The 107,486-nt window shown below is 35.2% G+C and overlaps 1 protein-coding gene across 3 annotated transcripts; it reads right to left on the bottom strand.

The window, feature by feature from the left end:
* Positions 1–38,589: 38,589 nt before the first annotated feature.
* LOC124357853 (calpain-D-like) lies at positions 38,590–99,207 on the bottom strand. 3 transcript variants are annotated; one of them, XM_046809929.1, is made up of 13 exons: positions 98,826–99,207; positions 81,313–83,320; positions 74,107–74,293; positions 72,907–73,109; positions 65,019–65,133; positions 62,679–62,865; positions 57,549–57,746; positions 54,283–54,450; positions 53,779–53,975; positions 51,861–52,006; positions 50,297–50,475; positions 45,023–45,208; positions 38,590–39,705 (listed from the first exon to the last, which is right to left on the bottom strand). In XM_046809929.1, the coding sequence occupies exons 1-12, from the start codon at positions 99,107–99,109 to the stop codon at positions 45,028–45,030; spliced, it is 4,053 nt and encodes a 1,350-aa protein (XP_046665885.1). In that variant the 5' UTR covers positions 99,110–99,207; the 3' UTR covers positions 38,590–39,705; positions 45,023–45,027. The 3 variants fall into 3 exon arrangements, with proteins under 3 accessions (XP_046665885.1, XP_046665888.1, XP_046665886.1); XM_046809932.1 differs by lacking the exon at positions 38,590–39,705 and adding an exon at positions 40,096–40,809; XM_046809930.1 differs by lacking the exon at positions 38,590–39,705 and adding an exon at positions 41,200–41,268.
* Positions 99,208–107,486: the final 8,279 nt, after the last annotated feature.

Consider the following 107,486-nt stretch of genomic DNA (forward strand, 5'->3'; position numbering starts at 1 on the left):
TTCATAAAATAGTTTCGTAATTGAATTTAACATACAACATAGTTTGAAAACTAAACATGTGCAAAAACCAAAGTATTTGCAATATTAAAAAGCGATAAAACCTCGTGAAATTATTAAAAAGTTGGCAGCCTGTCATACAAAACCCATATTGATCATAATTGGGGTTTGTTTGGTTAAGCATTAACTAATCATGATAAAGCTCCGCCCCTTTTAAATCACCCAAACAGGCGGATACATATTATTGGCAGTTTCGGTGTAACACAAATTAACTGAATAAGATTCTCCAAAGCGAGGCCGAAGTATTAAAAGAAATGTAATTCTATAATTAATTTTCGACACTGTGTAAACCGGAAAAATTTGATAGAAATGTGAAAACATTAAATTGCTATCATATAAAACATAAGCGATTACGGAACATGTTATTAACTATGGTCCTTGATGATGTGAACAGGTACGGCAGATCGTGGTACATTGCATGATTGGTACAGGACACTTAAATAACACATTCCACTTATGTTTCTTTTTTGCTGACGGTAATTTAGTCCTTTGTAAGTAAAGTAATCAAATATTTACTTAGCTGATGAAAGTTATACCAGTTGAAGCTCGGAAAGATATTCAACTACCGACACATAAATTAGAGCCATATTTAGTGTGGTCTAGCTGAAAATATGTTTTAAAAACATTGGATCTGTACAGATGCGAATATTTGTCAAAGTAATCGACCAATTTCCATTACGACCCAATTTACAAAACAACTTACAAAATGTACAAATCGCTCAAAAACAGCAGTTTTGGAACAGTACATCCGGTGGTAAGCGTCTAGTAGTCCTAAACAAAGGTAGAGACCAAAGAAATAAATCCTTTATCTGACTGACATCCAGGAAATAAGACAAAAGTTACAATTAAAAGAAAAATAAACTTGGTTTATTTTTGAAAGACAATGCTGAAAAAGGTCGATTTATCACTGTACGAAAGTAGTTGTCGTTGTGAGTTCATTTGTCATACTGTAGAATGCCTGCTGTTGTGCCCAGGGCCAGACCATTATCTGCTGTGGACGCTGAGGCTGAGGAGGGCTGAGGCTGGAAATCTCCCGGTCACAAAGCCCTCACCACAGAGACAGTTCTATCAATGGGAAGACCTTGAGCGCCAATCTTTCCTCCGAGGCCTGCATCACATTGTATTCCACTTGAGTACAAAAAATTAATTCATTTTTGACAGACATTTAGATATCCCAACAAAACACAAATAGGAAGGTTGGGAACTCATCTGTTATTTCCTAACTTTATTTCTGGGTGACGAACTGTAAGAAAAGTTTCTGTAGATTTAGATTGATGAAATGTCATGGGAACACCAGTATTGATTTTGTGGTCAAAAGGTAAAAAAGGCCTGTGCGTTCTGTTGATAGAATAGTCCTACAGACGTGAAACTAGGTACACAGATTCTCCTTGATCTAAGGAAGAACCCTATTGTTTTAGGATCAAAAGATTAAAGATCAATTCGTCCGACTGTGTGTCCTTTTGTGCTAAAACCCTTTCGTTATGTTAATTTAAATGTTAAATTAGGCTCTAGTTCACCTTCCTTTTATTGCAGCGTCTGGTGTCTGACGCTGTCTCAGACTTGACTCCTGATATCTGGATTCATGTTCGCCTGAAGAGATCCAAAGACAATCGGCGAAGCTGAAAACGAACCTTTACATTGTTTTTACATCAGAGACATCTATAAATAGGTGAAGTGGCAGTCTCTGTGTCTCCAGGTGGACAATTGGGTGCACTACGATGTTTTTGACACCAGCTATAAGCACGGCGGAGCAACTGAGTTTTCTACACATAACGTAGCTATGGTAGGAAGGCTTCATTCAATTTGAATGTTGGATTTGGCTCCATTTTACCTTACTTTTATTGCAGCGTCTGATATCTGACGCTACCTTTCGTTACGTTCTGTCGCTTTGTTCGTTACTTTGGTGTACCTTTTTATTACGTTTAACAAAATCCTCTCACAGGCCTAAGGTCTATAAGTACGAGCAGAACAGGGTTAAGAAAGAGATCGGCTGCTCCTTGAAAATATTGAAAAACTAGTACAGTATATGCTAAGTTTAACAAATCTAAAGAGGAGCCAATTCCCGTGAAATCCTTATTCTACTCGTCCTAATAGGCCACTGGCCTATTCGAGGATTGTATCAAACAGAATGTGTCTATACTGCCGAAGGTTGATGGTACTACACGTAACGTAGCTATGGTGGGAAGGGTTGATTCAGTTTGAATGTTGAGTTTAGCTCCAGATCACCTTCCTCTTATTGCAGCGTCTGGTATCTGACGCTGCTTTAGACATGACGCCTCATTTTTCGTCTGAAGAGATCGAAAAAAGTCGAGGACGAAGAAGCTCAAAACGAACCATTAAATTGTTTCGACATCAGAGACACCTAGACTACAGAATACAATAATATTGTGCAATCTAGATGAAGTTAAAACCTCATTGTCTCATCAGGTGAACAATTGAATAGGTGCAAGTCTGAGACAGTGTCAGATACCAGACGCTGCAATAAGAGGATGGTGAACTGGAGCTAGCTAACTCAAAATTTGATTTGATGGTAGTAATAACAAGTGCTAGAGTCATATACATTATTTAAACTGTAACATCTCTAACTCAGATCGAAAATTCGATTATTACACCTCTAAGCCATCGATTCTCTCAACTGATCCGAATGTTTTGTGTCCATAATTTAGTGTCATTCTTTTGTCAGAAGCTTATAAAGCTGCATTTTGAATACTGTATTCTTTACGTATGTACATTATCGTACACAACGGTTGCGGTAAATCTACGAATAATATTTCATTTTTTCCTCCATCAACAAATCCTACGTTTAACTTGGCCGGCGGCACAACAGCCGACGAGGTGTCCGTGCGACCGCCATTGTCAGCTAACCGTGGCCTAATAGCCCGATCCTTTACCCCGCGCATCATTTATCATACGCAATGACAGAGATCTTCTTTCAGGCCGTCTTTGTCCCGCCAGCGCTTTGTTTTCCCGCGCGTTTCTTTGTTTGTTTGTTGGGCGATTTTCTTTTCAATTTGCTTCACTTGTCCGCCGGCCGCATTGTGCCGGTGTTTTGTTCTGCCCATAACACAGAGCGTGGCGCAAGCGTCGCGGAGATGACGTAAGCGTCAGGTGTCTCTGGGACATTGTGTTTCTGTGTCTGATTTCGTCCGTACTAGTGCAGTTTTACGTGGCTGAACCTTGAACTAGTAAGCGTCAGATGTCTCTGGGACATTGTGTTTCTCTGTCGGATTTCGTCCGTACTAGTGCAGTTTTTTCGTGGCTGAACCTTGAACTATTAAGCGTCAGGTGTCTCTGGGACATTGTGTTTGTCGGATTTCGTCCGTACTAGTGCAGTTTTACATGGCTGAACCTTGAACTACTAAGCGTCAGGTGTCTCTGAGACATTGTGTTTCTCTGTCTGATTTCATCCGTACTAGTGCAGTTTTACGTGACTGAACCTTGAACTGCTAAGTGGCAGGTGTCTCTGGGACATTGTGTTTCTCTGTTGGATTTCGTCCGTACTAGTGCAGTTTTACGTGAATGAACCTTGAACTTCAAAGCGGTAGGTGTCTCTGGGACATTGTGTTTCTCTGTCGGATTTCGTCCGTACTAGTGCATTTTTACGTGACTGAACCTTGAACTCCTAAGCGGCAGGTGTGTCTGGGACATTGTGTTTCTCTGTCGGATTTCGTCCGTACTAGTGCATTTTTACGTGACTGAACCTTGAACTGCTAAGCGGCAGGTGTCTCTGGGACATTGTGTTTCTCTGTCCGATTTCGTCCGTACTAGCGCAGTTTTACGTGATTGAACCTTGAACTGCGAAGCGTCATGTGCCTCTGGGTCATTGTGTTTCTCTGTCGGATTTCGTCCGTACTAGCGCAGTTTTACGTGATTGAACCTTGAACTGCGAAGTGTCACGTGTCTCTGGGACATTGTGTTTCTCTGTCAGATTTCGTCCGTACTAGTGCAGTTTTACGTGACTGAACCTTGAACTGCTAAGCGGCAGGTGTCTCTGGGACATTGTGTTTCTCTGTCGGATTTCGTCCGTACTAGCGCAGTTTTACGTGATTGAAACTTGAACTGCGAAGCGTCACGTGTCTCTGGGACATTGTGTTTCTCTGTCGGATTTCGTCCGTACTAGCGCAGTTTTACGTGATTGAACCTTGAACTGCGAAGCGTCACGTGTCTCTGGGACATTGTGTTTCTGTGTCTGATTTCGTTCGTACTAGCGCAGTTTTACGTGACTGAACCTGAACTACTAACCGTCAGGTATCTATGGGACATTGTGTTTCTCTGTTTGATTTCGTCCGTATTAACGCGTTTTACGTGAATGAACCTTATATTTCTGAGGTTGGCTAATAGATAACACTATCTTAGCAAGCAAAGCGTAACGTTGCAAATTCCAGAGCATACTTCAAGAGACTTTACTTCTGGCTGGCAAATACCTTTAGGTTGAACCTATACTGGGTATTCAAATACGATGTGTAACTTTAATCTGGGACAATATCATGGATATCCAGGGGCGACACATCGAAACCTCTACCTTTCAGATATTGGAGTAAAGAGTGAATGGATAGGTCTAGTTCACTAAGAAATATGACGGAGTGGATGGAGCTCCTTTAGTGTTATAAGCTGTTGCTCGCCTGGACATGGGGGAGTACCTCCGCCTACCTACGGTTGAAACAGAGATAGCCTCCACTTTTTCAAGGCCACATTACAGATATAGAGCCCGCTGTCTTTCCTCATGGAAGCTCCCTGCCACCAACCTATAGACATCCTGCAAATACTACCACTCCTGAAGGACCCGCCAAGATGCTTTTAGGACTCAAAGCAATGAGGGGTTTCCTCACATTCTTGCCCTAAGTGAAAAAATAAACTCGTAGAAAAACTTCATTGTTCCAAATGACGTTCAGATCTTTCTGATTTAAGTTGTAATTTACATTTGATTTTTAATAGTCTGTTTTGAATATCTGTCTTTTATAATGTTATGATGTTATGTATATATAGTTTGTAAAATATTTAACTAAACTTAGTAATTAATAGCAACAGTTTATCCTCTATCCAGAGAACTGTGGGTCTTGAAGGATAATGGACTGTCGAGCCTTGTTGACCACACGCTCTCGCACGCGATCTCACAGCCTGTCACTCATGGACTGTGTTCCCAATGTGTAGTGAACATTATTATTAACTGTTACTAAATTCGGTTAATTTTATAATATCTATAATTTTCAATAAAAACACACAAAATATGTCCAAGTACTACGTACTTATGAAATAGAAAAGCTAACTTTTAACTGTACACTGCTAAATTAAGGACAACATTCTACTACGTTCACTTTACAATCATTACAATGCAGCAAAGCACTCTATTGCTCCAATGCATCTATGACCAATAAGAATTCTACTTTACTTTATGCATATCTCATAAACTACACTTTTTACTGAGTACAAGAAAATTAAGTTTTTTTGTTTTATTACAACAGTTTACGTTTTCTAAACATTCAAACACAACCAGTTAGCTATCCATTCTAGATAACCTTACACAACTGATAGTGCAGAAGCCGAGGGCATGTATTCACTGTTTAGGTACACAACCTGATTTTTCTTGAAATCGATAGGGAAATAATTTATCCTAAGAAGACAATGATCGTCAGACGCCCTAATTTTGGTGGGTGTCTAAACGACAGGGTACCGAAAGGGTTAAAGACGTGAGAAGATTAATTTGTTCTCAGATTACAACTTCCTTAAAACACATTTAAAATAAACCATTAAACATTTAAATTAATTTAAAAGTTGCATAGATTAAATATATACTGGCTGACTTTTGGCCGAAAGTATCAGCCTTCAGTAGGCTAAAAAAGTATAATTTGAGACAAAAAAATTAATTTTTATTATTTTTTTAACCCTTTTGACACCGTTCTATTTCGACCTCCATCACAATTAGTGTGGCTCAAGATTAATTTCTTACTTAGGACAAACTCCTCTATCGATTTCATCTATCAAAAATAACAAAGTTGTGTGCTTATACAATGCAAAGTGGCTCTTGAGTAAGCTTTAGTGGCGTATTGATTAACACCAAAGAGAAAAGGAATAGTTATTCTAGGCGACGTTTACTTTTGCGGCACCGGTGATGTAGACACAAATGAAGCTGGTTAAAAAAGAATTGTTAGACTCGACACGAACAAACAATAACACGCCAACGTCACCGGGAATAATTTACGCAGCAGTTTTCCTCCAGCGGGGCCGTAAACGTCGAATACAAACCAAATGTGGTAAACAAATAAAAATTGTTGAAAATAGTTTTTCTACATTAAGATTATAGAGGAACTGCATCGTCATATAAGTCGTATAAGACGCACAGCGCCTGAAGAAGGCTGTAAAACTAGGAGTGCGAAATGCCGACGAGAAGCGAAGCGCTATAAACATAACAATAGCGGCACTGCTACAAACGTGATTGGACATAAAGCCAAGAAATGTGTGATGGTGGAATTGCAAGGACTGGGGTTTACGATCTTAAAGAACGGCCAGTGTTGGGTCACCAGTAGGTTTTAGTTTTTTGCTGTTTTAGTACGAAATAGCAAGAGCAAGCAATCGGATTCCTGGACCATAAGGCGCTTCTGCTATTTCTCATTGACCTCCCTACTGTGCCATATACGGCGATAGAGCATTTGCGGAGCCTATCCCTCGAGAGGTTAGAAGATTTCATTTGTCTGTCTGTTTGTTCGCACGGTACCGCGAAAATGTACTGACTTATACACTTGGAATGTTGCAAGAAGCTATTGCTGCAATTGTACAACTGATGAGACAATAAGACTGTGACTTCACCTATTTATAGATGTTTCTGATATCAAAATTAATATATAGGTCTTTTTGAGTTTCTTCGTCGCCGACTTTTTTTTAATTTTCAGACGTACATGACTCCAGATTCCAGGAGTCAAGTCTGAGACAGCGTCTCGTACCAGACGGTGCAATAAAAAGAAATTGAGCTAGAGCTAAATTCAATATTCAAATTAAATCTACTCTTCCTACCATAGCTACGTTATGTGTAGAAAACTCGGTTGCTCCACCGTGCTTGAAGATCGTGTCAGAAACTTCGTAGTTTGCGTTTGATGAGACAATGAGATTGGCAATTCATCTATTTATACGTGTCTCTGATGTCGAAACGATATAAAGGTTCGTTTTGAGTTTTTTCGTCGCCTACTTTCTTTCGATCTCTTCATTCAAACATGTCTCCAGATTCCAGGAGTCAATTCTGAGACATCTTGCGCCGTTGGTCCCCAGGTTAAGTGTTAGAGAGGGCTTCTCAGGCCTAACTTCGCCTGGTAAAATAAAACATTTTTTGTCTCTGATTGTTTTATAATACCATGACCATAATTCAAAAGGAGAAATCTCTCCCACGCAAAGCCCCGGTCTCTCTAACCTCTCTGAAATATAATAAAATCTTTTGAAAATGGAATGTATTAATAATTTGACTGTTAATTGAAATTAAGTATATATGTCATACCAGTGAACTTACCTGTGCAGTAAAATAACCGAATACAAAAATATTGATTTAGGGATAACTGATTTAAGTTGCATAATTTTAATGAGCACCAAGACCAAGAAAAAAATTCTCAAGGATCAGCGGACTTACGCATATAATAGTGACATTTTAAGTAATATCAGAGTATTAGTAATTTTAAAATAATTATTCAGTCTAAACCCCTATTGCTGTGTAATTATTTAAACCTGTGGATACTACTAATACTATAGGAATCTGTATAAATAGAATAATATACGTTAATTAAAATCTGTTTCCTACTTTTTATTCCTGTACGCTAAAGAATTAAGAAAATATTAATGTACATAAAGCCTGTTTGGTTAATCTATCTAGCTCGAGTTTGTGCTAAGAAATTTTTAAAACTAGAACCCGATCCGGAAATTTCATAACAGGACCTAATCATACATGAAAGCAAATACGTTAATTAGGTTATGTTATTAATCAAGGCATAATGGTAAAACACTATTTTGTATAATAATTTCCATTAAATTGTTTTCTGAAATCTTAACCACTTGTCCAGATACCTAATACGAGTTAAACATAATACTTAGTAAAATATTGTTGCTATATCCCGGAGGGACCTGCTTTAATTAACCCTTTAGTAACACGAGTTAAAACATTATTTTTTTGTTATGGTTAGCTTAAATTTCATAGATGTATTAAAAACGAATAAAAAGTTTCTTGAGTCAAGTAATTAATGTATTATGAAAATCTATAATCTTTTCTTTAAATTGTAAGTAATTATACAGGCTATGCTTTCTGACAGTAACGGCGTACGAAAAATTTTAATTAAATTTTATAAAATGTACAAATCATTTTCCATTATCCCAAAGTAAAGAAAAATATGAATCACTCTCAAATGACATTTTTTTATTAGGTTGATTTCTACATGTGTACGCAAAATTTTATGACATTACCTTGAAATATGTAGAAGATATTGTGCTTTTATCGTACGTTATTACACTCAAGGCCTTAAATACTCCCAATAATGAAAAGTATTTCTGTTCAAAATCATAGGCTTACAGTTACAAAATTATTTACCCCCTTTAATGTCGTTAATATGTATCAGTTCATGTAATTTCAAAGCATTTGAACGGTTGGAATTATATAAAAAATAGTGCGAGACCCGATATATAGGTTCGAAGGGTTAAAATCCAAATGGAATAAGGCACCCCTGAAGTTAATTACTAGATACGATACGACTAACACTCAATACAATGTAGCTATGTTGATTAGTTCTGTGTATAGAATAGCATTAAGAACTTTCTCCGGTTTATTCAATAATGAGGGATTTTACGTCTTGCCGGAGGGATATTTTATGCCGGCAAGTGGACACACTGCTGTGAAGACTGGCGGCAGCGCGCGAGCGGTGCGTGACAATAGGCGGCCCGACAAAGTGTTGTAACAATGGGGGTCCGCCCACTCTCACATGCAAAACTGCTGTCATTGGTGGACACCACAACAATGCTATTGGCTCCTGACCACAACAGACCATTGGTATCGCACCACAACAATGCTCTGCCGCCATTGCGACCTTCGGTGGTCGGTGCGCTGGTCATCGGCTTCCCTCCACTTGTACAAGTGTATCAGGTTGTCATAGAAACTCACTTCAGCAAAGTCATTTTCTAACCCATTAATTTCAGCAAGGTAAGAGCTATTACAGCACTTGCCTATTTTGATGACTGACAGTTTTAAGATTATAATTTCCTCAGCCACACTGGTGCTGAGTCAAGAATGTTTTACTGTTGGACATTGATATAAACCGTGCAAAAAGAAAGAAGATTAAATATTGCACGAATTAGAATGTCTGAATTCTTTGTTTGAAGTTTATTTTTGACGATGGAAGGATTGTGAAGGAAACAGGATTTTTCCGGTAATTTGCCATCGTTCAGTGAAACAAAAAATCAGTAACTCTACGTTTCGAGATCTGCAATCTGATCTCTTCTTCAGGTAAATAACTAACCTAATGCATAATTCCAAACTAGGTTAAAATAAACAAATCATACCAAAGCGTTGTGGCACGCCTAAGTCAGGAATCACAACCACCATGTTGTGTTTCAACTTCACTAACTCTAAAACATGCACTTAATAAAAAACTATACACCACACTAATCATTAAAACTGAACTACAGAATACAAGTCACAATACGTCTGCATTCGTTTACCAACCACCTACGACTGACCAGAGGCCAATATCAAATGGAAATCGTCACTGTACAAAGAAACAAGATTTCGGAAATAAAAAGTCCGAATTCATTGTATCCCGACCTAATCGAGCCAGATCATTTAGGTTTTAATGATTATGTGTTTTTGTGAATTTTGATGAAACTCCCTCAACACAATTTCTAATCTTCACATGTTGTATGGTAATTTATTTCATTGTTATGCTTGTTACCCCTCATATTGATTGTTGTGTTCCTGAATAGTTTACTGCTTTGTTGTTATGTATTATGCCGTTTGTTGTTACTATTTACTTGTATTATTAATTGTTATATTTAATCATTCATGTTGTTGTTTTTGTTAGATTGTTATCACTGTCAACTTTATTGTTATTTAACTCATTGTTTCTTTCTTTCAGTTGATATTTAATTATTTATATATGTATACTACCCGCTTGTACTTTGGCTTGTTTGCCGTTGGAATGTAATAAAAAAAAAATAAAAAAAAAATAAATAAAAAACACTTCAAAATGTTGTTTTGGATGAAATAATGGCTGAGCACCTACAAACTAGTGACAGCAATGTACACAATGGAGCCTTTTGAGTGGAGAAGCCAACTCTGGATTAACAGTATACAATAATTGTATTTCTGACATTTTCCATCATTATACAAATGGAATGCAATATATCCTCTTCTAGGTTGCACAAAAACTATAAAAATGCAAATAAGTGGCAATGGCCTAATCGAAAGGTGCTTGCCCCTCCTCACCTTGGACCCACACTAGTATGCTGAAGTGTTTAGCACAAGCTTCTCAGCTGGTGTCCATAACTTCGGTGAGTTCATTACCACATATTTACTAGATAAAAAAACTCTTAACGTTATGCCTTCTGCTCTTGACACCTGATGATGAAGATGATACATTCAAACCTCTGAAACGTGGTGATCTATTTTTGTAAAATATAACGATGGTGAATTTCGGAAATTCTGCTATTTCAAAACGTTCTTTATAACCAAACATTAAATAAAGATGTGAAGAATCAAACAACAAACCACGATAAAGATGTTCTTATTTTAACATTTTCCAGCCAAGATTAATTAGTTTTTATTGCACCAGGATGATTGGTGAATAATTTTATTTAATCACAGGATGCTAGGACGGGGTGGTAACACAATCTCATTAAACTTTACAATGTTGCAATCGGTTTTCAATTTGATAAAAAAGTAGATATTTCATTATAAGAATATAGCCATCCTACAAAATTGGCCTATTTATACACCGTGCAACATTTTTAATGAACAGAAAAGACCGACCAATCACCAATACACCCGCTAACCTGGATAAGAACAGCTAAATTTATGTGAAATAAAAGGGAAGTGTTCTAGTCTGAAGATAAGGAGTAGCTCATATGGGTCGACACATTGTAATAATAATTGTAATATAAGTAGAAGATACGGACTAAACCATAGCATCCACAGGTATTCATCAAATGTATGATCTTCCTCCTTCATAAGCATTGGTGTATTCAATAAAATAAATACCACTTAATGTTTATGACATTTTCTTGGGAGATGTTCTTTATGTCGTGAATTTTGGACAGCTGCCACATTTGATTTTGTATACTCCTGACCTAAAGTACATTGTCTTAAAATATCAGTCCTAAACAACTAACACAAATTAAAGATGCCAAAAGCTTACAGTAACAGATAAAGTAATCCACTCATCTATCTCAAATCACCCAATATTAAATATACAGCCTCCAACCGCATAGTCCACACATTATTAATTTCCCCATGGACAAACAAATTATATTAAAGAACTATAATAAAAGACAAACATTTTATTGACTGACCTGAACATAATAAAACATACTGCAGTACAAAACGAGATGTATCACTCACATAATCAATAAACTGATCTGGAAAAAAGGAGACAAGAAATAAGAAAAAGAGTTTATCAAACTAATATATCACGGGAAAAAATTAACAATTAAATTTACAACATTTAAGTAACCAGTGATTCAACATGACATAATTCTAAAAATAATTTTAGAAAAATTACGAAACACGAGACCAAAACACCAACACGAATTTGAGAGTTCAGAAATGAGTAGCAAGAGTTCATGAACTCTGAAAGCGACTCCTCAAGCAATCACTGGCAAGTTTGTAGTAGTTGACAGTGTGGACTAGTGCATAGAGGGATGAGGTCAGTTGGAAAACACTGTTAAACAGATGTGTAATGTAGTATGGTGGTGGTAGTGGAGAACGTTTCTAAGTAATTTAACTTAACAAAAGGCCTGACACTCTTAATATCATTCAAACATGGTGGGGGGGAGGGAGAGAAAAATATTCAATAGGTGGACAAGTTTGCAGATGCCCGAACAATATCATTAGTATCCACATACACAATAGGAAGTCATAGTGTTTTTTCAGTTAAAGGTGAGGTCATTCTCATGATCGAGCTTTCGTTCAAGAGGTAGCCATAAAGTATATACCGAATACAATCAAAAGGAAGCTACAGATAATTTTGATAAGTGCAAGTCAACTTATTATAACCAATACACCATACATCACTGAATCCCTTAGTTTCTTTAAGAAATTTCCCTAAGGCTTTAGAAATTTATCTTTTCATTGATATAAGTTGTTACACTTCTATATTGTTATTATTATTATTGTAAATTTGTTATGCACTGTCAGCGTTCTCCTAAGGGTTACTACGTGTGACGTTCGCTCACTACAAACTAGACGAGACAAACTAATTCCTTTTTGAAACCGCTTTATGCCTCATTTAGAGAGAATTCCTTTGTAAACCACCTAAGGAGCTTCTACTGCAGACATCAACATCCTAAGCAACGCCCATACTGCATTACCGTGCTTCAGATCTCTTGATTTTCAGCACGAAAAGTTGATGATCTATGTGTTCAAATTCTTCGGACGGGAGATCATCTTCTGAAAATGTCGGTACCGTCTGTTACCAGAGGACATTTTCTAGTATCATTCTTTCTTCATTCCACCTTCTGCAATGCAAGAAAGTGTGAAGAGCATCATCTCGGTCTAAGCCCCCATAGTGACATCCATCCTTGTAACCTTTCCCAATCTGAGAAAGTTGGCTCCAAAACACCCATGGTCTGTAAAGTAAAATTAAAGTAAAGTAAAGATGTCTTATTTTACCAGGCAAAGTTGGGGCTGAGAAGCCCTCTCTAACACTTAACCTGGGACCAACGGCTCAAAATGTGACTTCCGAACCACCACCAATGGCTGGACAGGTGGGCTGCTTGCAAAGACAAGATCGCCCAGCGGTCACCCATCCAAGCAGCAGCCACGCTTGACGTTGCTTGATCCGGTTATCTGGCGATAACTGTTGACGCTACACTACGCCATTGGAAAATGCAGCAAATAAACTACTGGAAAGTAAAGTACCCAGTAAGTTTACTGCCCTGGGGTGTAAAGTATCCAGTAGTGTTAGATTAGCCACCCATGTCTAGTTGTGTACACTCTTACAAGTCTGTAGTAGTTCATATTCCTCTCGTTTCAACAGCAATCTTCTTTACTGGGTATAACCAGGCCTAGTCTCTTCTCTCTAATTGTAAGCGAGAGGGTCAATAGGAATACCCTGCCCAGGCGAAATAGAAGTAGTTCTTCTATTATCTGATTTGCGCGCAGTTCGGATACTGGCAATTTGTCACGAAGTTCCTGAGCAGTTCAGACAAGACATGCAAAACTCCTATGACAATTTATAAGTGATCGATGCTTGGGTAAAGTAAGGTACAAAGGAGTATCGCCGAGAAGGAGGGAAGAAGCCGCGCAAGCCCCGATGACAATGCCGAGTTCGCGCTTGAGTGCCGTCGGCCACTGACAATGGAGGGTGGCGCGGGTGGTGTTTTGTCATCCCCTCCACCAGTCTATTGTTATCCCAGCCAATACCTGACTACGGCCTCAACAATGTATTTGTATCCCGACTTGCGCGCCAGCTCCGTGCGTTGCGCGGACACCTCCGTCTTCAGTTCCCTCCAATGATTTGTACGAGCGTTGATCTGCAAACGCCAGATTATAACCATCTGTCAACGTTTATTTGCTTAAGAATCTTGGCCATAAGAATCGTTTTTTCAGAAGAATCGTGTTTGCCAAGGACGTTTAATTGAAATCAACTCTTCTCATTTAAATTGAATTTTTTGAATATTTTTTTGTACTTTGTTTTGAGTGATTATACATTTAACAAATACTTTTAAACACGATTTATATTGAGTGCGCAAATGTTTGTTGCATTTGTAATCATATTTTGTCCACAGAAGGGGACCACACCGTTTGCAAAACTTGTGATAAATGTTATAACTTCGGCGATCGCTCTTTCAAAATACAGTCTTGGACGTGTTTAAATTGGTTGTGCATGAAAATTGGAACTATCAATCTTACAGAAACGTCCAAGAAAAAAAATTAATCACTAGTCAGCGCAAATACAGAATCTACAAACCTAACTTCAAATGGCGATGCCAAGATTAGTAGCCTAGGGGTATCAAGGTTAATCTTGAAAAAGTTGAATACCCTGCAAAATATAACCAGCTTGGATGCCATACACAAATCTCTCTTTTCTGTCTTCCAAATATTATGTACTGCTGGATGAAATAAAAGGAGTTGGAGAGGAAAATTCGTCTCTAAGGAAGGAAGTCGAGGCGCTCAAGAGGGAGGTGTCTGACTGAGACCAGGAAATTATGAGGCTGGAAACAGAGATTGCGGGAATGGATCAGTACAGATGACGATTTTATTTGGAGATAAACGGACTTGAATGTGACGAAGAAACGAGAAAAGAAGACGATGATGAAACTATGCGCAGAGTGGCTCGACCCATCGAAGTGTCCTATGATAAGAACATAATTCACCGTGGACACCTTTTGCAGGCCAGAAGGGACGGTAACCCTCCTACGCTGGAGGTCCGGTTTTTCTCGGGTGAAGTTATAGATGCTTGGTCGAAGCCTGGAAGATGGAAGAAGATACAGGGAGTTTTCTTTTAATGAGATCTTTTGCCCATTCTATCTTCTACTTAGGAGCCCTGCAAAAAAGGCTAGATTACATAATTTTGTATTTTTTTTTTTTAATGTCAGGGTTGCCGGTGTTGATTAGAAAAATGAGTATGACAAGACTTACAGTAGTTATAAGAAACAGAAAAGATTTCAAGAAAAAAAGTCCTTGACAGATTCAATAAAGTCATACCTTTTCATCAAGGTAAGAATGAGTTTCCTCGCCCAATTTTAATAATTTTAGACGTAAAAGATATCAGATTGAAACGGCCTTCGCATTTTACTTTCTCATAAAATAAATGTAGCCTTAGGCTTGTATAGAAATGTATTTATGTATTAATAAATTAATTTTTTGGGATGTTTATTGGCATCTTGGTTTTTGTTGAGAATTTCAAAGTTTATTTATACTGTTTTATACGATTGTGTGATTGGTTTACATAGATATTATAGCTTATTTTTGTCATTTGTTTGTATAGTCTATTCTTGTTTTACCTAATAACAGTCTTTAAATTAATTTATTGTCAGTTTTCATTATTTTCTTTTACAATATTTATCATTCAAGTTAATTTGTATGATTTTGATTATTTACATTAGAGCTTGTTATTTCTGTTGTATATTACACGAAGTCTACCATATGCTTAGATGATAGTGAACAATATAAATATCGAACGTTTTAATGATGACATAATTATCCATGGTAGAAATGATGATTTTGGGTCCTGGTTTACATTTACTAATAATATGTCATTAAGAAGTGACAAGGTGAGAAGTCTCAATGTTGCGTACCTATTTAAATATTAGATCGTTGAAAAATTATTGGGACAATTTACTAATTTTAAGTCTTGAACTTTTTCATGTAATTATTAGCTTATGTCAGAAATATTTTGCAATCACACTGAAGTATATTAATTTAATTCAGGTATATTTGAATATACAAAAATGTATAAATTTAGACCATTCAGAAAAGGGGACAGTCTGATTTTTAATAATTCACTAAAACTACAGTACATATCAATTGGCATACATTCATATTCATGTCTATTACAAAAAACTTGTAACTTAAAGGGGTAAACGATCCAGCAAACTGTTGTATTCATGCAATGTACGGACCTCCAAATCTTAGTGATAGTGTCCCGATAAATACAATGTTAGTTGAACTCGAATCAATGTTAATCGAGATGCGTACGTACAGTGATCTGATATTTATAGGTGATACCAACATAGACGCTGATAAGGAAATAGGACAAGTACACTATAATATCAATAAGATTGAAATGTTATCAGAAATACAGCATGGCTGTACAACAAGGCACAGGACTAACTACGGATTCATTACCCCTAGATTAAATCATGGTTCAGAACTTATTAACTCTTTTTATCTTGCTCAAATCATCTTTAGAAACTTGCCAGAGGAATTATAAATGGAGAGTGACAGTGTGGCTGTCTACAAACAGAGGGTGAGTCGATGGTTGTACCGCATTGGCTGGGAGGCTGCTGAGAGGCTGTTGCGTTCTCCTTATTTTTAACACAATTTTAGTTTCTTTTGGTATAATTACAAGTAACATGTCAGCATCGCATATTCTGATGGATACTCCGCACTTGTTAATCTAATTATTCTAAATAGTAAAAAGTTATTATATACTTTAGACTATAATTATACTAGTTAACTTTTTTTAATTAAAAACCCACAATGTATATTTAATTAAGTACCATGTGTAAGAAGTTTTTGATTTTGTATTTTTAGATTAATGAGTGCAACTGTTCCGTTGAACTATCCCCGCTCACAGACCTACAGTCTTTCCGGGGATTATTCCTGTATTTTAATTTGTATTTTTGTAAAGTGTGCATTTGTTAAAAGGAATAAATGTTGATTTGATTTGATTTTGAGTATGAAACTATTGGCTGCCTTGGGTCTGCATAGAGGTATATTTTCCTGTATTAGAGAGGAAATAAGGTTGGGAAATGTAACACATACATGCATAGACCACGTATACTCAAGAATTGATGTATACTGGTGTGATATTGTCGAAAATGTCATCACTACCCTGTTTCATTGAAACTAGAATGAGAAAAATGCATGGAAATACTGAACAAACCTAATTATAATTATAATGAGAGACTAATTAAATTAAAACTCAGGGAAGTGGGTTGGAATAAAATATTGATAGAATCAAAATGACTTAATGCGTAGATTTGAAGCGTTAATAAAGAAATTTGATAAAATATATAATGTAAGTAAATTTAAGGAAGGACGTCAACTTAAAACAAAACAAACAAACGACGTCCTAAACGGATGAAAACTTGGATAAATTATGAAATGATTCGCAAGAACCGAGAAGGAGATAGGCTATTTAATGTGTGGAAAAAGGAACCCTGCTAATCTAAGAAACATAAGTATTCATACACAGTTTATAAATAGAGTAAATAATGCCACAATAAATAACAAAAACCTTTACTACCGATAAATATTTGAATATGAAATATGGGATACAGAGAAAGTATGGGCTACTTTAAATGAACTGATTGGAAGAAAGAAAAAGAAAAATGTTGATGAAATTATAATAGATACCTTGGGAAGAAAAAGGAGTGGGACTGAAATAGTAAATGGATTTGCTCATTGTTTTCTGAACGGAGTGTTGAATTTATTTTTATAATTTATCCTTATAACATAAATAACAATCCAGGACATAAACATCTTGAGATTAATAGTTATTTGTACATCCCCATGGCAGATTTTGAGTCTAGAGAAGATAGTCGACAGAATGAAAAGATATATATCTAGGTGTGGACAAACTCAGAGATAGAATGTAAAATATATTGTAAACAAATAAAAGACGTTTTAGCTACTTTGTTCAACTTCTCTTTACAAAAAAGAATTTCTCCCGAGTTTTTAAACGTTTACAGCTATGCCTATATACAAAGGTAAAGATAAAAACAGCCTCAATAACTATAGGCCAATTGCTATTATTCCATCAATTGGAAAAATCATGAAAAATCACGATCTGAGCCATCTAACCAAATACTTAAAGGAGCACAGCATTCTGAATGTCACCACAACGGATTTCAAAAAACCAAATTAACTGAAAGTGCACATTACAATATATAAACGAATGTTTGCATAGTAGAAACCATGCACTTGTTATAGATTTTACCAAAGCTTCGACACAATTGAACACAAAAATTACTGAACTCACTTAACAAAATTTGGATTACAAAAATAACTTGTTTTGGTTTGAATCGTATTTAGCAAACAAGAAATTTCTCGTTAAGGTAAATAATGAATCTAGTTAACATTAACATCGGAGTACCTCAAGGCAGTTTACTTGGACCAATAATGTTTTTTTGTATACATACAGCAATGGTGCATTTCTGCCCCCAACAATATGTCATTAAATAGAGAAATTATATTAAAACTGCATAATTGTAATTGTTTGCACAGCTCTGGCACGTTAACACTACATTTATTGGTTGTAATTGTGATCACATAACATTAGTTGACACATTTAAATAATTAGGATTAACTTTGGACAGCAAATTTATATTCAATAAACATGTTTACGAACTGCACAAAAAACCGAATCCCTGTATAGACTGGCCGATAAAGTTAGCGCTATAATTAAATTAACTGCATGTCAGGTATTAATTGAATCAAACCTGATTAGATGATTAGGTATAGGCATTTAGGGCGTAGTAGCAAACCTAACATTTGAATGTTATTAAGAACTTCCAAATTTTTCACTCTTTTACAAGCCTTAATACGATGTTAAAGGTTGTAGATACAGTTGTCTTCTACCCTCGGATTAAACGGTATACATACCTGAGTTTGAACGTTAACTATAAACTAATAGAACTAAAATTAAGGGAGTTACATTAAAGTTGGACTTGTTTATTTCTGCGTCTAGACTTAATAAAACAAATAATTTTAAAACAATAACTTGAAATTTTTATTTTTGTAAAAACGAAAAAGCTACCGGATGATGGTGCTCTTTAACCAAACTGAAATTTTGAACGTTCATAACTGGGAAAACTTGTGATGCTATTACTACTAAACGTTTACTTAAGATAAGGACAGGTGCACTTTTTAGTATGTAGTATTAGAAGTATATGACAAAATTGATTATTAAATTACCATTTCAAATTTTATTTTGACCGGGTCGATCCAAACTTTTGGAATTGGTCGCGTTATGGACTTTTAAAGGCATTACCTTGGGCGTGTAATTTCGAGAACTACAAGTATAAAACTTGAATTTTTAAAACTGATTTCATTAAAAAAGTACTGAGTTCATTTACCGCGGCTGGCGCGCCTATTCCTTTGAATGCGTAAACCGCCGGATTGCCGTAGGCGGTTTGGCCACGATCGCGCGGTTGACAAGAGAAACCGTATTAAGAATACAATATTATTAAAAACGATAATTTTCTCAGCTGCTTGCAAGACAAAACTGTAGCTATTCGCATAGGATTTGCGGTTTTTTACAAACAGAGTTAGTGCTTAATTAGTAAGTACGCTCACGTTATTAGAACATGAAGAGCTGGTACGTAAAAAAAGATTAAAATGTGTGGGGAGGGGGTTCTTGCCAGTATGTTGCCCCGGGGCCCACCCTGGCTTTCGACGGCCCTGTTTAATCAGTTTAGCAGGAAAGAATACATGCTTCTTAAATAAACTCTATTTTAAACACTAAGTACTAATCCTTATAATAAAAAATCTATAATTTCATAATCTTTCATAATTTTTTACAAGCCATAATTGTTTCGATTTAAATAAGAGAGATGTTAAATTTAAACGCATTGAAAAAACTTGAAAAATTGTATACATATCTTTAATATGACAAATACTGAATAATTATATGAACAAAAAGCACATAGAAGTACCCTTTTTTCAAAGAAATCCGTCAACGCATAAGCGAACACGATCACTTTATAGGTATGCTTGCACAAGCCGGGAGCAACTAAGATTTTGTCTTTTGATATGCATCAGCTGTTTTAAATAGGATATACAAATTTTACAAGATACCAACTATTTGGAAATTTGTATGACAATTCCAACGGTACTTTTCCAACAAAATCCGTCAACGCATAAGCGAGCATGGCCACTTAAAATATACGCTTGCACAAGCCAGGAGCAACAAACATCTGATACCTCTTAACTGGGACATGTTTGATATAGCAAAAGTTAATACAATTCTCAAGTTTCAGAGCTTTATCTTAAATGATTCAAAATATATATATTTTTATATAGGACATACCTTTATATTAACTTTTTTGCTCATCTTTATGTGTAGAAAAAATCCCAAAGTATTGGGACACTTACTGAACACCCTGTACAAAAATTGTCAGGTAATTAGCAGTTTGCTATGTAAATTTCAACATTTAAAAATGGCCTAAGTTAAATTTCGTGACAGTAAAAGAATACACTAACCGTTTACCGGGAATATATTTAATCTTAAACAAAAAGACAGGTTAAACAAATTGTAATAGAATGTTAAATAAAACAGCAGACTTCAGTAAAGCGAGTACAATTTATCAAAGCCTCACGCCAAGACCCATTAGCAACGAGAAATAAACCTAAACTACGGTCTGCTGGCAGCAGCAGAAGAGCAGATGACAACGTAGTAGCAGATTCGCATAGGCAAATGTGCTAATGTGGCTGCCCTCTTGGCGACATCCAAGGTCGGGAAGTGAAGTATGTATCGATCAAGGCACTTAGGCGTACCACTTTTCGAAATGGTATCGAAACAAGTGGTAACACACTAACATACTTGCTTGGCAAGTGAGAAATCCGGTTCTAGTCCTGGCGGAGCAAGTACTTTTTGTGAACCGATGTAAATTGAAAGGAAATTAGTCTATTCGTTACATTGAACCAATAAATATATAAATAAAAAACAAATGTATGGGATTTTGATTTATATAAAGGGTGTTAATGAATTCACTAGTAATATTGGGGAGAGGTTGGAAAGTTAAAAAATCATGTGTCTACCTAGTTTCGTTAACGATCTGTCTGTTCATATGTATTTGTATAGGTTATAAAGTAATGGCGAAATTCCATTGTGGTTCTATAAATTGGAATATGGTCGTATTTGAACTGCGGAAGATTTTCTTATTATTATTATTTTAAATATAATAAATATATTAAAAATAATATAACATAACAAATATAATATATATTAAATATGTTTTAATAATGAAAAAACCATTATGGTGAATAAGGTTGTTCATTGCTGTTACTTTATTTTTTTAAACACTTACGCCAAGTTATTCTAGGACTTTGCACTTCATAAATATTTATCCATTCTTATAATTTTTTCTCTTAGGACAAGAAGCTCAGGAATTCCACTTAGTCCTAAAAGAACCATTGCGCTGCTTGGACAGTACCTTCTGGATAGAGTAGGTTAAGGGTGGGATCCGCCTCCTGTCAAGATCCATAAGAAAGGATTTTGGACATTAATATCAGTCACGTCTCCTCGAAAGAAGGGGAAGCCAGGTCTGTACCAGCCTCTTCAGTCAATGCAGGCAGAGGGTGGTATGCCCTTATGTCTAGGCTAGCAACAGCCCTTAACACTTAGGTAGCCTCAAGCGACTCCAAAAGTCATCTCTCGCAGTAGATTATACCTATCGTAGGTATCAACCCAAGGGTAGATCTTGCATCCGATATCTCTACATTTGCGGTTAGTGATGTGTCTCTCCTAGACATCCATGGGGTTGGCTAGATTTAAGTGACACATCTGCTTTTGCTGTTCCAGTGTAGGTTTAACTGGAAGGTATAAACCAGCCAGAAGTTAATCCTCCTGGAGAGGTTTATCCAAACACTTACAATTTTTCTAGCACTTTGGGCTGCATAATTATTTATCCACTATTAAATGTTGAAACGCCATCACGCGCGTAAATGAAGAATTTGTATTCCAACAAAGCCAGCTTCGGGATGTCTTACCCGAATTACATTATTTACTCTTTCATTTGGGTATTTACTCTTCCCACTTGCTCAGAAAAAAGACTTCTGATGATGTGTTTTATAAATTTCATTATGGCAGAGGGAATACGTTTTGTACATTTTTTTATAGCTACCTGGCACGTTCACCAACTGCAGAGGTAAGATCGTGGTCTGCAGAAGTGAACAAACTACTTTTTTTAGTAACACGTAAAGAAGGTTTTAGTTATATTAAAGTGTTGCATAATGTAATCAAATTGTGCACAGAAATTGTCAGTTAAAACTGTACGCAAATTACAAAAAATGCAAATTTTATACTTTAAAGCAACCGGGTCCCCAAAAATAAAACAGTGCCATGATTTGTATTTTCATCTTTACTATTGACAGCCCATTAGACGTTTTTCTAACAAATGACACAAACCTGATCCCTTCTAAAAGGTTTAGTCCAGAAGGCATACAAAATTTAATTTTAATCTTGAGTAAAATGGTACCTATGATAGTGATACAATAATAAAAGTTTTAAAAACCTCTATCAACTGATTACATTTTCACCATTATAAGTCCACAAAATGTTTAATATTGCTTAAACCATGTCTACCAACAAATTTAATTTAAATTGTGTAAACATGCAATTTACCATGATGAAACAAATAAACCAACTCACCCTTGCCTTTCTGTTAGTTTAAAAAAGAGGAAAATACAATTTCATGAAGGAGAGCGAAGAAATTTTGTTTCTTTAGGTTGGCACATGTTTTAGTCTAGAAGCAGAGAGCTAATTTCCCCAAAGAAATTGATTATCAGCTGCTATACTTTTGGTAGTGGTCAAAATGGTAGGGCATTGACAGGTTTAAACGTATCAAACTATTGTACTTTCTCAGATCATTTTGTAGCTTGACACACTTCAAACCAAACATCAGACTGAGGGACATGTAACACTTTCACTGCTGACGTCATTTGACGTCGCGCATTAGACTTCGGCATTGATATCATTCGCTATTTCCACGTTTTTACTTCTTACTCTATGGATTATGATCTATGACATGTTGTTGGCAGCATCTGGAATATCGGAAAAAGTGGTACGACTCATCGACATCTGCTGCAATGTTCCTTGACATTGAGCATCCGCTTTGTTTGTATGTTGCCCTCAGCTTTTCTCCAAAGTTTTCGGTGTTTGACATCCACTTGGCACTTGGCAACTGATGTAAGTGCTAAGTTATATGAAACTCCACACGTTGGTTCAGGACCAATAAGAGGACAGATGGCTCCTAAGTTAGCACTATCGGGTGTTCGAGCCAGATGATATGTTTCGGGTGTCTTCTTAGTGACACCTCCATCATGACTCTTCCTTCTTTTCTCCCCTCCCAATCAGCTGCAATCGCAACCTCTTCATACCTGCATGTATTAGATTTTTTGTTTTTTGTAGTTCGGAAGGAGCTATCGTTTGCTCTGGGACTACAACATCTAAGTTCCCTTTTGAGGAACCGGCTTCGTTGTGTGGTTGTACCAGAGCTCGGATTTTCTCTTCCCACCTCTTCTGCCTTTCTTTCCGGGAGATTATCGGCTCACCTCTAGCGAGAGCCTCTTCAGTCTTCCGCTTTTGTAGTTCGCCTCTAGAGAGCAGCTTTTTTTGGCTCTTCCGGGCAAACTTCGCCTTCTGACAAGAGAAACCTGTCTTCCTCTATTGAGGACATTTCAGACACTCTTAGTTCCTCAATCAGTAGTTCTTCTGGAGTTTCACTTACCTCTTGAGTCTCGGTTTTGTTTTTGCTTGCAGTTAATTTATTCTCCATTCTGTTCCCACGAGAACCGGGTGTTTGCAGACCATCTTCCCAGTGACCCGAATAGGGAGATAAGAGTAATTACGACTGGGTGTCCCCTGGTTCCCAGAAGGCTCTGTTGAAGACACTGAATATACCTTCAGCGCCAAGACTCTCAAAAAGGGTCGCATAACACCTTACTCTGGGGTTGTAGGGGGGCATCAGGAAAGGGAGGGATAGGGAACTACTCTCAATTTCATGACCAAACCAAGATGAGAAAAGGTTTTCTACCGTAGTCACTGGAATAGTGATAAGGGAAGGCTGCTTCCTCCTCTTGCCCTGCCTCTCCCTTGGAAGTAAACAATAAAATGTATTAAATATTGGTTTTATGTTTTTAATGTAATTTAAAAGTAATGATAATGCTGAATACAGCAAATATTAATGAAACCCATATTTATATTGTAGACTAGTACATGGTGATGTTTTTTTTTGTCATTTTTTTATTTACTATAATAGTGAAATAAACCATAATGGTGAATAAGGTTCTTCATTCCTGTTACCTTATTTTTTACAACACTTACACCAAGTTATACACTTTGTACTTCATAATTATTCATCCATTATTATTTTTTTCTTCTCCTAGGACAAGAAGCTGAGAAATTCCACTTAGTCCTAAAAGGACGTTTGCGCTGCTTCCGGAGTGACAGTATATTCTGGATAGAGCAGGTAAGGTTGAGGATAGGGTCTGCCTCCTTTCAAGATCCATGAGAAAGAATTTTGGACATTAATATCAGTCATGTCTCCTCGAATGGAGAGGCCAGCTCTGAACCAGCCTCTCCGGTTAAAGCAGGCAGGAGGTAGCACACTCTTGTTGAGGCTAGCAAGAATCTCTGATACTTAGCGAACGAACCCCACCAACTCCAACTGTCATCTCCCGCAGTAGACTAGACCTATTGAATTACCCTTGCCCCAGAATCTCGACATTTGCGGTTAGTGATGTGCCGCTCCTGAACAACCATAAGGTTGCCCAAGTTTAAGTGACACATCGGTTTTTGCTGTGCCCACTGTGGGTTCAACTGGAAGGTACAGTTGGAGGAATTTAGCTGTGCTCGTAGGGCCCTAATACTACCCTTTCAACAAATAAACGCTATCTGTGTGGCGGGTTGCTTTACGTGCTAGCTGCTGAGATGAAGGCGCGACAATCTCTTTAACAACTTTAAACTCACGATTTCAATTTGCAGATTAGTATTGACAAATACGTTATTTTCAAAAACACATTAAACAACACTATAACAACTGAAAAATAAGGATAGCCTAAGTCCTATTATTGCTATTATTTTATATTCTCTTATTTTTTAATTCCACCACAATCAGCACTGTCACAAAACAGACTGATTTTAGCGAGTGTGATGAGTTATTTGGGCCAATACGATTCCTGAAAAGAGGGTTTTACCTATGTGTCACAGGAAATGTTTTCGGGACGCAGCGCATAATGCTACCCCGCCACCCCTCCTGCCTATCACCTTACACTCAAGGTCACGCGCACAGCTAAAGTCCTCGATCTGTATAAACCAGCCAGAAGTGATCCCTGCTGGGTAGTTAGCAATGCCTTACAATATTATGAAACACTGACAGTTGCAGTAGACCTGGATGTCTCTAGGTTTACACTGAAGAAATAACACACATTTTCAACCATAAACAAAGTTTATTTTGTGAAAAATCGCTAGTTCGATAAAGGTACAGCAAAATAAAAAATAGTAACTAACAAAATAAAAACTATACACATAAATACACTTTGGTAGAGGATCGGCACTAAGAATAACGGCTGTAGTTACAATCGTGTAAAACTGCACCGCTGAGACACCTACGTGAACTGCTACTGCAATAGTACTGATCAGTGACTAGAACGATGAAACAAAATATTGAGCGATGATTTACAAGAGACGATATCAGTCGTAACACAAGCATCGATTGATGACACAAAACGTTATCGCAAGTGATGTGACCTCCTACAGAGTACAACCCAGTTCAATATCACAACAAACAGATTTACTACAAATTCAAACTAAGTATTACACGATAACCGACGGAAATCAGTGCAAAACGTGTGGCTTGAGCTAGAAATTTGATTAGAGGTTTTGTGGAGTCGACATTTTAGCACTCTTAAAAAATGTTGTGTACACTTTTAAATATACGCTAAAACACATATAATTAAATTGTTTGTTTTACACCAACTTAGAAACAAAGCAGGTAAAAAGAAGTACCTGTGATGTTATAATTGCCCCTTTAAATGCAGTAGGAAAAATATTTAAAATAGACTCTAATTCCACACTCAACTTAGATTGCATCAAATACAAAAACACTAAACTAGTAACAAACCATACAAAAGTAAATACAACAATACACAGTAACAAATCAATCTACCGGTAAAACTACAGTGTTTAGGCCTTTGTCTAAACTTAAATATTGACTGAAGAAAGGGCTAAACCTACATAAACAATAAATCAGTATCAAAGTATACAACGTATTCGGCAAGTTCTTAAAGACTACAAACAGATCTAATTGAGACATCTACGTACTTATCCTGTAAACAAATTCATAAAATCTTATCCTGTCCAACTTGAATTGAATCAGCACAGATGGCACATAGTAAAATAACGTTTCACTCTAAAAAAAATATGACAGAACTTGGAAACAGCAGTGTTGCCAACGAAATTAGCATCTGTATTCTGTCATGTACTGAACTTTGTCATATAATTTTAAAACTAAAACTAATTCAATATCATGGTTTCACATACTGTAAATAAAACGATACAAGTGTAAAATAAAACCGTTATTAGCACTCCGTTCAGTTCACAACTTAACAAATAATTAAAGAGAAAAGTTTACATCTTATGAGGAGATTAACACTGTTAACTATCTACGAAATATTTAAAAAACAATCCTGAGAGGTATATTTATAGTAACAGAACAAATTGCAACTGCCACAAAGTAATCTTTTGGTCATGGAATGGAATGTCCTGAGTTTTAATAATAAGTTATATTGCAAGAATGGCTCTGTAGTTGTTGAAAGCTCCGGTTCTAACATAGACATTCATGAGTTCGACAACCACCACCAAAATTAAAACGTTTTTCAAAGATTACTTGCAGATGAAGAATGGCTATTGGATTGATATAATATGACTGAACTCAGTGGGGTAACTATGGGTGGGATGAGGGGGATAGAATCTCCCCAAGAGCGTTAAAAACAAATAAAATATTCATTTAATATCAACCCAACTTGTCTGAAATGCAGTAGTTAAATATTTTACTTCTGATTAAGCCGATCTAATTGATCCAAATTTAGATGCATTCAATTTATTCCATACTCCTCGGTTGGTATGCTCTTCAATGAATTCATGAACCCCCCCCTCCAAAGCTCCTATGTACGCCACTGACTGACAACTTTCCTGGTGTAAACTTTATCTGTGTTACCAGAGATTATCTGTGGATAGATAACAACTGATAACAGAAATGAGTCCACCAAATGGCTAAGACAGGGTTATGTTGTATTATTTGTAAGAAATGGTTAATGAAGCATGGGAATCTTTGAGAAAACAGAACGCTAATCTTGTTAACATCAAGAATGCTGAGGATCTGTTTTTTATAGGGTCTTCATTTATTAAATCACTCTCATCCTCTATAAACTTTTAAATGTGTGAACATAGAAAATTGTACTATGAAAACATTTATAGGACTTAAATTCGATTTCTAGTGGGAAAGGCAATTTTAACACTTCTCAAAATGTAGAACTGAGACTCAACATTTTGAAATTACTGGTAAATTCCCAGATTGTGACATAATATATTTTAATAAATGAAGAAAAACTGAGAAAACTAGAAGTATGTCTATAATATGGTGGTATATCAAATTTTACTCCAAACTAATAATTTTTAACAAATTTAACCGTTTTCACAATTTATTTAAACTATGTAAAAATTTAACTAGTGCAAAATGATTATATTTATTCTGTCAGATGTTTTTATGAATGGCCTTATCCTTTGAATCGAGACAGGAGATAAATGGATAAATAGAGGCATTTTCAGACAGATTGAATTAAATATGTTTTCGCTGTTAAACATATATATGGTTAAAATAAGTTTAGAATTTATACGATGTCTTATTACTTATTAATCTTTTAAAGTAATTTTCATAAAAAATAAAATAAAATAATTTTGTTGGATATTACATTTAATGGCTATCATACACAAGACTAGATTGGAAGGAATGAATATAAAAACCTTTAGTTTTCATCATTCTTCATCTTTTAAGATCTTTAAAATTACATGTTGTAATAGAAAAGTTTAAACACAGGTTTAATTTTAAAATATACGCATTATTTTCATTGTTAAGAGAAAATAATGATTTATGACATGGGATACCTATGTTAGAACAAGAGCAAATCTATGATACGTAAAGACTTCTTTATATACTGAAGTTGGAATGAACAAATTATTGGCCCTCATATTCAGCTACAGTATGTGCACGTAAGGTAAACATTTTTTACACAACTGAAGATGCTTCCAGATCTTGTAGATCGTGTCATGAATACGTAGTCACTAAAAGTTGTAGCCCAACTGTTAACTATTATGTTTATAATCCTTGTACGGTTACTAAAAGTAAATAGAACTCAAAACTAACTAAAATCTATAACTAGAAGAACGAAAGCTACAAATAGAACAACAAAAGTTACAACTAAAACAACGTTGAGTTCTTCAATAAAATATTGTGAAGAAAAACACAGACAGTATGACAAGGTTGAATGCCACGTACAGATCTCGTATATTCAGTTGGCAGTGGATACGCTGTTGTTGACTTTGTCCAAGCAAAGGTGGTTAAGGTTGAGAATCCCTTGTTGTTCAATGCTATGCTGGTCAGAGAAAATACTTAAAATTGTGCAATCAGTTTATATTTCATTCAATATAAAAAAAATTAAGACAAATGTATCAACCTCGGTTATAAAAACAACATTGCCTGACTAATATTGCAGATATAACACCAAAGTACAATATGTACAATTGGTAAATTATGTATAAAGAAGTACATGTATATATGATTTGTACATACGTATAACGTACATAAAAGTACGTTTAAATCCGAGATTTTTAGTGGCAGAACCACCCAATTTTTTTACCAATCTTTAAAAAATGGCATCTTTGTCCAAAGTTTTATAAATAAATCAGTTTGATTATTTTTTTTTATGATTGTTTACAGTAATCGTTCAGTTATATTCAATTATTGTAAATTGAATTGTTCATTAATATAGGGTGGCGCAAAAGTCACTGGACAGTTGGTTAAAAGAAGAAAAAAATAACAGCAAGACGTAGTACAATAGTTTTCGTCCGCGATGTTGGTATTATTAAATGTTGGTAATTATGCCTTTTTAAGTTGGCAATACCATTGTACAGATACTTTTTTTATGCTTATTTGTTTCCATTGAATAAAAACACACAACAATCGAACTAGTGAGTTCATCTGTGACACGTGTTTAAAGCTGTAGTCCCGGAATTATTATTTTTCTAATAGAATTAAACGAACGTTTCCAAAGAAAAGTTATTGGTCGAAGGGCAGATATTGACATGCCCCCACGTTCACCAGATATCACACCAATGGATTTTTTCCTATGGAGAGTAGTCAAGGACTCTGTTTATTCTCGAAAGCCTCATATATTATTGACGAACTAAAAGACTACATACATGACGCATTTTATGATTTGGACAATGATCCCACACTATGCCGTAGAGTATGTAACAGTATTCCAGAAAGACTTCAAAGGTGTATTAATGAAGACGGAAAACAATTTGAATATAAAAAATAATTTAAGTATTGTTTGTAATAAAAAATAATTTCAAATAAATCTAGTCTTGTTTTAACCAACTGTCCAGTGACTTTTGCGCCACCCTGTATAATTATTGTAACACTAACAAAATTTTGTTTCATGTTTTTGTGGTTGTTATTGTATTGAACATGAAGTAGGAATTCCACCGTCAGGTCATATTGTTCGTAAAAGATTGCGCTCAACCAAACAAATATGTAACCTACATTAGATAAAACATAAGAAACTCAACAGATATACACAGATCAGCTCAATTATATGTAAAACAATATATGATAGCCAAGTGTGATTGCCAACACAACACAAGAGTGCTAAATATCTACCACAATGCAATTTGTAAAATTAAAGGTACATTACAAACAACAACAATCAACATACATAGCACAAATATATCACAATACAATTTATGCGGCCATTCGACCCAGATCGAAACAGATGGCCCTCAATTTCCTGCATGAAAAATACTAAAACTAAAAGAGAACACGCTAATAATCTGTGTTTTAACACTGCTTATTGTCTGTAAAAGATTAAAGAGGCTTCAACCAAATTCATGAAAGACTCTCTTCATAAAAATACTTTTGCATCATTTAACTACAATGGCTGATCACATTTGGATAGCTATTTTTTCGGCTATTCATTTTCATAAAGGACTAATTATTTATGCTTTTCATTGAGATTTAAATCAGAAATGTATGCAACAAAATTACAACAGACTATTTCAAACTGTTTGAAAACCTTTATATTAATTTAAATTTGTTATATTAACAACATTACCTTACATTCAAAAATAAATAATAATGGTTTGGGTAAAATTAAATACACAAGTGAGATTTGATAAGTCGGGGAAAACTTAGAGAGAGGAGGACTGGTATGTATCAGGGTTATTTTTATATTTAGTAGTAACTTTCAAGAGTAACTGATAACATTTTCAGCTATATTGAATTATTACTCTTTGTTTCGTTCTCATTTAAACCGCAAAGTTTAAGAAATTATTTACTAAAAAAATATTCTGGTAGAATACTAACAGTTAAATACAATGGCAGGGTTTAGTTGTTTTAATGGACTTTGAAGGAATCAGCTGTAAAGAAATTAAACCATTATGAAATATTGTGATGTGTAATAAGACTAAAAATTTAAAAAAGGACAGGTTTCAGTTGTTGGGTTCAGAAGGTGTTAACAACAAAGAAATTAAATGATTACAATATATTGTGAAGTGTAATAGAAATTATACCTAAATACAAGGACAGGTTTTAGCTGTTATCTAGGGACTCAGAAGAAATGTCTGCAGATGAAACATGGTTTGACTATTGCAAACCTAGAATAAAATATGAACCTAAACAAATAGTTACCACAAGAAGAAGTGTTGTTGTGCGTTAATAAACGAAGAAGTGTTTCTTCTATTGAAAAAGTTATGGAGCCGGTTTTGGTTATAAATAATCTTCTTATAGTACTTGGAAAGGGACAGCTAATCAGATTCAATAGATGATAAAAACTGTAATACCCAGTCCTCTTATCTCTCTGCACTTTGCTTATACCTATCATACACACAGTTTAAATGATTAGTACCGATATTCACAATAGTTATTCTGATATACAATAATTTATAATAACTCTTTGGGTACTCAACCAAAACATTTCTTTGTGCCTGAGGAATACCGGTAACTTTTACCAAAGGATTACCGAATAATATTAGACTTTATTCTGCCGTTGTGTACTATTAAATTTTTGCCTGCAACTACATTATTTATTGGTAAATAATGATGATTTGGTAAAAATTACACATAAATAAATATTGTAAGAGTAACCATAGCAGTTTTTTTATACGACAAATGTAAAAGTTAAACCGTTAAAAAAAATTAAGTTACCAAAAAGTAAAAAAATTCCTTTTTTGAGAACCAAAAACATTAATTATAGATAAAAAATGTTGTGTTTACTCAAAACTACAGATAATATTGTACAGTATCACACATTTTTATTGCTTTTTACAATAAAAATAAAATTTTTACAATACTTTGGTAAAATTGTGTACGTTTGATATTCCATATGTTTTTTAAGTTGCAATGTATTTACAATCACAAATTGTAGTGTAAACCCATATTCAAGAATTTATATGGTGAATTCAATACATTTAATTGAAAAGTAAAAAAATAAAATTCAAAATGTAGTGATGTGTTTTTTGCACTTCTTTATGTGATTGAATATGCCGATGTTAGTACCCAAAGGGATATATATAAATTTTTAATAAGTATTGTTTATACATTTTATTAAAATTACTTATAATAAATTACCAACTCTGTACACAACAATATAGATAACCAAAGATCCAGTATAGAAAAAGAATTTTATATGTGTATAAATAAATGTGTTAAAATATGGTTTGACTATTGCAAACCTAGAATAAAATATGGACCTAAACAAATAGTTACCACAAGAAGAAGTGTTGTTGTGCGTTAATAAACGAAGAAGTGTTCCTTCTATTGAAAAAGTTATGGAGCCGGTTTTGGTTATAAATAATCTTCTTATAGTACTTGGAAAGGGACAGCTAATCAGATTCAATAGATGATAAAAACTGTAATACCCAGTCCTCTTATCTCTCTGCACTTTGCTTATACCTATCATACACACAGTTTAAATGATTAGTACCGATATTCACAATAGTTATTCAGATATACAATAATTTATAATAACTCTTTGGGTACTCAACCAAAACATGTCTTTGTGCCTGAGGAATACCGGTAACTTTTACCAAAGGATTACCGAACAATATTAGACTTTATTCTACCGTTATGTACTATTAAATTTTTGCCTGCAACTACATTATTTATTGGTAAATAATGATGATTTGGTAAAAATTACACATAAATAAATATTGTAAGAGTAACCATAGCAGTTTTTTTATACGACAAATGTAAAAGTTAAACCGTTAAAAAAAATTAAGTTACCAAAAAGTAAAAAAAATTCCTTTTTTGAGTACCAAAAACATTAATTATAGATAAAAAATGTTGTGTTTACTCAAAACTACAGATAATATTGTACAGTATCACACATTTTTTTTGCTTTTTACAATAAAAATACAATTTTTACGATACTTTGATAAAATTGTGTACGTTTGATATTCCATATGTTTTTAAGTTGCAATGTATTTACAATCACAAATTGTAGTGTAAACCCATATTTCAAGAATTTATATGGTGAATTCAATACATTTAATTGAAAAGTAAAAAAATACAAAAATAAAATTCAAAATGTACTGATGTGTTTTTTTGCACTTCTTTATGTGATTGAATATGCCGATGTTAGTACCCAAAGGGATATATATAAATTTTTAATAAGTATTGTTTATACATTTTATTAAAATTACTTATAATAAATTACCAACTCTGTACACAACAATATAGATAACCAAAGATCCAGTATAGAAAAAGAATTTTATATGTGTAGAAATAAATGTGTTAAAACATATGACTAAGAAAATCATAATTTTCTAAGACATTAAAATCTATTATCTCAAAATATTCATAATAATGTTAAAATACTTTGTGTTTTAACAGACTAAATTTTTTAGCACTGCTTCCATCTGTTAAAAACTTCAAACGTTTATCTGTTTTGTGTTCTATTTTCCTTTTTAATTTTATATACAAAGTTAACATCAAATAGTTTTCTTTTCCTTGTCAATTTCTTTTGGTTGGTTAATTTTAAATTATTCATTATAATCCATTTTTATTAGATGTAATATTTTAATGCAATTCTATTGAATGTTCCCTAGCTTAAATTTTTTTTGAGAATCAATTATAGAACTTATTTGACCCTTGTTTCCTAAAAAAATATATCTTTAGTACATGATTTCAAAGAACAACAAAGAGTTCCAATCTCATTTACACAATAGTAATGAGATATATAGGAAATGATAGTCACAAATTTTTAATAATAAGAAGCCAACTCTGGCTTACCGTGTTTGCTTGACTTTCTCCTTCAGAATTTCAAAGTTTGTTATTGAAATAAGGATTGGTTGGTAGTTCTTATTTTGAAGTGTCAAAAACATCTGAAAGAAGATTCATATTGAAGGAATAATATCATTCTTAGATGGAAATTAAACCATATGGATGCACATTTGTTCAGTAATCAGGTGCTTTAATTATAAACATATAATCAAAATTTTAGAATGTACTTATTATTACTTGTATGCATTAAAAAATCCCACATAACAATACCATAGACCAACAACACCAATAAACACAATTTCTGACCGAACTGCCTAAAATGAGCATCATTTGAACAAGATAAAATTCTAACCAGTTTGAGGTTATGATGGAAGGAGTCAACTTTAAGACCTGTATAATTTTTAGTGCTTTCTTTTTTTAATCAAGATCTATATCACGAGGTGTCACACATTGAGGTTATTGTTACAAGTTTTTAATCCTTTCCCAGAAATTTCCTGGGAGCTGAATGGTAAATATTAAATATTTTTAACAGTAATTCCATCATGTTACATCTCATTTTAAAAGCCTCCATATAAAGGAAAAAGGTGCTGAAAGTTTACGTTGTCTATCTAAGCATCAAATTGATGTTAACTTTACCGACCAATACAATTCCCAATAGAGTGATCAGAAATTTAATTTCTTGATGTCATTGGTTTTGTCTTAAAAATGGCATTAATTTGAAACAATCACTCGATAAGTCATCCAATTTAAAAGGTTTTAGTTCTCCACATGGCACATTTTGGGAAGCGAAGGACATTCAAGAAGAATATATATTTTTTGGGTTTGAAATACATTGAATATGTCTTGTTATTACATATTTTTAAAGCAGATTTGAAAACATTAAAACAATCTAACCATTCTATTAAGTTGATACAGGAATTTGATATAGATCCATCCCTTTATTATTATTTGTTTTGGAATTATTTTTATAAACCACAGTTGAGAAAGCAATAATAAAGTTTTGCAGAATCTCAGAGCACAATTTTAGAATACAGTTTTGCAGTATTGCAGGTACAAAATCAAATAGCACCTTAACTATTTTTGTGGGAATGTTGACAATATTGGGTAAAATAAACTCAACTTAAGTTCAGTATTACTTCTATAGAGATAAATCAAACTACATATGCAGTTACGATAACATAATAAGATTGAGGCACCAATGAAAATATTTAAAAATCATTACATGTATTTCAAACGTGAGTTCTCAGTTGCTACTTAACTGTCACGTACTATTTAACTAAAACATTATTTTGTACCAAGCAAAATTATATTTTTTAAATGTTGTTTTTAAAAACGTATTTAGAAAATGTTTTATTTGTATTTCGATTTTGATTATAAGTTGATTTCCCCAAACGTTCTGTCCGAAAACATTTTAAGATTCTATTAAAAATAATCTCTTTAAATATTTTGCTTACAGCAATTAACTTAGTAGACAATTATTCTTGATGTCCTTAGCATTAAGATAGCACAAAATTTGGAAATTTTAAAACTTTTCACCATGTTGTAGTCTAGCGAATTGTACAGTGCACTTTAAAAACTGGTTTATAGTAACATAGAAAGTAGTGTTTTTAAGATTTTGACTCATAACAAAATGAACAAAAATCAAATGTATATGGATATGTGTATCCAAAAATATGAATATCGAGAACAAATTGTATAACGTAGCTATGGTGGGAAGAGTTGATTCAATGTGAACATTTTGTTTAGCTCCAGTTCACCTTCATCTAAGTGCAGCTTCTGAAATATCTGATGTCAAAACAATGTAAAGAGTTAATTTTACGCTTCTTCGTTACTGACATTTTGGATCTCTTCAGACGAACATGACTCCAGATTCCAGGAATCAAGTCTGTGACAGCATCATATTCCAGATGCTGCACTAAGAGGAACGTGAACTGGAGCTGAACTCATCGTTCACAACAAATTGTACATATAATCCAATTTAAAATTACAACACAACGTATAATGGCGGTTAAGAAAAGCATATGCACTTGGGTTTGAAATAAAATTAACAAGTGTAGGTTGATCCCATCATGTTTAAGTAAACATTATAATGAAATTTTTCAACTAGAAAACGTAACTTTCTAGTGGTACGATACCAACTAATAACAAGGTAAAGAGTCACCACACCATATATGGCACAACAGGCCTCACTGAAGTTGCATGCAAAATTTCACGTCTATGGCTCATTCCATTAGCCTACATGTGTTAAACACATAATTGTCATGTGTTCAACTGTAATACGATTGTACTCAGTCTGATAACAAATTTATTTATTCTGTGATTTTCACGTTCCTATCATGGTTGCCCATAAGACTAATGTAAAAATGTTCACTAACGCCGAAACGGATGTCATGGCGTAACATACACCGTCATTGAACTCAGTAATATTTATATAGAAATGAAGTTTCATGCAAAATTTGACTATAGTCAGTCAAACTATAGGTCAGTTCATGATCAAGATATTGTGCGGACAGGCAGACAAATATACAGCCAGTTTAATTTTCTGTCTATCAATATGTGTGATAAATGTTAGATACCTCTTTCATTACATTCTGTTGAGGTCTTTTAATATTTCGTTGTATCAGTTTATTATATTTCTTATTAATTTTGATATCTTTAATATTGTGTGAATCAAAAATGTTGTTGATTATTCTGTTGAAATCGATATTGATGCTTTGTAAAACATATTTGTTTGAATGTACTTTATACACTGATGTACTTTATATTTAATACAATTTTAATTTCAAACTTATATGTTTTAAGTAAGATAAAAAATGTATTAGGTTTTATTTTGTTGAAAATTATGTATAAACTTGTTGTATTGTATCACTCAGTATGGGACAATCAACCTTGTCGACCTTTGATTAAGGCTTGCCACATTAGCTAGAGGTCTCAAATACCATGCGTGCATCTTGATTGAAGATGATGACGTTATTATAGTGGAAGATGAGAATGAAAAATCATCGTCCTCAACTTACTCTGGAATGCCACGACCAAAAAAGACTGATTATGAATTGAAAATGGACATACTTCAAACTTTACTGGACACTGGGGAAAGAGTTCCTATAAAATACAAATTATTTTGTGACATGGCCAAAAAATGGAGACCTGGTACAGAACTTTGTAGGTGTCATTTTCATGTCCTGCACTTCATAGTATGCTGAGATTTAGAACTATGGCGACAAGATCTAGGCCTGTATTTTTAGAACTTTACAATGTTTTTACGTAACACTGAACTGATGAAAATGGTATGTACTATATTTGTATTAAATTTGCTTTAGCTTATGATAAAACACGCTTAGCGTTATTCTTTTTTACTAAAAAGTCTTTTCATGTACAACTATACCCGATTAAATTGTTTAAGCCAAAATAAAGCATGAGTTATTATAAATATTATTATTATTATAAATAAAGCTACATATATGATAAATAACATTTGTCATATAAATAGATATTTTTAGACAACAAATGTGATAATACCGATTATGTTGTAACCCGAGTAGCTAAGGGTTTGTTCCTGTTAAGAGTTTAAAAAAATAATGTTTCCTGTAATGTATTGTCAAGTGTTTACTATGCCCATATTTTTAGTCACCTAAACTATGGAATCTCTATATGGGGTAATCCTCCATCTGCTAAAAAACTCTTCGTTTTACAAAAACAGTCCATTAGAATTATAAGTAACATTTCTAGTCAAGAGCATTGTAAACCCTTTTATAAGAAACTTGGTGTACTAACATTGTCGTCCATGTATATATTATCTATTTTAATGTTTGTTAGAAGCAGTTTAGGTAGATAAGGAATTAGCTGCAGTTCACAATCATGACACAAGAAACAAGCATAGGCTGCTTAATAGCAAGTGTATCTTTAGTTTAACTCATAAAAGTTTCCAATACCAAGGGATTAAATTTTACAATATACTACCTAATTTCATTCAAACTATTCCAGTCAATTTGTTCAAGAGACACATAAAACAAATTTTGATAAAGAACTGTATCTACAATGTAGAAGACTTTTTAGATATAGACGACTTTTTAAATTAAGCATGCTGTAGTTTAGCGACATTTTATTTGATTTTCTTTGATCATTGTTACACTTTTGACATAAAAGATGTCTATTGTCTAACTGTCATATAAGTTCTTCAATGTAAATTGTAAACTTTGTTATTACAAAAAAATATTGTATCGGTTTTTAACTTTTTTATTTATTTATAAATGTGTTAAAGCGGTAATTTTAATTGTTTGAATTTTAAACGTTAGTGTGAAGGTCTTTTGTCTTACTGTTGGTACTTAATTGTTTTTTTTTTCCTGTTTTTGTGTGTTTCTATTTGATAATTTGTGTATTTTAGTTGATCACTTTTTAATTTTTAACTTTAGAATAATATTTATCTTTAGATTACAAATACATCAAACACCTAAAGGAAAATAATTGTATTATAGTTTTTATTTATAATACATATTTACTATGTTCATGACAATGTCCACTTGTGTATTTAATGACAGTAAAGCTTCTTGATTCTTGATTCTAATACCTCAATAAAAACATTTATTGATAGCTGCTACATAAAATGTAACAAATTATTACTCAGAAGGATGAACCATATTGGGCTTTTTAATTTCAAACCTAGGTGCATATTCTTTTCTTGTTGACAATAATAATACCGCTGGTTGGTACTTATGGCACAACCAAAAAGGTTACCAGTACTCGTCAACCATATAATGATGTATTCTGTGGTGATAATTATTTGCGCCTGTGTTTTCTGGATGCCAACATGGAAATTTCAAAATTACAAACCGCTCAACATGAATTCAGTAAATGTTCGCAAGAATTTACGAACATTTCGAGGGCCATCGAGAGAAACGAGATTTTCCAGTTAGCAACACTCAACTTTTGAGTACTACCATTCCGAATTGTAATTACGGGTCATACAAGGAAAAATCCTACGGCCTGAGTAATAATAGCTAAATAAATGCTATGTCAAATCTGATAAAAAAATACTTTCCACATTAAAAATCTCATAATAGTCTAAAATGTATTGTACCTAAATAAAAATATACATTTTAATATTTTGTTTATCCATTTTACCATAAATAGAACTTATTTAAAGCAACTGTTAGTTTTAACAAATTTTTTGTAAATGAGAATAAATAAAGAAATTATATATGTTCAAAAATAAAAAATGTATCGCTAGATTACAATAAATAAAAATAGTAATTTATTAAAACCTACAGATACAATTTTTTAATTAATCATTTCACATTTCATAACACATAAGTTAAACAAAAATATCAGTAGTAAATTGTTTGGCGGAAAACATTTTATATAAAGCATAAAATATATCTTAAATACAAAAAAATATTCAATTACAATAATCAGTGTATAAAATATTTTAAAAATTAACCTATTTATTTTAAATAACTTATTTTACAATACAATCAGTTTGTGCTTTCTAAATGGTAACTGTTAAAATATTAAAACACATTTTTATAAGATAAAAAACTGCCAAATTTACGTAAAAATATGTATAAATATATGGAACATGCTGACATTGAGAAAAGATAATAATAGCTACCAATACTAGTATCACTTCTTCTGACTAATCGTGGTACATTACCTCAAACTTTACACGTACAATATAGTACAGTATTCGCTAAATAAATGCTTTCTTAAAAATGAAACCTGTTTTAGAGATGATTTTGTACATCTTATAAGTATCGATTACAATAAAAAAACATACAAAGTGATGTATCATGATAGTCAAATGACATTGGTTCTTTCCGTTGTATTTCAAATAACAATTAACCAAATTCAATCATCAATAAAGGCAAAGAATAATAAACAAAATCTATCATCAACATTCAACTATTTTGTAAAAATAAAATGATCGATTTGTAATCTATTATTTCAAATGATTATATCTAGACTAATTCTCAACTGAACATAAAATTTGGGTGTTAATCATTCTGTAACGTAAATATAATTGAGAACAATTCTAATAATAAAAGCAAAAATATATAAATAAAATTCATAAAAGTAATATTTTGGTCAAAATGCTACAACATTAATTAGAGAGATCAATACAATAATTTAATATTACATAAGTGCAATACAAACCTGTTATTATGTTATGTCCAACAATTTGGCAAAGGAAATACAATGGAAGAAACATGCACCCAGAGGTATGATAGACAGACCAGCTGTGCTAAATTAATTGTTTAACAATAGAAAACCAATGATAACAACAACATATGTTTTATCGAGATTCCTCGGCTGCTAGTTGTGCACGTGTGCCTTATATGTGACTACCGTAAGCTAAACAATAACTGGTAGCAACACACTTGACTTACAAAACTGTTAAAATATGGCGACAAGATGTATGTACATATCACAAGTAGAGTTCAGCACCACTATGTGCAGTACGGCCACCTGGAACAGATATACACACCTTCAATTATGGCAACGAGGTGAATGGACATATCACAAGTAGAGTTCAGCACCACTATGTGCAGTACGGCCACCTGGAACAGATATACACACCTTCAATTATGGCAACGAGGTGAATGTACATATCACAAGTAGAGTTCAGCACCACTATGTGCAGTACGGCCACCTGGAACAGAAATACACACTCTCAATTATGGCAACGAGATGAATGTACATATCACAAGTAGAGTTCAGCACCACTATGTGCAGTACGGCCACCTGGAACAGAAATACACACTCTCAATTATGGCAACGAGGTGAATGTACATATCACAAGTAGAGTTCAGCACCACTATGTGCAGTACGGCCACCTGGAACAGAAATACACACTCTCAATTATGGCAACGAGGTGAATGTACATATCACAAGTAGAGTTCAGCACCACTATGTGCAGTACGGCCACCTGGAACAGATATACACACCTTCAATTATGGCAACGAGGTGAATGGACATATCACAAGTAGAGTTCAGCACCACTATGTGCAGTACGGCCACCTGGAACAGAAATACACACTCTCAATTATGGCGACAAGATGAATGTACATATCACAAGTAGAGTTCAGCACCACTATGTGCAGTACGGCCACCTGGAACAGAAATATACACTTTCAATTATGGCAACGAGGTGAATGTACATATCACAAGTAGAGTTCAGCACCACTATGTGCAGTACGGCCACCTGGAACAGATATACACACTTTCAATTATGGCAACGAGGTGAATGTACATATCACAAGTAGAGTTCAGCACCACTATGTGCAGCACGGCCACCTGGAACAGAAATACACACTTTCAATTATGGCAACGAGGTGAATGTACATATCACAAGTAGAGTTCAGCACCACTATGTGCAGCACGGCCACCTGGAACAGATATACACACTTTCAATTATGGCAACGAGGTGAATGTACATATCACAAGTAGAGTTCAGCACCACTATGTGCAGTACGGCCACCTGGAACAGAAATACACACTTTCAATTATGGCAACAAGATGTATGTACATATCACAAGTAGAGTTCAGCACCACTATGTGCAGTACGGCCACCTGGAACAGAAATACACACTTTCAATTATGGCAACGAGATGTATGTGCATATAACAAGTAGAGTTCACCTTCACTGAGTGCAGTACGGCCACCTGGAACAGAAATATACACTTTCAATATGGCAACGAGATGTATGTACATATCACAAGTAGAGTTCAGCACCACTATGTGCAGTACGGCCACCTGGAACAGAAATACACACTTTCAATTATGGCAACGAGATGAATGTACATATCACAAGTAGAGTTCACTTCCACTGAGTGCAGTACGGCCACCTGGAACAGAAATACACACTTTCAATTATGGCAACGAGATGAATGTACATATCACAAGTAGAGTTCAGCACCACTATGTGCAGTACGGCCACCTGGAACAGAAATACACACTTTCAATTATGGCAACGAGATGAATGTACATATCACAAGTAGAGTTCAGCACCACTATGTGCAGTACGGCCACCTGGAACAGAAATACACACTTTCATTTATGGCAACGTGATGTATGTGCATATAACAAGTAGAGTTCACCTCCACTGAGTGCAGTACGGCCACCTGGAACAGAAATACACACTTTCATTTATGGCAACGAAGTGTGTATGCATATCACAAGTAGAGTTCAGCAACACCTTGTGCAGTACAACCACCTGGAACAGAAATACACACTTAAAATTATGGCAACTAGATGTATGTACATATCACAAGTAGAGTTCACCACCATTAAGTGTGGTATGGCCACCTGGAACAGAAATACACACTTTAAATTATGGCAATGATATGTATGTGCATATCACTAGTAGAGTTCAGTATATGTAGCTTGGCTACCTGTAAACAATTTAAACCCGTTGGACAAGACACACTAAGAGCCGTTCTTGTTCTGAAAATATCCTAATTAAATGTTGATTCCATGGTGTTTATTGGTTCTTTTACTAAAAAGATAATACATTTAATTCTGTTCTGTTACTGGCAGCACTGAATTGTTTTAGGTTGTCAGGTGTAATTTGAGAGATTAGATGTGTTGTTTGTTTTTATTTGGTTGTGAGATTGATTGTAATGGAGTGTAAAACCTGCAGGATTCTGTTGTTGCTTTGTAATTAGACATTGATTGACTGCAATTCTGAAATAGTGATGGGAATTTAAAAGACATTATTATTTCCTGTGCTCAAAAACTGCTTGATGATTCATGGTTTGTTGTGTGAATGAAGAACTTATACGTCAAGCTAAAGGTTATTACGGATTGTTTTTTCAAATTGTATAGTATGTTTAATTAACTGTAAAGTACAGCCGACTCTCGATAATTCAAACATTCGATAATTCAAAAACTCTTGGTAATTCGAACGAAAAGACCGGTCCCTTGAAAAACTCTCGCTATTTCGAAATTTTTTCAATGCATTTTGATACACTCGGTATTTCGAACTTACCGCAGAGGACAGACTAATTTTGAACACGCAGTAATTCGAAGTCTTGTCGGCGGAACACTCTATAATTCGAAATGACGTAAACGGAATTGAGGTTAGGCCGATACAGAACACGCAGTAATTTGAAGTTCACTCGACATACAAGTACAACTCTTTGTAATTCGAATTGAGAGTCGGCCGGTGGGAAACACGCATTTCAACTTATTCCTGTCATAACAAGAAACTTTGCATCCTGTGTCCAGAGCATACTCTTTGCAGTGTTGGTTATGTTTGCACCGTGTTGTGTGGAAGTCGTGTTTGTTGTGTGTAAGAAGTGTTTGTCGTGATGGCTACTAAGCAAAAATATAAATGTCTTTCTCTTTCGGAAAAGAAAGAAGTGATCGCGGCGGTAGAAAGTGGTAAAGCGAAGTCGGAAGTTGCAAAAAACATTTCAAATCCCTGCGAGTACCTTGTCTATCATTCTAAAAAATAAACAAAAAATAGTTGAAGTGAGTTTCGTAGCAGGAAGAAAAAGAACGACAAAATGGTGAATATCCTAGATTAGAAGAGTGTTTAGTTACATGGCTTAGACAGTGTAGAGATAAAAATGTTCCTGTTGGAGGTTCGCTTTTAAAAGAAAAGGCAAAGGCATATGCTAAAGAGCTTGGCATCCCCAGCTTTGCAGCAAGCGAAGGCTGGTTGACTAATTTCAAAAAACGTAATGGTATATTTTTTAAAAAGGTTTGTGGGGAAAGCGCTAGCGTTAGCGACAGTGTGTGTTCCGATTGGCATGCAGAGTTGTCCAGCTTAACAGAAAGTTATGAACCACACAACATTTTTAACACCGACGAGACCGGCTTATTCTTTAAATGCATGCCGGACAAGACATTTACATTTAAAGACGAGAAATGCCACGGAGGGAAACATAGTATGGAAAGGTTAACTCTTCTGTTGACTGTTAACATGGATGGTTCCGAAAAATTGAAGCCCCTCCTCATCGGGAAAGCAGCAAAACCTAGGTGTTTTAAAGGTATCCAGTCATTTCCCGTAACCTACCGCTCGAACAAAAAGGCGTGGATGAAAACGGAGTTGTTTAACGAGTGGTTAAATTCATTGAACAGCGACATGAAAAAACAAAATCGTGAAATCCTCTTATTCCTTGATAACTGTTCAGTTCATAACAACCCTCCAAATCTCTCGAATGTGAAACTTCACTTTTTTCCACCAAATACAACATCCAAGTTGCAAGCCTCTAGATCAAGGCATAATTCAAAACTTCAAAGCATTTTACAGACATGAAATAGTCAAGATTGTACTGGATGGAATTGACAGTAATGAAACTCCAAACATCTCTATTCTCACAGCCATGTTGATTGCTGAAAAAGCGTGGAAAAGTGTGAGTCAACCGACAATATTTAAACTGTTTTCGTAAGTCTGGATTCTGTGTTAACACACCACCCGATGAAGAACTTCAAGTTGTGCAGCCAAACACCTTGGGAATCTCACCCTGTAATAGGAGATGTTCCATTTGAAGATTTTGTGCATGTTGAATGACGAAGTTGCAGTATGGGGAACCCTTAATGATGCTGAACATCTTGGCCGCTAAAGATGAAGAACAACCTGATGTTGATAACGATGAGGAAGACCAGGAGTTCCCACCTGTCACACTGAAGGAAAGCCAGCACATCCTTAGAAAAAGCTGTGCCATTTTTCTTTCCAGGTAAAAGCATCGCAATAAACTACTGTAGTTAGCCTATCAATTTGTTAAAATGATTAAAAAATGCCATATAACTCTCCACACTGCAATTTATCCATCATTTTTTTACTGAATTTGATGTCCGAAAGTAGCGTAGACTTTTTTTAACCTTAGGGTCTTAGGGCTGTAAAATCAGATGTTTGTTTAGTTTAAAACTTCAATGTAAATACTGTATGTCACAAGTTGTAATACAACCAACAAATTACATAATTTTCAGCATTTGTTACGAAATACGCTGTGACAGTTGTTTTCTTTCTTTTCTTTGCAGGACAGAAGTTCGGCGGGAAGTGTTCGACGCACTATTTGTGTTAAACAAGGTCGTCGATGAGGCACGAATCAACAAGAAAAAGCAATCAAAGATAACAGATTTTTTCAATTAATCATTAGAAATTAATGGTTCTTTAAGTTTTTGTTAGTTTGCCGTATGACGTTGTGTGTTTAATAAAAAAACTCTTGGTAATTCGAATAGTTTTCTTTTCCTCTCAATAAATCGAAACTCTCGGTAATTCAAAACTCTCACTAATTCGAATTTTTTTGCATGTCCCACCAATTTCGAATCATCGAGAGTCGACTGTACTTATGTGTCCAGCAAAAAAAATCATCATAATTGGCTACGAAAGATGTTTGTGGAAATCCAGTAAAAAAAACATTACTTGTAACATTTTTCTCCTTTTATTTTTTAAGTTTATTATGCAAGATACAAGCATGACAAGTTTTATTTACATAAAGAACAGTGTCATATCCTAGGTAAAGTATGTTAAAGTTAGTTAGAAAGTAACTAAAAAATAATAATGATTAACAATTTCTTAAAATTAATAACTTTATTACAAATATAGTATTTTACTAGATTCAATGAAGATTTTACTGGAAAGAGAGTGGTAAATAAATAATTATTGTTCCATTTTTTAATGGATTTTGCTTCAGACAGCTTTAAACAAGTCTTACATTTTCTTTAAATTTAATTGTTGCAACTGGTACTGCTGATACCTCAATAAATACTTCTTCAATGAAGACATGTATATGCAGTTTTGGTGAGCATCAGTTATACAATAAGAGAAACTCACCAGCGTTACGTGATGAGGCGGGGCGAGTGGAGGCCCTCCACCTGCTTGTCAATAGGCGGGCAGTGGTTGCTGCCTGGCGGGCCCCAGTCGTGCAGTCCGCCAGAGTTTGCCAGCCGGTGTGTGAGACGATGGGCTATTGAAAACCCACCGCTGCCCTCCAGCTGGGTCAGGACAATAATTACTTGCCTGAAACATTTTTTCAATATTTAAAACTTTTCCCCCATTTTGTTCATTACACCATAAATCACCTGTCCTAGACATTATTATTCATCTATTATATGGTCCAATAATTATTTTTGCTTTTCAGATTATTTTTAATTTAGTTGATCACAGCATAATTTTAGCTGTACCATAATATAGAAGATACTGTACCTATACAATTTTTATATTCAATGGGGGACATCTATTATTAAGTAATCATGCGAAATAAATTTACAATAATATAAATTATTATTTACATGAAATTAAAAAATATGTAATTTATTTAACACTGGTTACATTGAAAATATCAATCAGCCTTGTTCATGTACAACGTTATATAGGTAGTAACATTTTTGTATATTTTACTGTGAGGAAAGATAGTATAAATAAAAGTTGAAAGGTAAGGTATGAAAGAATTTCAGCTATATTAAAATAAAAATTTAATAAATTTAAATGTATTTCAAAAAATAAAAATATTGTTCATGGATATGAACCTTTTGACTCTACCTCATACATTGGTAAAATTTTACACTGCATTATTGACTATGATGCGTATTGGTGATATAGTTCATTTCCCTTTTAGTGCTACAGCGTCTACGTCTACGTATTTTTATATATATATATTAGTTCAGTTTATGCTATTGACTGGCTGCAAACGATGACAGTTCATCCAAAAGCCACAGAGTAACGATATTTGTATATTTGATTGCTGACGACCAGCTGTTTATATGTCTTTGACCTGAAATAAAAAGGACAGTTCGGATGTTTACATTGCGAGCAAACTGACGCTGTGCTTTGTTTACTCTGTTTTATCTTATTTTATCCATTAAATTGTGTTATAATTGTGAAATACTACTTCATTAGTATTCCAAATCATTGCATTACTTCATTTTTCATTTGTATTTTCCGTGTGTATTATATTTGACTAAGTTACAAACTATGTCTAATAAGAACATTGCAGGTGATGATGAGTTATTACAGAATGTTGTTGAAGATGTTCTGGACAATGAAAGCAGCAGAATTATCAGTGATTCTTCATTTATAAGTGAACCATTTGGTTTTTATGAGCAGAATGATGTGGAAAGTGACGAAATCCTAACCTCTAATGAAGTCTTCAAGTGAAATTGACGATTCTGACGAAGACAAAGACTATGAACCATCCCAATCATCGGATTCCGAATTTTTATTTGTTGTGTAAAAATAAAATAAAATATATGGAATTTGTTTGGTTTTAGTTGCTCTTTCCGATGGTAGCATCAGAAAAATAATATAAAATCGTTTACATACTAAAATTGTATGCCAAAGTGAAAAAAAACAAAATTAAAAAAAAAATTACAAGTTTTTTTAATAACAATCAAAATATGTACAAATGTATTTTTTTGTATTTATTTCTGTTTATTGGTGATTTATCTTCAATACAAAAAAAGTAACAAGATATGACCTCAAATAAGGAAATTGTAAGGAATTTACTAAAACTCTGCATTTATGCACTAAAATGCTTAGCACTCTTGGGTATGGCAATGTGCCAGAACCCTTAGCACTAAAAGTTAAAAAGAAAATAGGAAATGGCAGGTATACCAACTTACAATAACATTAGTACGAGCCTTTTCTGTAATGATTTAGATTTCCAAGTTTTTGTTTAATTTCTGTATCGTGCCCATATTAGTTCCGAAATTTAATCAAATGTTGCCACTTTCATTCTGCAATAATTATGGAATTTTTATGGATCAGTCCTCAGTTCAGGAATAAATCCATTAGGATTTCTTATTTTATTAATTGGATATGTTAATAGCTCCCTTTTCATATCTGGATCTTATAACTGCAGGAAACTCCAAACAGTGATTGTATTTTCCTCTTCACTAGCCATTCATTGATTTTAACGACAGCATTTTTAGGTGTAACTAAAACTAATTATAATCATATAACCTAGTAAAAAAAGTAACTAGTCATAGAGATGATACTGCACTACTGTATTCAATCAGCTATGGCCATCTAGATTAACTAGACAGACACCACGGACCATCGCATCGTGTCATGTGAACATACAAGAGCTTCAACAAAACACAACAGAACAAAATGTTGTGTCGTGTCAAGTTCAATGCAGCATACAACAGGCCTGAATGATAAGAGTGTATTAGAAATATAGCCTCGAAAAGTGTTTAATACAAATAACAAGAATATACCTTTAAACAATTTTGTATTTTCTTTATTATACAATGTACATTTTGGATTCGAAGAATCCATCTTCAGGTACTTGTAGGTTAAGGTAAATAAATTAAGTGTTTTTACTTCATTTATTTACCTTAACCTTAAACTACATATACCTGAAGATGGATTCTTCGAATCTGAAATGTACATTGTACAAATAAAAAAAATACCAAATTGTTCAAAGGTATATTTTTTTACTTATGAGTGTAATCTTGATGTACACTGCTATAGTAAAAAAAAATTATGCCAATTCTATTAAATCAGACTGTCATTAACATATTCTTTGTTGTAGGATATTATAATCTCAATACCTATTATATCTTGCATTTTAGTTTTTATTCCACATAACATGACTTAAACACTGTATTTGAATAAAATTTGTCATTCCTTTCTGATATAGTTTATTTTAATTATTGAAAATCCTGTTAATATAAAATAAATTTAAACCCTTTTATTAGACGTACAACTCGGCCAATGCTATAATTTAAGACTTTCTTATTAATCCTTGTGAATTTCCTGTATCACATGATCCAATTATAATTTGTACTAACTGCCAAAGATAAGCAGTTATAATGAAACTCAAATTTTTACGATGCAACAGACAGTTCATTTAATTCAGAAACCATTTTTTTGTAACTCTGATGCCAGGCGGCCAGTTTCCTCAGTTTCTCCTCTTTCTCGATCATGTCGGAATCCATCATGTTTTCGCTGGAATCAATCAGGGGCTTCTTGACATACTCGCTCTTGTCCTCCTCCCTCAGTTTCTGGAGGTACTTGGGAACCACACCCCTCTGGTAGCTGGGAGGGGCCCTGCAAGGGTCCAACTTCTTGGCAGAGCGTACCGTCCTCGGCTTCACAATGGGAGTCTGGTTCACTCGTACGTGGTTAACAGGGGACGTATGGCGAGACATTATCAGGCCGATGTCCTGGTCTAGTTCTCTCGGGCTGGGGCTGTGATCGACCTGCAATCCTATCTCTCGTTTGGGTCTCACATCCAGGACACGGGAGCTCGGATACCTCACCACCCCTTCGTAGTCGTTGACCCCACCCAGTGCCGTCTGTGACGCCTGGCTCCTGAAAGCCTTCGCAGAGACTTTCTTGTGTACTCCTTCCTGCCTGAACTCTGGCACACTCTTCCGAACGACGACTCTCTGTATCGGACAAGCCGTGAATGCTTTCAACGGGTTCGTTGCAATTTTATTGATCTCCTTTAGAATTTTATTCCTATCGTGTCCACCAACTTCTTTTTGAGATTTACGACTTACTTTAATTTTTTGGTTATTCATTTCTAAAATTTTTACTACTAAGGAATTACTTAAAATTCATAAAACAAAAATTTTCACTTTATTGTTGCCGAGCAACAGGAACAATTAGAATTTAGACTAAATTGCTTAGCAAATTGATCCTTTACGCTGCTAAACAAATAAACAGTTATATTCCACTCAAGAACAGCCAAGTGAGTGAGTACAAATATTTGTGATCTAACCCGACAGTATTGCCAGACAAAAAACAGTATGTTTGTTATTTGATAAATTATAAAAGTCTTTAAATAATTTAAAAACAATTTTTATAATATTTAAATACGTATACAATATTCAAATTTGATATTTTATTTAATACACATAAACAATCTTTATTCGATGTTTGAATACAACACACAGCATAGTGTAGCTATGGTCATAATGTAGCTATCACCTTTCTCTTAGTGCAGCATCCGGAAACTGACATGATGTTTGTCTGAAGAGATCTAAAGAAACTTTGCAACAAAAAAACTCAAAATGAACTCCTTACATCGTTTTGACATCAGAAACACCTACACTACAAAATACAGTATAATATAGATGATGAAGTATTCTCATTGTCTTCTCAGGTTTAGATTTGAGTGTACTACGATGTTTTACACACGATCTCTAAGCATAGTGGAGCAACCGAGTTTTTTTACACATAATGGTGGGAAGGATGCTGCATTAAGAGGAAGGTGAACTGGAGTTAAAATAAACATTCAGAACACAGTGTCAGACTGAACTGCAAGGTAACTTTTATAACATCAACAATGACTTTAAATGGTGAAATGGGATAAATCTGTATTTGTTTAATTACACTGGTCTCACTGCGGTTCTTTACTGAGAGACCAACAACTCGCACTGAGAGTGCGCTGTAAGGTATCTGCCGCAGTCAACAAAATGTTCACAATATTTATCAAACTGAACAACTGTAGATGTAATTTGGGTTGTAACACAACAAACTATTGATATAAACTAAGATATCCATTTTCTATGCACATTAAATGAAAAACTTATCATTTCAAGACAAACACTTCTTGTGAAAAACTTTAGGGTTAATTCAACTGGCTGCTAGCAGTCTTTGCTAGTGACTTTTGCCATCCAAAGGGTTAGGAACTAAGAACTTATATTCTCATTCTTTATATTTATCTTTGTGAAACAAGAATTTCTTTGAGTAACACATACACCGATGATTGTGTGTGTATGGCATCCAAGGCTGGCAAAGAGTCACAAGAAGCTAATAACACTAAATAAATGCTACCTCGCAGAAGAAAATCAATTTTATTTATAAACCTTCCATGGATACATGAGGTAATGACAGAGTGAAAATTCAACTTTCCAGGATGCTTTTATAACGGACAGTGAATTCATGGGAATACAGATTGATACAATTTGCAAAATTATTATGGGGATGACACCTTTTTGTATACTTTTATACATGTAAACACAGTGATTTCATGGGAATACAAAAAAGTAACTTATCTGTTTATATAAAATGCACTGACCACAGAATGGACTCCGGATTAATCAAACCATTGCTACGATAATTATTACTTGAAGTGGTCTAGTCTTGTGCACAAACCTGTGTAGAGGAGGTACGGAGTCCACAGTCCTGAGCTGGCCCCTCGTGGACACAACATTGTAGCTCTCCTGGCAATCACACTTGACATGGATCCACTTGTTCTCATGTCTGTTCTCCACCATCACCACGAGTCCAGCCCAACCCTTGGTCAGGTAGTAAGCTGTCATGCCCTCTCGGCCCTGTAATTGATAGAAGTAGTAGAAAAAACATCAGCTCAACTCTAGCAAAGTTCCACACTTGACATGGAATATGACTGGATGAACAATGTTGTACGAGGGTCACTATGAAAGGTTTGAGATACCAGCAGACAGTGCATATTGCAATAATCTCATCATTCTTGTCTGATTGTCCAAATGCCAATCAGTACCTCACAGCAACTTGGGTTAATCAGTGTACTTTTGTTGTCTGTTGGATCAGATCAATGTCATAGAGTCATTAAAAGAGCATTTTCGAGTTGATTTTCTACGATTTTAAAGTTGGTTTGTCTCTAGAGGAGTGTGTCGAACATTTCAAAATTGCCTTTGGTTCTGAAGCACCATCCGATGCTTCTGTTTTTAGGTGGTATTTAGAATTCAGAAGGGGCTATAATCCACTTCAAGATGACGAACATTCAGGATGGCTGCGTTCTGCCGCCACTAAACCACTAAACAACATTGATCAAGTGTACATTATGATCCAAGAGGATAGACACTGCATTTACTTACTGAAACTTCCTTAGGTTTGCAGCAGTGCAAATAATCTTGAATGACTTTTTAAAAAGTCAGAAAAATTGTTCAATGGGTATCACAAAATATGACATATGAGCAAAAAGCTAAGCATGTGAGAATTAGTCAGCAGACCTCCAACTGTTTAATAAAGGTTATCATCACATTATTTCTAAACCTGTCACTGGTGAATGAGTTGTACGTACCATTTTATGATGTTCCAAGTCAAGGAGAGAGTTGCATAGAGGTGAGAGGTGTTTGAAGACAAACTATCCCCCACAATGGTCAAGAATCATCAATTGGTAAAGAAAGTAATGTACACGGTTTTCTTCAGGAATACAGGACTGGTGAAGATTTTTAAGGTATTAAGGTGGAGGGACAATGGACTATCACAGCAAGTTGCCATACTGAACAATGCTTGCCAAAAGTTCTTCAAGACTTTGAACATTAATGGTTTAAATTTACACCACGACAATGCCTTTTCCACACTGCTGCAAAAACTTAGAGAGTGTTTGGTTGAAAATGGCATCACAACTATGAAGCACCACCTTATTCACCTGATATTCCTTCTGGTTATTCTTAAATTTGAAGGAACAATCATACGGTTGTCACTTTTCTTCAGAAGCTGAAATTGATGGTGACATTCATCAGTATTTTGGCTTCTGAAAATTGAGAGGCTGGATGCTTTCAACAAGTGGAAAATCCACCTTCAAAAGTACATTGATGCTGAAGGGAATTACTTTGATCACACCTAATGTTTGGAAAGTCTTGTACAATTAATTCCTTTATAATCTCTAAAAACTTTCAGAGTAACCCTTGTACTGTTATAATGGATTTTTTTATTTTAAAAAATTGATTACCTCATGTCTTTGACCTTTCGCCAAAGTAAGGCTGATGATTGCGTCGGCAAGCACGAAGGGAGGGGGTGACACCTGCTCCACCAGTAGTCTCTTGGAGCTGTGAATCGCCAGCACATACTGGGGGTAGTTGGCAGGATCTTCTATCCCTGTCAGACACCAGAGAAAAACATTAAATCCACATAATAAAATATCCAATATGTTTTTCTACCTCGAACTTTCCTTTTTTTTGACACTTCTTTTGATAGTCTACTTCGGCCAGCAGCAGAAACAGAAACTAAAGTGACTAAGGATAACCGTAGAGAAGGAAAGGAATTATATAATGGTTGCTGGTGCACTGTTAATTCAGACCCCCACCACATGTGGGAGAAATGGACAAATAACATGACCCCAGGTCACTTCATCTTGCTACTTTGGCAAACCCTAGTTGTGGTTCCTCCCAGCAACCAAGATATTAGGACCAGATTTCCCAAGAACTCTGCCCTTTGGGACAAATAAACATACTTTCTCCCAAGATGATCAGACAAGAGATTGTGTGCACCTACAATGATACCGTCTGTTGTACAGCATATAGAGTTGTTTGCAGACCTCTCTACACCACAACGAATAAGAGATCATCAGCAAAAGTAAAATGATTTACTCGCTAGCTATGAATTACAAAACTATCATCTAGCCATTTTTCCTGAACTATAATCCTCCTTTCAATTTCTAGGTCAAGGTGGGACAGGATTTTATAAGGACTGGAAGAGCTTGATTTATATATTAAAACTTTGTGTATCAAAAGATATTGTTTTATGCAAACCTTTGTTGCATAAAGTGGGAGCAATCTTTAAATTATCGCTTTTCATCAGACCAAAAATGAGCACAACCACAATGAAACCAAAGCAAATCCTGGAAATCCGAAAAAAAAAAAATCATGTAAAGGCGAGTCTGTTCCTAACATGTCATCTGATACAATTCAGTCATCAGGCTTACTTTAAGTAGTCAGAAATTGTCAAGAAGAGGAACACTGTTACTGAAAAAACAAATCAAGAGACAAGTTGAGAATTCCTGTACATAATAGTGTACTAAATAATGGGTAAACATGGCTGACAAAACAAAATATTTCTACGATGAGGCAAAAATACCAATGTCAGACAATTAATAAAAAGATCAAATAGGGAGGAATAGAAGAGAGGTCTACGAGGCCTTTGTCTGGAGATTCTATCTAGGATGATTATGCAAAGAACAGAAAGTGGCGGTCAGACAGAATAGGAGGAAGAGAGCAATCTGCTCTTGCAGTTACTGAAGAAAGTAAAGAAGAGATGCTCGTGACTATGAAACAGATGGAGATAATACAGAACACCATCACTCATTAAGAATTGGTTAAAACTTATTGGATGGGGAGACTCTCCCAGATAAGACTATTACAAAACGGTATTCCTGTCTTAGGGATAAAGATAACTTCTTCTACAAGAAGATAGTTAAAATTAGGCAGAAATCTAGAAAGGTTTATTACTCAGTACAAGATGAGATTGACTATAGATACTACTGATTATTGAAATCCCTACGAGAAGATGGACCCTAATATAGGAAGGAATAATTTATTCCTCCACACATGATAACTTTACTTAGAAGAAGATGCATACCAAAAAGAAAAAAAAAACCAAGGTCATATTTTGTTTGAGATAGGGTAAAGATTCTTCTCACCTTCATTCTTAATAGTCTTCATATATCTACAGTGTACAAGGAACATTCACATATTTATAAACATAAACATTTGCATCCAAGAATTTTATAAATTTTAAGAAATAAATTTGAACCATAGCATAATTAGATGTATTAGACCATAATTACTTAACATTTAAGGGATTAAAAGTGAAAAAAGTAACAGTAAAAGTAAAAAAAACAAAACAAAAAACAATGTAACCAACAGTGATACCTGTATGCCAGTGGTTAAAAGCCAGACAAACGAGGATATAAAGGTCTCTCTCCAACATCTTGTGACAGCCGACAAAGCCACGGACCTGTCGTTTGCTGTGCTCTACCAGTCTGCCCACCTCTGGGCTGGCAGGGGACCTGGTCCTGAACACAACTACACACAAGTCCAGCTGGGACCTTTGGCTCTTCTCCGAATTTCTGCAACACACAACCAACTAACTCTCACTGTACTGTCACAAAACACCAGACCAATAGCTGTGGTCCAACAATTTTCCATCTCAGGGGTTGGATGATAACCAGTGGTGTTGGGTATTTCTCGTAATGATGAAAAATTATCTCACTCCAAGTCAACAATTTGTCAAATACAATTTAGTACATATAATTCATTTTAACATAAATATGTTGTGTATGAGATTATAGGACTTTGTTCCATCACTGGTCAATAGCATAATATTGCACTTTAAATTCCAAGATTTTAATATAATTGAGAAGGAATAGGTTTTACCTCTGGCCCTCCTGGAAGAGGGTGAATTCTGCTTCCGTAGGTTCCAGCACCGTGAGTAGCACACAGGACAAGTGGCTGAGAGAAGAGAGAGGGGGCAGTGTGCCTCGCAGCCGTACCTCATTCCATCCTGACCACCGCACTTTGCAGATGTCTATGCAATCAAAGTACCTGCAGAACACAACACTGTGAGTAACACACATGACAAAAGTGGCTGAGGGAGGAGAGAGGGGCAGTGTACCTCAAAGCTGTACCTCATTCCATCCTGACCAACCGCACTTTGCACATGTCTATGCAATCAAAGTACCTGCAGAACACAACACCATGAGTAGCATAAAGACAACAGTGGCTGAGGGAGGAGATAGGGACAGTGTGCCTCGCAGCCATACTTCATTCCATCCTGACCATCACACTTTGCAAATGGCTATGCAATCAAACCACTTGCAGAACACAACACCGTGAGTAACACACAGGTTGATGGTTGGGGAAAGGGTGAGAAGGCAGACCGTTCCCTTCTGTGTTACAAGCTGTATTTGGAAAGTAAGTACCATTTTGAAAAAATACTTGTACACCAATCTTTTTCAACCCAATTTCTTTCATATGAAAACACCTTAAACTTTTTTCTACATAGCGTCCATCAATGTTCAAAAACCTGTCTTAGGGGATGACCAACCCCCTGAAGGTTTCTATACCTTCTTTATAGAAACTTCACACCAATGATGGTAGCCGTGACTCCACAGTATTTTTCACATCACTGTATGATCCAAAGCACCTGTTTCCTAGTTTGCACCCATGTGCAGGAAATGGTGGTTGTCAAATGGTACCAAGTCCAGGGTTGAGCAAACTGCCCCCAACAAAACTATCAAATTACCATTTGAGTTCCAACACCAGTATGAGACTGAGTGTTGTCAGAGCCACACAATTCCTTTATTGAGCATTGCTATCCGTTTGTTTTGAATTGTGTGCTATAGTTTTTTATATTGCCTGAAAGCATGGTCATTGTGAAACATCTCTCATGGATTTTTTCACTATCTTTCCTTACTTGACTGTCATGAAAATTAGAATTTTTGGCATTATTTCTTAGCCATACAAACCCAAACTTTAAATAAAAAATTTTTTAGATTTTAAGAGAGCTATTGATACATGTAATGTAAGTCATACCTTGCTATTAGAATTTTTTAAGATTTGTGAGTTCAAAATATCTTAAATATGAATGGTTTTTAATAATTGGAAATGCTGAAAAATGCCAACTGTAACATATTTTAAGAAATAGTACTTCTTTGGTAAGCTGGGATTAAAATTTGAAATTGAAAAAATTTTAACGACAGTAAAAAAAATTATGAAACTGTACAACTTTGACATTTTAGACCACTCTGTATGCAAGAAGTGATTATAAATTAAAACTAAAAAAAAATGATCAGTGAATAGAGAGACCTTTAAGATTAGGTACAGCTCAACTCACTTTTACATTTTAAAACCTTCAAAAATTACCCTTATTCCTCCAAAGTGCCATTTTTCAGTATTTTTAGGTATTAGAAATTACTTTTCTGAATTTTTTGGGATAAAAATATGGGTTTTTTTTTGTTAAAACAAAGAAGGTAGGTATCTCGCTTCAGCCACCATATATCGCAGATGGGTGGTTTAAAAAAAACCTCAACAACCACAAGTTTGAAATAGTTTCATGCCAGTGTGACAGAGATTAATATTAAACCTAAATTTATATTTTAATACATTTTTTAAAACAACCATTTTAAAACTTGTGATTTTAATATATTAAAGTGACAATTAAGTTAAGAAATCAAGATGATCAACATATTTAATAACTATATAAATAACATAATATGAATAAACCTTTAACACTTTTTAAACTTTTATTTTTGTTACGCTGTACATTTCGAAATCAGTGATTTCATCTTCAGGTACAAAATAAGGTTAAGTTAATTATAAAAATAAATAATTAAAACTAATTTGTCATGTGTTTTTTACTACCTTGGTGGCTAAATTTGCTGTATTTAATTTTATGTGAGATCAATGTATATTGTTTAAAAGTCAATCGAATAATAAATTTTTTGTTAGAAAATCTTTGTCATTTAATAATATATTATGATTAATTTTGCACTTTTGTAAATTTCAAAATGTTCTAAAGTAGATCATAAGCGACCTTTTTTTGCTTGTGTGTAAAATTTCAAGATTGTTTTCAATGTTAGTGTATGTATGGCCGGTGTTATTTAAATGTTCTGCATATTTTGAATTTGATGATGTTTTCAATGCCTTTATGTGTTCATTAAATCTAATTTTGAAGGATCGGCCGTTTGTGCAATATAGTGGGATTGACAATCGTTGCAATTTAATTTGTATACTCCACTATTGTTGAATTTTGATTTTGGTTTGTTGAATTGCTTTTGTTTTTCATTAAAAGTCCAAGGTTGTTCAATGTTTTGAATGCCAATATTATTGAAGAACTACAAAAAGAAAGAAAATAAGAAGAAAGAAGAAAGAGATATCAAATACATTCAATCAGACTACCTTGGTAAACACTGTCACAAAATTAACAAATCATTTTATAAACACTTGGCATTTTTCCTTAATAAGCATAGGAAATTTTAAAATAAGCATTATGCCTCTTATTGTACAAGTTGTTATTAGGCCTCTTAGTAAAACAACGAGAACAACCTGAAAAATCTCCAAAATATTGAATTAACTCTGTTCAAAAACAAGGTAATAACTCAAGATGCTTTAAAGTGATTTTTAAAAAATATCACAAATTAACTTTAAATTTAAAGTATATTTGATAGACTTTAAACTCATCATACCTTATTTCATAGACCTTATCACAGAGCCATAACTTAAGGAATGATGTGTAGAGAGAAATCCTGCTGTACAGAAACCTAAGACAATTATACTGGCAGTGTATGTTGTTTATCCACTTTGGTACAACCTAATAAATACCCTATAATTACATCTTGCAGTCATTTAAAATTGAAACTCATTTTTGTCATTCACCTAATAGTAATCAATGATTTCTGAATATCTGCCCACTTTTTTATCACGTTCATTTTACAAATAGTTCATTGATCCCTTACACACTGCCAACTTCCAAAAGAGAATCAGATATTTCTTTCTACTACACCTCATATAGCTTATCATACTGAAGTAAAGTAGACCAAACTCTTATAGCAACTGTATTTGACAATCTTACTGTAAACAATCCAATAAAAAAATAAGAGAAAACACACACATTTCTTTAATGAGAACATCATGGAACATACTTTAGAACATCCTCAAAGGAGATCCAGAAAACTCCGTCCGATGCCCCGTGAGGCATGAGCAGCTCCCGCAGCTGAGGTGTCCAGATGTTGGAGTCGTCAGACCAGTCACCTCGCCACGAGTAGTGACCCCAGGGGTTCCTGAGTCGCACCAGCCTGATACCGTTCAGGTCCCTTACGTCCAGCACCGAGTAAGCATGCCTGCACAACAATCCATAATATTGAAGTGCTTTGTTCCATCTGATCTAGGAAAACTGCGGAAGTCCCAAAAAGCCAATTCTTGAGTTTCCAAGTTTTAGTGCTATCGAAAGAATGTACTGAATGGATGAAACACATGGGTTGTAGTAATGAATACTCGATTTGCAAAGTTTACTGATATGTTTAATTGTGGCAAATAAACATAAAAGCACAACTTCTAGATGTTAAAAATAAAATAATTTATTGTCACGTTGCTGCCTAATAGAGTGATAATGAACTAGATGATATCATGGGTGTGGGCCTAATGGTTCCAATGTTCTATGGGAATTTTGCATACAAACTTAATAATGATTTAAAACTTTAAAATTGACTTCTCTTCACGTTGATGTTGACTCACAAATGCGGGCGTCAGAATCTTGGCTCGACATTGCAGCTGTAGTCGGAAAAAGTGAAGATTAGTAAACTAGAAGTCTAAAAAGTGAAGTTGAAATAAGAGACTCAAAGTTGAAATCAGAAACTCGGTTGAACTCGCGGACAAGGCACGTGAGTTGTTTCTCGGCTGCAAGATGGTCATCTACAAATTTCACTAGAGAAAAAATTAATACACGTGCCTATTATGTTATTAATCCGCCAAGAATTTAGTTTCAAGAACATTGGATGTAACTTATATTAACCAGTAACGAGAAACAGGTTTGTGAAAATATCTATTATATAAAATACAACTAAATAATAGTACAAGAAACTTTAGGAAAACATTGAAAAAACTAATTAATTGGTTACTTAGTGCAATATATAAAGAGCTTTTAGTTTTATATGACCTCCACAGTACATTTATCAACTTAGTAACCAAATCAATAAGTATCATGCTGTTTTTTACCTTTGGATACTATTCCAACACCTACAAGGGTTCTTCGTTCAAATTTTGTTATTGACGATGGATGGTTTAAAAGCATTTTGGACATTTGCCGTCGTTATATGTTACAAAAAAGTATAACACAACGTTTCAAGGATTGAAATCTACCGTCTTCTTCCAGTGAAAAAACCTCTACGGAATAAAAAAAATAAAAAATGTGACAACGAGGGCTGTCCAGAATGTTTTGACATAGCGCAGCAATGGGCAAGACTAGCGCACAAAATGGTGTCAGATCCTACATTCAATACACAACCAGCCCTGGCAAGATTGTGCATCGTCCCTATCGTACTTTGTATACAATGGAGTGTTGAAATGTGCACTACAATTGAAAATCCCACCATTTGTGTGATTTGTGACAAGGTTTTTTTTGGTGAAAAATCAGACAATCAAGACATTGAAAAGACACTATTTTCTTCGAAATTCACACTCCAGAAATAGGTCCTTTCATCTAAAGCTATACCTTTTAAATAAATCAGTCAAATAAAAATGTAATTGTATGACAAAATATACACCAATTTATCGCCTTAGTTCATGGACGACAGGTTACTAAATTGTTTGTACCTCTTAACCCATTGCGGATCAACGACGTGAGGGTGACGCGGGAGCGAGGCGTGGACCAAAAGCACAATGACGTGACCCTCACGTGGATGACGTGGTAAGGATGACTTATTTGTTTTGAACGCTTATCGCTGTTATAAGCTTCGGAGATATTTATAGTCTGTTTTCCCTGGACTGGCTTCCTATCTTATCTCTGGTACTCGTCCACAAATACTCCCCTCGTTATCGGTCAATAACGTTATTATTTGCGACAAATTGTTTGTCTGAGGCGTACAGTCGATTTTCCTTTGCCTCGTGTGCGTGTACGTAAATAAAATGGGTGACAATTTACGATCATCTGAATTAGATAGACTATTATTAGAAAGTGGAAAGTGATGAAAGTGAAATCGATAGTGTTATTGAGGATGGAGACGGTTCTATCATGTGTATTTGTCCACGTTTTCATAATTACGCGGGATACTAATGTTGACAGTGACGAGCGGGCTAGTGACCATGATTCAGATGTTCAGACTATTTCAGACATTGTTCCTGGGACACCACGGATGAGGGAGAAACTCTATTTCAACATCATTTCAATATCAATAAAAACGCTCAAAGTAGTGCTTCCGAGGATATTTATGAACCTCAACCTGGCTCTTCAACCGCTCCGGATCCGGTCCTGAGGGAAGAGTCCAACTCACCTACTCCACCTACTGCTGCTTCCGTAGGTAAACGCCGTTAAAAAGTTCAGTAATAAAATTGTAAAAAAAAAGTAAAATTGCAAACGCCAAAAAAAGAAGCCCAGTAAGAAGAAAAATTAAAAAAAAACCATCCATATTTGATTGGAAAAAATGAACCAAATAACCCTAATGATATTCCGTTCACAGGTACTCCAGGATTAGATCCTGATATTGCAAACAAACTAGACGAATAATTTTCTGAACTTAATTCTTTTCTCCTATTTTGTGGGGAGGAATTGTTCGAGATGATTGCCCAGGAAACTAATGATTATGCGGCTGAGCAATTAGGTGATCTTAGCCGGAAGCCGCTAAAGAGTGACGATAAGTGGACTCCTGTAACAGTAGATGAACTCAATCTTATTTTGCACTGTATATATTGATGGCCCAAGTAAAAAAAACCTAATATAAGGATGTACTGGTCCCAGCGAAGGGTATTATCGACGCCTTTGTTTTCACAAACAATGCCTATTGCCAGATTTATGGCAATATCCCCGATTTTTACATTTTTCTGATACGTCGGTCGGTCGAAAACGACCGGCATGATAAACTAATAAAAATTAGGCCTGTCATTAGATATTTTGAAACTAAGTTTCTAAAAACCTACATGCCTGAGAAACACATATCACTAGATGAAAGTCTCATGAAAAATGAGATCTCGGCTCTCATATATCCAATTCAATCCTAAAAAAAGGGCCAGGTTTGGCATAAAAATTTATAAAGTGCGTGAGGTAATTTCTGGATATTGTTCAGTTTTTAAAATATATGTAGGTACAGACAAAGTAAGTGAAGATTTTTTAGCTAGTGAATCTGTTGTCCTAGACCTTATGCAGCCGTTTTAATAACCAAGGCTACACTGTTTTTCTCTACAATTGGTATGTTTCCCCGCTATTGTTTGTTGAACTACTACTAAAATGTGATGCTCATGCCATTGGCACAGCACTGAAAACCAGGGTTGACATACCAAAAGACTTCAAGGAAATAAACCTGCAAAAAAATGAAGCTATTTTCAGGTCTTTCTAACGGAGTAACTGGCAACAATGTGGGCAAGATAATAAAGACGTTATTGTATTTTCAACTTACCATACTGATGTCACTTTTGAACAAACTAAAAACTAGAAAAAGAAAACATGGTGTGACGGAGGAGGTAAGAAAACCAAACCTAATTAAAGATTAATAATAACGGCATGTTTGGCGTTGATCGGATGGATCAAAGATTAGCTAGCTTCCCCATAATGCGCCGGACAGTAAAAGCCTACAAAAAAGATTTTTTTTATTTGATTGATCTTTGCAATATTCAATTTCTTTTGCAGTGTACAATAAGGTAAAACCTCCTAAAAAAACAGAAAAAACGCCACTTCTCAGATTTTAGAATAACTTTTAGCCCGAACAATTGCTATCTACGGTAAATCTACCGGAAAAAAAAAAAAAAAATCACCTGGTCGTTCTGCATTAGGCTTGGACCCTCTAAGATTACAGGGTAAAATCCTGGGCTCACTTTCCTGTCCAAACTATCTCCTACAGCAGGCAAAGGAAAAGTTTATAAAAGGTGCAAAGTGTGCGCGTCAAAAGGGCTACGTAGCGAGACAAGGTGGAAGTGTGAACGGTTGGTGAACCGGTGTGACGTGCCATTGCACCTGGGAAAAAGATTGTTTCCGTGACTATCATACCAAAAATCCACTACTAAGACAAAAGACAGTCTCAATACAGTGTAAATATTTTGTATATATTAGATTAGTTGTTTCTTGAAGTGACAGTTTTATTAGAAACATTTTTTTATTGTGTAAAACATTTGATCCGTCCTACATCAAGCAGCTACAACATGCAAAAAAAACGTAAGTAAAAATGTTTACGTACCTGTATTTTAAAATTTTTTTCTAGTATAATATACTTGTCTAATATGATCTGTATAATGTTTTATATAACATAAAATAACAACATAAACAAACAAAACATGTAATAATTAGCGAGCGCGCTAAGCAGGCAGGTAGGCGTGCAAACACTGCGGGTGCTGCGTTGTAATACGGATTAATTCGTACTCTAAGGCCCGCGGCGCGCGCCGTTTTCCACGATCCGCAATGGGTTTTTAAACAAATAACAAAATATATAATAAATAAAAGCCTTAATTTCATGCTCTGGAAGATAGGTGCTATGTAGAAAATTACTTTATCTAGTACCCAAAATGAAAAATTCACCTGAGTTACCATACAAAAAAGTGTCCGATTTATCAAACAGTAGTTTTTAAATGTATAGCCCAATTTAAAAATAATACACAAATTCATTGCAAATATTTGTTGAAAATTTCATTCATAGCTAGTAGGAATTATTTTACCATCAAATTTGGTTATATTGTCTTTCTTGATCAAATCAGGTTTACTCCCATAAAAAAGAACAGTTGCAGCAGGAAAAGCTTTTGGATTGGTTAAAAAAGCAATTAAAAGTTTACAGTGGGCTATTTCTACAATTGCAAGGTTCAATTAGTAAACTGTGTGTAGCAAGTAGAATCAAATAGATGTATTTTGTTGTTCTTGTTTATCCACATTTTGCAAGATCTAAAGACTGGGCAACAAATTTTATTGTGAGAATCTCTAGTTATTTGATATATTTAATTTAAGTTGTCATGTAGAAATATAATTAGTTTTTACCAGTGATATTTTTGGACACCATAAACTTTTTTTGGTCTGTAGCGGGTTCAATTGTAATTATAACTTAATTTTAGAAGTTTTAATTGTAATCAGAAACACGTACCTGGGCCGCAGCCCCCGCCGTTGGTACTCCTCCTCGTCCACCTTCATGTTGCCCCCGCCACAGGATGCCCCCATCAGGAACCTGGCCAGTCTAGAGCTGAGCAACTGTGCCCAGATCAGGTCCTTGTCCAGTTCATCCTCTGACGGTAGAGAGCTTGGCTGTAGTGGCACACTCTCACACGGAGCTCCTGTACCACACCTTCATGTCAAACCACATCTTTTTCTCAAAGTGAATCTTTCTACACCAATGGCATCTTCAAGTATTTTTTATATTTTTGCAATTAAAAGGTTATTTCTGTCTTGTAAATGCTTAAATCTATTTACTTTTCTTGTATCCACTCACACATCTCATATGGAGTGGAAGTGTATTGGTCAAAATCTTTCTGTAATATGAACAGAATTTTATTCCTCCTAAAAAGCCATAAGAATTATGTTAAATGTTAAGATGCACATTGTTGAAATCACTTCACTGAAATGGGAATAATGGCGGTTTACAGTCTCTACATAATTTAAAACCGTTTTTTATGTGAAAAATATTATTGGCACATTACTTAAAAATGTTGACAAACACAAGAAATAAAAAGAATTTACAAATAATTAAATAAAATAAAGAAATTTTTTTCCAGCTTATACAGGAATACAGTTTTTTAACCACCTCTCAATGTAAATAAAAAAATTATAAATGTGACAAAGATTAAATAAATTAATTTTTTAAAGTATTTCTTGTTGACGTTGCCTTGTACAAACAATTTTAATTAATACTGGTCAAAAACAAACTCATAATTATGTACATATTTACTTTTTTCTTTGTAGTTAAAGTAAAAATTGACACCATTCATGAATACAGTTGTATATTTGATGAATAAAGAATTTTTTTGAATTAAATTGAGTACTAAGCTAAATATTAAGTTGTCCAATAAAGCTGTTTAATAAGCTAAATATGAAAAAACCGTCCAAACCGTTGTTACAACATGAACTGTAGAGCTTAGATCCAACGTCCAGTCTAGAGTTGAGCAACTGAGGGTAGATCAGGTCCTTTCCTTCCAGTTAAATTGTGTGATCTGACTGATCATATGTGGCCTGACCATTCTGGTGAAGCGCTTTATTTGTTTAAATATATCAATATTTCATCTTTAAGACTAATTTTCTTAGTGTCTATTATAGGCATGTACATGTTTGACTCTAGTACGAATACGAGTTGTACCGATCATTCATGTGAATTAAGTCTCTTCGTGTAATCTCCAAATTTGTAAAAGTCAAATAAGTCATGAGCATCCCAAAAATTAAAGATAAGTTGATTAGTGTATATTATTAGGCTCATTAAATTTCACAAAGAAGTGTTCATGATAAATTTATTATATGATGACTAGTAATGAGAATTAATAATCATGGGGATGTGTCTTATAAAATAGTGTGGTTTAGTAAACAAATTTGTTTAACCTCTAAAATTCCTGATGTTTATTCCCTTGGTTGTACGATTCTCTGTTCCCCAAGAATTAAAACTGGTTAAAAAAAATACACGTACAAAAATGTGTAGACCTGGGAGAGCTGGTGGAAAATCGTTCACATGCACCAGGGAAGCAGACAAAAACAACTTGAGAGATAATATTCTGAGGTGAAATAAACCTTGGTGATTTGGTATGGCATTAATTCACCAGTTGAATTCAAGATAAAGCAGACAACCTCAAAATGTACAAAGTTACAGTAACCATGTTTTGGAATAGACATGGAATTTTGTGAATTTTTTAGTTCAGTTTATGCAGCAAGGGGCAACAACAAAATGCAATTGCTTACTTCGCTGTCCTGAGCTGAACTTCAACGTGCAACACAGAATAAGCAACATAGCCTTCAGATAAATCAGGCAGCAATTGCATGTGTGTTATCATTGTATTTGTTTCAACAGATTTTTTAGTATTTGATTAAAGTATGTGCTGTTAAATTCATTTGCTGTGTTGTGTGTTTTTTCTTATTTCTAAGATGTATTCATTTTAATTCATCTTATTATGCTTCTAGTTCATCAAAAACTTCCAAATGATGAACAACCTTATGCAGTCCAATCGATACATATTCAAAACAAAAGTATTTTAAATGAGTTGAACGGAGGAGGTTTGTAAGTACTCTAGTTTACATATTTTTCATAGCTCAGAAACTACAATCACGGATAATAAAAGGAATTCAATTTTATTGGTGGGATTTAAGAATAAACTACAATACGTTTACATTTGAATCATCAGATATAATGGAATCATCCACAAAAAATATGCACTAAATGTAATATGCATAATTGAGCTTCCTATATAACTTATTCTGGTTTATTTGACTTGCTAGACAAATAGCTCACCTGTGAGAGTAGCCAACCCCTCTATGGCACGCCCGGAGACCAACGCTTCGTAGCACCCATGGATTTTAGCCACAGCTTTCTCTATTAAAGGCACCCATAACTGTTTTCTCTTCGCCTGTAACCCAACAACTCAAAATATTGTGTAGGTAAAAAAGTAGTACCTAGGAATGTAAGGTAAATTGAATCAAAGTTACATAATACAGCAACAGAATATGTTTTTATTTGTCAAAGAACTAATTGATGGCAACCACTATCCAAATTATCACTTTTACATGTTTATTTGGTAAAAAATAATGTCATTCCAAAATGTTATTTTAATATGGAGTATTTGTTTTATGTGTCAAAGAAGTAATTAATGGCAACCACTATTCAAATTGTCACTTATTTTAATATATATCTAAACAAGGTTTTTATATTTCCTTTGCAGTTGAATTTCAATGCAGACTTTTACACAAATGCAAGATCAGTTCAAAAAATATTGCGACTTTTTAATTTCTGCAGATTAAGTATATTAGTTTTTTTTAATTTTTTTGTGGCCTTATGTTGGTACACATGTCTCTGATTTATGCCAACAAGTTCGGACAATTTGAATGGATCAAAAAATCTACATTTTGTGTTAAAAAGAAATTAAGTGCCTGGACACATTCCGAATATTGACTGTGGCTTATGGAGAAGCTATCTTCAACCTAAGCAATGTTTATCGGTGGTACAAAACATTCTCAGAGGGCCGAGAAGATGTGGACGATGAAAAGCATTCCGGATGCCCGAGTACGTCAAGAACAGATGAAAACATTGATGGAGTGAAGAAAATAGTATTGGCCAATCGTCAAATCACTGTTAGAGAAGTTGCAGAGGACATGAACATATCGATTGGCTCGTGCCATTTGATTTTTAAGAATGATTTGGGCATGAGACGTGTTGCCACGAAATTCGTACAAAAATTGCTCAATTTTGACCAAAAACAGCAGTGCAATACCATTGCTAATGAGCTGTTGGACTCTGTCCGCGATGAACCAAATTTGCTCCAGAGGGTCATAAACAGTGACGAATCATAAGTTTATGGTTATGATGTAGAAAGCTCAATCATCACAATGGAAGCTGCTGCATGAGCCAAGACCGATAAAAAGCAAGCCAAGACCGATAAAAAGCAAGCCAAGTTCGGTCAAATGTGAAAGTTTTGCTTACAATGTTTTTCGATTACAGGGGTGTGGAAAATCATGAGTTTTTGCCATAGGACAGACCTGTCAATAAAGAATATTATCTGCACGTTATGCATAATTTTCACAAAGCAATCTGCCATAAACGACCGGATTTGTGGAAGAGTAAAACTTGGCTTTTACACCATGATAACATCCTCCTCACACATCGTTACTTGTGTGTGATTATTTGGACAAAACAAACACACTAATGATGCCACAGTCACCGTATTCCCCTGATCTGGTCCCTTGTGACTTTTTCTTGTTACCGAAACTGAAGAGGCTCATGATAGGACGACGCTAAACTACGATTGACAAGATAAAGACGGCATCGAAGGAGGAGCTGGACAAGATCACAAAAAATTGCTTTGAGGAAAGAAACGTTGGCACAAGTGTATAATACTAATGGGGATTACTTTGAATGGGACAATATTAAGATTGATGAATAAATAATTTTCGCAAAAAAAAAAAACAAAAGTTGTGATATTTTTTTGAACAGACCTCGTATTAATAGTATGAAATAAAACTGTATAGGTTTGTATTTCAAATAAATTAAGATTAAGTACAACAGAGTCAGTAGTGATTGGTAAAATTAATGCTATATACATACACAAAATAACTGTACCTTTTCCTGTGATCGGGAAAATGGCATTCTCATACAGTAAAGGTTGCAACCGACTCGGCTCTAGCACCCATCACTATGCTATCCAGGAGGGAAACCTCCTGTTTGATCAGTTGTCAGACATTTCTTATTCACTAGAGAATTTTCATGATGAATAAGGCTTGATCTCTTCAGCTTTCCATTTCCATTTAGAAACAAAGCCCCCAATTTCTTTTGGCACAGATATGGTAGTATACGCACAATTTCTACTATGCCATTAGCACCCTTGAGGAAGCATCAAAGAAAAAAAGGAGCAAATGCTCTAGCTATTAACTTTTTCAATGTTTCATTTCTGGATGAACGGATTTGCATATTCCGGCTCCATACAACTTAGTTATGGTTGGAAGGGTCAATTCAATGCCAATTTTGTACACCTGATGAGACAATGAGAACATCTCATCAATCAATCAATCAAAATGCTTTATTTACAATTTCATCAAGAAAATGTAATGGCGTCAAAATACAGAATTGTCTTCATGCTTCTTGCTTTACAAAATTAGTAGGTTTGTGTCATGGTGAAGAATTCCTCCAATGTGTATAGCGGTCGTTCCACCCAGCCAGTCCTGTAGTTGTCTCTTCAGTTTGTTGGGTGTTCAGGTTCTTCAGTGATTCTGGTAGTGCATTATACAGTTTACGTCCGATGTACGACGGCTTCTTGCTGTACTGTGTAGTGTGGTGTAGTGGAAGTATGTAGTCTTTTGCTCGTCTCGTGTTGTAGTGGTGGATATTCTCCCCTCGTCTGTAGTCCCTGCTGGGTGTGTGGGTAACAACAGTGTGGATATAGAGACTTATCACTGTTAGAATTCCTAGTGCTTTGAAAGATTCTCTACAACTCTCTGTTGGTTTTAGATCAGCAAGTGTTCTTATTGCTTTCTTTTGTAGGACTAGGATTCTATTTAGGTTTTGTTTTGTTGGCCACCCCACACTATCAAACCATACCTAATGTGGGATTCAATCAAGGCGTAGTAGTAGGCTGCTTTTGCTATATCGAGTCCTCCAATCCACTTCATTCTTCTCACAACAAAAACTCCTGATGCCAGCTTCTTGCTCAAATTATTGACATGAGTAGTCCAGGAAAGATCAGAGTCTATGGTAACTCCCAGTAATTTGGCTTCTTTTTCTACCAAGAGATCAGGAATTTTTGGTATCTCGTCCAGTCGCCTACTAAAGTTTATGCAGGTTGTCTTTTTTGGATTTATTACCAGGTCGTTTTGGAGACAGTAGTGAAGTGTTTCTTGCGTTGATGATATTATGTCAGAGTGGAGCTCTTCAGCAGTATTTGTGGTTAGAAGGAGAGTAGTGTCATCGGCATACATTACAGAGTTATAATTTATGGAATTTTGGAAAATCATTGGTAAAAAGGACAAACAGAAAAGGGCCCAAAACTGAGCCTTGTGGTACTCCTCTATTTGAGGGTTGAAAGGTGGATTTGAAGGATGTCTTCTTACCATTTGTTGATGTTTGTAATTCTACAAGCTGTTGGCGTCCTTCTAGGTAACTCGCTATCCAGTTTCCCGACCCTCCCCTGACACCCAGAGTTGCCAGTTTAGTTAGAATGAGGTCGTGTCCCAAGCAGTCGAAAGCTTTGCTATAGTCAAAACCCATAACAGCTGCTACAAGTTTGCTGTCCTCCAGCTGATGCTGTCCTCCAGCTGATCTGTGACAAATTCAACTAGGCTGACTAATGCACTTAGTGTTGATCTTCCTTTTAAGAAGCCGTGCTGATGTTTTGTTAGCAGCTCTTGGTTTTGCAGATGTTCAGTCATCCTTTGATTGCAATTTTTTCTATTATTTTTGAAAATGTGGATATCAATGAAATTGGCCGATAGTTCTCTAATTTTGTAGTTGTTCCAGTCTTGTGTTTTTTGGGGTAAATCTTCGATAATTTTAGTAATGATGGGAAGTGTCCTTGTTCAAATGATTTATTTATCACAGCAGCAAGGGGGGGCCAGCGAGTTGTTCAGCACAATGCTTGACAGCCTTGGATGGTACCTCATCCAAACCACATGATAATTTTGATTTGAGAGAGCTAATTATTTCTAAAACTTCTTTTTCATTAGTTGGAGCAAAGTTGAACACTTCGATGTATTGCCTAATGGGAGGGTTTTGAATTGACTGCGGACATAATGCAGATCATTTCTGTTTTTTATCAGTGTATTTTCTGCTACTTCTGCAAAAAATTTATTTAGGTTTTCAGTAATCAACGAGGGATTGTTTTTCAAAATGTACCATTTATTTCCATTTGAAGAGGTGTTACACTTGGATTTTAGCCTGCTTCTCTGAGTTTATTATGGTCCACAGTGCTTTTGATTTATTGTCGGATTTATTTATGTATTCTGTTGCTGCAGTACGCTTAAGGTTTCTAAGCTTGAGGTCCGTAGTCTTTTTTCTTAGTGATCATTTCAGCCTTATCTGCAGCATTGCCAGTTACTTCATATTTCCGAAAGGCCCTGAGAAAAATTTCTTTTCAATCTCCTGGCTTCTTCATCGTACTTGCCATTTTGCTTAGATCTTTTTTTGGTTCTTGATTTCTTATTTTGGGCAAGTTAAGTCCAGATTCAGCCTTACATTCCTGTAAAAGGCATTGTACATTTCTTCAGCATCAGGCTCATTATACACACAGCTCCAGTCTACTTTCATAAGCTCCGTTTTAAGATTTTGAAGATTTTGTTTACTGAAATTTCTTCTGTGTTCACTCACTGATGTTTGTGGGATTTTACTTTCTAGGTGTAAAAGACATTGTTGGCCTGTGTGATCTGATAAGCCTGTTTGAAAAATATTGAATTTGACAGTTGAATTGGGCATGTTAGTGCATATGCAGTCTATAGATGATTTGCAAGTGTTAGTTATGCGTGTTTCTGGGAGAGGGAGGCGTATTATTCCATGACTTAGCAGCTCTTCTTCAAATGTTGGTTTTCTGGATTGTCAGTTAGTCTGTCAAAATTAACGTCACCCATTAAAAGTATTGGATTTGTCTCTGCTCGAATATTTTCCAGGATACTAGCTATCATCTCGATTGCTTGTTTACTTTGTCCTCCTGGAGGTCTATAAACTCCCAATATATGTAGTGATTGTTTGTTAATTTTGATCTTTATCAAGGCTGCTTCACACACTAATTCTATGCAGTAGTTGGCAATATCCGCTGCTTCTCCCTCAATGCCTGATGTTTCCTCCAGATATATCGCAACCTCCCTCCAAGTTTATGATTGCCTCTGCTGAAAGCTGTAATTAGTTTATATCCATGAATTGATATTGAGCGTAGATTATCTTGATTTAGCCCATGTTCAGTTAATATCAGTACTGTTGGGCGCAACTGGTTCAGAAAGTGATTTAGCCTCTCAACTTTTTTAGACAGTCCCCTTATATTCTGGTGGAAAAAATTGAGATTTCTGAGGCTGAGTCCTTTTTTTCAGAGTGGAGTTGATGAAAATCCTGTGGTTTTGTATGTTTTTGTGTCTTTCCTGTTTTGGTTGGCAGTTTTCTAAAAAAGCGTTTTCATTTTTTGAGGCGACTTCCATATTGATATATATTTGTGGGGGTTGACTTTGGTTAGAAAAGTTTTTACTGATGGGTTTATTTTGGCGTTGCTGGGTTTGAAAATGGTCATTTTCTGAGCATCCCTTGAGGGCTTCAAGTTCTCTAGTTACAAACTCCTCAAGGGTTTTCTCCACTTGGGAGGATTTTAGCACTCAGTGGTGGTTTTTTTTCTCTCTTCTGATCCCTTTAATTAATCCTTCATTTACAGTAGTCCTTCTCAAGCCTGTTTCTACATTGGCAGGTTCTTCATGCCGAGCTTTGTTTTTTGGCTACTTGGAGAGATACACTGAAATGGTTCCTCTCCTTCCCAGTTTGTTTTTTGCTCTTACTTATGTTATGGTTTTTTAGAGCAAGGAAGACTCTTTGCAGTGGGTGTACTTTGTGTGAGTGCTGGTGGTGTTGCAGGGTTTGTTTGTTCACCTTGCTTAAGCAGTTTTTCTTGCAAAGTTACCACAGAGCATTCTAGTTGGTCTTGTCGAATCTTCAGTTGAGTCAGCTCAATTAATAGCGAGGCAGAGTAGTTGGGAACATAAAATTCTGAGTAATTCTGTTTGTGTTTCTGAAGCGCTAGTAGTGAGTTTAGGTGTCTGAGGTAGGCCCGTTTTGTCCAGATCTCTTTGTCCAGATTTTTCTCTTTTGAGATTAAGGATTATTTGTTCTAGTTCTAATATTTTATTTGCTTGTTCATCAAAAATGAGAGTCTGTCTTGTGTCATGATCCTCGTAAAAGTTCTGTAGTTCTTGTCTATTTTGTTTTTTCCTTTGCGATCTGGGCTATAGCTTCTTGTAGTTTTCTTCCCGATACTTCAATTTTTTGTAGGTATTTTTCCTCGGCTTCAGTTCGATCTTCAGTGTTGCCTCCAGTTCAGCAAGTTTAGCCTCCAGTGCTGAGTTTCGGGTGCTTAGGTCCTCAGCATCCTTTTTTCAGCTCCAAGTTTTTCAGCCAAAAGAAGACTGCCCACCTCTGCTGCCAATGCCAGAGATGTCTCAAGATCATCTTCCTCTTGTCCACCTTGATCTTTTAACCTTTGTTTTTACAGCACTCAAAGCTCAGCTCCAGATCAGATATAACTGTGTTTTCTATTTTTCCTTGACCTTGTGGTATCCTAATGGGCTGGGTGTCTTAAATGTGGGACGTTGTTCTGCTTCTCTATTGCCACAAAGGTTAATTCTGACATAGAGCCGTTTTTGGGCAGTCATTGAGGTCTTACAATTTTCACATGTCCATGTTTTTATTTCATCTTGGGTCAATTTTTTTAGGTGCTTGTCAGATATATTCACACAGCCACCATGGTACCACTGGCTACAGGACCCAGTACATATTATACCGGAGTATCTTACCCCCGATTACTGCAAACACCACAGGGGTATTTGGACGTTTCCGAATTCGTTTTTGGCATGTTAAAAGTTCTTTGTGACAGGGGAGGTTCAGAAAACAGTAATGATACAAGTTGATCAGTTTGATTTAATTCTGTTTGGCTGGTTCAGAATCTGTCAGTTTATAAAAATGGTTCATTGAGGAAGAAATTATCAGTATTAATAAAAATAATAGAAATTATTAATAAAATTAATAATAAAATTGATCAGTTTGTTTTAATTCTGTTTGGCTGGTTCAGAATCTGTCAGTTTACAAAAATGGTTCCTTGAAGAAGAAATTAATCAGTAATTAATAAAAATAATAAAATTTATTAATACAAATTGATCAGTTTGTTTTAATTCTGTTTGGCTGGTTCAGAATTTGTCAGTGTATTAAAATGACAGCAATTTATGAAAGAAAGGGTTTCCCTCTTCAAACTTCTTGTTGTCAACAGTTTGCAGTTCAATAGTGTAGATGCAGCCGTTGAGGTAGAATGTGTCATATGCTAGATGTTGTGCAGTGATGACCTTGCCAGTGTAAACGTAACCACGGTTGAGGTAGGTTTCTGTAGGAATGTCTGCCACTGCTGTGTCAGCACAGGTGTTGCGTTGCCACTGTAGCTTGGTAAAAGAGTACTGAATTCAAATAATTAAGTTTGTCACTGTAGATGTCTTGATATTAAGACATATTTTGTGCTTAATTCCAAACAAAACATTATTCAAGTTCTAAAAGCTTGCTGTCAATGATGCTTAAATATGTGGCTTTAATCAAAGTGGCTTTGATGTGTCAGTTTGTGACAGCATATATTGTTTTCTCTTCTTTTGAGTTACGTCTTTAAGTGATTTTCATGACTAAAATACACTTACAGTTTTAGTGGGTGTTTAATGATGTGCAGATCAGTAAGTATTTTGTTGTTTTTTACTCACTAAAACTTCACAATTAATGGGAGCACTTTCACAGTTGATGATGAGTGTCGGCCATTTTTTTTAGGTTACACTGGATATCTGCTGGGATTGTTACTAGTTGGAGATTGATATCTTTGCTTTCTCCTAGATAAAAACGATCAAATAGAGCATAACTTGTTTATACCATTTCAATGTTTTAGATACCCATGCCTTCGAAGGCTAACTTTAACTACCTGAGAGTAGACGAGGTGACCACGTTTGTCGCAAGGCAGCAGGTCATCCACCAGCACAGTGGTCCACTTGCCGTCCTTGCAGAGTCGCACCTGGTAGGCCCCTTGGTGACAGTAGTCCCGCATTACCATCACTTTCTTCACCAGATCCTCCCTCTCAGCTAACACTGCTAGGGCACTAAGCAGCCAGCAGTTACCCAGCACCCCTACAAACACATCCAGACTGAGTACTGAGATCGACAGGAAACAAAAATCATCTGGGTAACTGTGCTAATCTAAAAAGTATTCCAGAGCTAGATAAATTATGCTTATACGCTGATGATGCCACTCTATGAATTAGTGCATCATCTAAAGAGGAAATAGAAGTGTCTGCTTTTCTCAGCCTATAAAAAAATCAGTTTAAAAAAAAACTAATTATTTTTGAATCCAACAAAAACAAGCTATATTTTGTACTAACCAATGCAGAAATAAAATTCATCCTCATATAGAACTAGGTTAAGTGACTATACTTAAGGAAGAAGTAAAGTTTCTGGGTTTAACATTAGACATTTCACTGACATGGAATAAACATTCAGAAAAAAAAGTTTCAAAAGTTAACTCTGGTTTATAAGCTCTTTGTAGAATGTTAAAATTGTGCTCACAAGAAGCTCTAAAAATGGTATATTTTTCACATATTCATTCACATATTGTATTTGGTATCTCATTATATGGATTCACATCAATTAAAAATTTAGATTAGATTTTAGTAGTCCAAAAAAAGTAATTCGTGTTATTTTTAAAACTTCAATAGAATGAAATTGTGAAGGATCACTTTCCTCTATAGGGTATCATGACAGTTTACAGTGCATATATATGAAACTGTAATGTCAGGGAAAAATCGTGCTCATATCTTAGGTAAAAGTGGTAAGAACCACAGCTGTAATAGGAGAAACAGAAATAACATTGCAGTAGCTCAACATAACTTACATTTTTTCCAGTAAAAATCCAATATAGATAGGAGCTAAATAAACACCATGTGTAACAACTGAATAAAGATTTTTCTGATTCTGAATCCAAAGGGGTTCGTCTTAGGCCCACTATTTTCACATGGTAAAAAATTTATATAAGTACCACAAAAATAGGAAAAACATTTTTACCTGATTTTTTATGAGATAAATACATGTAAGTGCTGAATATAATAAATACATCTGGTAATTGCGTTACCTTGAGATATGTCTGAAGGCAGAGGGGTGCGGAATATCGCCCACTTGAGCTTGCTGTCACCCTCGGTGTTGATCTGGTGTGGCCGGAGCCACTGTACCACATGATTCTGATCCTTGCTTTCCCCAGGATTGTAGTAGAGAGACTTGGGTGCAGGCGGGAACGAATCATCAACAAACGGCTCATTGTTCTGGAAATTCATATGAAACAAGTTTTTAGATGGCAAAAATATGCTATACGGATCATAAAAGGACTGGACCATCGTGAGTCTTGCTTTCCTGTTTTCAAAGAATTAAAAATAATGACACTCCTATTTTTTACATATATATATATACACACACACACACATATATATATATATTTCTGTCTAATAAACGTAAAAGAAAATTTGCATAAATACGAGTAAAATTAGATCTGATATACATAATTATAACACAATAAATAACTATACCCTACATTTACTACCTGCGAGACTTACAAAAACAAATAACAGCATATTTCACATGAAAAATAGATTATTCAAAAAAAATTGCCAGAGTCCGCTCACACTGTCACTGTTAATAAATTCCAAAATTACTTGAAAAAATGGTTAAAGGAACCTGTTTTCTACAAGGTTAACGACTATCTAACTACTGATTATGGTAAATTAAAAAAAATCTTTTACTAATTTTGAATTGGAGGCTAAATTCAGACTAGATAGCTAAATGTATGTATTTTTTATAAATTTTTATATAATGTATATAGGCTATTCATTGTTCATTGTTTTAAATTTTGTTACTTTATTCTTTTTTATCTTGTTAACTGTTGTCTAATTATTTATTTTTAAATATACGAGGTGTGATCAAAAAGTTCCAGGACTTTTTATATACTATGGGAATGCAATGTCTCACAGCGATGCGGTTTGGCAGCATTGTATTCCCTGACTCAACAGTAACACAGCTGTGTTTGCAGATCAATCATAACATCACTGAAAGTAACATTAGCACAGTTTGTTTGAGATTTAGTTTAATAGAGTTTGGCTATTTTTTTGTTTAATGAAAATGAATGTGAAAGAAGAGCAATGTGTTTGTGTGAAAATGAACAAAACGTTTTCTGAAACCTTTTTGATGTTACAAGAGGCTTTTGGTGAAGAATGTCTAAGCCGATCATGCTGCCATCAGTGGTTCAAGAGGTTTAAAGATGGCCGAACATCCACAGACGACGAGACTCGTTCCGGACACCCTTCAACGTCAATTCAATGATGACAGTGTTGCTAAAGTGAACGCTCTCATACGATCAGACCGTCGACTAACAATCCGTGAAATAGCAGAAGAGTGTAACATTTCATTTGGGTCATGTCAGGAAATTTTAACTGGAAAACTTCAAATGCGTCGTGTTGCAGCAAAGTTTGTGCCAAAACTGTTGACTGAAGACCAAAAACAACACCGAATTCATGTTTCTGAGGAACTTCTTCAAAAGGCAAATGACGACGAAAGCTTCTTGGATCATGTCATTACGGGAGACGAGACATGGTGTTTTTTGGTTACGATGTGGAAACAAAAGCCACAATCATCATAATGGACATCAAAAGGCTCTCCAAGACCCAAGAAAGCATGTCAAGTCAAATCAAATGTGAAGGTCATGCTTACGGTTTTCTTTGACTGTAAAGGTGTCGTCTACTATGAATTCCTTCCACAAGGTCAAACAATTAATGTTTTGAAGGAGGAGGAGCTCTTCTTATTGGAATATAAATTTTCTATTATTTCACAAAAGAAAACTCACAATTATCCAATAATTTGTGTATTTTTCACGAGGCCTTTCGACATCGAAGATGCCATCATCAGGTGTGAATCAACAATTTAAAAACAAATACCAGCTGAGTAAAACTACTGATATTTACAAAATTAACTGTGAAGATTGTGATAAATTTTATATTGGCCAAAAAAAAGAACCATTAAAAAAAGATTTAAAGAACACGAAAGATATTATAAATATGGACAAACTGATAAATCTGCTATTGCCAAACATGCTTTTGAAAACAAACCACACCTTTAAAAACTTTACATTATTAAAACAAGTCCACAAACAAAGAAGAACTCGACGCATATGAAACATTATACATAACAAAACACAAAGATAAAATTTTAAACAATGATTTTGGGGCCGATTCAAAATTCACCATTCCTTTAAAATATAACTAAATTTTTTGACCCCAAACTTTTATACATATACTAATATTTATATCATTTTATTTTAATTTTAACCATATAAATCTTGTTAGTTTTACTCAGCTGATATTTGTTTTTAAATTGTTGATTCACACCTGATGATGGCATCTTCGATGTCGAAAAGGCCTCGTGAAAAATACACAAATTATTGGATAATTGTGAGTTTTTCTTTTGTGAAATAATAGAAAAAAAAAAAAAAAAATTAATTGTTTTGTTTATCTTGAAACCCTCAGAAAATTGCGTAATGCTGTGAGAAGAAAGAGACCTGAGCTGTGGCAAAGTGGTGATTGGGTCCTTCACCATGACAATGCTCCTGTTCACTCTGCATTAGTTATCCTTGACTTTTTGTGTAAAAAAATGCAATGACTGTCATTCCTCAGCCCCCCTTACTCACCTGACCTGGCTCCAGCAGACTTTTTTCTCTTCCTGAAGCTCAAGAGACCCCTGAAATGACGAAGTTTACAAACAGTTGACGAAATTAAAGAAAAACGACGGAGCTGCTAAACATCTTTACAAAAGAAGTTTTCTGGGGCCTTTGAATCAGTGGAAACACCGTTGGGAAAAGTGTGTAGCTGAAGGAGACAAATTCGAATAACCTGTATGTTGTATGGATTAAATGTATAAAAAATTCAGTCCTGGAACTTTTTGATCACACCTCGTATGTCTTTAAATCTGTTAATAATTTACGTTTTTACTGTTTAAACTATTAAAATATTGTTTGTATAATGTTATAATTATTTATGTTATTCTATATTTATTTTAACTTTCATTCAAATATACTTACAAACAGAATGCAACAAACAATGAAAAAGTAAAATTATGTTGTATTGTTATATTGCTATTGACAGAATCTTTTGCATCACTGTATGTTTAATGATGAATAAAATCTTGAATCTTGAATTTTATTACAAACAAAGTTTAAGTCCAAAGATTACTTTTAGCAAAACTTCCTTTTTTACTACAATTATATTTATGTTAGATGTAATAAACCTTAGATTGAGCTCTGTCTTCAAATTTAACTGAATATTTATCCAAAACCCCATCCACAGAAATATATAACATTATGCTGGTGATGTTTGTAGATGTACCAGTCCACATACAGATTTGTACCATGGTTCACACTCCTGGTAAGGGACAAAGTTAAAAGAGTATCTTGATATCACAGAAAAGATAAATATATTTGATAAAGTTAAAATACCAACTGATTGGGTACGCACCTTAGTAGTGCCAGACAAAGTAAATGGTAATGTTTAGCTGTATATTGATCCAAAAGAATTAAGTAAGGCAAAAAAGTTAAAACATTTTCAGCTTCCAACACTTGACAAAATTTCAAACAAAATTAAACAAGCAAAGTATGAGAACAAAACCCAAGCAATGATAATTAGTAACTCGAGAATGATAAACCAAATTAATCTTGACACCACACCAAAACTTAACTTAACAGTTGTGAACTAAATTTCCAAAACAAACTGAAAAATCTCGGACTCACTATGAACACAAATCTCAAATGGACTGACCAAGTTACGATAACGTGTAGAAGAATCTTTGCTGGCATCCACAGTTTGAAGCGGTTTGCCTTATATCTGCCATTTAATGTTAAGGTGATGCCCATTAAGACTCTTAAACTACCACACTTTGACTTCTGTGACATCGTGATGAATGACATGACTGTTGAGCAATCGGGCAGACCCCAGCGTGCTCAGAACTACTATATTAGATTTATTTTTAATCTCAGATGTCAAGAGCATGTTACACAATATTTTCATCAATTGTCACTCATGAAACTTCATCAGCTTCGTAATTCCACATACTTTCTATTCTACATTTAATCATCAAAACCAAATATCCTGTTTATCTGTCCGATAATTTCAACTTTATCTCTGATATTAGTGATAAACCTACAAGAAGGGGAGCCACATTACAATCAATTCTAATCCATCGATCATCATTTTCGAATAGGTCCTTCACTGCTGAAGCTTGTCGTCTTTGGAACGCTCTCCCAGATGATATTACATGTATTGAGGATTGTGCATGCTTCGGGGCGAGGGTTAGGGGCTTGCTGCTGGGGGGCCTGTGGGGGTGACAGGTGGTGCTGCTTGTTGCGGTCATGTGGTCAATCGGTGTGTTAGAGTGATTGAATGTCTTCTCGTTATTCATTTTGAATTTTTCTTCTATTAATTACAACATATATAAACTTTCTTTTGTATTTTAAATTTGAAATTTATTTAATATGTAAATTTTTACTTTAAGGTCATTTAATTTTGTATCGGTTAAGAAATGTTGTTATTTTATATTTAAATTATAATTTAATAATTTACCGAATTTGTATTAAACTACTGTAAATTTACTGTATATAATATGAGGTTGAGTGGTAGAGAGGGCTTGATAGCCCTAACTCCACCTTTTTAATAAAGGCATCTTTCATTTCATTTCAAAGTACCACAGTGTGATAGATGCTTTGTCTGGATATTGGCAATTAGAACTTGATAATGAATGTTCTGATCAGTGCATTTTTTACATTCCTTGGGGCAGGTACAGATATTTGCCTTTTGATGTCTTGTGCATCTGATCTGTCTCACAAAAGATAAACAATACATTGTTAGTGGCTTTAATTGCTTACATACTTATAATAATAATCTGGTTGAATAGGGTAATGCAAAAGAACCTGATGGAAATTTGAAGCTTTTTTTAAAACAGGACCATCAGAAAGAAGTTAAATTTAATCTTAACTGTAGAAGGGTATCGCACATAAACTTGACAAGTTATTTTCAGCATCTCCCCCTTAACATATCCAACAAAGTGATTGTCCTTATAGCAGTGCTATCTACAGTTAGTTGTCATCTAACAATCATTGTAGTAACATGGTGGCACATTTTTTCATTTCTATTTAAGTCTTTCTTGAAAATCCTATGCCAAACTTATGCATCGACACCCTTGAGTTAACTTTAGTGTATGCAAGATTTATATGTAAATATTTTTATAATGTTTATTATAAATAGTGTATGTTTTTGTACTACTATTATTGCTTAGTGAATTGCAATACCACAACTTTTAATGAACTGAGGATATTTTTTTCAGTGTTAAACGAACGTTCTGAAGCCAATATTGAAAGAGAATGTTGGAAGAAAGGGACAACCTTGAATATGAAGGTCTTCCAGATAAATATGACAATGATACTGACCCCGAATATGTTCCTGACGAAGATGATTTGGTGACACTGATCCGGCTTATGTACCTGATGAAAATGATTTGGTGACACTGATGCAGAATATGTTCCTGGCACAGATGATTTGGCGCAAACAGGTAGAAAATTTATTTGCCATAGAGTCAAATAAGGGAAACTGAAGTTGAGCGACCAACTACTAGTAAATCGTCAGACAGACCAAATAGACCCAGATCTGCAAGAACAGCTCAGTAGCAAACTCTTCAGGATATTGATCACCTAGTTTGTGAAACTGATAGTGGAGATGGTATTGTATTTACTATGAATGGGTTTCACTGAGGAACTGAGAGTGACATATTATCAGGAAATGTACATGTATAACCTGGCCCAAGCCTCATTGCAAGGCACGTCTATGTGAAATTGAAGAGTTTTCAATTATATTTTAATTCTGATCTGCTTTATATAGTTCTTCAACAAATGTACTAATGAAGAAATAGCACAACAAAGACATAATTACAACAATAATAATACTGATAGCTCTGTACAAGATTTATACTTGAAAGATATGAATGTGTTGTGTGAACTAATAATTTTAGCTGCTACACTAAAGGTTAATCTAATGATTGATAAAACATGCTGTGTTTGTTTGGTACTGTATTTAAAACCATGCTTGTTTTAATTATTGTACACAATTTTTATTTTTTAACCCTTTGAGTGGCAACGTCCGATTTTACCGGACGACAAAAGTTGGCCGAAAAGTGCCGACGTCCGATTTTACCGGACGTTCGGGAAAAAGTCACTAAAAATTGTAACCTTTAATATTTTTAAATAATATAATATTGAAATGTTTGTGAAGAATCTTTCTTTTCAAAATAAATTGTTATAGTACACTTCCGATCATACTTTAAATTATGAAACTCACATATAAACATTTTTGGTTGCCATAGCTACCGGAAACAATGTGACAATAGTTTCTTAAAAGTTGTATAACTTACTCATTATTGAAGATAATAATATAAATTTTTCAAGATTTACAGACAATTGCATATACTTTCCAGTGATAAGGACTAAGAAAAGGATATGAATTTTTTTGGTCATAATAATTTGGTTGAAAAATGAAATTTAAAAAACTTTTTGAATTTTTTTTAGGTAAGTCCATTTTTGGTATTCCTAAATTTACTGTTATGGTAACTTTGTTATTTTATGTTATTTAAACATAGTTTTCAGAGAAAAATAAAAAAGAATCATGTTGATAGCTTGTTAAATAATCGAACTGTGAATTTTTTACTAAAACCTTGCAAAATGCCTGCAAAAGGGCTGGCACTTTTAGGTACACCCACTAAAAAAATACCTGGCACTTTTCAGTATACCCACTCAATAAATACTTGGCACTCAAAGGGTTAAATGAAGTTTCTTTTTAAAATCTGTAAATAAATCTATACAAGAATTTAAATATAACATTCACTTTTCTACCTCCTTTACTATATTTTTTTGAACTTCAATTTTGATAAATATTACAGAGTTATCTTTGAAATTAAATATTATTATCTTAATTAATAATTTGTTAAAATCACTCATTTGTGTTTCCGTAATTATCAGAAATTTCCACTACTTTTGTATATGGCGTACCCGTATTTTAATCTCTGCAAAAAATAATTTCCTTGAAATCCTTTAAAAAAATCCTTAATCCTTTAAATATATCCTAAAAAAATTTATTCAACATTTAGGTTACTATGTGCTTGTTCCACCAAAGTAAGCTAGACATTTAGGAATTTTTGTACTGGAAATTTATAAAACTATAGTACAATAATGATTCCAAATAATAGTTTAGTAACAAACCTCTTTACAATATTGGACAATCCTTTTCCATTTCTCCAGTGCTTCCCGTTCTTCTATGTGGCGCAGATCTTCCATCAGTTCACTCTCCTGTCTGACAGTCTGCACCTTGGCAGGGGGTGTCTCTGCAGGGGCAGGAGATGAGGACACGGGAGTTCCAGGAGGCACCGGAGACACAGATGCCGACAGACTGCGGGAACTCTGGCACATCTCACATGCCACTGATGCTGTGCGGTTTTCAAACGTACAATGAACACAATGCCATGAGCCGGAGGGGCTTCGAGCACCGACTTGAGCTGGAATCACCGACAGCTCGTTTGTGACCGGACCATTCGTGTAACTGCCAATCACACCCGATCGACTGTGTCGCACATGAGCACTGCTCCTCGGTGTACCATTCTTACGAGCCTGTCGCTGCTTGGGTATAGCACCTAGTGCAGGGTTGGCAATGTTGGACTTCGACTTCTGACCATGCCTTGGAGATGGACTTCTTGGAACATTTTTTGAGGTAGGTACTTCAAGCAATCTCTGCGGTTTGTTGGCTGTTTTGCAGACTTGACAGTTCTGAGTCGCTAGAGGATTCTTCAGTGTGCACTGAGGACAGGTCCAGAACTCACCCTTACGGAGAGTCATGTCTCTCACTAAAGTTATACTGCGTAGCTTTGACCCACCACACACCACACAGGCCATCTCACTACCGGAGTTGACTAGAGTACACTTCTTGCAGGTCCAGTCTTCTGCGTTTTCTCCAGGCAAAAATTGAAAATCATCTTCTAGATCCTGTTGGAGATGGTTCTCCGGCCCATTTTCCGGTCCATTCTCCAAGCCTTCTCCATCTTTTGGTGGAGTATATCGGACACTGTCTTTAGTAACAGTTATGAGACTCGGTTCTGTTAGACTCGGTGGGCTTCTCGTAGAGTTACAAATATCACAAGCTTCTGACCAGATAGGATTATAAGCGTAGGAGCATTTAATACAAGTCCACATTCTCTCAAAGTTTTTTGCACCGAGATTCTCTAAAAATTGTGTCTTTTTATCAGTCAGATCTACCACAATTGGTCCTGTTGAAATACGTTTACCTGTGCCCATTCCTTGTGGACTTCTGGAGTGCTGAACAGCCGGTTCCGATATTCCAATATAAGAATATCTTGTAGTACTAGGAGATCTATGTATTGGAGTCAGTTTCAAATTGAGATTATTAATTTGTCTCAGAGGTGTTTGTTGCAAATTCCCTTGAGCATCCGTTTCTACTAAACTTCTTCTATTGGTCTTATTATCTAAAGGCGAATCTGACGGTAGTACCTCCGAGAATGATCTACGATAAATAGGTTTGATCCATAAACTATTCGCTGGACTAGATTCTGTTTCTTGGGCCCCCAAGGTTACAATTCCCTTAACTGGAGTGCTCGGCAGGTTCCTGTGAGATCCGATGGATCCTGTACTCCAATCCGGAATGGTAATAACGACTCCAGACCTCGGTAGAGTGCTGTATGTTCCGGGAATGTTGGCTTTCCGCGGCATCTCACACACGGCACATCTGTCCACATGATTGAGGTTGACCAGTGTACACCTCACACACGACCAGGAGTTCTTGTCTCCGATGTTGTTCACGTTCCAACTGACACCACTCGACTCCATGATCAGGCTGCTGGGCCTGGTTCTACCATCGGTGAGCCGCCTGTGCACTACACCGCCGTTGGAGAGTGACCTGCTCACCTTGGACTTCACTCGTTCGTACACGGAGGGGCTCTGTCGCTTGGGTGAGCGGTTCTGTGGCTCATCGATGAGCACGTTAATGTTGGACACAGGCCAAGGCTGCTGCTGCGTCTCCGCTGCCATAGTGTCGACGCCACACGCCGCGCAGCGACTGGATACACTTGAGTTGGACAGTCGGCAGTGGGGACAGTCCCAACGAGACATGAGGCTAGGCAGACTGGCTGAGCGGGGCAGGACAGCTTCCCTGGCACTGGTCGGGTGCCATGTTGCGCACTTCACCCTGCACTGCCATCCACTGCAACAATATTTAACAACACAATTATACAGTCCCAACAAGACATGAGGCTAGGCAGACTGGCTGAGTGGGGCAGGACAGCTTCCCTGGCACTGGTTGGGTGTCATGTTGCGCACTTGACCCTACACTGCCATCCACAACAACAATATTTAACAACACAATTATACAGTCCCAACGAGACATGACTAGGCAGACTGGCTAAGTGGGGCAGGACAGCTTCCCTGGCACTGGTCGGGTGCCATATTGCACACTTCACCCTGCACTGCCATCCACTGCAACAATATTTAACAACACAATTATACAGTCCCAACGAGACATGAGGCTAGGCAGACTGGCTGAGTGGGGCAGGACAGCTTCCCTGGCACTGGTCGGGTGCCATGTTGCGCACTTCACCCTGCACTGCCATCCACTACAACAATATTTAACAACACAATTATTTACCAAAACACAGACACTTCTCTTAAAGTTTATTTGTGATCAAGTTAGTTTATGAAAGTTGCTTATTGCAGTCATTTCCCAACTTGGTAAAATACATAATTAATGGTTCTTTGATCATTTTTAGTACTTTTTTTCATTAGAGATTCAAAGTGTGTATTTGTTTAATAAATATGAGAGGTTCCTTGAGTACTCTGCAGTCTATGTAAGTTTCAATTTTACTGGTTGGTGGTCATTATGGAACATATTAAGTTCAGTAAGTCCCTGACTTCATCAGGTTTGTTTGTGTGTTATGACAATAAATCTTCTTGTGAAAGCGGATTTGCTTGTTCCTTTTTATTTGTCACAAAACTTAGTGGAATTGATGTAAAAGTTTTGTCTTTCCTCTAAAAAAGTTTATAAAATGTTTGTGATATTAATAAAAGCTAAGAAAGAAAATGCTATGTTAAAATGTACAGTGTACAATTGGCTTTAAGATTTCTCATCTAAACGAAAGTTAAATTTAAATTGGTGAAATGCCTAATTCTAGGAATCCAAAATGTGACTGAGTGAACTATAAAGTCAAATCAATTTATGCATTCATAATTAAACCTTAATATTTTTGTATCTGACATTTCTTCACAGTTCCAATAAAAATGCCAAAAGTGTATGAGGCTATATTAAGCTCTCATTTTTAAGGACCCGTGTAAATTTGTGCTATGTTAAACAATAGCAAAACAAGTTTTCTTGATACATTATGATAACTAGTGGTATTTTGTAGTAGTAACTTAAAACTATAATTTACTTGTATTATCTATTTCACTTCTTTGATTAAAGGCTGTTTTTGACGATGAAAGAGTTGTGAAGGATTTTTCAGGATATTTGCGATCGCTCAGTGATTTTGTATTGTTTTATGTAACATTGAACAGTAGCAAATGATCAGAAAAAATCTGTCTCCTTCATCTATTTCACATAGATTGGTATTGTCACCAATGTTTCAACGCAAAAAGTCTTTAAAAAGTTCTCTCTTAATCGAACACTGGTTAGTGGAAAGGCTCTTTAGTTGTAATTTCTTCTAAAACTGCCCTTGATTTTTGTAAAACTAAACATTGTGCAGTACTGTCATAGTTTAATTTCTCAAATTGTATTGCATTATTTTTAAGCAGCTATTTGAAGTAATCCAGATCTGTTACCTTCTGATACCTTGCTTTAAGATATCAATATTACGATTGCAGAACTATTTTATGTAAATAAAGTTATGTACATTACAGTCTGTTGTATTTTGCACATCTGAATTGGAACAACAATGACCACAATTAATTGTGTATTTAACACTTAGTTCTCCTTGCCAGTATCAATACTGTTGATCTATGTTCTGTCTTTGAAATGTAAATCATACAGAACATTAAAAACAACAATGAGACAATAAAACATTTGATTATTATTCTTATTAATGAACAAATCATGTTACAAGAATAATAACTTTCATGAAAACACAACTTTCAGTACGCTACATCACAAATATTAATCACTATTAAAACACACATCACAAGCTACACACACATGCATGCAAGTATACACACAGTCTTATTTATGTTCTCCTAATGAACTGTTTATCAGGGGTCTGTGTCAAAATGGTGAACCTAATTTGATATCAGCAATTTCAAAGTTAATATTTAACAAATAAAAACAAAGTAACATACACTAAAACTCTATAAACAAATTTAACCTAAAATCCTTAAAACCCTGAACCAAAAACAATGAACCATTTGGTTCTAGAGTGAGTTCATTTAAAAACACGATTTACCTGAGAGACAACAGAGCAATAAGAGTGCAATGAACATCTGATATTCAAACAGCTGTTATGTCACATTTGCATAATTGTCAGAGCGGCGCACTTTACATGGATCTTCTTTCAAGATAGATTCAAACTGTATTACTAATTTTGTACAGACTAAAACACTAAACAATTCTGTATCCAGTTGAAATACAAGAATATTGTCAGTCAATAAAGATCTACAGAAGGGGCCAATAAAAGATAAAAAAGTTGAAGAAAATCAGTAGCGTTATGTACACCAAGTACGTTTCAAAGATCTGCAAGGTACTATCATCTGATTATAAAGATCTGCAAGGTACTATCAACCGATTATAAAGATCTGCAAGGTACTATCAACCGATTATAAAGATCTGCAAGTTACTATGTACTATCAACCGCTTATAAAGATCTGCAAAGGTACTATAAACCGATTATAAAGATCTGCAAGGTACTATAAACCGATTATAAAGATCTGCAAGTTACTATGTACTATCAACCGATTATAAAGATCTGCAAAGTACATACTATAAACCGATTATAAAGATCTGCAAGTTACTATCAACCGATTATAAAGATCTGCAAGGTACTATCAACCGATTATAAAGATCTGCAAGTTACTATGTACTATCAACCGATTATAAAGATCTGCAAGGTACTATCAACCGATTATAAAGATCTGCAAGGTACTATCAACCGATTATAAAGATCTGTAAGGTACTATCAACCGATTATAAAGATCTGTAAGGTACTATCAACCGATTATAAAGATCTGCAAGGTACCCTTTGTGTATTATCAACCAGGTCGGGTCTAAAACCCAAGTGTGCTTCACCCCAATTATTATCCAGATTTTATACATTGTGTTTCGTTCAAATATTGTTACACGATGTGAAAGAATTAAATGACAACTTGTCAAGTCTACAACCACCTGGATATTGAGAGAAGTACATCACGAAATATAAACTCTCAAACATATCAAAAATTGGAGGAACTTTATGCAGTACACACAAGACATTTATAGTTTCTCTACCAATACAACAGCACTCCATTAATTTTAAGTGAATAAAAACGGATTATCCTTAAAAATCCACAAAAAAGTGCCAATCCTTAAATCCAATAAATGAGTTGTATTACTCTTAAAATTTATATCCACCTATCCATATCCTAAATGTTCAATCTCAAGAAACAGAAACTTTTGTGAAAACATGACTGACATAGTCTTTTAACCAAGTTTTATCCAATGTGACACATTTTATAGTTTTATAAGAGCAAGTGTTCCACTATTAATGTATTGTTCTCACTTACAAAAAAATATTAAATACTTTTAAAGCGACATTGTTTTAGTCATATTGCCTGATTTACTTAAATCATTTGAATGTGTGCCACATGACATTCTTGGCAGGATGGAGTGATAATGCGTTTGACGTAGTAGATACACATCTCCGCTTATCTCAGAAACAGGAAAACGCTATCTCAACTGAATGACGCTTTCAGTGGAAAACAACAAGTATGGAATATTACAGGTTTCCGTTCAGAATCCCCTGCGTTTCTTAAAAGTAATAAATTGTATCAAATAGTTGGTGGTCAAACTCATGGTGACACCATGCTCGTCTGGCAGTGAGAGAGGAAGAGGAGCTATTACCTCTCAAAAAGATGCTCCACACCAATTAAGCTCGGTTAAATGACAAAATATACACACACTAGTGTTTCCGTAAAGCATGCTGTCCTTATTTTATTTTTGATTAGACAGAAAATTCAGCTGGAACTCACAAGTATCATATGTGTTCAAGAATCTTCAGAGTTTTTATATACAGGGTGGAGCGCGGTAATTTGCTGATTTGGAAATGAAATAAAAAAATTATGAACCTTACAAAAAATTATTTTTTATTTTAATTATATTGAACAGTAAGGGAATTTTTTAAATTACATAGTTTTAAATAATGTATCTGGCAAATGTCGACCTTCGGCATCCACACACTGCTGCATACGTTTTCTGAAGCTTTCATTAACTTTAACAAGCATGTCGACTGGTATTCTGCCAATTTCAGCCTCAATATTGTTCCTTAGGTCTTCCAAGGTGTTGGAACGGTTGATATACACCTTCGACTTCAGGTAACCCTAAAGGAAAAAATCGCATGGGGCTAAGTCTGGTGAGCGTGCCGGCCAGTTCACATCACCCCTCAAAGAGATAAGCCGTCCAGGAAACATTTGCCTCAAACAATTCATGTTAACCCTCGCTGTGTGTGCAGTGGCACCATCCTGTTGGAACCATGTATCCTCTAATTGCATTGCCTCAAGAGCCGGCTGAAAAAAATCCTGTATCATAGTCAAGTACCGTTCGGAGTTCACAGTTATGGCACGACGGTTATCCTGAAAAAAGTAAGGGCCAATGATGCCTACTCGTGATATGGTGCACCACACAGTGACACGGTCCGAATGCAGAGGTCTCTGGTGGACTTCTCTGGGGTTTGTTTCACTCCAGTAGCGCATGTTTTGCTTGTTGACACACCCACTGAGGTAAAAATGTGCCTCATCAGAAAAGAACACAATTGCGTCACGCAGTATAGTTGCAAGCATGTCTTCACAAGAAGTATGCCGTGTCAAATAGTCCCGTGCTGACAATTGATGGACCACGCACATTTTATACGGGTGAAATCTCAGTTCATCATGAAGAATCTGGTGGAGAGAAGGTCTTGAAATGCCAAGAGCAAGTGATTGCTTCCGAGCAGAGCGTTTTGGAGATTGCAGTACTGCTGCTCTAACTCTATTGATGTTTTCCGGTGTTGTAATCCTTCTCTGAGGTCCCCTTCGTACACATGACACATTCCCTGCTGTTCTGAATGCAGTTACCCAATTTACAATTGATTGCTGACCAGGAACACGTCCGCGTGGGGGAACAGCGAATCGTAAACGAGAAAAGCACGCTGCACTGCAATGATCGAGTGGGCATTTGAAAAATACGCTTCAACACAAAACGACCTCTCCTCTCGTGTCCACTGCATGATGGCAACTGGAACGCGGAGGAATACAAATCTCCCGTCAGCCACTATAAGCCATGCCCACTCTCCCCTCTCTTTAACCAAAGTGCCGCCACAGCCTGCAGTGCAAAAAAGCAAATTACCGCGCTCCACCCTGTACCTTGGTTAACTAAAATATCTGAAGACTATCTTTTGCAGTTTTATCTTTCACTTTTCTACAAACACATTATGTATGGACTGTTACTATAGTGTCACATATATGAACACCTTATACAATGAGAAATTAAAACTGCAAAAGAAAACGCAAAGAACTATTACATTTACCAAGTTGCGTCCATAAACCAAAACACCCAGAAGCGAGAGAATGGAATTTCCTACTAAGAAACTAACAAAAATTTAAAAATGGTTTTCAGTTGCAGATTCCCAATTTTTTGTAGTATTACAATTTTAGAATTAGATTAAAATTGTACCTTACATATCATTTACATTATGGGTTGGATCACAATAGAAGACATTTTGCTTTAAAAGCCTCTCCGTTACATATTTTAAATAATGATATATCAAAATAGTTTTTTAGATCAAAATAATTTTAATAACCTGAAAGAACCTATCAGCCAAAACGTCTATCAATAATGGAAACATTATAATAATGGCTAACTTGATTACGAAACACTCGCCTAACATTAAATGGTAAATAATATCAACTCATCAGTAATATAAAAATAAATTGCAAAATAAAAATTCGTTGCAACCACAAAACAACAAAATATTATTTTTTAACAGTGATTAGGAATTATATGTACATGAAGTATGGTAATTTTATTTTTTAAAGCTACTTATTTGTTACAGTCTAATATATTGATATTGATATATGTTTTCATGTTTAGATAATTGTTTTTTTTCTATTCATTAATTAAATTTTAAGTTCCACACAAACTAAAAGGTTTAGTTTAAATTATACTCGTATTAGACGGGGAAAAGGGTACAGTAATTGGTTAATGTTGGAGGCAATTAATGACTAACGACTTTAGTTGTAGTGCGAAACAACAGTGAGCAGAGATCATTGACAGCGCTGACATGTGACAGTGGTGTAGTGAATGGAAGTGAGGGGGAGAGAGAGGATATTGTGGAGCCATATTTCAACAATATGTCAATAGTTCTGCGGTCACCAGAAACTTGTATTGGCCAACATTCTTGTGATTGTTGGAATTCAATGTTCCAGGTGCACCAACCCTTTTCTGTCTCTTCCTATACGCCGGGAAATAACACCATTTAACAGTTTAAATCTTTAACCATCCCAAAGACACAATATTATAAAAATTTTTCTCTGAAATAAAACAATTTATTATATTAATATTAAAACTTAAAGAGCTTAGTGTATTAGGAAGATTTACTCTTAAGTGGATTAATTTCACACATTAACATGGTGTGGGAAATGCTATTGGATTAAAACATTACTAACTTTTCATCTACCCAATAGACACATACCATGAGAAGGCTGTACAAAGTTTTAAACAAAAATATAAGGTTGAGTTGAATATGGTTTCAAAGATCTTTACAAAACAAGTAGAATGATAAGCATAAAATTGTCATTACCCTGAAAAAATGGTGGTTATCTTAATATCTTTTAATATTGGATACCAAATGGGCCTTGAATATTGAAAAGCAAATGGACCTTAAATATTGGATACCGAATGGACCTTGAATATTTGATAGCGAATGGGGCTTGAATATTAGACACTAAACGGGCATTACATATTGGATACTAAATACGCCTTGCATATTGGATAGCACATGGGCCTTGAATATTAGATACCAAGAAACCCTTGAATATTGAATAGCAAATGGGTCTTAAATATTGGATACCGAATGGACCTTGAATATTTGATAGCGAATGGGGCTTGAATATTAGACACTAAACGGGCATTACATATTGGATACTAAATACGCCTTGCATATTGGATAGCACATGGGCCTTGAATATTAGTTACCAAGAAACCCTTGAATATTGAATAGCAAATGGGCCTTAAATATTGGATACCGAATGGACCTTGAAGTATTGAATAGCAAATGGGTCTTGAATGTTTGATAGCAAATGGGGCTTGAATATTGGATACCAAGTAACTCCTAAATGTTAGATACAAAGTAAACCTTGAATATTGGATAGGAAATGGGCCTTGAATACTTAATACCAAATAGGCCTTGAATATTGAGTAGCAAATGGAACTTGAATATTGGGTAGCAAATGGACCTTGAATACTTGATACCAAATATGTTTTCAATATTGGATATCAAATGGGCCTTATCAATTTGCACATTAGATTTATCCAGAGATGAAAACAAAATAATCAATTTAGGAATAATAATAGTTTAAAGAATATATTGTTATTTTAGAAAATTACAAAATATTGGTTGTTTTTTTCACCTTGCATCTAAAGATAGATGCAATCTGTATTTGATTCAGCACACAGGAACAAAAAGATTTTTTAACCATCCCATTGGTATAGTTAAAAGTTCCTGAAATTGCGAGATAGTTTTTGGACATTATGCACACATACTATAAAATACTTTTTTAACACATATTTTCTATTAAGATATATGTGTAATATATCATTTTTACACAAGAACCTGTAGATAATTATAGTGTTATTTAACTTTGAAATAAATATTTTTCCTCTAGCCAAATAGGATTTTTTTTAAAAAAAAGACTGATTTCCTTTTTAACTTTTTTTTTTTTTGCTGTTCCATGAGCCACTGGCCTGTGCAAGTCAAAATATTTTCTTTTAAGAACAGAAAGAGTGCACCACATGACTAAAAATAATCAAATGAAATAAAAATGAAAATCACAAACTTAAATTTAAATCATTTAAAAATCTTAAATATTAAAAAAACTAAATCTGTTACTATAAAGACTACTGTTTACAAAAAATATCAAACATATTATTTTTACAATTGATGTATTTAAGCTATACAAAAATGTTGAACACATGTTTGATAAAATACAAGCAGTATGTTTGTTATCATTCTTAGAGTCAATTGAAATAATCACAATACCACACAATAGCCTAGATTACAGAGGCGGCCTGATGATTACACATTTCACAGTTTTATTTGATTATTACTGCGTTCACAGTTGAGACAAATACAATTAAAATGAAACTAACTTATATGGCCAAGCAATCATTTCACTTTTGTTGAGTACTAATTTTTATTATATTTTGATCTCTGCATTGTAATGCATTAAAACAAAGTATACCAATGAAATAAGTAGCTTCTGATCACATTAGCATATGAATCACAAAGAAGGTACTGACTTATGCACTATATAGTAAATGTAAAATCTGGTGCATGTGAGACTGGCTACATTAGGCATCACTAATTTGGGGATTTTGGGGGGTTAGGTTTTTATCAGCCTGCATTATCCTTTCCTTTAATGTGTGAAAGCTATTTTTTCAATGAATCACAACAGCTGGATTTTATTCGTATTCTGTAAAGCACACAATTTTAATACCTTCTACTATGAGTAATTGTATTATATTTAATAAGAAATAAATTATAAAAAATTGTTACTATAATCCTTTCAAACGAATTAGTGTTTTCATTTAATAACAAAGCTTAAAAATTATGTTTTAAGTATATTTTTTACTGGCTTAAATTTTAAAATTGTATAAAGCATTTAATTTATACAAACTTTTCATACTTTCTTCATATAAAAAACGTCATTAGAATGTGAAACTTATAAAGTTTCTTTCATTTGTTTTAAAGAAATTATTTAAACTCAGTCTCTGAGACTGTGTGTGACATTGTTTCAATAGGAACATGTTTGAACCACTTTGACCTTTATATTAATTACGAAATCTCTTATTAGCGGCACATACTAATCAAGGATATTGACCCTTTCCTTTGTGTCGCTTTGAAGGTAAAGGGACAGAGGTTTGGTTTCCTGTGTGGTATAAAGGCCTGCACATGTGAGGTACACCTCCTTAACGGCTTTGTTTCGTTCTATCTTTGATAGTTTGGAGACTGGAGTTAGGTTACATTGTAGAGGGTGGACAATGGTGTAGGTCGAGAGGATTAGCTTAATTAATACATCAAGTACAAAGGTTATGATGAAAGGAGAAAAGATTAAGAACCACAAACTGATTTATTGTACAGCAAAACCCGTTAGATTACATTGTAGAGGGTGGGCAATGTTGTGTAGGTAGAGGGGAAAGGCCATAATTAATACATCAAGCGCAAACATCTTGGACCATAAAGGGATAAATTTTACGAACCACAAGCTGATTTATTGCACAGCAAAACTAGTTAGATTACATTGTAGAGGGTGGACAATGTTGTGTAGGTAGAGGGGACAGGCTTAATTGATACATCAAGCACAAACATCTTGGACCATAAAGGGATAAATGTTACGAACCACAAGCTGATTTATTGCACAGCAAAACTTGTTAGATTACATTGTAGAGGGTGGACAAATGTTCTGTAGGTAGAGGGGGGACAGGCTTAATTGATACTATCAAGCACAAACATCTTGGACCATAAAGGGATAAATGTTACGAACCACAAGCTGATTTATTGCACAGCAAAACTCGTCAGATTACATTGTAAAGTGGAAAATGTTGTATAGGTAGAGGGGGGACAGGCTTAATTGATACATCAAGCGCAAACATCTTGGACCATAAAGGGATAAATGTTACGAACCACAAGCTGATTTATTGCACAGCAAAACTCGTTTGATTACATTGTACAGGGTGGACAAGGATAAAGAGGTAAAGGTTTACGAACAACAAACTGATTTATTTGCACAGCAAAACTCGTTAGATTACATTGTAGAGGGTGGCCAATGTTGTGTAGGTAGAGGGGACAGGTGTAATTGATACTATCAAGCACAAACATCTTGGACCATAAAGGGATAAATGTTATGAACCACAAGCTGATTTATTGCCCAGCCAAAACTCGTTTGATTACATTGTACAGGGTGGACAAGGATAAAGAGGTAAAGGTTACGAACAACAAACTGATTTATTGCACAGCAAAACTCGTTAGATTACATTGTAGAGGGTGGACAATGTTGTGTAGGTAGAGGGGGGGACAGGCTTAATTGATACATCAAGCACAAACATCTTGGACCATAAAGGGATAAATGTTACGAACCACAAGCTGATTTATTGCACAGCAAAACTCGTTAGATTACATTGTAGAGGGTGGACAATGTTGTGTAGGTAGAGGGGGGACAGGCTTAATTGATACATCAAGCACAAACATCTTGGACCATAAAGGGATAAATGTTACGAACCACAAGCTGATTTATTGCACAGCAAAACTCGTTAGATTACATTGTAGAGGGTGGACAATGTTGTATAGGTAGAGGGGGGACAGGCTTAATTGATACATCAAGCACAAACATCTTGGACCATAAAGGGGTAAAGGTTACGAGCCACAAGCTGATTTATTGCACAGCAAAACTCGTTAGATTACATTGTAGAGGGTGGACAATGTTGTATAGGTAGAGGGGACAGGCTTAATTGATACATCAAGCGCAAACATCTTGGACCATAAAGGGATAAAGGTTACGAACCACAAGCTGATTTATTGCACAGCAAAACTCGTTAGATTACATTGTAGAGAGTGGATAATGTTGTGTAGGTAGAGAGGATAGGCTTAATTGATACATCAAGCACAAACATCTTGGACCATAAAGGAGTAAATGTTACAAACAACAAACTGATGCATTGCTTTATTCCACAGCAAACCTAGTTAGATTACATTGTAGAAGGTCGACAGCGATGTTTAGCTCAAAAGGACAGGCTTCATTATTACATCAAGTACAAGATTTTTTACCGAGGTTGGTGGACCAGGTGTGAAGGTTATATAAGCAATGGGTAGAAAAATTATGACATCTGGATTGTGAGATTAACTGGGAAGGCGTGAGGCAAATTTACAGGACTAACCCTAGAACCCATAAGCTGCCACAAAGAGACACTGATTTTAAGGTTTTTGTTCATAAACCTTTATAAATTTATTAAAAATATATGTTGAAGTCAAAACTAGCAGTGTAATATATATAGTTAGTGTTACTGTTGCTGTAGAGGTTGGTTGTGGATGAACTGCTAGGTAAATTAACCAAGGTTCAGTTGTTTGGTTATCCAGATGTCATTGTCATATGGTCTGAGGTAGATTTGAAAGTAAACTCAAGAGATTTTATTCTGGGTATTCTTATCTGCTCAGAGAGATGATACTTGGTGGAGAGGCTCAACATTAACTCCATCAAAGCCACCCTTTTAAGTAAGAAGTAGTCAAGATTATGTTCATTGTGTTTTCATCACGGTAAGTATAGTATCACAGTAATAATGAATTAACAGATATTTAGTCAAGAAAGGGTAAAGTTTTACAAATTGTAATAAAAAAATTAATTTATGGTATAACTGAGTCCATTTTGTAGCCACTTCTACAGATTCAAGATAGAGAGCTGCTTGTTGCTATCCTTCAGTACGTGCAGCAAGGCGTTCCACATCTTCGCAACAATACAGTTTGTTTTCTTGGTATTAATTTACAATAGCGTGACCATGGAAAATGGACTTTTTTTCATGGGTTGGGCATTTATAGCCAAGTATTATTATCACAGGAGCATATAAACTGGGGGGAAAGTATATTATTGTATTATATTGATGCCTTTCGGGCATTATTGCGTTAAGGAGCAGGGGCATCACGTGATCTGGGATTCGACTTTTGCAAGCTCGAGTTAATTTTTTTTCTAAAAGAGCAAGCAGTGCACAGCACTGCGTAGCGGGCAGGCATCGTTGACAGGATTAACGTACTAGTCAGCATCATTTCAGTAACTTATCACTTAACATTAATGTTAAGGGGGGTACAGTTTTGCAGCTGCAATCCAGATAACGAACATCCAACACAAAGGTGTGCCATTACCACTACTGAACTAGGAGGTTAAGAATAGACACGGAGGAACAAAATAGTTCAAAATGGCGTCCCTTCTTTATTTGAGAGAGCCGCGGAGTAATACCAAACTGTCAAATATGGATAGTGTTGCCAGAGGTACTGTCAAAAACAGAGTTTTCAGAGGATTTAAAAAAATCGTAACTCCTTTGATTTTCGTTGCCGACGAATTTTTTCTTCACTATTGTTTTCAGGAAAAAATTGTAGTTTTCAGGAAAAAAAAATGAACATACCTTTCCATGGTCAAATTGATACCGTTTTCTTTTCTGTGGAACTAATTTGATGCATACGTAGGCAGTGGTTGTTTACATGGATGGTGTTGTAATAGAGGATTTACAATTCACTTCTACCTGTTTCTGGTTCCTAAATCTGGACGTGGGTTATTGATTCCAGGCTGTACAAGATGACCACTGTGAGAATCTTTGATTCTTGAAAAACTCTTCTGCAGGTTTCTCTGGGCTGTAGATTATACAGAACTGTAATTTCCTGTTTTTTTTTTTTTTTTTCAAAACAAGAACATGCAGTATGTTTCCAGCTGTATTGCTGCGGGTGGTGTAGCTGTGTGTGTGTGTGTGTGTGTGTGTGTGTGTGTGTGTGTGTGTGTGTGTGTGTGTGTGACTGTGATCCCATATCAAAGATGTGACTCAAACAATACATATCAATTATGTGGGCACGAAACAATAAACTTTTTCTCTTTTTGAAGCTGGGAATAAAGAAGCTAAGCCAACTAGCCAGAAAAGTGGCTCTTACATACCTAATAGGACATGAATCGGGATGTAGGTTAAATATCGCATTATTTAGAGGAACAGGGAGGATAACCAAAGGAGATATATCTTTGGGACAAAATCCCAAGACTAAGACAAGTCAATGAACTTTACTACTCTGCAACTATGACCAAAGATAACCTAAGAAACTTTTCAGAGAAAACAGGAAAAAGCTGAGAATTTCAATAGCTTCCTTGCAGCATTGTAAGCACAGGTAACAAACTTAAAGAAGCTTGGTCTCAGACAAGATGATGCCTACAAATGCTGTCAGAATGGCAGAAAACACCTTTTTATATGTTGGTAGAAGAATTTCATTCATTAGGAAGAACAAAATCCTAGACTAGCAACAATTTGAAGCAGAACCACCCAGTCCTGTTACGTGCTGCAAGTGTTTACATTCCTGGAGGTTGCAAAGCTGGCAGAAATAATTGGGATATATCCTACGGAAGCATAAAATACCTCTAATTCCATTTCTTTCTCCTCAGCTGAATAAAATACAGGGGATTCTGTATGTAAGTTCTTCAGGTTGGTAGGATTTAGGCTGGAACGCCTTACATATACAGAGAAGTTCCTGTCCCAGAGTTGACTTGCTGCAGTTATCTTAGATGGAGTTGAGGTACAACATGCCAAAATAGTTTTCTTCTTGTATAACTTTCTAACATTTCTGAAGATACCCTACAACTGCTGGAATGCTCTTTATTGCACTTAATTAAAAAAGAGTCCAGACAATTCTTCAGCCGTATTTGTCTAGTAGCTAACTATGAATTGAAAAGTATGCTTTAGAGATTTTAGAGAGTGAGCATGAGCCTTCTGCCAGCTTGGACATCATTTCTCGTCTCTGACAAGTTTCAGATTGGCTGCTTTCAGTAATTTGGCAGCAAAAATCAACATGGTAAGAGATAAAAAAAAAAGCTCACTGTGAAATACTAGACAGAGGGAGAGTATTACTACGATTATAACTCAGTATGTAGGCCTAAAGAACGTAAGTCTTGCAAAAAAAATCCAACAAAGCATGTAACTTCATCACGTGTAACATAATAAAATATCATACAATCATCAAATGTATTCTGCTAATAAAACACTTTCCTCTTCAGTTTAAGGTAAGGCTCAGAGACGAAGATGATTATTCATGATGAAATTATAAAACAATCAAGAGCACGGCAGTCAATGAAAACAAAAACAACAGTTAATTATTCGAAAGTGACATGTGATTCGTGCATCAAGGCTTACTTGAAGGGTTGCTTGTCTAGGCCTATGTGGAAGCAATTTGGCAACAGAAAGTATGGCACATTGAGTATTTTTCCATTATTTGTGAAACAAAGAATGTACTAGTAACATATAATGAAGTTTATTTTGATCCCTGATAAGGAAAACTCGTCCAAAAACAGTGGCCTGCAGATAATACCAAAGTAACAGGGAATTTATAACCATATACAAACAATGCTGTAAATTAAACCAAAAAATTATTGAGACGTATCTAAACATAATATACTAAAAAAATATTGTGTTGAGGAAACTACGAAAAATGTACCTTTAGGTAGAACCTAACTATCTGACCATTCATTACCCCATCTGAGATATAACCGGCCTACCCAAGAGCAACTTGAATTTTATAAATAGAATAGGCTACATGTTACGAATACATATATAAGAATACAGTATACGAATTACGTGTTTATCTAGTAGCACTGTTTATTCTGTAATTGTGTTATGAGAGAAACCAAATCATAAAGCAGTGTATAATTTATATCTATCAGAGAAATAATATCATATTGATATTCGGATGTTTCCATAGCAACAAGCTTTTGTTTGTTTTGTTGTTTCCAATTTTGCTGTCAAGTGTATGCATAGGCCTACCTAAAAGTTTGACTTAATCTATCGTTGACATTAGTTTATTACAGAAAAATATAATATAGGCCTACATGAATCTTGTTTATAATTTATGGAGTTTTACGTGCTATAACTAAAAAATAATACATATAGGCCTAGACAATTTTGAATTGAACATTTGAAATAAAATGTATTTTATTTTATTTTTACCATAATATATAGGATATGTATTACAACCTTACTATTATCGCAAATAAAAACAAAACAGAAATATGAAAATCTGTCAATAGGTTTTTTGACACAATTTTTTCGTGAAAAGCTTGCAAATATACAACATTCAGGCTGGCAATGTAAGGTGTAACGTTGCAAATAACAACGGGATTCAGAAGGTTTAAAAAAAACTGGATGGTCCAATTGAAAAATATTGTAGCCTAGCCCTGAGTGGTGAAATAATATAAACAAATTTTAGATCTAATTCAAATGGTAGAGTATTAGTTCTCAAATGGTATAGCCTACATAAAAAGTTCTCGTTTGAAACATTAAAAACTCATTTGATAATAATTATGTCGCAAGTTAGTGTACTGGAACTATGAAGATTTTGTTTATTTTCATGGTTCGATGCTTAAGAAGGTCTACCATTAGAAGTCTATTAAAAGATAAACAAGACTGTAACATTTGGAGACTTTAACTAGTATGTCTACAACAAATCAATAGGAACTGGCTAGTCTACCAAGTGAGGTTAACATACACATACCCTGATTTAAGGCAAGTGTCAATAGGCCCCTCTCCAGATTGAACTGATGAACCAGAACTTATCAGCTCACTGCTTGATTCATCCTTTTTGATTGAAGAAACAGTAAAAGTAGAATATTTGAAGGAGCGTTCATTGAAACTAGCACTTCTACCCCTAATTCCAGACTTTCTTGGGGGTTTAAATTCACGAGCTGTACCACATCTTATGCACTTAATTTGCTCAGTGGGATTTATTAAAGTGCACTTTTCACAGTGCCACTGTAATACTGAAGCAATAGAACCCATTTTCTAACAATCATGGCTAATTTTCAAATTAATTAACTCGTAGTTCAATAATTCCCACCAGCTGATCCACCATATTGAAACAGTCGACGACTGGACTGACAGACCGTTCTTTGGTTAAAGCCTTTGTTATTGGTCAGGTGAGATAAATCTCGGCCAATAAAAAGCTAGATCTCCCGGCAAAGCGCAGCCGCAGCTGTTTTAAAGAAAACAGCTGTAATTGACAACTTTATTGACTATCGTACATAGAAGATAACAGTTAGTAAATATCACTGAAAATTATACTAACACTATAACAAAATGTTTATAATATCAAAGGAAAGTGATGCTGCTTTTTATAAAATAATATAATGCATACATTTTTATAGAAAATAAGTCTAATTTAACCAAGATTGTATTCAAAATTATTTTTAAAATTCATATCTATAAATAATATTTCTCACATTTGTGCCATGTAGAGCCTCCCTAAAGTACATTGCAGATATAATTCATTGTGACATCTCTTAGAGCGCTAACATGTTATGTGCAGTAACTAAAGGTACACCTTACAATTAATTGGTATAATCAACTTATAGGGACGTCTAAAATGCTGAGTGATTTTACTTATCAATGTTATACATCCATAAAAAAATGTTCTGTAGACTGTTTCTAGCATCACAAAGCCCTAGACTTGATATCATGATAACTAATAGGCAAATGAATCTATCGACTGAGTCTCTCTTATCCAACTATCACAATAGAAGTTAAAGTACTTCTAAGAAGAACCAAACTGTCTGAAGTAGAGGATCTAGAAGGTATTTTACTGGTAGCTAGTAGAATAAAGATTACATTGTCTCTATTTCGTTTATCTAACTACCAGTATCTCCGTAGATCTTAAAATCTATCTTAGGAACCGATTTTAGGAACCAAACAGTCTGAAATAGATACTGACCGCTGCTACTTCACAAGTACGTTACTCGTAGCTAATAGGCTAATGAATTTATTGTCTATACTAAGTTTATTCAACTATCAACTTAGATCTTCAAGTAGTTCTTAAGAACCAAACAGTGTCAATTAGCTGTTGAAGTATGTTATCTTATTTTACGAGTTTGTAAAGAAGGTAAGCAAAACAACAGTACTTCTTCTTGGGGTGTCTAGTAAGAATCCACACTCAGAGCATCTCTAGAATCACAGACCAAAGATATTTCTATATAATATTTTTAGTATGTGCTAGAACGTATTTGACTGTAAAATATCCAAAGCAGTATAAGGAAAGCTTATTTCCAGTACAAACTGCAGTATTATCATGCTCTCTACATAGAGGTATCTCAGGGTAGGCTATATATTGCTGAGATATAATGAAAATCAGCGACTTTTGGTAACTTTCATTGTGACATTTGAAGCAAATGATCGGTGCCCTTTAATGGCGTTTTTGGCAACCACTGTAGAAGTAACGTACAACAAGAAAAATATTTACAAAGCTATATTTTAGTCCACATTTCTCTAATTAAACTGGGATATATATATATAATATATATATACAGGGTGATTCGGTTAGTGTTACCGCACTTTCTGAGCTGATTGTACTAAAAAAAAAAATAAAGAAAAAAGTTCATATAAACATGGGTCCGGAAATGCTTCCTTACTGGGTTATGGCCAATTGAAGATTTCACCAAAAATTGTGTGCAGGAGGTCAAAATGATGATTTGCCGCGTGTTTATGAAAGAGATATTTATAGGCGAATGCAACTTTTTCTAACGGATTTTTAGATGAGAAATTGAATAAAGTTCATCTCATAGCTGTATCTCATTTAGTTTTTTTGTTATACTACAAAAAACAGAAATAAAATAATTTTGAAAACACTTTTTTAAGTTTAACGGACAATTATTTTGTTAAATAGGCATTGAAGACCCACATTTTTACAAAGAAACTGCAGGAAATTTAATTCTGAATAAAATTATGTGCCACACGGCTATTAACAGCGAAGTTTTAGTTTCTGGAATTTAATTTTTACAACAAACATTCTACCAAGCAAGAAATACGTATTTAGTAAATAAACATCGTAATGTAATGATATAAGGTACACAAATAATTGATTAGCATACAATTTGTAAATACGATTTTAATAGATTAATGCTCAAACTAAAAAACGATAATACTATTACTTTTTAGGACTATCCCAAATGGTTACATCATGTACCTACATATCTTTGTCACGTTAGCTTTACAGAAGGTAAAATTATGTTTTTATAAGTTGGTATCACAAGTCAGCTGTTCAACAATACACTGCAATTTATTGAGGAATCCAAATTATTTGTTACCAATTCTGTACTAGTTTAATGAGTGCAATTTAATACTATTAATTTACTACTCGTTTGTTAGTGAAGTGTATTTTAAAGTAACTTACTATCACAATTGCAATGCCTTTGTTATTTACAACGGAAGAATATGCCGACATGGTATTTGTCTTAGGCGTTTGTGACGGAAAATGCAACCGCTGCTACTGCAGAATACCGAAGACGATTTCCTAATCGCAGAGTTCCAAACCCAAAAAACGATCAGTGGATCATTTCGTACCCTAAGAGTAACAGGTAAACTTCCTAGTATTAATAATTATCGGGATCGCCCCTGCCCAGAATAATGTAGATATGGAAAGAGGCTATAATCATGGCTACTGAACGCAGTCCTGGTGTCAGTACACGGCGTCTTTCTAGGCGATTCGCAGTGTCTCAGTCTGAAGTATGGAGAACTTTGCGCAAAAAATAGCATGTTCCCTTACCATAAACAACAAGTTCAAAGTATTCAACCAACAGATCCTCCTCTTCGATTGGAATTTTGCAACTGGTTAATTAGAAACCGTCAACATCATAGAACCATTTTATTCACTGATGAAGCTCAATTTACCCGAGATGGCGTCAACAACCTTCACAATGAACACACTTGGGCAGAGGGAAATCCACATAGTACAATCGTGCGCAACTTTCAACACAGATTTAGTGTAAATGTATGGTGTGGACTCATTCATGATCGATTAATAGGACCATTCATTCTCCGAGGACAATCTAAATTTCCCGCATGTACCTAGAATTCCTTACAGAACAACTACCACTATTATTAGAAGATGTTCCATTAGCAGCAAGGTGCAATATATATTTATCAACATGATGGTGCCCCTGCCCACTTTTCCCATAATGTAACAATGCACTTAAACGAGCAGTTTCCCGGGCGATGGATTGGTCGCGGTGGACCACACACACTTGGCCACCAAGATCACCAGATCTAACTCCATTAGATTTCTGTATATGGGGGTTGGATGAAGAACCTGGTGTACCAGGGAAAAAGTAAATACACGTGAAGAGTTAATAAATCGAATTGAAGACGCCGCCGCACAAATCAAAAACAATCGTGCAGCGTTGCGGAGGATAACTCGATCAATCAGAAAGCGAGCTGCTAAGTGTATTGAAGTACAAGGACTGATTTTTGAACACCTGTTATGAAAGTGGTCGTAGTATTATAAGCTTTAGATGAAAAACAATAATTTATTTAAAACTTAATTTAAATTGCATCCTAATAAATCTTATGTGTAGGCTACTCTATGTCATTAAAATGCGGTTTTCCTTTGCTTTGGAATTTCTTGCTTGGTAGAATGTTTGTTGTAAAATTAAATTCCAGAAACTAATACTTCGCTGTTAATAGCCGTGTGGCACATAATTTTATTCAGAATTAAATTTCCTGCAAGTTTCTTTGTAAAAATGTGGGTCTTCAATGCCTATTTAACAAAATAATTGTCCGTTTTAAACCTTAAAAAAGTGTTTTCAAAATTATTTTATTTCTGTTTTTTGTAGTATAACAAAAAAACTAAATGAAGATACAGCTATGAGATGAACTTTATTCAATTTCTCATCTAAAAATCCGTTAGAAAAAAAGTTGCATTCGCCTATAAATATCTCTTCATAAACACGCGGCAAATCATCATTTGACCTCCTGCACACAATTTTTGGTGAAATCTTCAATTGGCCATAACCCAGTAAGGAAGCATTTCCGGACCCATGTTTATATGAACTTTTTTCTTTATTTTTTATAGTACAATCAGCTCAGAAAGTGCCGGTAACACTAACCGAATCACCCTGTATATATATATAGTATATAATATATATATATATATATATATATATATATATATATATATATATATATATATATATGTAGATTGAAGAAATATTCTTTACAACAATAATCTTGTCTTAAAAAATATTAATAAATATTATTTGTCTGGCATAGTGAACTGAAAGTAAAATATTATTTAAAAAAAAAACACAATATATCTACGCTTTTTCACACACTAAGTACGAAAACGATGTGTCAGCGATCGTTACATTGCGTCCTGGCTGTCAGCTGCCTTCCACGAATACGCTGCAAACTGCAATCACCCATAAATTTGTAAACACCTCCACTTACAACCCAAATTCATTTTTGTTTCGTAAAAATGGTTTGATTGGGTAGCTTAAAATGTCGTATGTCAAGGAAAACTCGGAACTTACAGCAGGTGACAAGAAGGCCTGGGGTGTACTTGGGTCGCCTACGGAATGACACAACTACGGATGCGGTCAAGGAGTTTATTGACAAGACCTTTGTAGGGTCAAATCCTACAGTGGAGAAATTAGACAGCAAGGGGACAAATGCCAGCTTCAAAAATTGGAGTAGAATACAGCATGAAAGACAATCTATTTGAAAGTACCATCTGGCCTAAGGGAGCCATAGTGAAGCGTTTTTTATTCAGAAGAATGAAGAGCGAAGCTGTACGGTAACCAATGCTGTATCCAACACTGAAGGTGAGAACGTGCATCAGCCTGATAATCTAGGACTGGGCCTAAGTGTGAGTGACAATACGCGTAGAACTTCAAATCTTCAAGGTATGTCAACATCTACTTCTTCTACTGGGCCTAATTCTGGTTTTAAAAATAGCCTTTGCTAATGTTCAGTGCCTCAGGACTAAATACAATCTTGTTTCACTATTTACTAACGAAGTTAAACCAGATATTTTCTGTATCAGTGAGCACTGGCTGACTAGCCAAGAGAGTGAATTCTACTCCACTATCAATACTCTAGAGCTTAAGGCAGCCTTTTTTTTAGGCAATTTCATAAGAACGGGGGTTCCTCAATATATGCTAATAGCAGTTTAAGTTGTAATACACTAGACTTAGGTGCATTCTGTGATGAAATGCATATTGAGCTCTCTGGGATCGAGATTATAGTCAACCGGTCACTGCTACTGTGGTCTCTGTTTATCGCTCGCCTGGCGGTGATAGCCAAAAGTTCTTTGACAACCTTGACAGATTGCATGGCTGAACTAACTAGACAACATAATAGGCTAGTCTTTCTCGGGGGCGATTTCAATATACACCTTAATGAAGTAAATGAACTGTCAAATCGTTTTCTATGCTTACTAAGAAGCTACGGCCTTTACATAACATCGCAGTCACCAACTCGTGGTCAATACTGTCTAGATGCTATCGCCACTAAATCTAAATTCCTGGGAGCATTCAACATCAATTCTAGACCCTGTAATTGCCGACCACTGACGGTGGTCCTAGATGTAAACATTGAATTGGTGAGTGGTACTGAAAGCAGGCCTAGTTGGCATAGCACCTACAATCATAGCTTTAGGCCTATAAATGTCGAGCAATTTCCTAATTTTAGACTAGCCCTTATAAATACAGACTGGTCTGCTATTCTTGACAATGTCAATCCAAAGACCGCTTTCCAATTATTCTTTGATGTTTTTTATGGTATCTTTGACAGGATATTTCCGGCTAAAGTCCATTAAACCAAAGTATTGTGCTAATCTCAACAAGTCAGGTGGGCCGATCTCTAAGTCCCAAAAAGACTGGTACACGCCTGAACTTCAAAATATTAGGAAATTTGTTGTGGCGTTGCATGACAGGTATAAGTTGCCAGCAGCTGGTCAAAACAGGGATTTATTGTATAGCATGTATTTAAGGGCCAAAAGGATCTACAGGAGACAGATTGATATAGCTAAAAAGAATTTCAACATGTCTAAAATTGAGTCAGCCCCAAATCCGTGCAAAGCGGCATGGGATCTGGTAAATAGAACCTGTAAGACTAAGCCAGTACTCAAGTGTAATGCCAGCCCTGATCAATTTAATACTACAATGTTAAATGAAGTAAAACATATAATCAATAAAATATCTTCATGTAACCAACGGATCCGCTGGCCTTGGCATCTGGCCACATGAGTAATAGGCCTAGGCCGTTTCCATTCTCAACTTGGAATCCCGGTCTGTCCTGCAGAGGTAGAGAGGTTAATATGTCATTTAAAAAATTCATCAAGTCAGGATATTTATGGGTTGTCAACCCCTATGCTAAAGTATGTTTCAGATGTCATTGCTGCCCCTTTAGCCAAGTTCTGAATTACTGCTTGGAGAATGCTGTGTTCCCTAAGGCACTTAAAGTCTCACGTACAATACCGGTCCTACAAGAAGGGTAATCCTGAGATCATCGAGAGCTACAGACCCATTTTCATGACTCCTATTATCAGCAAAATTTTTGAAACAGTAATGAAGAAGCAACTAGTCGATCACTTGGATAGGAACCATCTTTTTTTCGGCATCACAGCATGGTTTTAGAGGCCAGCACTCAACTACAACTGCTATGCGTCAACTTGTGGCAGAAGTGTTGGAATCTTTTGAAGCAAAGCAGTCAACAGCGCTGATTCTTGCAGATCTCAGCAAGGCCTTTGATTGTGTTTCCCACAGTATACACTTAAGAAAACTTGAGTTGTACGGAGTTTCAGGGCAGCCTCTTCAAATGTTCCATTCTTATCTGGAGGGAAGAGAACAAATATTTTCTGTTAACGGTGCTATCATCCAAACCGCTGCCTGTTATGCACGGTGTGCCTCAGGGCCTCGGTTCTCGGACCCTTGCTCTTCTTGGTACTAATTAATGACCTAGAGTTGGTGGGTGATGTACTTCTGTTCGCAGATGATTCTACATTCTTTAAAAGCGGGACCCACACCTGAAGATGCGAGAGCTCAAGCGCTCCAAGTCTATGACAGAGCTAAGGAATGGTTTTCAGCCAACAAACTCAGTCTAAACCTTTCCAAAACGCAGGAGTTAACATGCACCTTATCTCTAGCTAACCATACAGTGGGGAGTGTTAAACTTTTGGGCTTTACTCTTGATTCCAAACTTACGTGGGAACGGGCATGTGGCAGAACTAAGTAAAGAAACTGTCTCGAGTGACCTGCTTGTTGCGCAGACTGAAGCCTCTATTGACGGAAAAACATCTTGTCACTATATATCATGGGCTGTTTCATAGCCACATTCTCTACGGTCCTGCTGCTCTGGGGTCATTCTTCTGGATGTGCCGAAATTTTATTGCGCTGCAAAAAACATGCTGTGCGTATCATCTCATCTGCAGGCTTCTTAGATCACTGCAAGCCTTTGTTCAACCGACTTAAGAATCTTAAACGGTTTTTAGCCAGTATGTTGTCGCCAGCTTGTTACATGTCAAGGAAAACCTTGCAGCCTTCGGAACTATGGGTGAAGCTCAGGATGCCTACAGGCTGAGGAACAGCTCACAACTAAATACAGTCTCCTGTAGGCTAGGCAAGACAAGAGATTGTTTCCCCGCATTAGCAGTAAGAATGTACAACTGCCTCCCTCAACATCTTAAAGCTCTTGAGAGCAGGCACTTTGAATGCAGGCTTAGGAAGTGGTTCCTGGCCAACCCTCTCTACTCAATCAGAGATTTTTTCGAGAACGCGAGCAACATAGCCTAGCCTTGCCGCCACTTGCATTTGTAAATAGTAGAATTTAGTTAGTTATTTATTTTATTGTGACGCTTTCAATTCAGCAACGCTGGTCAATGAAGAAGACATCAGGTATCAGGTATCAGGTATGTCACACACACTCTTGACCACTTAATATATTGATGTTTGCAGTAGTATGTCCGATGATGTAAAAACTATAGCAATTAAGCCCTGTCGCTACTCTGAAGAAGACATCAAGTCCATAATAAATGAGGTTAAAAGACTGCTCTGAGTAGGAATAATTGAGTCCAGTAGGTCGCCGTGACGAGCCCAAATAATTGTCACCAATAATGGACAAAAATGACGGTTGTGCATTGAATATACTCTCAAACTTTTAACAGGTTCAAACAACTTGATGCATATCCTTTGCCTCATATAGAATCATTTGTATCAAACATTTCTCAGTACAAAGTATTTAGTATAGTATAATTTATCTAAAGGAAGCGTATCATCAAATTCCAATCTTTACTGAAGAACGACCATTTATGGCATTCAAAGCTAACAGAAAACTGTACCAGTACACTTGTATTCCTTTGGTGTTATAAATTGTGCAGCTTGTTTTCAAAGAA

Source organism: Homalodisca vitripennis, chromosome 3 (genome assembly GCF_021130785.1).
Source record: "Homalodisca vitripennis isolate AUS2020 chromosome 3, UT_GWSS_2.1, whole genome shotgun sequence".
Classification (NCBI taxonomy): Eukaryota; Metazoa; Arthropoda; class Insecta; order Hemiptera; family Cicadellidae; genus Homalodisca; species Homalodisca vitripennis.

Bases quoted from the DNA above. Each gene is read 5' to 3' on its own strand.
- LOC124357853 (XM_046809929.1), bottom strand. From the start codon at position 99,109: ATGGGTTCTATTGCTTCAGTATTACAGTGGCACTGTGAAAAGTGCACT. The intron at 65,134-72,906 runs GTAGTTAAAGTT...GTTGGGTTACAG, and splicing joins GTCACCTCGTCTACTCTCAG to GCGAAGAGAAAACAGTTATG. The intron at 54,451-57,548 runs GTATGTTCCATG...TGTGTTCTGCAG, and splicing joins TCCTTTGAGGATGTTCTAAA to GTACTTTGATTGCATAGACA.